This window comes from Chionomys nivalis, chromosome 17, assembly GCF_950005125.1.
Source record: "Chionomys nivalis chromosome 17, mChiNiv1.1, whole genome shotgun sequence".
Taxonomy (NCBI): Eukaryota; Metazoa; Chordata; class Mammalia; order Rodentia; family Cricetidae; genus Chionomys; species Chionomys nivalis.
The window spans coordinates 55,747,181-55,871,650 of NC_080102.1; the positions used below are offsets into that span (position 1 = coordinate 55,747,181).

General features: G+C 50.0%; 6 protein-coding genes and 1 non-coding gene across 20 annotated transcripts; 2 read left to right on the plus strand and 5 right to left on the minus strand.

The window, feature by feature from the left end:
• Window positions 1–5,086: 5,086 nt before the first annotated feature.
• Window positions 5,087–13,276, minus strand: Wnt10b (Wnt family member 10B). 2 transcript variants are annotated; one of them, XM_057792067.1, is made up of 6 exons: window positions 12,304–13,276; window positions 11,777–11,925; window positions 10,841–10,954; window positions 10,469–10,731; window positions 8,047–8,420; window positions 5,087–7,083 (listed from the first exon to the last, which is right to left on the minus strand). In XM_057792067.1, exons 3-6 carry the CDS (start codon window positions 10,912–10,914, stop codon window positions 6,625–6,627), a joined length of 1,170 nt encoding a protein of 389 aa, XP_057648050.1. In that variant the 5' UTR covers window positions 10,915–10,954; window positions 11,777–11,925; window positions 12,304–13,276; the 3' UTR covers window positions 5,087–6,624. The 2 variants fall into 2 exon arrangements, with proteins under 2 accessions (XP_057648050.1, XP_057648051.1); XM_057792068.1 differs by having other exon boundaries at window positions 11,777–11,928.
• A 5,365-nt stretch (window positions 13,277–18,641) lies between these two features.
• LOC130889246 (U6 spliceosomal RNA) lies at window positions 18,642–18,749 on the plus strand. Its single transcript, XR_009058518.1, has one exon. It is a non-coding gene; the product is annotated as a U6 spliceosomal RNA (small nuclear RNA).
• Window positions 18,750–23,706: 4,957 nt separating this feature from the next.
• Window positions 23,707–26,544, plus strand: Wnt1 (Wnt family member 1). The gene is made up of 4 exons (XM_057792666.1): window positions 23,707–23,810; window positions 24,440–24,693; window positions 25,326–25,591; window positions 26,056–26,544. The coding sequence occupies exons 1-4, from the start codon at window positions 23,707–23,709 to the stop codon at window positions 26,542–26,544; spliced, it is 1,113 nt and encodes a 370-aa protein (XP_057648649.1).
• Window positions 26,545–36,498: 9,954 nt separating this feature from the next.
• Ddn (dendrin) lies at window positions 36,499–40,486 on the minus strand. Its single transcript, XM_057792011.1, has 2 exons — window positions 40,273–40,486; window positions 36,499–39,861 (listed from the first exon to the last, which is right to left on the minus strand). The coding sequence occupies exons 1-2, from the start codon at window positions 40,479–40,481 to the stop codon at window positions 37,941–37,943; spliced, it is 2,130 nt and encodes a 709-aa protein (XP_057647994.1). The 5' UTR covers window positions 40,482–40,486; the 3' UTR covers window positions 36,499–37,940.
• A 3,634-nt stretch (window positions 40,487–44,120) lies between these two features.
• On the minus strand, window positions 44,121–64,349 carry Prkag1 (protein kinase AMP-activated non-catalytic subunit gamma 1). Of its 2 annotated transcripts, none has more exons than XM_057791389.1 (12): window positions 64,268–64,349; window positions 55,131–55,176; window positions 47,286–47,395; window positions 47,073–47,154; window positions 46,911–46,969; window positions 46,731–46,776; window positions 46,576–46,630; window positions 46,089–46,215; window positions 45,741–45,906; window positions 45,551–45,588; window positions 45,162–45,308; window positions 44,121–45,075 (listed from the first exon to the last, which is right to left on the minus strand). In XM_057791389.1, the coding sequence occupies exons 3-12, from the start codon at window positions 47,355–47,357 to the stop codon at window positions 44,968–44,970; spliced, it is 900 nt and encodes a 299-aa protein (XP_057647372.1). In that variant the 5' UTR covers window positions 47,358–47,395; window positions 55,131–55,176; window positions 64,268–64,349; the 3' UTR covers window positions 44,121–44,967. The 2 variants fall into 2 exon arrangements, with proteins under 2 accessions (XP_057647372.1, XP_057647371.1); XM_057791388.1 differs by lacking the exon at window positions 64,268–64,349 and adding an exon at window positions 61,219–61,310.
• Window positions 64,242–100,710, minus strand: Kmt2d (lysine methyltransferase 2D). 12 transcript variants are annotated; one of them, XM_057791382.1, is made up of 55 exons: window positions 100,578–100,710; window positions 96,151–96,236; window positions 95,780–95,906; window positions 95,210–95,433; window positions 94,994–95,103; window positions 94,726–94,888; window positions 94,376–94,541; window positions 94,168–94,282; window positions 93,883–94,040; window positions 93,560–93,705; window positions 91,964–93,424; window positions 90,780–91,873; window positions 90,243–90,353; window positions 89,835–89,945; window positions 88,946–89,050; window positions 87,582–87,763; window positions 87,228–87,392; window positions 87,030–87,139; window positions 86,888–86,935; window positions 86,213–86,434; window positions 85,872–85,991; window positions 85,679–85,783; window positions 85,328–85,458; window positions 85,100–85,244; window positions 84,867–84,932; window positions 84,586–84,696; window positions 84,306–84,443; window positions 84,122–84,206; window positions 83,639–83,880; window positions 83,476–83,549; window positions 83,207–83,257; window positions 81,309–83,123; window positions 80,832–81,014; window positions 80,620–80,756; window positions 78,384–80,218; window positions 76,402–76,525; window positions 76,183–76,267; window positions 76,021–76,087; window positions 75,692–75,924; window positions 72,847–75,594; window positions 72,591–72,731; window positions 72,297–72,464; window positions 71,981–72,140; window positions 71,238–71,313; window positions 70,921–71,096; window positions 70,689–70,819; window positions 70,061–70,193; window positions 69,863–69,990; window positions 68,575–69,715; window positions 67,103–67,239; window positions 66,882–67,012; window positions 64,962–65,247; window positions 64,741–64,814; window positions 64,533–64,641; window positions 64,242–64,379 (listed from the first exon to the last, which is right to left on the minus strand). In XM_057791382.1, the coding sequence occupies exons 2-55, from the start codon at window positions 96,197–96,199 to the stop codon at window positions 64,287–64,289; spliced, it is 16,446 nt and encodes a 5,481-aa protein (XP_057647365.1). In that variant the 5' UTR covers window positions 96,200–96,236; window positions 100,578–100,710; the 3' UTR covers window positions 64,242–64,286. The 12 variants fall into 12 exon arrangements, with proteins under 12 accessions (XP_057647365.1, XP_057647364.1, XP_057647362.1 ...); XM_057791381.1 differs by having other exon boundaries at window positions 90,240–90,353; XM_057791379.1 differs by having other exon boundaries at window positions 84,586–84,702; window positions 90,240–90,353.
• Window positions 100,711–106,863: 6,153 nt separating this feature from the next.
• Window positions 106,864–110,200, minus strand: Rhebl1 (RHEB like 1). Its single transcript, XM_057792137.1, has 8 exons — window positions 110,030–110,200; window positions 109,391–109,462; window positions 108,779–108,846; window positions 108,439–108,521; window positions 108,291–108,347; window positions 108,042–108,089; window positions 107,528–107,609; window positions 106,864–107,365 (listed from the first exon to the last, which is right to left on the minus strand). Exons 1-8 carry the CDS (start codon window positions 110,079–110,081, stop codon window positions 107,276–107,278), a joined length of 552 nt encoding a protein of 183 aa, XP_057648120.1. The 5' UTR covers window positions 110,082–110,200; the 3' UTR covers window positions 106,864–107,275.
• Between the last annotated feature and the right edge of the window lie 14,270 nt (window positions 110,201–124,470).

The following is a 124,470-nucleotide window of genomic DNA, read 5'->3' on the forward strand; positions in this document are numbered from 1 at the left end:
CATTGCCTGCTCTCCCAAAGGTCTTGAGTTCAATTCCCACCAACCACAACCATCTGTAATGAGGTCTGGTGCCCTCTTCTGGCCAGCAGACAAACACACAGACATAATATTGTATACATAATAAATAAATAAATATTTTAAAACAGACAAACAAACAAAAGTCTCCCAGCCATTACTGGTCTTGAAGGCATAAAGGAGCAACAATGGAGAGTAGCTAAGGCTTGGCATCCTGAGAGACCATTGGTGAAGGTGCAGCCTTCATTGCAGTAGAAGCCCCAGGATTGAAGGAGTCATTGATGTTGAGACTTAGCACCATGTGGCAGAGTTAGAATCCCTAAAAAGAGCCCAAGAAAAGCTGTGGGCGAAGAAGCAGCCCAGTAGCAGCAGAAACCTCAGTATTTTGGAGGTGCCAGTATCATGGGACAACTGCCAAGGACAGAGGAACTGTGGAGTGGAGTGGCCTGAGCCTAGGAGACAAGCTCACAGAGCTGGAGAAACGGAGCCCTTCGGGGCCCAGAGAATCATGAGTGGGTTCCAGCTGTCAAACACTGAACTTTTTACAGTGCTAGACTTGGCTTTGCATGAATCCGTTTGTAATTGGCCTGGGTTTTCCTTTTTGAAGTATGCAAAAGCATGTAGCTTATTTTTTAATTTTATAAGACTCCACACTTAAGAGACTTTGGAATTTTATAGAGATTTTGGATATTTTAGAGAAACTTTGAACTTTAAAAGAGACTGAATGGCCGGGCGGTGGTGGCGCACGCCTTTAATCCCAGCACTCGGGAGGCAGAGGCAGGCGGATCTCTGTGAGTTCGAGACCAGCCTGGTCTACAAGAGCTAGTTCCAGGACAGGCTCCAAAACCACAGAGAAACCCTGTCTCGAAAAACCAAAAAAAAAAAAAAAAAAGAGACTGAATGTTTTTAAAGATAGTTATTTTTTAAATGTTTGAATTTTAACAACCGTGGAAAATTTAAACATTGGAATGTTTTATATTGTTATATTAATATTGACATGCCATACTGGGGGCAAATTGACAAGAGGCCAGTTGTACTGACTAGTTTAATGTCAACTTCATACAAGCTACAATCATTTGGGAAGAGGGAACACAACTGAGAAAATGCCCCGTCAGATTGGCCTGTGGGACACTTCTCTTGGTTGATGATTGATGTGAGAGGGTCCAGAGCACTGAGGCAGTGCCACCCCTGAATTGTATAAGAAAGCATATTAGGGCTAGAGAGATGACTTAGAAACACTGCTGCTCTTCCCAAGGACCTGTGTTAGATTCCCAGCACCCACATGGTGGCTAGCAACTGTCTGTAACTTCAGTCCCAGGGAATCCTACGCCCTCTTCTGGCCCCTGTGGTCACTTGTATGCATGTGGTAGCATGTTTGCCTAGCAAGCACAAGGCCCTGAGTTTGGTTCTCAGCTGTGTGTGAGGGGGGTGTAGAAAATGACATGTAGGCAAAACACTCAGTACTCATACACACAAAAATAGGTTAAAATTAAGAAAGCAGCTGACCACCCATGGTGGTGCATGCCTCTAATCCCAGCACTTGGGAGCAGAGGCAGGTGATTCTCTTTGACTCTGAGGCCAGCCTCAGAGCAAGTTCTAGGACAGGCAGGACTCCATAAAAGAGACCTGTTTCAAAAAAAAAAAAAAAGAAAAGAAAAGAAAAGAAAAGAAATCAGACTGAGGGGCTGGAAAAATAGCCCAGCAATTAAGAGCACTGGCTGTTCTTCCAAGGGCCTAGGTTCAATTTCCAGTCCCCACATGGCAGCTCACAACCGTCTGTAAATCGGTTACAGGGGATCTGACACCCTCACACCAATGCTCATTTAAAAAAAAAAAAAAAGTAAAATAAATAATTTAAGAAAAGTGTTTGGTTTGGTTTTAGTTTTTTAAAACAGGGTTTATCTGTGTAACTGTCCTGGCGGAGAAAAGTTGGGGTTGTTTTGTTTTTGTTTTTAATAAATAAATTTTAAAAAAGCAGGTTATGGAAGTCATGGGGAACAAGTCACTAAGTAGCACTCCTCCATGGACTCTGCTTCAGTTCCTGCCTCTAAGTTCCTGCCCTAAGCTCCTGCTCTGACTTCCCTTAGTGATGGACTGTATAGTCTACTTGCTTTTGCCCACGATGTTTATCGCAGTAATGGAACCCCCTAAGACAGATTCATGCGGTGTGTCCTGTGACATACCTTTTATGTGATTATTCCCCTTTCCATTTCTTTCCTAAAGCTTTCTAACCACTCTCCGCCAGACTGTACACCCCCACACTCACTACCAAAAATCTGGTGCCCCAACCCCAGCCACTTGCTGTGTGGAACCCCAACAAGGAATTGGAGTCTATTGATGAATGAAGACTTTAAAGTCTCTCATGGTTGTACGCCACTACCTTGCTGGCTAGCGCTGCTGCCGCTCTCTGCCGGGAGGACAGATTGCTCACCCAGGGTTAAAGGAGGCCCCACAGCCTGGCCTAGCGTTCATCAGTCTCTCCTCCCTCCGGCTGCCACAGGAGCCCAGTAAAAGCTGAAACTGTAGCCACCAGCGCTGTGGGTTGCATACTCCCACCCTGTCACTGACCCCAGGCCTGGGCATGAGCCCAGCGCCTGTGCCGGGAGGGGGTGTTGGCCTTGCTGACAGAATCCAATTGGAATTTGTCAAGGTTGTGGTCTGGGGCTGAAGTTTGCCACAGAGTGTGTGATGAAAGGAAAGGGAAAGCTGGCGGGGAAAGGGAGCCAAAGGGACTGCAGAAGACGGAAACAGGAAAGGTTGAAATACCCTGGCCACACTGGGGAGTGAGGGCTCCCTCCCGAGTGGAAGGCAACCCCATTCCAGATACTCCCTATTATTCTTGGTCTATCCAAGCCCTTCCTTACTTCGGTCCCTTCTCTTTCCTCTCCTCATTCACACATTAGGTGAGAAAGTGTCTGGCATCTGTGAAACTGTTGCCATGGAGCTAAGAGATGGCTCAGCAGAGGACCCATGTCAGGCAGCTCCTAACACCCTAATTCTTCAGTCCCAGCTAATTCAAGACTCTCTTTTGAATACTCATACATGCACATATACACATATTTAAAAAAAATTTTTAGACGTATTTATGTGTATGAGTGTTTTGCCTACATGTATGTCTGTGTACCATGTATATTCCTAGTGCCTGTGGAGGTCAGAATAGGGTGTTGGATCCCTTAGAACCGCAATTACAGGCAGTTGAGGCTGCCATGTGGCAGCTGGAAATCAAACTCTGCAAGAGCAGCAAGTACTCTTAATCATGGAACCATCTCTTCAATTCCCCCAAAATTTTGTTGTTGTTATTTTTTTGTTGTTGTTTTTGAGGCATCGTATCTCTACAGAGCCCTGGCTCTTCTGGTACTCACTGTAAAGACCAGGCAGAGATCTGTCTGCCTCTGCCTCATGAGTACTGGGACTAAAGGTGTGCATCATTACACCTGGCCTCCCAAAATAAAAAGTTTATTTTACTTTTTTATTTTTTTCAAGACAGGGTTTCTCTGTGTAATAGTCCTACCTGTCCTGGAACTAGCTCTTATAGACCAGGCTAGCCTCAAACAGAGATCCACCTGCCTCTGCCTCCCAAGTGCTGGGATTGAAGGCGTGCGCCACCACTGCCCGGTCAAAAATAAAAAGTTTAATGTCACCATGGAGCACTGCCCTGATCCAACACTTCTCAAATTCTTCCGGTTCCCCTGGCGCTTTTTCACCTGACTTAAGAGAAACATGGGCTGCGGATATATCTATTGCCTGGAGAAGTATTGAGAATTATTTCTGCATGTCCTGGAATCATCTTTTAGGTAATTCTTAATATTTATTTTTATTTTCTGTATAAGTGTTTTGCCTGCATGTATGCCTGCCATGCGTATGCAGGAGCCTAAAGAGGCCAGACAAGGGCACCAAATTCCCTGAAGTTACAGATGGTGGTGAGCCACCACGTGGGTGTTGGGAACTGAATGCATGTCCTCTGCAAGGGCAGCAGGTGCTGTCTCCAACCCTCCTGTGAGCATATTATGGTCCCTAAATAGGCAGGTGTTCCAAAAGTGTGCTACAGGTCCTTTGTCCACACTGCGCTTTAAAAAAAAATGATTTATTTATTTATTTATTGTTTTTTGTTACTTGTTTTGGTTTGGGTTTTTTGAGATATGGTTTCTCTGTGTAGCCTTGACTGTCCTGGAACTCATTCTGTAGACCAGGCTGGCCTCAAACTCACAGAGATCTGCCTGCTTCTCCCTTCTGTGTGCTCACACTAAAAGCATGCACTACCACCACCTGCCTGAGATTTATTTATTCTTATTTTATGTGCATTGGTGCTTTGCCTGCATGTATGTCTGATTGAGAATGTCAGAAGCCCTGGAACTGGAGTTGCAGACAGTTGTGAGCTGCCTTGTGGGTGCTGGGAACTGAACCTGTGTCCTCTGGAAGAGCAGACAATGCTCTCAAGAGATGGAGACCCATCTCTCCAGCCACCCCTACCCCCACCACATTTCATCCTAAAGATGTTTCTTTTCAGGTGGTGGCACACGCCTCTAATCCCAGCACTTGGGAGCCAGAGGCAGGTGATTCTCAGTGAGTTCGAGGCCAGCCTGGTTTACAGCGTGAGTTCTAGGACAGCCAGGGCTACACAGAGAAACTCTGTATAAAACAAAACAAAACAAAAAATGTTTCTTTTCAAAGATATTGGGCTAGGAATTGGAGCTGTTGGAGAAGAAATTCTATTCTCTCTAGTTATATCTGAAAAAATAAGGGAGAGGCCATCAAGATGGCCCAGCAGGTAAGAGTACTTGCCACCAAGCCTGAAGACCTAAATTCAGTCCCTGGAACCCGTGTGGTAAAAGGAGAGAGCTGGCTTCTGCAAGTTATCCTGTGACTTCTACATGAGTGCCATGGTATGCCTGCATGCACTCACATGTGCACTCACACGCATGCGTGTGCACACACCCAACAAATAAATGTAGAAAAAATAAAGATAAAGGAATTATTTTACTCAGATTAAATACAAAAGAACAATGAATAAAGAACAATATATATGCAAATAATTCAATGACAGAAAATACTAGTTTTGCTAGAAAAAAAAATCTCATTTTAGTTAGGCCTGGTAGGACCCACCTATAATCCCAGTATTCAGGAGAATGAGGGCAACCTATATATATGACTTGCATTTTGAGATAGAATACCCTTTAGTATTTTCCCATCAGCCTTGCATGTACCCCCAAATTCTCTGGCTCAGACTTAGAGACAATAGTACCTGCTCTTCTAAGTTCATGTTCATTGTTAAGTGGTACTTAAGACTTGAAAGCCCCAGAGCAAATGCGACCTTATATAGGAGAGGGGTCAACAAATGACAGCCAGAGGAGCAGTCTGGCCCTGCACACCAGTTTGTGACTGTAGTGAACACAGCTATACCCATCGATTTACATGTAGCCTGTGTCTGCTTTTGTCCATTCCCCTGACCATAACTATTTTGGATCTATAACAGCAGAACTGAGCAATTATGGTCGAGGTGAGTAGATGGCCTAAAGACCACAATATAAATAACCTAGCATATTTACCCTCTAGCCCTCTTGCAGGGGAAAAAAAGTTGCCAAATTTTGTTCTAAGTAATGATGAAGGAGATACCAAATACCAGGAGTTGAGGGCTCAGGCTGAGCAGGGGCTGTGTACATTTGGATCTATAAATCTTGCCACCCCAAAGTCCACCTTGGTTTACAGACTAAAAATCTGAATCGGTCACTGAGCATCATTTCAAATCCTTTTTGGAAGTCAGCAGGATATATACATAAAAAGTCACTGAGTACAGGAGTGTAGGCTTCACATAAGAAAAAAATAAAAATCACAACAAAACCATAGACTGCTGCCCCAAGTGTGGCTAGACATCACCATCTGCACCCACCAGCAACCAGTCCAGTAACTTCATTTATTTTAGTTTCAAACAGGAACCAAGAATATGTCTCAGTACAACAAATTATCCATTCCCATCCTTCCTGCTGAAGAAGGAAAAAGAGCTTCCATGGGTCATAGCTAAACCGTCCCTTTGGAGGGACCCTCTCAACAACTGAATGGAAGGAGAACAATTCCCTATGAGCCTGACCAGACAGCCCTCTGAGGACAGTTGTCTGTCCTTTTTCAACCGAAAGCCTCTTATTATTGTCACCCAAGGCCCCACAAGAGGAGGTTCTTCTGGGTTGTAGTGGAGGAGTTTGAGGAGCACAAATAGGAAGAGGTGGCCTCTTTCTATATACAGATCTAAGGACTCCACACGACGGCCAGTGTTATCCTTCAAGGAAGGCGAGTGGCTAAATGATAGCCCCTCTATCTAAAGGAGTATAAATCTGGGCCCAAGAGACAGACCCCAGAGGTTGAGAAGAGGGGAACAATACAGTACATTTCATCTTAGTCCATTCGGGTGTTTAAGAACAGAATATGATGACCACTTTCCACACGAAAGGCGCTCATCGCAGATTTCACCTGACCCTACTCCCCACAAAGCTGTTTCCAGGTAGATACTTTTAGCTTCCGGAGACCATGATTATCCCTGGACAGAAATCAGAGCAAAGGGCTGAAAAGGAGCACCCATCACAGTGTTCTTCCTTAGTCCCGAGGCGAGGCTCACCTTCACTTACACACATTGACCCATTCTGTGACCTTGCATTCATCACACAGCACGTAGCAGCACCAGTGGAAACGGCAATGGCAGCGCTCCACCCGTGTCTGCCGGAGCACATTGTGCCCACGCCCACAGCACAGGCTGCCACAGCCATCCAACAGGCGGCTCGTCTTGTTGCAAGCCCGGCCTCTAGTGCCTGGGGAGCCCACCGCAGGATCTCGCTCACAGAAGTCGGGAGACTTCTCGAAGTAGACTAGCTCTCCTGAGAGGCGACGGGGACGTAGGCGGGGCTGGAAGGCTCCAGAATTGCGATTGTGGGTATCGATGAAGATGGCTCTGCCCAACCGCTCCCTCAATGCTGCCCCGATGGCCCGAAACTCTGGAGCTGCCCTCCAACAAGTCTTGAATTGACAGCTGCCTGAAGTGCCATGGCACTTGCACTTCCGCTTCAGATTTTCGGTTACCACCTAGAATACCAGAACAGCAAGAAGAGAAGAGATGGAGGGCAGGGCAAATGAATACTGTAGGGAACCTAACTGAAGAGGGGACAAACAGGAAAGTTAGCCACCAGCCCAAGGACCTCACTTTGTAAAGGTAGAGCCACAGGGGTTTGCTCATCTTTCATCACTAGCTGGTGACAGAGCAAGGAGATGACTCCCAGTTGTGTTAAATCCCAGGCCAGCACTCTTTCCAGAGTAAACACAGGTAAGAGCGGAGTGTGGGGAAGGTAGCTGTTGGAGCAGTTTCTGTGCAATGAGCCAAGCACTAAGCCCATACACTATACACACGGGGCTGAAGATGAGCCTGCGTAGTTAAGAACACTGGCTGCTGCTCTTTCAGAGAATCTGGGTTCAACTCCCACCACCCACATGGTGATATACAACTGTCTATAACTCCAGTTCCAGGGATTCCAATACCCTCTCTAGGCACACAGTGGTGCACAGACCTATACACACAGGCAAAGCAACCATACACATTAAATTTGTTTTGTTTTGTTGGTTTTTCAAGACAGAGTTCCTCAGAAGCTATGAAGTCAGTCCTGGAACTTGCTCTGTAGACCAGGCTGCCATACATAATAAATTAAAAAAAAAAAAACAATAAAATCAGATACTATGTGCTACCTTAGCCTTAATATATGATAAGTACCATCAGGCAGCTTCCTATAGAATCTAAACATGTTTTGGGTGACTTACTAGTGACAAGCTTGCTAGTAACAAGTGGTGATCATCCCTCATACCTTATCCTATTACTCTGTGGGGCCTCTCAGGAGAGAGGGAGGGAGAAAGAGACTGAGAGGTTTGGTGGCCACACCCACGATCACAGCACTCAGACTAAGGGTTCTAAATTTGAGGCTAGCCTGTACCAAATAGCAAGACCCCCATCTCAAAACAAAACAAGACATGTATGGGAGCCACAGAACACACACACACCTGGCGCCCCACCCTGTTGTTGTGGATTCTCATTCTTGCTTGGATGTCCCGTGGAGCTTCTCTAGAATCCAGGAAATCCCGAGAGAACTTCTCTCCAAAGTCCATGTCATGGTTACAGCCGCCCCATTCCCACGTGTCCTGGGGGCCAGGGCTGAGCCCTGAGCCAGAGATAGGGCTGGACTGTGAGTGTGGAAAACTCTTGCCCCGAGACAGTGCCTGAAGCTGCAGCAGCTTGGCCCTGAGCCGGTCCTGCTCACCACTGCCCTTCCAGCCGCAGCCACAGCTCACCAGCTTGCCCAAGCTGCAGGCTGTAGCGACAGCATGCATGACCCCGGCAGCCAGCATGGAGAAGGAGAAAGCACTTTCACGAAAACCTGGGGAGGAAATGGGTTTAAGGGTCAAGAGAAGGCTTGCAGGCAGCTGAGGAGAGAAGGCAGGTGGGGAAAAACAAGCAGCCACCCTCATCATCCTCATACACTGAGATAGGGTCTTGTCACATAGTCCAAGCTGGCCTTGAACTCTTGACAACCTCCTACCTCAGCCTCCCAAGTGCTAGGATTACAGTATAGATGTGACTCACGACCTTGCCCAGCCAGCCAATGTCAGAAATTTCTAACTGAATCCCAACTCCATCATTTCCCCTCTGAGTGATCTGGGACAATGTCCTGAGACAAGAAATAGCACTAGGTCTCGGTTCCCTCAGCTCTAATAAGAGACCCATGGGGTCAAGCTATCGCTAAAGCCAAACCTCTGTAAATCTGTCATTTTGGGGTGTGAATGTAAGAGAATGTAAGAGAGAGCCTAGGAGCCTAGGTTCTCAACCTTCCTAATTCTGGGACCCTTCAATACAGCTCTGGACTATAAAATTATTTCATTGCTACTTCATATCCACAATTTTGCTACTGTTACGAATCATAATGTAAATAGCGGACCTGCAGGATAGCTGCTATGTGATCCCTGTGAAGGAGTCCAGCATCCCCCTGTAGGGGTCAACCCACAGGTTGAGAACCACTGGCCTAGAGCCCTCTGGGCTTCCAATGGGTCGGAGGGAGTCCTGAGGACTTTTGAAGGTATGCTCCAGGAGTTCTACACCTACAAGCCTTAGTAATTCCCCAACCCTGCAGGGAGGTGAGCAAGAGGTGAGGGGTGGAGGGGGGACCTTTAGTTTTGGGGTTCTCCGCCCACTTTATTAAATGAGTCTTAAGCAAGCTACCTTGTACTACCGCAGTAACAATCCTAACACAGGGACTGCCCACCCCCTTCCCAGGTTCCAGTTTTATATTTGCCCTTTATGTTTATTCTAACCTGCCATTACCTTATAAAACACTGGGAGGAGGTTTTCCCCAAGGCCCTTTTAAAAGGTTGGCCTCTTTGTTATGTTTTGGGGGTCACCAAGGAGGAGGCTCTGGGTGACCAATCTTTACCAGGCTTAGAGAGACATGCTCACCATTTTGCATCAAACCCTCCCACTACACCAGGCCCTGCAGAGAAGGTAGGGTCCCTCACTCGCTTTTAAGCAAGGGCTCTTTGGAGTATTGAGAAGATGAAAGACAGTCAGTCACAGTCAGTCAGAGGCCAGGCGCCTCTTACCAGGGAATCTAGGACTCCAGGGCCAGCCTCAAGATCCCCCAACCATCCAAGGGTGAAGCTGTTTGCACACGTCTTGGGAATTCCCCTGCAGATGGCAGCTGCCTATTAACCCCGTAGTCCCCAAAGCACTACCCTACCCTGGACTGAGCCCCTTGGATCCTTTACTCCTCAGGGAGGAAACTCCAGTTGAGCACAGGAAAAGACAGTGGAGCCTCCCAGACCTTTCCTTCTAAACCAGGCCAGCAGTGACCTGCTCTAGGCCCCTCCAGCCATTCCTCACCTGTTCAGGTGAGGGACACCTGGGGCCCCCACAGCACAGAGGAGGGGGCTGCTCCCCAGCTTCAAAGCCATCAGGGTCTTTGTTCCCAGCTTTGGCTCCTGGGAACCCCAGCAATTAGGGGAGCAGGTTTAACCCTTAAACGGTTGGGGGCGTCACCCCACCCCCGCTGAGACTCTGGGGACACCCGCCTGGGCTTGTCTGGGTGGAGAGGGAGGGGAGAGAAAATAGGGGGTAGAGGGGGTGTTTGAAGCTTCTTGGGTTGGGGGGCATCTCTTGTTCACAGGTGGATCCCAGATCGAGCTGGGTGGAGGCAGAAAAGGAAGGCCCTAGGGTAGGGGGAGCAGGGACCCAGATGCCTCGCCAGCAACGCAGGTGGAAGGCAGGCAGGCAGAGGCCCAGACGGGTGACCAGACCCAGCTGAGCGCCGCTCCTGGGGAAATTCCCGGAGAGGCCCCTCCCGCAGCCGCGAACCGGTCCCTTCCCGCCTCCGCGCGCCTCGGCCTGCCCCCAATCCCTGGGCGGCAGCACAGACAGCCACCCCGACAGGCTCACCGCGCTTGAGGATGGCGCTGTGGTGCGGCAGCCGGCCGCCGCCCTCCAGTGCTGAGCAGTTCCAGCGCTGGTCGCGCAGCTGGTGCTGACACTCGTGAACAGCGATGTGCAGCCCTTGCAGCGCGGACGCCGTCACGTCGGGGCTGCGTAGGCACAGGCCCAGCTGCCGCTTACTCAGGCCGGACAGGGTCAAGCACACGGTGTTGGCCGTCAGCGGCGGCTCACCGGGAAGTTTTAGGCCCAGAATCTCATTGCTTAGAGCCCTGAGAACAAGGGACAAGCCGTCTCGGGGGTCTGTGGTCTAGTCACACGCCCCCCAGCTACCCTCTAGCCCAGGTCGGTGCTTTTCCCCAAAACTGGAAAAATGCTCACCGACTGAACAAAGCCAAGAATAGGAGACCCGCGAAGCCCAAGGGCGGAGGCCGAGACCGGGGCTCCTCCAGCATGTCGAAGCCCGGAGGCTCCGGTGGGAGAATCTGTCAGTGCCTGCGGGAAGAATAGAATGGCTCCCTGGAACCGAAGGATGTTCTATTTCGGTTCCCTAAGCCACCAATGTGGCCCCACTGGCTTTTCTCACCCTTTCCCAAACTAAACAATAATAGTCACCCCTTGACTTCCAGTGTCTGGGTTCTGGAACCATTCAAAGAGGAAGAATCCAAGCAGCTCAGGACCCTCGGAATGCCCCTGGAGTCCGACCCAGCCAGACACGTCGCAGGGTCCTGAGACACTCACATGCGGACTTGAGACAGTTCCTCTCAGACCCTCGATCCCTCCTCACCAACTGTTCCCTCTCTGAGGGCCCCACGACTGATTTACCCGCCCTCACAGGGTTAGAGGGAGGGATCAGAAGGGGGTTCCCCACCACCTGGAGGGGCGTCGCCTCCTAGTGCTGGCACTACCAGACAAGCTATATTAGAAGGGTCCGAGACCAGGCGCTCTAATCCACACTCTGATCTCTACGCCCAACAGGGGAAAAGGTCAGGTGAAGCAAAGGAGACAGGGAACCCAGGTACCCTCCGCAAACCCTCTAGTTGAGTTCACTTCCCCATCCACCCCCATTTCCCAACTACACATTTCCACTGGAGAGCGCCACCCGTGTTGTCCCCATGGGTCCCACCCCAATCCCCACCCCTTTGCTGGCGTCCATTGCCCTCTAAGTCCGAAGGCACTCCTTTATTCTGTAGGTATCTCTAGCGATATATCTGGCTTTCTCGGGGAGTCTGTACTTTTGAGGGTGAACGCTTGCCTGTCTGTCTGTCCGCATGCCTGTCTAGTCTCTTCCCACCCTGTTCTCTCCCTCCCCATTACCTCCAGCGGTTCAGGTGCAAGATCCACAACACTCGCAGTTGGATCACTTGGGCTCCGCTTGTGCCACTTAAACCGTGGGGAGACTGGGTCGCGTTCGGCCCCCTCGGCAGAGCAGCATTCTTCCAGCGCTGGGCCACTCCTCTTTGCCGCTTCTCAAGCGTTGCCGCGGCCGCCCGGAGGAAGGGAGGGTAGAAGGGAGGGAGTGATCGAGACAGCTAGCGAGCGAACCCGCGACAAAGCACCGGGGGCTTTAGCTGGGCTCGACCTAACTCACGGGTGGTTCTGCTGGAGCTGACGGAGCTGCGGCCCCTCCCAGAGCCCGAGGCATCCCCACCCCACCCGCACCCCACCCCCTGCCTTGACCAGGGGAACGCAGCTGTTTTCCCCCCAAAAGCGCGCGCAAGCGCGCGCGCACACATACACACACACACACACACGCACACGCACACACACACGCACCCTCTGCCCCGACGCCCGGGATCACGATCAGCTCCACCTCAGGGGAAAGTGGCCGGAGCTCCTCTCACCTGCTCTGGGGTCGCCGAGGCTGTCTGGAGAGTGCAGTGACCCTGACTAAGGCGCCAGGATCTGGTCCCAATGGCAGTATCTTCCATCGTTTTTTCTTTGCCTCCGTTTGTCCACTAAGAGTGGGTGACTGGAGAGCCCCTTTAACAGGCTGAGGACCTGAGGACGGAGCTGGGCGACCTTCGGGGTTTTGACAGTCTCTTGAAGAGCCCACGAGGCTGTGCGCTCCAGGGCTCTGGTGAGCTTGCAAGTGAGGAGCCACAGTGCGGCTTGGCTCCCGCCCACCTCGAAGCCACGCGCCTGCCCCTTGGGAGGGGTCAACTTTGGCCTCAGAATTTGGCCTCGGTCAAAGGCAGGCCCAAAGATCTCCAGTCAGCCCCTTCGCTTTCCTTCTGTTGTAGGCATTCTCTCCAGGGGTCGCCTAACCAGAATTCCTGATTGAACGGTTGAGATGACCCAGATTCATGCTCCTGCTCCCTGCTCGCACATTTGCTTCATAAGGGTTGAGGGAGGCCTTGGGATACCAAACGAAGTCCAACTCCAGGGCAGCCAGAAAAGAACCTGGCCTGCCTGGGTGCGCGCAGGCAGAGGCATAAATGCCTTACCTCTGGCGGCAGCGAAGGGGTTAGGCGCCACCGCACTCCCGCCTGACTCACCCTCCTAGCTCTAACCACTGCGGACTATTTTTGCCAGAGAGGGGCCTCAGGCTTCCCAACCACCCCCAGCCCCTGCCAGACCGCAGCCCCAAGCACAGCATGGCTGGCCCTGCGCACCCAAGGCACATTGACTCAGGGACGACTCCCCAGGAAACAGAAGCACAGGGCTGCTACCCACAGCCACAACCACCTCTCCATTGGTGGTGGCAAGCAGCAATGCTGGGCAGCCAGCCCCGGTCTGCATTCTTGCAAGTCTTGTCTTGTGCTGAAGGGACACCACTGGCTAGGTGTCTAAACAGTACAGAGGAGGTTAGGTCTGCCGGGCTTCTCAATGAGTAGTGGGGAGGAGAGGGTGCTTGAGCCATTATGCTAGACAGCCTGGGCCACAGTAGGGTACTCTTTCTGATTCCACCACCTCTGGAGTAGGGAAAGGCAGTCTAAGACCTCCTAAACCTCCTGATTTAGGGGAAGAGGGCCAAATCACGTATGACTTCCAAGATGGAAAAATACTATCTTGGTATCTTCCCTTCTTATTCCAGAACCCAGGATCCTTCTTCCTGCCTGTCAGCCTGGGACTCACCCAGGCCCCTGGAAGGACATTTCACACACCCTTTTCTCCATCAGTATCTCTTGGACATTTGTGTTTCTCCACATGGCCCATGGTCCCATTCATGCTTTGAATTTTATTTTGTCTTGTTTCTATTTGTCCCCTCTTTGATGCTGTCATTGTGTGGCTCCAGCATTTAGTCAGATGTAACTAAGGGGCTAAGGCAAGCTGGGGAATGGTGGCCCACATAATTAATCCCAGCACTTGGAAGGCAGAGGCAGGTAGATCTCTGTGAGTTCAAGGTCAGCCTGGTCTGCATATTGAGTTCCATGACAACCAGGTCTCTATAGAGAGACCCTGTCTCTAAAAACCAATAATAAGAATATTGACAGGAGGGAGGAAGATCAGTAGCCAGAGGCCCAACTTCTCAGTGACCTGGGGGCTCCCCAGGTTGGACTGTCCCAAGTCTAAGAGCTCACCCTTGCAGTTCTCTATCCTTGCTGAAGTCTAGCTCTTGGATAGCGGCTATAGCAGGCAGTGGGTGGCCTGAACTGGCCTACGGTGCCCTCCTGCCGACCGTCTGGCCTGAGCACTGACCCACAGGCAGCTAGAGGGCGGTGGGACAGGCGGGGCCTGGAGAGGGCTGTGGGTGCACACCCATTGCCTAATACCCCAAGCACGCAGCCAGCTCCAAGAAAGGGGAGGGGCAGGAACCAGAGAGACCTTGACAAGGGTTGGGACCACGACAAGAGGGGGAAGAAAAGGGGGCTGCCATCACGGCAGGGAGGAAACAAGCAACCTGGTCCACCTTCTGTTTGATGAAAACAGTTGAAGGCTCCTCTTCCTCTCATGAAGATGAAGAGTGTAGCGAGACCCTGTGGGAAGATCATCGAAGCCCTGAAGGGTGGAGGAGCGTCAAATAAAAGAGTGGGGGCCTCTGGAGATGGGGGAATCAAGCAACTGAGGCGGTGACTAAAGCCAGGCTACACTCGGGAATCTCCTCCTCCTCCCCTTCCCTGATGTTTGCCTTGGCTGGGGTCTTGGGTGACTCATCTGTTGCTAAGCCGCTGATAGGGGCGGCCAGCCCAGGGAACCCAAATTATAGGCCCTGGAGGGATGGATGCGCCTGTGGCGGTGAGCTCAACTGTGCTGCCTCCCTCCACCTCACTGGTCTTCCATTGCAGTGCCGAAGGCTACCACCCAGAGGCGCCAGAGATGTTGTAGACAAACCTGCTGGACTCCAAAGAAACCCCTACATTCAGCAGTTCGCCCCAACAAATCTTGTGAATCGCCCTGGGAATTTTACCCCCTTGTCCATTAGAGGCCCATGGATGGGTTGCCCATTCCCGGCTGGAAGGGTGGTGCTTGCTGCCTGCCTGTGCTTCAAATGCAAGAACTCGGAGCCCTGGTTACAAGCCCTTTCTAGATCCCAAGGTCTAAGCGAAGCTCCCCCGCCCCCCACTCCATCACTGGTCCCCTATACCTATTCCAATGAGCCTGTTTTGCTGCTGCTGCGTTTCTATTTCAATCCTCGGACGTTAACTGTAGCCACAAGTGACAGAGAGCTCTAGCTAACCTGCACCTAATAAGGAATCTGAGGCCAGGGGCCTGGGGAGATTAGTCCTTGTTGCCCTTGCAGAAGCCCCAGGTTCAATCCTTAGCACCCATGGGGGCTCACAACCATTCAGAATCCTACTTTCATGGGATCCAACAGGCATGAGTTTGCTGCACATACCTGCATGTAGGCAAAACATTCATACTATAAAGAAAAATAAGTAAATTCAACAAATAAATTTTGAAAAGAGAGAATTCAAGACCAGCTCTAGGCCATGCCTTTAGTCTGAACATAGGAGAGGCAGAGGCAAATGGACCTCAGGGAGTTCGAGGCTATGAGGCTAGCCTGGTATACTTGGTGAATTCCAGGCTAGCCTGAGATACATAGTGAGACTCCGCCTCACACCAACAATAACAAAATTCCAAGACAGACCCTGAAAAGGGAGCATGCCTGGTATTTCCAAAGGATAGAAAGGCCAGTGAGGGGAGTAATTCTTCAGGGGAAAATTGGTTGACTTTGAGATTGAAGAACTGGGAAGAAACGGGTGATCTAAAGGAACTCAGATCCAAGGAGGCCTCCTAAGCCACTGTAAAGATTTTTAGTTTTGCCAGGCAGTGGTGGTGGTGCATGCCTTTATATCCCAGCACTCGGAAGGCAGAGGCACACAGATTTCTCTGGATTCGAGGCCAGCCTGGTCTACAGAGCAAGTTCTTCCAGGACAGCCAGGACTATACAGAGAAACCCTAGAAAGATTTGATCGTAGAAATACTTATTCGTTTACTTTCTAAATTGTGTGTGTTTGTAGGTGTGTCCTTGGAGGCCAGAGGTGCTGGAGTTACAATGCAATTGTGAATTACCTGAAGTAGGTGCAGGGAATTGAACTCAGGTCTTCTGCAAGAATGGGAGATGCTCTTAACCACTGAGGCATCTCTCCAGACCCAACCTCGTCTTTAGAAGGATGGTCTTGACTGCTGTAGGCAAGCAGACTGTGGGGTGAAAGGGACAAACATGGAGATACTATAGGAAGAGGTGACAGTGGTTCCTGTCACCATGCAGCAGCAGAGGCATGAAAAGGGATCAGTTTAACATGAAGTGTAAAACCCATAAGCCAAAAGTTGATTCCAAAATTTAAAATTAAAAGATATATATATATATATATATATATATACAGCCAGATGGTGGTGATACACACCTTTAATCCCATCACTCAGTAGGCAGCAGCGGGCAGATCTCTGAGTTCAAGGCCAGCCAGATCTACAAAGTGAGTTTCCAGAACAGCCAGGGCTACACAGAAAAACCCTGTCTTGGAGAAAAAAAGATATACTATATTATTTTACGTGTGTGGGTCCTTTACCCGTATGTCTGTACACTACAAGTATCCCTGGTGCCTGCAGAGGCTAGCCCTGGTTCCAAGATTTTTGTCCTGAAGATGAAGGCCAGAGCTGTCACTTACTGAGATATAAATGATCAAAGAAAGAGCAACTTTAACAATGGCAAGATTAAGCCGGGCGGTGGTGGCGCACGCCTTTAATCCCAGCACTCGGGAGGCAGAGGCAGGCGGATCTCTGTGAGTTCGAGACCAGCCTGGTCTACAAGAGCTAGTTCCAGGACAGGCTCCAAAACCACAGAGAAACCCTGTCTCGAAAAACCAAAAAAAAAAAAAAAAAAAAACAATGGCAAGATTAAGAATTTAGTGTTGGATGTGTGAATTTCAAGGTGTTTACTTAAGTGTTAGGTATACATCTAGAATTCATAGCCAAAGTTATAAATTGGGAAATATGGGGGCTGGAGAGATGGCCCAGCAGTTAAGAGCACTGGCTGCTCTTCCAGAGGACCCGGGTTCAATTCCCAGCAACCACATGGTGCTCACAACCAGCTGAAACTGTCTAATGACCCCTTCGGACTCCATGGTCCAGTCATTCCCAGTCATGGTGCAGGACACGCCTCCCCGGGACAGTTATGAAATCCAGCGTCTCTTGTAAGGACGATAGAACAACTGTAGAGGATGTTGAGTTGCATGTTGCCCAGGCTAGCTTCAAACTCTACATGTAGTTAAATATGACTTTGAATTCCTACCTCTGCTTCTCAAGTGGTAGGATTACAGATGTGTGGCAGCGTACCTGGCTTTATGTTTTCTTTGTTTTTGCCATATCCACGGTCCAGCTCAGGATGTCATATGCTAGGCGAGTCATCTATGTATGTGTGTATATGTACGGTGTACACATGCATATATGTGCCCATGCAAAGACCAGAGGTCAAAGTGAGATTGCTTTCTCTATTGCTTTCTGCCTTGTTTTTTATTTTTACTTTTCAACCTATTTTTAATTTTTATTTTACTTATTAGTGTGAGGAGTGCCGAGTGGGCATCATGGCGAACACCTGGAGGTCAAGAACAGTTTTGTGAAGTCATTTCTCTCTTCTTCCCACTTTGGCAACAGTGATCATAAAGGTCTGTGGAGTTTTCCCGTCCCAGCAGTCACTTCCAAATTACCACACTGACATTTCTATTACTTATAAATGCTCGACTGATAGCTCGGGCTTATTATTAACTAACTCTTACATTCAAAACAACCCATTCCAGCCGCGCGGTAGTGGCGCATGCCTTTAATCCCAGCACTCGGGAGGCAGGGCAGGTGGATCTCTATAAATTTGAGGCCAGCCTGGTCTACTAATCTATGTATTGGCATGTGGCTCATGGCTTTACCTGTCTTCTAGCATGTCCTGTTCCTGGGCAGATGGCTGGTGTCTCTCCAACTCCACCCTTCTGTCCCCCAGCATCCTCAGTCTAATCGCCCCCACCTATACTTTTTGCCTATCAGTCAATCAGTGTTTTATTAACAAGGAACATAATCCATAGCACATGGATGATAGGATTTCCCTGTTTTCAGTCTTCTTCCTATCCCCATAGAATTTCACCAATATACCAGATTGGAAAAGGTCTATGACACTAGGCCCTGGTAGTGCACACCTTTAATCCCAAACTCAGGAGACAGAGGCAAGCAGATTGTTCAAGGCCAACCTGGTCTACAGAGTGAGTTCCAGGACAGCCAAGGCCTCACAGTGAAACCCTGTCCTGGGCGGGGGTGGGGGGTGGAGGTATGTGTGACCCAAGACTAGTGGTGAGAAATTTCTTAGGTACAAAGTCAGGTTACCCATGTATATTGTTCATTCCTTTGACCTATTTATGTGGGGCACTATTACAGGAACTCCTGGCTTTTAGACCTGTGTAGGATGCTTGACCCCTCCACATTAACCCTCAGGAAGGAGTCTTTGGAGGAAGCAAGCACACTAGGCTAAGATGGGGTCCGGGAAGGACACTTCCTTTAAACACAAACAAACAAAGGCTCCACCCAGCTTCCCTTGGGTTAATGTAGATCTCATTTTAAAACATTTGCACCTAGTGAGATGATTCAGTGAGCAAAGGAAACTGACACCAAGTTTAATGACCCTGGGACGCGTATAATCGAAGGAGAGAGCCAACTCTTACAAGCTGTTCTCTGATTATGCATGCGGTGGTGTTTCCCTCCCTCTCTCTCTCTCACAGACCTACACACCAAGTTGATTTTAAGAATTCAATGAAACATGCTCGCTTCGGCAGCACATATACTAAGATTGGAACGATACAGAGAAGATCAGCATGGCCCCCTGCGCAAGGATGACACGCAAATTCGTGAAGCGTTCCATAAAAACAAACAAAAAAAAAATCAATAAAAGGCAAGTGCCCCAGGAACAGTAACTAAATGTATCGGTCATTTCTTTCTTAGGGTGACTTGCACTTCAGTGGGAAAGCCCAATCAATTCTGGGAGCCAAGCTCTTTGGGATCAGACCTAGATGATCTAGTCAGACATCATACCAAAAGCCAGAAGAGATGGAAACAAGAGGTCCCCAAAGGGTGGCAGGCAAGGCCTAAAATTCAGTTTCTTTCTGCATCAATTCTGAAAAGGGACCCCAGCCTGCTCTGCTGCACACTGGCAACCCACTGAGCCGCTGATAGAAAGAACCTACATAGGGTTTGAGTTCAAATACTCTGGGCTGTCAGGCCTAGGGGAGCATGCCTCTAACCTCTGCTCCAGAGGTGGAGATAGGGAGATTTTCAGGCCAGCTGGGTTGTCAGGCCTGGTAGAGCATGCCTCTAATCTCTTCTTCAGAGGCAGAGACAGGGAGATCAGAAGTTCAGGCCAGCTTAGACTGTGTCTGAATTTGAGGCTATCATAGGCTACTTGAAGACCTTATCTCAACAAATAAATAGTAAAAGAGGCTCAGCATTGGGTTGGTGAGATGGCTCAGAGGTTAAGAGCATTGCCCGCTCTTCCAAAGGTCCTGAGTTCAATTCCCAGCAACCACATGGTGGCTCACAACCATCTGTAATGAGGTCTGGTGCCCTCTTCTGGCCTGCAGGCATACAGACAGAACATTGTATACATAATGAATAAATAAATATTTTTTTTTTTTTAAAAAAGAGGCTCAGCATTTAAGAGCACTTGCAGAGAACTGGAGTTTAGTTCCCAGCACCCACATAAGGGCTCACAACCATCTGTACCTCCAGCTCCAGGGAGTCTGAAAGCCCCTTCTGGCCATTGAGGACACTGCACACTGCACACACATAAGCAATATGCAGGCAAAATACTCACATACATAAAAAAAATTTAAACAAAAAGACCCTCTCCTTTCCCCACAAAACAAAAAGAGCAAAAAATAACCACTGGGTTTGCTTTTGAATTTGAGATAGGATTTTACTATGTACCCCAGATGGTTGTGCTGGTACCCAACTCACTGTGTAGACCAGGCTGGCCTCGAACTCACAGAGATCTGCTACCTTTGCTTCCTGAGTTCTGGAATTAAAGGCATATGCCTCCACTGCCTGGTGGTTTTTTGGGTTTTTGTTTTGTTTTGTTTTCTCCAAGACTTTTTTATTTTTTATTTATTATTATTATTATTATTTTGGTTTTTCGAGACAGGGTTTCTCTGTGGCTTTGGAGCCTGTCCTGGAACTAGCTCTGTAGACCAGGCTGGTCTCGAGCTCACAGAGATCAGCCTGCCTCTGTCTCCCGAGTGCTGGGATTAAAGGCGTGCGCCACCATCGCCCGGCTCCAAGACTTTTTTAATCCTCCTGCCTCAGCCTTCCAAATTCTGGATCTGGCAGGCATGGACCACCATACGGAGTTGGTCTGAGATTTACTTACTACTTTTTCATTAATTATTAATTTGTTGTTGTTTGAGGTGGGATCTTGCTACCTCTCTCAGGGTTGTCTCAAATTTGGGGCTATCAAGCTGGGTAGTAGTGGCACATGCCCTTAATCCCAGTGCTCAGGAGGCAGAGGCAGGCAGATCTCTGTGAGTTCGAGGCCAGCCTGGTCTACAGAGCTAGTTCCAGGACAGTTAAAGCTGCTACGCAGATAAACCCTAGAGCCATCTTATTATATCAGAGTTCCAAGTGCTGGAATCATAGGCATGTTCCACCGCGCCTGGCTAGTCTGATTACATGTATGTATTTAGAGTGTGTGTATGTACACAGGCAGAGAGTAAACGATTTTAAAATCAGCTCTCCTTTCATCAACCCCAGGGATTGAACTTGGGTCATCTGGTTTGCCAGCAAGCACTTTCACCTGCTTTTTACTTATGTATATAATGTATATGTGCTTGTACATGTGTGCACATTCACATGTGGATGCCCTTGGAGTAGAGAAGAGGAAGCTGGAACTTGAGTTATAGGCAGTTATAAAACTGCCTGACTTGGGTGCTGGGAAACAAACTCAGGTTCTCTCTCTCTCTCTCTCTCTCTCTCTCTCTTTCTCTCTCTCTCTCTCTCTCTGTTTTTTGAGGTAGGGTTTCTTTGTGAAGCCCTGACTATCCTGGAACCTGCTATGTAGACCATGCTGGTCTTGAACTCACAGAACTCAGCCTGCCTCTACCTCTCAGCTGCTGGGATTAAAAGCGTGCACCTCCATGCCTGGTACTGCTTTTGTGTTTTGAGAGTGTCTTCTGTAAGCAAGGAGGTGGAGGATAACCTTGAACTTCTGGTCTTCCTGCCTCCTGAGTGCTGGGGTTATTCCTGGTTTCCTTTGTTTGTTCTTTGGTTTTTCTTTTTTCTTTTCTTTCTTTCTTTCTTTTTTTTTTTTTTTTTGTGTGTGTGTTTTCGAGACAGGGTTTCTCTGTGGTTTTGGAGCCTGTCCTGAAACTAGCTCTTGTAGACCAGGCTGGTCTCGAACTCACAGAAATCCACCTGCCTCTGCCTCCCGAGTGCTGGGATTAAAGGCGTGCGCCACCACCGCCCGGCTGTTCTTTGGTTTTTCAAGACAGGGTTTCTCTGTAGCTTTGGGGCCTGTGCTGGAACTCATTCTGTAGATCAGGCTGGCCTCGAACTCACAGAGATCCGCCTGCCTCTGCCTCCTGAGTGCCGGGATTAAAGGCGTGTCGTGTGCCACCACTGCCTGGCCCATTCCTGGTTTTGGTAGTACTCATTATCTTAACCAGGGCTTTATACATGCTAGGCAAGCACTCGGTTACCGAGTGCCTGGGAACACAGCTTTAACATTGCTTCTTTTATTAGCTGGGACCTGGAACCTGGAAACACTGCCTCGACAATTGTTTCCTCTGTAAAGTGGAAGAGAGAAAAAGATTAGGTCCTCCAGGGGTGGGGCTTCTCTGGGTGGTAGTGGGACATGATATTCAGGTGGGCAGTGCCCTCTTGTATCCCACATAGGGAACAGCAGCCTGGAAATCCCAGGCTACCACAACTCTGAAGGTAATTAGAGTCTTGGGAAAGAAGAGTTACAGGCACTGGGGTGAGAGTAAAGAAACAACAGGGTTTTGGGGTAGTGCAGAAATTTGGGAGGAAAATGCAGTGAAAAGCAGAAAACACATGCATGGGAGGCACACACTTACTAATCTTTAATTTAAAAAAATATTTATTTTATGTATGTGTGAGTGCTTTGCCTGTGTGTATGTACATGCACCTGTGTGTGCTTGGTGCCAGTGGGGTTCAGACAGCGCCAGACTCGGGAACTGGAGTTACAGATGGCTGTGAGCCACCACATGGGTGCCTAGAGCGGAGGCTGGAGCCTCCGGAAGAGCAGCTGGTGCTCTAAACCACTGAGCTCTCCAGGCCCCCATATTCCTTGATCTTGAGCTAGGCAGGTAGGGTGGCACAGGTCCCAGCAGCCAGGCGACTACATTAAAATTCCATGTTAGGGAGAGTGACAGGGCAAGATCCTGTCACAGAACCAGCAGCAACAGCAAAAACAAAACAAACCTGCTGCTGCAGGTTCCTTTCGGGAGCATTCTTTCTTCCCAGTCCTCACCATTACCTGACAATTGTTCCTCTGCTCCATCCTTTCTGAGTCTAGTTGCCAGAGAAACGAGCCTGGCTCATCTTCATGACTCCCTCTGTAATGGCATGACACATGCCATAGAGTGACACACCATAGCATGACACAGGGACCCAGAGTGACAGAATGACACATACATGCACATAGTTAATCCCCCCCCCCACACACACACACACACTCATCCACCCACCTGCAAACACAATCCAGACACTCTTGAGTCAGGCTTCTGGACCTCTCCTTTCACGGCTCCCACCTCCTTTCTGATACACTGCTTTAAATGGAGACTGTAGCAAAAATGACTTCACGATCTCCCTCTCCTGAGCCAGCTAACACAATTATTTGGAAAGGGCTCAAACGTCCTTCTTTAGAAGCTAGAGCACAGGAGCGCACACCTTGGAACAGATGTTTATTTCCACTCCACCTCACACTGTGACACACAGACACTTGCGCTCTCCTAGCCCACGTAATGCAAACTGATGCACGGTTATGAGTTTCTCTTCACCACTAGCTCAGTTTGATCAGCCTACCCCTACACCCCACGCCCGGGAATCCCTGACCACAGCTCCACCCATGCGCCGTCTCCCTCTTTTCCTTCTCTGTCCCGCCGTCGGGGTTCCTGGACAAGGAAGCATCTCTAGGGACGTCACTGGCCAGACCACACAGCTTTCATCCTGCCATTCAGAAGAAGGAAGCGAAAGGACCATAGTGTGTATTGGGGGGGGGAGCAGGGTGACATCGTTGGGACAGCCCCACCACGCGCGCGTGGGGAGGCAATCCAGACTACAGACAGGTTGTCACTAAGCACTTTGTCTCCGCGCCCCCTGGCGGATACTGGTCCCCGACGTGCCCCGGACGCGAAGAGTGAGGCGGGCGCGCGTGGGAGGCCATCCCCAAGGGGAGGGGTCGGCGGCCAGCGCAGACCTGGAGGCGGGGGCCACCAGGCAGGGGGCGGGGGTGAGCCCCAATGGCTAGTCCTTCAGCTCTTTGCTCAGACTGGCTAGAGCCACAACTTTGCTCGCTACTCATTGTCTGTGGCCCTGACCGGTGCGCCCTGGTGCCATAGTGCGGCCCAGAGGGGCAGCCTCTTCTCGTCATTGCAGTCAGAGCCGCAACTATAAGAGGCGGTGCCTCCCGCAGTGGCTGCTTCAGCCCAACAGCCAGGGCAGCAAACCATGCTGCCTGCGGCCCGCCTCCAGAGTTACTAGACCCAGCCTGCGAACTCTCACCGCTGCCTCACCACCGCGTCCAGTCCCACCGTCGCGGGCAGCAACCAAAGTCGCCAGAACTGCAGCACAGAACCGGCAAGGCCAGGCAGGCCATGGGGCTCTGGGTGCTGCTGCCCAGCTGGGTTTCTGCTACGTTTCTACTGGCACTGACCGCCCTGCCCGCAGCCCTGGCCGCCAACAGCAGTGGCCGATGGTGGTAAGTGAGCCAGTATGGGGTCGCCACTTGTTCTGGGGCACAGAGCCAGGAACCGGCCCTACCCAGCTCCCACGCTGTGAGGATCACCAACCCACAGACTCCCTCCTGCACCATGACTTCACCACATCCAGGGTGCTCTCACCTAAAACTAACCCAAAGACCAGTTCTGCTGAAGAGGGGCAAGTCATTTGCAAGTAGAAGTCCAGATACACCAGAGCCCACCCCCATCTAATAGAATCCTTTCCCACTGAGCACCAGGTCCAGGCTCACTGTGATGGGTATTTGGGTGTCCCTCGGGTCCTGAATCAAAGAACCAGTTACTAGCCTGGAAAAGAGGGGACAAAAAGATGGGATTCCTAAACATTTCAAGGTGGGCAAGGCTGCAGGCTCGATTCCTCCCAGGGGCTGCCTTGAAGGAAGACGGAAGAGCTAAGGAAGCCATGCATGGACTTATATTGCCTTCCCTGTCCACTCACTAAACCTAGGGCTCCTGGAACTCAGTTCTACCAAACTCAAGAGCCAGTGCTTTCTTTAGGCACATAGGCCCAAGCAAGGACAGGGTTGGTACAGTCCGCATGGTTAATGTTCAGGCCCCCTTCCCCAGACTGAGCCCTTATGCATCCCTCCAGGGGCATCGTGAACATAGCCTCCTCGACAAACCTGCTAACGGATTCCAAGAGTCTGCAGCTGGTCCTAGAGCCCAGTCTGCAACTACTGAGCCGCAAGCAGCGGCGACTGATCCGCCAGAATCCGGGGATCCTGCACAGCGTGAGTGGAGGACTGCAGAGCGCAGTGCGAGAGTGCAAGTGGCAATTCCGGAACCGCCGCTGGAACTGCCCTACCGCTCCGGGGCCCCACCTCTTCGGCAAGATCGTCAACCGAGGTGGGTGCCCAGGAAAGCTACGCTTCCGGGATTAGGGGAAAAACAGGGTCAGCTCCAGGGCATGGGCGGGCGAATGCAGGGAAGATGTCTCGGGCGTCGCAGGACTCAGCGATCAACCTGAGGATGGCCTGATGCCCTGTGCTACGCATTTGGGGCATGATCTTTAACTTTCTGAGCCATTGACCCACAGAAAGGGAATTTCGGATCGTGGGCACTGGGCGACAGTTGCCCTTTTCCAGCCTCCCTCAAAGGTGCCTTGGGAAACTGCTCGCTGAGGGCCAGGGTTTTGCTTCGCACTCAGCAAAGTTTGCATCTCCAATACTGCCCGAGAGTTTGTCTGATATGCGGAGTTGATCTACTTGGGATATCTTCTTTGGAGCTGTCCCATTTACGCTCCAGATCCGAGTCTCAATAAAGCACGGTGAGGAGTGTGTTCATGGATTCACTCACGCGCACCTGCTTTCTCTATGAGACCTGGAGACCAGCTTTTCAGCACTTCGGCCTATCGGGTTTTCAGGACTCCAAGAGCCGAGTGTCCAGGTGTTGGACTGTAGGGTACCAAACCTTCCAAAGAGGGTGCTGACTCTGTCTCATGCGTTCTCTCAACTGGTGCGGGGTCGCTTTACCCACAGGCTGCCGGGAAACAGCATTTATCTTCGCAATTACCTCCGCCGGGGTCACACATTCGGTGGCGCGCTCCTGCTCCGAAGGCTCCATTGAGTCTTGCACCTGTGATTACCGGCGGCGCGGCCCTGGGGGCCCCGACTGGCACTGGGGGGGCTGCAGCGACAATATCGACTTCGGCCGCCTCTTTGGCCGAGAATTCGTGGACTCTGGGGAGAAGGGGCGGGATCTGCGCTTCCTCATGAACCTTCACAACAACGAGGCAGGGCGCACGGTACGTCCGGTTGTGCGCTGGAACCAGCGGCAGGGGCGGGGGTGGAGTGCCGTAAAGGTCCAGGATGAGGCCAGAGGCACACGGAGAGGGCTTCCTGAGGGAGTGGGAGTCTCACAGGGAAGACGGAGAAGAGGTGGTGGCTGAGGGCAAAGGGATCCCTGATCTGATGACAGACTAGATTAGGTTAACAGCCTAAACAATACATAGGATGTATTGCTATGGCTCCATTGCACACTTGTTTAAAGTAAAACTGACTCACTGATGTGGATGGAGCAGAGTTTGGCCAAGTATCCACATCTCAGCAAGCTATTTCTCACTTTCCTCTCCCCTGGGCTTTGTTACACCTGGACCTTGGCTAAAGTTTCCACAGCATCCACTGACGAGGGCGGGGGAAGTGGAGTGGGTGAGGGTGTATGAGATGTTGACTTTGACCCTGCGATACTTTTCCTTCCCTCCTCCCCCAGACCGTGTTCTCTGAGATGCGACAGGAGTGCAAATGCCACGGGATGTCCGGTTCATGCACGGTGCGCACGTGTTGGATGCGGCTGCCCACACTGCGCGCTGTGGGCGACGTGCTGCGCGACCGCTTCGACGGCGCCTCCCGCGTCCTTTACGGCAACCGGGGTAACAACCGCGCTTCGCGGGCTGAGCTGCTGCGCCTGGAGCCAGAAGACCCCGCGCACAAGCCGCCCTCTCCTCACGACCTTGTCTACTTCGAGAAATCGCCCAACTTCTGCACATACAGCGGGCGCCTGGGCACAGTCGGCACAGCCGGGCGTGCTTGCAATAGCTCGTCTCCGGCGCTGGACGGCTGCGAGCTGCTGTGCTGTGGCCGGGGCCACCGCACGCGCACGCAGCGCGTCACCGAGCGTTGCAACTGCACCTTTCATTGGTGCTGCCACGTCAGCTGCCGCAACTGTACGCACACGCGCGTACTGCACGAGTGTCTATGAGGCGCTGCGCCTCCGGGAACTCTCTTCAGTTCTCTCCCCCCTGACAAACTCGCTGGTACTCAAGACCCACCTTATTCGGCCACCCCAGCACCTCCAGCACATTCCCGAGGTTCGCAGTGACCCATCTCTCCCACCTCCTATCTGGGGGCTTCTTAAACCACTTGCCTGAGGCAGCACTAACCCTTTTGCCATCCTGAGGGCCCTGCCCCAACCTACCTACCTCCCTTTTCGTGGGAGACCCCTTGTTGCACTGCCCCCTGCTTGACCAGGGGGTGAGAGGAGGTTTCTCTTCTCCTGGGGGAATGGGAGTCAGCTATGAGGTGTTGCAGTCCCTGCTGTATTGTGCCCATGACCTTTCTATTCCCCTTTCTTCCAGTCTCTCAGCGTCCCTCAAGGCCCTTTCAGTCTCCAGCCAACACACCTGGACATCAGGGTCTTTCCCCTTCCACCTGTAGGTTCCAAGGTGAAAGGGAGGGCGGCTGTGGTGATGTGGGAAATGAGGTTAGGAAACCCAGCAGAAAAACCTCAGTTCTCCTAGTCTGTTATGGAGCCACTGAACAGCTGCAAACCATGCCTCCCTCAGCCACCTCCCACCCCTTCCTGTCCTGCCTCCTCATCAGTGTGTAAATAATTTGCACTGAAACGTGGATACAAAGCCACGAGTTTGGTTATGTAAATAAAACTATTTATTGTGCTGGGTCCCAGCCTGGCTTGCAGAGAACACCTTCACCCCCACTCCTCTGTTCTGCCCTCCACCTTGTTGCTATCCAACCTCTTGTCTTTCACCCGGTTTCTCAAAGATGCCCTTGCCCACCGGATCAGTATTTCCTTCCACTGTAGCTATTAGTGGCTCTTCGCCCCCACCAATGTATCTTTCTCTGAAGAATAAAATCACTATTTTTATCAATGACTCTGTTCCTTGAATCCAGAACACAGCATGCTTTACAGTGTCCGCTTGCCCTCCAGGATACTCACTTTTCTTAACCAGATAGAAGAGATATATTGTTGAAGAACTCCTTTCCTGGCCCTGAAAGAGGACCCAGAGGGTCTGACCCTTGGATGACCCTAACTGGGGCCACTAGGGATCCAGGTCTTCTGCCCAGGAGCCCTTGCAGGGCTCTCCCTACTATTCCGGCAGCAGCTGACACATGCCCCAACTTGACGGACACTCAGCAGACCAACAGTGTCATCTCCTACCAGAAAGAGCTGAGAGATAGCTGCAACGGGGTGATGGCTGTGACCAAGGCCTGAAGAACAGAAAGGAAAGCCCAAGCGGGAGGGTGCCATTGTCCCCGAGATAGATGTCTCTTTTGCTGTAGTAGTGGAAAGACAAATCTCCCACACATTTCCTATAAGACTTGGAGCCTCCTATGAGTATCCCAACTCTAGCCTTGAGGTAAGGAAGATCCGGGTAACAAGTCCCGGGTCCTAGACCTGGACCGGAAAGCTTAGGGACACTAGCAAAAAAGAAGAAAGGAGCAGAGGGCATTAGTATCCAAACTGGAGTGAGCCTTAAAGTAGCACCACCGAAAGGAAACCCAAGAGTGATTGGTCCACAGACAAATCATTAAGCTAACAACTCCCACAGAGAACCAGAATGAGGGTCCCCTTATTAACAGTACCTGCAGGCCACCGGACTCAATCCTGTCTTCCTGCCTTCCTTGGCAAACCATACCCTTACCCCTGACAAGGGAACACGAATCCTTCCTAAACTCTACTGCCTGTTCTTTGCCATAGCCTCTTCCCCACAAGAGGGGACCAGAAAGACAGCAATGGAAGCTACCAGAACACCTTTGCAAGAGCAAGAACTGGTCTTGGTCAACTTGAGAGTTTCTTCCTCTTCCCAGAGTCCTTTGCTGTCTTTGAAGGCTACCACTACTCCCTGGAGGGAGTGAAATATGACCCCTTTGGTTCTGAATCAAGGCCTTCTCAACCCTGCAGTGACATTCCTTTCCCTTTCTCTCCACTGGCAAAGCTGGAACCATCTCAGGTCTGATGAGTGGATCCAACTTTGGGGAGCAGGATCGAAAAGGCCCCGGGTTTCCAACGAAGGTCATCCAGCAGCAAAGAGTCAATCCTAACCCAAGAAGAACTAATAACTCCTCAATTATCCCTAAGTAAGAAGTTAGTGGGCTGTTCCAGGGTGTGTGCATATGCTGTGTTTAAGCTTGGGTCACTGCTAGACAATGTTCAGTGTTAGGGAGAAGCAACAGGGTGGGAAAACCCAGGCCAGTCTCCAATCCAATCACACTCACCTAGTTCTTAACTCCAGGAGTAGGAGCTTGTGGACTGGAAACTGGGGTCCTGAGTTCTCTCTCTCTCTCTCTCTCTCTCTCTCTCTCTCTCTCTCTCTCTCTTTTTCTGTGTGTGTGTGTGTGTGTATGTGTGTGTGTGTGCATGTGTTCCTAAGTAGGTATTCAACATATCTCTTGCTTTCTCAGTCTCTGTTGCCCTGACTGCTAATTGGGAATAGTCACCATTGTCCTTTAAGCAGGTGATAAGGTTTAAATGAGACAGTATTTGTTACGGCTTGGGGATAATTACTGATACCTTTTCTGTACCAGCCGTATGTCAAATGCTGGCAATGTGGTGATGTGCAAGTCAGAGATCCAGCCAGGGAAACAGCTTCACCAAGAAGGCCCTCTGTGTGCACAGGAAATTTGAAGACAGACCAGTACCCTAGCCTTCAGCATGGCAAACACCCTTCTTTTCCAGGGGCTGGAATTTGGAAGAAGGCTACTGTAGTAAAATACAGAATAAGGTTCGGTTCTAATAGAGAATGCACAGGGCTGGGAGTGTGCATTAAGGTGGAGCATTGTGAGGACCTGGGTCTGAGCCCCAGCACTTGGTGGAGGCAAGGTAAATGGGCTGTGGGTTCTACAAGTACAGCCCAGGAGCTGAGTGTCACCTGCCTTGTCTCTCCTGTACAGGCTCTGAGCTAGAATCGGTTTATTGGTAGATATGGGGTCGGGATCTGGCGAGGGCTGTACCTAGAGAGAGTCTCAGGGCCCAGAACACAAGGTGATGCCTGATGGCCTAAGATAAGACAGTCGTCATCCCTGTCATTGGGAATGTGCCCGAGGAAACTTCCTGCAGCTTCCACCCACCTCTGACCTTCAGGTGCCACACAAATACACAGCAGGGAGGTGAGGCTGCCAAGGACCCTGGACACAAAGCTGACTTCAGTCAATGTTGTAAGGACTAGTCCTGAAATATCCCAGGGTGGAGGAAAAGCTGAGAAGACCAAGACGACTGCGCTGCGCAGTCCCTGGGGGGTCAGCAAGCCAACTCCATGAACACCCTACCCTTGCACCTTGGAAAAACCCTGTCAGTGGGGCTGCAAATACCCTCGGGTCCTGCCCCCCTTCCCTATGGCCCCAGGCAGGCTCAGTCCTCTCCTCCAGGCCAGAGGGAGAAAAATAACAAAACGAGGAGAAAATAAGCTGTTAGACTGTGGTGTGAGCAGGAATATCCGTGCAGAGCTACCCACCACCCATCTTCACTCACTTTTTCCACACCCAGCCAGGGCCCAGCATGAGACAGACCACCTCCTTGCCCCCTCCCCCGTCTGGGCTAAAAGCAGACACACTGGGTTGGTGAGAGAGCAGCAGGTTATAAATATGCCCAGGGAACTGCCGCCAACTCGCTCTCCTGTCATCCCCTGGGAGGGGGCAGGGTGGGGTGGCACCTAGGGAGGAACCAGGGCTGCCCTCTTCCCTGAGGCCTGGGAGGAAGTGGGACTTCCAACCAGCTACTGCAACATTTGTTTGTTTGTTTGTTTGTTTAGACCTTTCCCAGATGAATGAACCACCACTGTTGCACATACATTTAGACGCTTGTTTACCCCATGCGTGGGGTTCCCCACCCTCCCTGGTATTGTGAGCCTAAGTCCAGCGTGAAAGGACTCTGCTGGGCACTCAGGGTCAAGGTGCAACCCTGGGTTGCTTCTTTTCCTTACACCCTTGATAAAACAGTTCAATCATTCATTCATTCATAGTTCATTCATTCACTCGCTCACTAGCAGGCCATATCCCAAGGTGTGCACACACAACTGCTGTCACAAATGCACGCACGCACGTTCTCTTCCTGTGTGTTCACATCGGTCCCAGTCTGGCCTGCATCCAGGCTGCTCTGCCTTTAGCTTGGCGGCATCCTCAGGAGAGGTGAGGTTGGCTATCTAGCATTAGCACTGTCTTGGAGTAGGTCATATGAGGCGCTGTATAAAAGGAGCTGAGAATAAGATCCCTCATTGCGTTGCCTGCCTAACTTTTCCTGGTAGACGAGGAGATCTCTTCCCATTTATCCTCTCCAAGACTGCAGTGTACCAGCAGGTAGGAAGGGAGAGCCATTCTGTGGGATGCTGAGGGTACCCACCTAGGCTCCTAGAGCCTCCCAGCCACTTTGCTAAGTAGGTGCCCATCTAGGCAAGAGGGGCAAGCCCTCCTCTTCCAGGGCTGAACCCCTCCCTACTCCTTCCTCCCTATTAATCCTCGGAAGTGAAGGGGCCGTCCCTGGCGGCCCTTCAGCCCTATTGTGGCCCCTCGCCCTCCTCGGCTGGCGTCTAATTAACTCCTCCTGCCCCTGGTTTTGTGTGCCCCCCTTACTCCACCTTGTCGGCCCCGCCCCTCCGCTCGGCCCGCTCCCCCCGACGGACATTCCTGTCAGGCCGGGCCAGTGTGCCAGGGCAACCAGGGCCAGACCGAGGCCTAATCCCCCCTTCGCCTGTCCGGGCTCAGGGAGCCCCACTCACCTCCCGGCTCTCTGGGGGCTGCTCGGCTCTGCTGTGGCGGAGACACACAATCAGGACAAAGGCCCAGCCCCCAGGGGGCTAACTCAGCCTTCACGCCCAGGTTGTGCGGCATTTGGGGAGTTTAATGAATTGTCCATCACGCCTTTCAGGGCCCGCCCGTCAGCCTGGATTAATCTTCGGAGCCCTGGTGGGGTAGGAGACACTAAGCCTGTATTTATTACTCTCCCATTGTCACTAATTGAGGTAATTATCTGTGACTCTGGCCTGGCCAACAATGCAGCATTCACTCCCGGGACCTCGATGGGCCTGGCTCCCACTCTCAGCACCAACCCTCCCTCCCTTCCTCTCCAAAACGCGCCAAGGGCTAAGATGGGCCCTGGAGCATGTTGGGAAAATGGACGACGTTCCATAATGTTCCACCTTAAGGTGTCTCCCAAAGCCACCACCACTGTGGAGTTGTGTTGCAGAGAAACCCCGATTCTCCTAAAGTAGGTGAGGAAAGAAAGCAGACAGGTTTGTCACACAGAGCTCTGGAGCCACAGTCAGGCTGGCACTCCTTCTCTCTGGGTAGGTGGCATCAAGGTGTCCCTGTAGTCAACAGGACTCTGGAGTATTGGGAGGCATGCTATTCCCTACTAGGTGTACTCTGAAGAGGTTTCGGAAGCTACCAGAGCTGACAGAGTGGCTAGGGTTTGTTGGAGAAGGTTCAAAAGAACAGAAAGGGTGGGTGTGATGGGGAGAGGGGCAGGTGAAGAGCCACCCTGGGAAGAAGCAGTCCAGAGTCAGACCATCCCCACGTCCACACCAATGTGACGGTTAAATAAAATCTAGCTTAGATGTGTGAGTGGTCCCAAAGAGTAGATGTCATATGAAGATGGTTTTCTGGGTCCTTGGGAGCAAGTGTGTGTGTTCATATGGTGTGTGCATGACATGTGGGTGCACATGTATGCTGTGTACACCCATGTGTGTGCTTGTGTGATGTGTGTGTGTTTAAGGAATAATAAAAAAGGGAAGACTTGAGTGAGATTAGGATGTGAGATTCTTGAGGGCAGAAATTTTGTTCTGGTCACTGTTATTTTTACAAGATTCTCATATTATACCTAGCTTAACAGGATAGATCAGGCCAGTAGTTGCGCAGACGTTGAGGTCTGTTGGATCTTCTCTTAAACAGCTATCCTCGTGCTCTTCATCCATCTAGCACTTGGTAGAAAGAGTTGTCCACATCATTCCTGGACAGTCCTGGCTGGGCAACTGACCCGCTGAAGCGCTAAGAATCCTGGCAGATCTCAGAGCTAAAGTTCGAGCAGCGCCACCTTGCGGTAGATATGGGAGAGCTTCCGGAGGCACTGGTTGAGAAGGTAAAGCTGCAGGCGGGGCCCGAACGGGCAACCATCCTCCTTTATGTTACGTTGTCATGGCAGGACTGCTTTGACAGTTTTTATTTTAAATCATCCCTTCATTTTTTTTGAAAGGAGTGTATCATGCGTCCCAGGCTGGCCTCAAGTTTCCCATGTGCTGAGGATAACGGTGAATACCTGATCCTTTTGCCTGTACCTCCTGAGTGCTAGGATTTGTGGAGTAGCCATGCCGTGTATAGAGTTCTGGGGACCAGATGAGAGGCTTTGTGCATGGTAGACAGGTACTCTTATCAACAGAGTTACATTCCCAGGCTTCATTACCCCCTTCTTATACCATCCTTTACTGAGGATGTGTTCCATGCCCGCCTTTAGGGGCTACAAAGTCAAACATTATTGGTTTTTTTTTTTCAAACATTATTGTTAAGCAACTCATATAGCAGCAAAAATTCAAATGATAATAAAATCAACAAAGGTGGAGCTGGAGAGATGGCTCAGCAGCTAAGAGCACTACTCTTCCGAGAACCCAGGTTCAATTCCCAGGACCCACACGGTGCTTCACAGCTGTCTGTAATTCCAGTTCCAGGAGATCTGACAACCTAACACATGTGCAAGCAAAACACCAATGCACATAAAATAAAAATAAATAATTTAAAAAAATCAACAAAGGTGCCAGGCACAGGCCTTTGCTCCCAGCATTTGGGAGGCAAAGGCAAGTGGATCTCTGGGAGTTCAGGTTCAGTTTGGTTAAAATAGAAAGTTCCAGGTAAGCCAGAGCTACATAGTGAGGCCCTGTCTCAAGTAGAGTACCACCACCACTGCCAACAACAAAACCAAAACAAGCCAAAAAGAGAAGACACAGCAGGGGTCGTGATCAAGAATCAGGAAAATGTTCAGCACTGAAATACAAGAAGATATTCCCAGTTTGAAACTATGTGTCATCTCCCTTTCAAAACCATTCACAAAAGTCCCTGCCTTTCTTTGGTCAGATTAGGGTCTCAATGCCTTTCCCATGTTGACCTCGAATTCCTGGGCTCAAGAGATCTCCACTCTCAACCCTCCCAAGTAACTGGGATAACTGGAACTAGAGGCATCTGTTACTGCCCCTTTGAAGGTCAGAAGCTTTGCTCTCACCTCTAAGTTCTCCGTGATCTGTTCCTCTTTCTTCTCTGGGACTTGGTTCCCTGTGGAAGTCATATGTCTTCCCATAGGGTGGACTCACCTCTTCCCTCATCTCGGTGAGAACTGCCTCAAACACCCCTACCCCTCAGGAGACTCATTTTCCCTTGGCAAATCGCCCTTGTCTGTCTGAGCTCTGAAATGCTTTGCTGTTGGGACTTTTCTTGATGACATCCACTGGCCATCCTTGTATGTGATGGACTAGGTTTCTACCTGGCTGAGGACACAAGCTCCGTGCCATCCTTTCCAGCACTAAGATGGGGGCATCATAGGGCCCTATTAAACCATGAATGGATGGGTTCATGGGTGAGGAAATAGACGCATGGGTAGCTGGAAATGAGAGGGGCTCAGATGGATGGCAGGTGAGTCAGTAGATAGATAAGTAAATGGGTAGGTGGGATGTATGGATGCATGCATGCGTGCATGCATGAATGCATGAATGCCTGGATGCATGGATGGGGCATCCATCCACAGAATGACTCCCCAATCCTATTTAATGTGTTGGGAGGGTTCCCCAATTTGAATGTCACCCTTGCACAGACACCATGCTGATCTCCTCCCTATGGCTCCAATTTTAGTATATGTGTGAGTTCCCTGAAGGTAGAAGCATGACTGGACTTCTGTGCTCCTGGCACACACGGTAAATGGACGAGTGAACACATGACTAATTACTGGAAGACAACTATCCTATCCTCCATGGACGCACTCTGCACACATCCCAAGTCCCTCCGTGTGGTAGCGGTTTCTCCTGCCCCCCTCTCCTCTCTCAAGAACACATCCACACCACTGATTTCTCTGGTGTCACAGTTACAACTTGTTTCTGTCTGGGTTTCCTTTTCCAGCTAGCCTCAGGACATCTCAGAGTTCTCCTAAATCTGAAAAGGACAGGGTTCCTGGCTTCCCTAACACCTTATCAAGTATGACAGAAGTGTGGGGTAGAAAATATTTCAAGGAAGAACTTGACTGCTGGGGAATCCGAGAGTCCCTGTTTGGGGTCCCCTGTTAACTTAAGAGCTGGTGCCCCTAATCAAGTAGTCTCCCTGCACCTGCTGTCTTTTCTACCAATCAGAGAGGCAGTTCCAAGGAGGGGGATGGTTGTGGCCTCCTTTGGGAGGCTGGGTGGCTAGCAGACACAGCTAGATTTAGAAGTCATTTTCACAGCAGGGAGTCTCTAACCTGCCACCCACAGGGCCCCGTGGGGACAGCCTAAGATACTACTTACCAGGGTCTGGCCCTGAACCCTGTAGCCATTCCTCTCTCTCTCCTTCTCTCCCAGAACTTTGGCGGTTGGTTCTGACTTCATCCTTGGCAAACTCTGGATGAAGGCATGTGTTTCCCCACACCCTAAAGACCCAAATGGTTCTTGCACGAAGGGGGTGGCTGTTATCTAACCTAGGATTTGTATTTTTTCAGTGCTGAAAAATCAAATTCAGGACTTTGTACTGTCTAGGCCACCATACTACCGCTGAGCCCTTCAACCTTCTTCTCCCGGGGATGGGTTGTGCTCCCTGACCCCTTCATTTTTAGAGAGAGAATCTTGGTGGGCTGGACTGGGCTGGAATTCACTATGCAAACCAGGCTAGGCTCAAACTTACAACCGTTCTCCTATCTCTGCCTCCAGTTTACAGGAAACTGCCACCATGCCTGGCGTCTTTCTCTTTTTAAAATATACGTTTATTTTTGCCTGGATGCCCTGGAACTCACTCTGAAGACCAGGCTGACCTTAGAACACCCAGAGATCCGCCTGCCTCTACCTCCTGAGTGCTGGGATTAAAGGCGTGCGCCACCAACCAAGTTCCTTTCTAATTTGTATCTAAATGTCTTCTCCTCCATGGACTATCTTATAAAACTAGGATCTCCCTTGATAGGATCCTTCCAGAATTTGATGCAAGAGCCCAGTTCTCGTCTTTATCACATTGCCAGGCAGGCCTTGCCATTTCTACTCTTTCTAGCCCAGGGGGTGCTCAGAAATAGCAGTGAAAAGGTAAGACCTTTGATACCTTTGATCTTTGCCCAAGGTGAGCTGGCCCCTTCTTGCCCTCCTCCACCAAGAGCAACAGGAAATGTGTAGGTGACAAACAGGATGGCAGGTGAATATTCCTGGGAAGCTCCTACTGGTGAAGGTCGCCCCTAAACTTGGGAAACCCGAACGGGAGACCTTCATTCGCTGAACCAAGGCCCGCGGCTGGCTGTGGACCGGGAGCCCTGCCCCCTCCGCGTCCCGCCTTTGGGTCTCTCCGGGTGTGTTGTCAAGCTAATTGGAGAATGAAAGTCTAAGAGGTTTGAAAGCGGTCTAAAGAGTTGCGGGAGTCGGGGTTGGCGGGATTCGATGGGAATAGGGACAGAGGCGGGGCGGGGGACGGGTTCGACCTGGCGACCGAGTCTGGGCGAAGCCCCCGCTCCTGCCCAGTGGCTAAATTTACCTAGACTGACTCAGCCCTTGCCCGGAATGGGGGGCGGGGTGGTGCACGAGGGCAGAGGGAAGAGCGGGCAGGGGTGGGGCGGGGGGGAACAAGAAAAGGAGAGTCCCAGCCAGGGGAGACAGGATGGACCCGAAGTTTCCACCAGAGAGGAGTGCCCCCCCCCACCACTTACAGTGAACGGGAAGAAGCCAAGAAGACTCAAGGGAGGGACAGGTGGGGCTAGATCAGCAAAGAAAGACTCCAGAGCTGCATAAAGGGAAGAGTAGATTTATTGGGTGCCTACTATGTGCCAGGCACTGTGCAAGGCGCCTTATATACATTACCGCATTAAATCCTCACAACAACCCTGCGAGGTAGGTGTTTATAAACCCCCATTTGACAGATGAGGAAACTGAGGCTCAGGGAGGTGAAGTGATTTGACCAAGGTCACATGGCTAGTAAATGGCAGACACAGAGGAAGTGCCCAAGGTTGGAAAGAAGAAAGAAAAAAAAAAGACTTAAACGTCAGACTTAATAAGCCTGTTGGCATGGATCAATACAAGGAAAGGCTCGGCGCGCCCCAGAGGTCTGGGAGACCGGAGGCCTGCTCCCGGCCCCGCGCGCGGCTTGGAGGTGTCAAGGCGGGAAACCGGCGCTGGGTTACCAGGGATCCAGATAACTAGATAACAGTGCTGGTGTGGGGGCACTCGAGCACCAGCAACCGGGGGAATTCGCGACCTGCGCGCGCCCCGTAGTGGCTCCAGCGAGTATCACACCCCACACCGACCGCTGAAGATCAGCCTTCCCCCCTCGCCTGGCTGTTTTCTAGGGTCCTGTCAGGAGGGCGATACCATCTGCGTGAGAAATCCTGGTAACACTCGAGAGCATCACTAAGGACACGGAGATGGAGGAAAGGGGGAAGGCCTAAAAACGTCCCAAGCTGATTCATTGGCTACCTTCCCTCTCCGCTTTGGTCCACCATAGGCCAGAGGCAGAAATCGGGCTTGCGAAACACTCACCTAAACTTGGGAAGTTGGGATAGAAGCCCTTTGTCCATTTAGATCTGAAAACCTTGACAGTCTTCCGAACTGAGGAAGAGTGAAACGGGTAAGAGCCCTCAGATTCTACTCACTTATTCCCCAAGTTCCAGGCAGAGATCGCTCATTTGACATTTACAGGAATCCGGGATGGTTAGGTGCAAATGTAGTTAGTCTAAGGTCTACCAGCAGCTAAGTGGCAGAGCTGGAACTGAAACTTGAGTTGTAACATCAAAGGCAGCCCTCTTCCCAGTTTGCTGGTTGTGTATGCATCCATTCCTTCTCTGCCACAAGCCCCTCTGCCACCTGATCACGTAGTCATTAGGTTCAAGGCCTCTCCATCACTTTTTTCTCCTGCCAGGGATCCTGACCTGACCATTGCTTTCTATAACTACCACCGTTCCCGGCCCTTCGGCTTGTCTCTCTGCTCAGTCCTGCGCAGCGCCGCCGAATCGAATCGTAGCACGGTTGAATCCTAGCCCCATCTCCCCTGAAGCTAGTGCTTGGATTGGCGATTGCTGTCTTGCCTCTCTTTCCTCTATTTCAAGTGTGGGAACAGGTATAGGTGGGGAAAGAAGAAAAGGGAAGCAAACGAAGCCTGTAGAGAGTAAAGGAGGCCAGTGAGCCCAAGGATGGATGGGCTGAGCCACACTAGAACAAAATGGGGCATCGCTCACTCTCTCTCTCTTTTCCCCTGTGGCGTTTTCCTGGTGTCCTCCCCGAAGGGGCCTTCCTCAGTTTGACTGATGACATCTAGAATCTCCCGGATGCTGTCGCTCACTTCGGCTCTCTTCCCGCCTTCCCTGGGATGGGTGTTTCCAACCGCAGGCGGGGTCTTCTCATTCCGCCAGGAGGCGCCTGGGGCGTCTGTGTCGCTTCCATCAGAGGAGCCACTATGGACGCTGAGCTCCTCAGCTTCATCTGAGTCCGAATCTGGGGCGGTGTGGCGGCGGATGCGGGACACGGCTTCCCGCAACGCCCCGGCGTAGGGTCCTGGAGTCCGCGCCCAGCCCCCACCCGTGCGCCGCAGGACCCCAACCGCTTCTGAGCCTTTCACGCTGCCCGCGCATCCCGGAGCCGCTGGGCCTAAGGTCGGGTGCTCAGGGCTACCTGGCTGCGTGGGGGCGTCTCGTAGGTTCACTTCGCCAACAGGGAGCCCTAAACTGCAGGAGGCGCGGTCCTCCAGTGAAGAATCCCCCTGCTCTCCTCCCTCGGCTTCGCACTCCCGACCCCCGCCCGGCTGGTTTGAGATGCCACTGCTCAACAGTAGCTTTTGGCAAACTGAGGGATTGACAGCGACCCCCTCACCCTCCTCGTGGCAGGGCTTGGGTTGCCTGGGACTGTCGTTCCCAATGCATGGCTCCCCAGAGGGCAAGAGCTGCACCTGCTGGGTCCGAAGGGTCGGAACATACTGGGACTTTATCACCACGCATGTGGCATCAATGACAAAGATGCCTTCTCTACGAGAGGGGCCTCGGGAACTGCGGGGCAAGGTGTGGGCACGGCGGGTCGCCTTCCAAATTTCCAGGGTTTCATGTTCTGTCCCCTCTCTTTGACCCAGGGACTCTCTCCACCCGGTGCCTCCAGGAGCCCAGGGTCTGGGGAGAGTCTGGCTGTGCCTAACCGGAGGCTTTGTAGGGGAGGAAAGCCAACACCTGGGAAGCCAAATATGTTCACTTCCTTCTTTCCTTTCCCTTGAGCCCTTGAAGTGCTGCCTGGACCTGGGAGCAGGACATGGGGGGCTGCGGGTCGTAGACCCAGCGGGAGCTGCCTCCGTGGTGCCTGGACTGCCAGTAGCTTTGGCCTGGGGACGGCCCTCGCCACCACTGTTCAGGCCAGCAACAGCTAGGCCCGAGCTTTTCTCTATCGCCCCTTTGCAGGACTCTGGCCTGGCTCTGGCCGCTGCACAGCCTGGAGCTCCTCCTAAGAGTCCCCGTCCCTGTCTGAGACCCCAAGCCCCTAGAACATCCCGGTAGATTCGAGGATCCAGCCTCTTCGCGCGCCCTGCCTCTGTCCTGGTGGCGACTGGAACTGGGGCTGATGAGGTGGGCGCCCGGGAGAGCTCCGGGCCTCGCTTAGTCCCCAGGGTCCTGTGGGGGCCTTCATAAGAAGGTGGAGCCACATAGGGTGGCGGCCGGTCCCAGCGGCGTCTTGGGGCTGTACCTGCAGCGCCTCTCAGCAGCAGGTGGGCCTCGTAGCTAGGGGGCCCTGGTCTCCTACCTCCCCATGGCCCCGCCCATGCCACCCCTGGGTCACTCTGTTGGAGCGCGGATGGACGGGGCGCTCGCCCCACCTGCCCGAAGCGCTCTGGTCTGGAGAAAACTGGGAACCCTGTTGGTTGGGCCGCCCGAAGGGCGTTCCGGGTCTCTGGGCGGGGCTGACCTAGGGGACTCCGTCGGGCCCCGCCAGCCTTGCGCCTTTTTCTCTCGGTCTCCTTGGCCTCCCGCTCCTGCGACGCCGCTTTCCTTTTCTCTTGTTCCCGGGCTCGGACCTCGGCGAGGGTCCCGGCCCGCCAGTTGGTCGCCTCCTGCAGCACCCTGGTGGCCCAGGGTCGGCGGGGTGGCGGCTCAGGGGATCCTGGGCGTAGCCTACACCTGGGACAATGAGCAGGAACCCAGGTGAGCAGTTTGTGGGGAAAGGGAGCCGAGGTCCGGGGAGCTGGGAGTACTGGAGACCACTTGGGGCAGCCATGTGGGAGGGTACGCGTGAGTGTGTGTGCGAGTGCACGTGCGTATATGTTAGGGCTGAAGTCGAAACGAGATTCCTCGCCATCTCTCCATGCACACTTTAACAGCGACTGCCCCATCTCACCTGCTGCCCTTTCTCACTACCTCTTCTGTCCCCCTAAACAGCGCTGAATAAGTTAGGCCCCAGTCCTCGACGAGTAGGGGGAGGGAGGCGCGGGAAAAAGAAGGGGCCAGCAGTAATTGCTGGTGCCAGCGGGGAGGTCTGGACCCCACTTCCCACCCCACCACTTGCTGCCCCTCACCCCCTCCTTCACTCACGTGCGGCTCTGGGGCCCACGAGCCCAGTAGCTGGCCTGGATGTCCATGGACTGTCGAGAAGGGGCGCGACGACTATAATGACAGGAAATAGTCTTCACTTCAATCACCAACAGCTTGGACTTCTGCACCCAAAGGCAGCTGCCCAACTCCTCATCCTGTAGCTCCCGGGGGCTGTTGGGCCCCTCGGAGAATAACGGGCCATCCAGCATCCTGCCCCACCCCACCCCGGCCCCCCACCCTCCCACCCGCCCCGTGAGCCCCCTCCCAACCCAGGGAGCCGGCGCCCACTGCAGAGCGGCAGGCCCAGGGACTGGCAACTATATATACCCGGGCACACGTGTGTGCCTGCCTGTGTGTGTGTGTGTGTGTGCTCGCGCGCGGGCGCGCGCGCATGTGACACGCCGCCGTGGACGGCTCCGCGTTGCTACCTCCCCCATGTACACGGCCGCCCCCTGGGGCCTGGGATTGGACGCCCCTTCCCACTGCTCGGGTCCCCCAAGTCTAATGGGACCCACAAATGGGCGGAGGAGAGACTTCTGATTCTTACCAAGCTTACAGTGCCCCCTCCTCCAGCCCCCATTTCTGCACTTCCCGAAGTTTTAACCCTTCACTTTCCTGCTTGTCAGGTTGCCTGACCACCAGTGATCTATCCCTGTCTGCCTGGACTCCTTTTCTCCGACAGGGAGTGGAGAGAATAGAACTAAGGTCTCTGCCTGCCACTCTCTGCTGGCTTCCATGGGGTTGGGGTGCAGGAGAGGCTGGCCCACAGCTGGGGGGGGGAGGCTATTTTTAGCGTCGGTGGCATTCGGGTGCGGATGAGTAACCAGTTCAAGCAGTGGAGAGAAGCTTTCAAGAAGCTTTTGTGCGACTCTGGGGGACAGCTGCTCCCCCAGGCCCTCCCCCCAACGGTGGCTCCAGCAACCTTCACTCCTCACCTTTTTCTCTGCAGGTGTGTAAGGCAGAACTCAGTCTGTCCTGGCCACCTAACAGGACAACTCTCACTCTAGATATGGGTGCCCTTGGGCATGCTGGCTCCCCTAACCCAGAAGCCAGGATTCTGGGATTACACAGTTCTGTGCCCACACAGCTCTACCAAGCCTTATGTGGGGTGCAGACAGAGCGCTTATATACACTTGTACCCTAACAGAGGGGGATGGAGGAAGAATGGTGTGCCAAATCCCCTAGCAACAGAAAGGATAAAAGTAGCCTGCCTTTCCTAGGATGTCCAGCTCACAATTGTCTAGCTCACTTGGCCACCCTCAAGTGCAGCTCACCTTTTGGACTTACTCTGTTCTGGAGGGGGGGTTGTTGCTTGCATCCTCAGGCTTCCTCCCCCTAAGCCTGTACCAGGTGTCCCCTGATTCACCATGGTAATGTTAGTGGCAGCACAGCCCACGCCAACCCTTCCATGCAGAGACTTAGCAACCATGCCTGGCAACCATGGCAGCAGCTCAGTGGAGTGGAGGGGTGCAGGGAGGGGGGGGGGAGAGAATGGCAGCGGCTCCTGAGGAAGAAAGGACCATTTGCTTCTCCTGACTTTTGAGAGCAGAAGCTTGTGAGCTTCCAAATTGTAGCAACCCTTGTGTCTTCAGCACCATCCTCAGATGGAGACTTGGTGGGGATTTAGAGGGTAAATGAGAGATCCCAGTTTGTAGTTCAAAAAAAGTACATGGAACATTTGGGTACAGAAACTTCTTTTTAAGGGGAAAGGGACCAGAAGGGTTATTAAAAGGGCAGAGACAGGACTCACTGAAGAATAGGCAGGTAGAACCCGCCTCTCTGCTGTCCCATCCACTCCCCCCTCCTCATGATACCTTGCACCTACCAGCTGCACTGAAGAGGGCTTCCAGGTGCTGCTTTCCACGAGGTCCCACCAGAGTCCCACAGCTTTTAAAGCCTTGTCTCCTCCCTAGACAAATCCTCCTTGATGAAGGAATGTGACACAAGGAGACATTTGTCCTTCCCACCACGCATCCCCCTACACACACATGCACATAGACACGCTCTAATATTTGGAAGCCTTCCTCCCCCAAGCTTGGGAATGTGCTGAGAGCTCAACGGCCAGCACTGCAAGCTGGCCTCTTCCAGGAGATGATGTTTCCCTGGGTCCCCTTAGGAAGCCCATTTTGGAAGAACAAGAGTAATATGGCAGAGGTTCCTCTGAAGGCATAGGCAAAGGAACGAGAGCCAAGGAATTATTCAGAACCTACTCCTGGCTTGGATGCAAACTGTCCTATCAGCAAAGCACTGGTAGAAAGGAACCCAGTCTGGCGGTACTCGTGGTGTTGGGTGCCACGTTCAGTCTATGTAAGGTTTCAGCACAGACGGTGGGTCTGGTGGGCTGATTCTTTATGATTTACTCTCCAAGAAAGGGAAGGGATCTGTGGGTTCACAATACCAGTCAAAATCCAAACAATTCAACCTTTCCCTAGAAACCCTGATAATGTTGGCAGATATCTCTGAATTTACCCTGGACCCTAACTATGGTCCAAGATTAGAGAACTACAGGAAATAAGATAGGAACAGTCTTGAGAGAATAAGAAAGGAAAATTAGTGTAAAGACAGAGAAGCATAAAACCTTGAACCAGACAGTTTAAATTTAAACATTAGCCTTTTTTTTTTTTTTTTTTTTTTTGAGACACAGTCTTACTATGTAGCACCTGGAACTTGCTATGTAGATCAGGCTAGCCTTAAACTCAAGAGATCTGTCTGCCTCTGCCAGAACTAAAGACACATGTCTCCATACCTACCGGCTCTGCTTTAAAAACACTGATTCATGAATATGCAGCATGGTGTGTGTCGGTGCATGCCATGACTACACGTGGACGTGAGGACTGTTTTTCCTCTACCTCTAAATGGGTTCAGGTAGCTGGGCTTGCGTGGCAAGGGCCTTTGCTGTTAGCTCTGCTTTTTATCAGGTTTGTGGCTCTGGGCCAACTTGTAAGTATGTGCTTCTGTCTCAAATTCTCTTAAAACCACTAAAGGTTGCTGGGCAGCAGCGGTGGTGGTAGCTGTGGCCTAGGACTTTAATCACAGTACTTGGGAAGCAGAGGCAGGTGGATCTACACAAGTTCTAGGACAGCCAGGGCTACATAAAGAAACCCTGTCCTGTCTTGAAAAACCAAACCAACAAAAATAAACACAACTAGAAAAGGTGCCGGGGAGATGGCTCTGTTGGTAAAAAATACTTGCCTCGAAAGCTTGAGGAACTAAGTTCAGATCCCTAGAACCAACATAAAAAGCCTTATTTGGTAGTGTGTGCTTTTAATTCCATGGGTCCTTGGAGCAGCAGCTCCAAGCTGCCCATCTGACCCTGCCTATGTGGTGAAATCCCAAGCCAGTGAGACACTGTCTCAAGAAAAAAGTGCGAGACCAAACCAAACCCTGTGTCAAATAAAGTGCAAGGTGAGGACTGTCACCCAGGTTGTCCTCAGCCACCATTACTACACACAGGCATATACAAAAGGTTGTTTTGTTGTGTTCCCCTACCCCCTGGACAGGGTTTCACTGTGTAGCCCTGCTGTCCTGGAACTCACTCTGTAGACCAGGCTGCCTTCAAACTCAAGACTGACCCTGGTGCGGCAGCAGCATGTGCCTCCTCTAATCCCGGAGACTGACCCTGGTGCGGCAGCAGCATGTGCCTCTAATCCCAGTACTTAGGGGTCAGAGGCATGAAGATTGCTGCAAATCTGAGGCCAGCCTGAGTTACATATGGTACAAAATCCTGTCTCGAAAAAAATTATAAATTCTCCCCCAAACCAAAACACTTACGGTCCCACACAACCAGTGTAGCTAAAGCACTGAGAACATGTGCTTTTATATGTACTGTTATTACTGCTGTTAATAACGAGTTGAAGCAGCTTCATGGATAAGGTTGTCGAACGTGTCTATCAAATGCAGAAATCAAACACTGCAATACCACGATGAAAATCTCATCATTTAATTAGATTTGCCACAAAAAGCTTTAATCTTGGCTACCTACCCATTGCCCTCCTCCACAGAGCCATCTGCCTTCACATGCATACACAACAGGAACCCAGACATGCACCTCCCCACAAGATTCATGGGAAGGAATGACATTAAATGGACTCAACCTCCTCCACAGAAATGAAACAGGATGAATAGATATATTTTTAAGAAGACCATTGCAAGCCGGGCAGTGGTGGCGCACGCCTTTAATCCCAGCACTCGGGAGGCAGAGGCAGGCGGATCTCTGTGAGTTCGAGACCAGCCTGGTCTACAAGAGTTAGTTCCAGGACAGGCTCCAAAGCCACAGAGAAACCCTGTCTCAAAAAACAAAAACAAAAACAAAAAAACAAACAAACAAAAAAAAAAAGAAGACCATTGCAGAGAGTGAGCGCAGAGACAGGTGGAGCACGGGGAGGTGGAGGGATCTCTTAGAGATCAGAATCTGCCTGAGGAGCACAAAGCCCGTGGTTCACCCATAAGCAGGCCAAGTCTAAGGACACGGGTTCTAGGATTGGCTAGGCTGAACGTTTTCTCAAATGTACACATGATGGCAAGGGAAGCTAAAGTTCTTTCTCTTCATTGCCCTGTCTCCTCTAGTTCCATACAGTGGCTATGGAGTTCCTGAGGGAACAGACTCAGTTCCTCCAGGATTTCATGATTCCCAGAGCTTCCGGGAGGCAATGAGGGGCCAAGGAAGGGACTGGAGCTGCCTGTCCCTCCCCATGCTCAGGGCTTCTTCTCTCCACCTGTGAGCACCAGAGCCTGCAGGATGTCGGACAGCGACACAATGCCCTTGACCACATCATTCTCATCCACCACCACCAGACGGTGAACCTGGAACAGAGCACCAAGAAGTAACGTCAGTGCCAACCTCAGTTAGGGCGAGGGCCTAGTGGCTTGAGGGGGTGCTGGCTTCCTACCTCCGCTTCCACCAGTCTATTGATGATGGTCTCCAGCGTCTCGTGGAGATAGCACTTGAGTACACCCTCAAAGTAGTGGGACCGGTGCTGCAGAGCTTTCGTCACAGACACATCTAGGTTGTTGTAGGTCTTTTCTGCTGCCAAATTCTGGAGGTGGGGGGGTGTGCTTGAAAGGGGCCAGGTCCCAAACCCTGGACCAACCCAACCTCTTGAGAGCACCTGAGGGCACTCCTTAGCTCTGCCCACAAGCCATGACCAGTCCATTCAGCTACTGTCCAGACAGGATTCAAAGCACAGAAACGTCTGACACCGAAGAGCCCCCTTCTGTCCCCTCTCCATATTCGACAAACCTCCCTCCTCTCCCTCCCAGCTCCTCCACTGTCACTTACAATCACATCAAACTTGGAGTAGATGTCCACAACACGCCCTAGAGAGACAGAGGCAGCTCAGAAAAGAAAATCTGGTAGCCAAAGTTCTTACTACCCACAGGATCACCTTCCAGGCCGATCTGAGGGGAAAGCAGGTTTTCCCAGAGTTACCTGACCCCCGGATCCTCCCTCTTCTTTTCCAGTCTCTCACCTTTCTCATCCACCACAGGCAAGGCGGAAACTCGGTGCTGTACAAAGATGCCTAGAGCCACGTAGACAGGCGTGGTAGTGCGGACCATAGCAATGTTGGCATAGGTGCCAATCTGCAGCTCTTCCAGAGACTTAGACATGAATTCTGGCTTGGGGAACTCAGTGATCTGAGGGGAGAATCATCGGCTTTAAGGTGTTCTATGGTATCTATGGTAGAGCATGAAATGCTGGGTTTAGTCCTTAGTACCCAAAACACTGAGTCGGCTTGACTTTTAAGGCCCCCAAACTGCCGAGTCTATACCTCCAATCCAGCACATAAGACATAAGATCTAGGTTAAAGTACACTTACAAACAACTTGAGGAATTTGAGGATGCGCTTGTGAGTTAGGATGTACAGGGTGTTGCCTGACTCTGGGTCAATCACTGGAAGCCTGTGGATCTTATTTCGAATTAGTGAAGAGACAGCATCAAACAAACTGTGAAGAGGTGGAAGGTCAGGGTTAGGTTCCTTAGATCGTGTTTACAGACAGCGACAGCTCAGCATCAGGGGAAGGGGGCAGTGGGCAAACAGACTGAGAGTGGTGTGGTGTGGCTGGGTGTGGAAATGCACCTGTACTGTCAGCCTGAGGACAAGCAGAAGAATCACAAGTTCAGGCCAGCCTGAGCTCTGGAGTAAGATCAAGGCCAGTCTTGGCTTTGTGTGAGATATTTTTCTCAAAAAAGAAACAAACAAAGAAAAAAATCATGGCTGTGTGCATTGGAAGAAGTTTCCCTCTGTCATGTCCTTGCTCCTGGGCATTTAGGTATTTAGGGATAAACACACAACCAGAGCTTACCTGGCATTTGGAGAAATGCAGACCAATGGCTTGAAGGAGTCTTGCAGGTAAACCTCTGAAGGGAAAGGGGGTAGTTCACAAAACACTGCCATGTCAGTGTTTCCCAGGAAACCCTCCATCCCTTCATTTTTCACAACCTCCAATTCCTTATGTACCTCTCCAAGTCTCTATCTTGTGTTCTTCCAGTTCATAGATCTGTACCTAGAAGCAGAAGCAGCAGACCTGAGACTTTAACCCATATGGCTTTGCTTGGAGGGAAAAACCAGGCCTGAGGGGCCCACAGGTGAGGACCAAAGCTAGGGGTGTGGTTTGCTTTGGTGGCTCAGGCTCCTTACCAAGGCTGACTTATAGTATCGGTGCAGGATGTTGATGAAGTCAGTGATGGTCAGCATGCCTAGAGGTCAAGACAAGAGCCCTCTCAGCACAGTTCAAGGCTTCTTCCACCCAACCGGCAAAAGATGCCAACAGCTCTATTACAGAAAAAAACTTCTGCTTACCCACAAAACTCTGCTTCTTACTATCCCACAGAGGGGCAGCTCGAACACCATTAGTCACCAGGGCAAAGAAAGCTTTCTTTACCTATAGCCAAAAGAGTGAGATCCTAAGGCGGCAAGGAAGAAGGGGGTTGGTGTGTGGAAGTATGATGTGTGAAGAGGGGCACTGAGCCGGCAGGTCTGAGGAATGCAGAGGAGGGAAAGAGCTCCACTCACCTGCAGGGAAGTATCAAACACAACCAACTTGGAGCTCGTGGGGATCAGGTCATAGCAGCGATGAGACTTCATAAAGGATGTATACACACCATTGTTTGATTCTGGGTTCTCTGCACATGGAGAAAGTTGATGTCTTTCTTTTATGCAAGAACTCATAGCCAGAAGAGACAGAAAACCAAAGAGTTCTAGCTTCTCCAGTCTGAAGATACTTCTGCTTTGTTTTTATTGTTTCTCATCTTTTCATTAAGAGTTTTTCTTCCTATTTAACATATTTTCAATTGTCTTTTCTTTATGTCTGTTGAAGACCTGCAGGTGGGAAACTCATGGTTCTAACAACATGAAGTACTCAATCAACTTGGCCAGAACACTCAGAATAACAGTTGTGAGTCAGAGATCCCAAAGGGAGAGCCTGGCTACATTTACCTCCATTCTTCTGATTTATGTATTTCTTTTTTTTTTTTAAGATTTGTTTGTTTGTTTATGTATGTATGTATTCAGTCAGTCAGTCAGTCAGTCAGTCAGTCAGTCAGTCAGTCAGTCAAGTATCCTGCCTGTAGGCCAGAAGAGGGCACCAGATCTCATTATAGGTGGTTGTGAGCCACCATGTGGTTGCTGGGAATTGAACTCAGGACCTCTGGAAGAGCAGTCAGTGCTCTTAACCACTGAGCCATCTCTCCAGCCCTATGTATTTCTTTTTAAATAACTAAGTTTTTTAAATAAATAATTTCTCTCTGTGTGTATGGATGTTTTACTTGTATATCTGTGTACCATATGTGTGCCTGGTGCCTGCTGAGGCCAAGAGGGTGTTGGAGTCCCTAGGAGTTACTGACAGTTGTAAAATGCCATGTGGGTGCGGGAATTGAACTTGAGTTTTCTGAAGAAAAGCCAGGGTTCTTCCACTGAACTAAGTCTCCAACCCCTTCATTTTCTCGAGATAGAGTCTTGCTATGTAGCCTAGCCTCACCTCAAGATTGCAGTAATCTTTTCGCCTTAGCTCTTCAAGTGCTGGGATTTCAGGCATGCAACACCATGTCAGGCAGTCTGTGTTTTTAACTGCTTGCTCGAAACTGGAAATGCAACCCTCCAAAATAACACCCTGTTTGTTTTATGTACTAGAACAGATATTACAAATAAGACCCTGGATTTCTATGTACTATAACAGATACTTAGAAATAAGAACCTGGATGTTCTATGCACCATAACATATACCTAAAAATAACACCCTGGATGTTCTATGTACTATAACAGATACTTAAACATATCATAGCATTTAATCTTCTTCCCACTTTGCCCTGTGTTTCAAGCTAGGACCTCACAGACTTCACGGAGATCTACCTGTCTCTGCCTCCTGACTGCTGGGATTGAAGTCGTGCACCACTACTTGCCACCCTACATCTCTGACTTCTCACTGGTCTGTTAAGTAAGCATTATCCTTGTGTTTTAGGTGAGAAAACAGATGTAGACCAGTTAAATGAACTGTTCAAGTCGTACCGTTGAGTGAGTTAAAGAGCTATCTTAAGCTCTGACTGACTCTGTACTGTACTCCCGACACCCAGATGGGTTTTTAAAAAATGGTTTCTAAGCCGGGCGGTGGTGGCGCACGCCTTTAATCCCAGCACTCGGGAGGCAGAGGCAGGCGGATCTCTGTGAGTTCGAGACCAGCCTGGTCTACAAGAGCTAGTTCCAGGACAGGCTCCAAAGCCACAGAGAAACCCTGTCTCGAAAAACCAAAAAAAAAAAAAAAAAAAAAAAAAAAAAAGGTTTCTAGCCAGGTGGTGGTGGCACACACCTTTAATCCCAGCACTTGGGAGGCACAGCTGGGGCTACACAGAGAAATGTCAAAAAAAAAAAAATTATAATAATTTTTTTCTCTCAGTGCTTGGGAGCAAACCTAAACAATTAGACAAGCGCTGCACCACTAAACTATATTCCTAGTCCTCAATATTTTGGGAGAGGCTTTTGATCGGGCTAGTTCTGAGCTCAATATGAAGCCCAGATCTCCCCATTTCAGTCTCTCCAGTGATGGGATTATAGGCAAACACTATCACTGTGGCTCCTATCAGTTTCTTTTCTTTTTTCTTTTTTTTTTTTGAGGTAGGATCTCAAGTAACCCAGCAAGACTCAAACTCCACGTGTAGCCAAGAATGACCTTGAGCTGGTCTTCCTCTCTAGGTTCCACAGGTATGTAATAATACACCCCCAACAGAGAGAATATTTCTTTTTTTTTTTTTGTTTTTCGAGACAGGGTTTCTCTGTGGCTTTGGAGCCTGTCCTAGAACTAGCTCTGTAGACCAGGCTGGTCTCGAACTCACAGAGATCCGCCTGCCTCTGCCTCCCGAGTGCTGGGATTAAAGGCGTGCGCCACCACCGCCCGGCTGAGAGAATATTTCTTGAGGGACCTTGACAGTGCCTTTTTACATTTTTATTTATGTGTATGGGTGTTTTGCCTACATGTATATCTCAATACCACAAGCATGCCTGACGCCCTTGGAGGTCAGAAGAGGGCATCAGATCCTCAAGACTGGAGTTACAGACAGTTGTGAACTACCACATGGGTGCTGGGAAATGAACCCAGGTCCTCTGAAGAGCAGCCAGTGCTCTTAACCACTGAACAATCTCTCCAACCAGTGATTTTTTTTAAGCAAGGGTCTCACTATATAGAGCAAGCCAGCCTCACACTCTCACCACCACACCCAGAAAAACACAAGCCTCCACATGCTCTATAGCACACATGTCCCCTCCCGTCCCTGCACACGCAAACACAGCCTCCACATGCTCTATAGCACACGCGTCCCCTCCCGCCCCTGCACACGCAAACACAGCCTCCACATGCTCTATAGCACACACGTCCCCTCCCGCCCCTGCACACGCAAACACAAGCCTCCACATGCTCTATAGCACACGCAAACACAAGCCTCCACATGCTCTATAGCACACGCGTCCCCTCCTGCCCCTGCACACACACAGAGAAACAGGATTCAAATTCTATTTTTGCACATTTTATCTAAATCATATCTTAAGTGGGAACACTTGAATGTTAACTGGACGCTCTAACTGTATAAACGAGTCTTGTTGACTGTGAGACATTTGGAGGTTTTCCTGTCAAGGAGAGTGTCTATAGCTGATTCTTTAACTCTGAGCCTGGAAGACTGAAGTCTTTTCTGTAGTATTCTGGAAGCTGAATGTGGGAGGCTCAGCATCCAGCAGAGTTTACTTGAGGTTCTGGTTTTCAGTACAGTCTGTAAGCCCCTCTCCACACCCCCAGTCTTGGCCTGGGAGGGGGGAGTCTCAGCAGTATGCAGTGAGACAGTTTGTTTCTTAGACTTTCAAACCTTTGTTACTGTTAACTACAATGCACCATACTCAGACCAGCTAAGTCATTTAGATATCTCCCACACCCATTCCTACAATCCCCTCTCCTGTTCTTATTTTTGTGGGTTTGTACAAAAAAAAAAAAGAAAGAAAGAAAGAAAGAAAGAAAGAAAGAAAGAAAGAAAGAAAGAAAGAAAGAAAGAAAGAAAGAAAGAAAGAAAAAGTTCTCTAGGGTGGTTGTGTTTGCATGCATATGCATACAGGCCACAGCATGTGAGTTGCTTCTCTCCTCCCATCTTTTTGTGAATTTTAGGCATCAAACTCAGGTTGCTAGGCTCACATGGCGAGCATCTTTATCTGCTAAACCATCTCACTAGCCCAAGATTTTTATTTTATGTTTATGGGTGTTTTGCCCGGATCTGTGTCTGCCTAGTATTATGTTTATGCAGTTCCTGTGGCGGCCAGAAGAGGGCATCAGATCCCCTGGAACTGGAATTACAGACAAGACAGTGTGAAGTGCCATAAGGGTAGTAGGAATTAAACCAGGTCCTCTAGAAGAGAAACCAGCGCTCTTAATAGCTGAGTTATCTCTGAGCCCCTTATTTTGTTTTTCAAAGGGCTGAAGGTGGATGTAGGCACTCCATCTACCATGTTAACTGAAGACTTTCACTGTTTTTCAGACATGGAAACCCAACTCACAGATACCAAGACATAGCTTTAGATACCAGATGAAGATATACTACACCGAGTTAGACGCTATCATTTTAAGACAAAAGCCCACACACATATTGAACTTGGATTTTCCAGTTTTAAAAATAATTTAAATCACTTTCCAAATTTAAAAACTCTACAAATTTATATAAAAATCCGAAATTCTCAGTTTCTTTACAAAAATAGGTCTTCATTGAGCAGCTATAGACAGCTGCTGTCTCCTTTTAAGCAGGACACGAGATTTATAAGTTGTTACTTGTCATATTTAGTCCTCCGCATCCGCCTAGTCCACAGGAACCACTGAACTTCTGCTGCCTGTTCTGGAGCTACCATAGACGTACTCAGAAACACACAATAGGTACTAATATCATGTGTGGTATTCAGCTATGAAAAGTCATCCAGATAATGAAACATGCAATAACACCGATTTGTTTTTTGTTTTTAAAGACAGGGTGTGGCGGTTTGACTAAGAAAATCACATTTGGCCGGGCGGTGGTGGCGCACGCCTTTAATCCCAGGAGGCAGAGGCAGGCGGATCTCTGGTAGTTCGAGACCAGCCTGGTCTATAAGAGCTAGTTCTGGAACAGGCACCAAAGCTACAGAGAAACCCTGTCTCGAAAAACCGAAAAAAATAAAAAATCACATTTGAATGCTTAGGAAGTGGCGCTAGGAGATGTGGTCGTGTTGGAGGAAGTGTGTGGTGGGCTTTGGGGTTTTAAAACGCTAAGCCAGGTCCAGAGATTCTCTCTCTCTGCTGTCTTTGGATTAGGATGTAGAATGCTTAGCCCCTTCTCCTGCACCATGTCTGCCTTCATGCCACCATGTTTCCCATCATGATGACGATGAACTAAACCTCTGAACTGTAAGCCTGCCCCAATTAAATGTTTTCTTTTACATGTTTTCTTTGCAGCAATAGAAACTATAATTAAGACATAGGGTTTCTCTGTGTAGTCCTTGCTTGTCTTAGAACTTGCTCTCACAGAGCCTGCCTCTGCCTTCCCAGTGCTGGGATTAAAGGCGTGCACCACCACTGCCCAGTTCAGCTGATTTTTTTTTTACTAGATAATGCCTATAATCAGCTGATTTTTTTTTTAATTTTTTTTATTTTTTTTTGGTTTTTCGAGACAGGGTTTCTCTGTGGTTTTGGAGCCTGTCCTGGAACTAGCTCTTGTAGACCAGGCTGGTCTCGAACTCACAGAGATCCGCCTGTCTCTGCCTCCCGAGTGCTGGGATTAAAGGCGTGCGCCACCATCGCCCGGCAATCAGCTGATTTTTTAAGCCAATAAAACAGAACAATTTAAATTTCTTGTTAAGAACTCAGAGAAGTCTTAATAATATGTCTTTGGATTTTGTTGGATACTAGGTTTTTTGTTTTGTTTTGTTTTGTTTTTGAGACAGGGTTTCTCTGTGAAGCCTTGGCTGTCCTGGAACTCACTTTGTAGACCAGGCTGTCCTTGAGCTCACAGAGATCCGCCTACCTCTGCCTCCTGAGTGCTGGGCTTCAGGGCGTGCACCACCACTGCCTGGTTGACCACCTTTTTAAAATTTTGTGTTTCTGTGCATCTGAGTCTATTATTTGAATCCTGTTTTTCTCATGTATATATGTGAGTGTACATGTATGTGCAGAGATTCAAGCTTGATGCTGAGTGTGTTCCTTGATCAATCACTCTCCTTCCACTTCATTTATTGAGCAGAATCTCACTAGTTTGGTCTGGGAAATCCATCTTTGACTCCTGAGTGCTGGGACTACAGGCCATGCCTGCTCAACATTTACCCAAGTTCTGGAAACTCAAACTCCACTTTCAAGGCAAAAGCTTTCCCAGTAAATTTTGTTTTAAACCAAGGACTCACAAACATCTAAAGAAAGTGCAGGGCCCGGGGCGATGTCTCAGTGGCGTTCAGCTCTGAGCAGTCACATGGTGACTCACAACCATCTGTAATCCCAGTTCTAGAGGATCCAACACCCTCTTCTGACCTCCACAGGCACCAGCACATACACGATGCACAAATATACACGGAGGCAAAACATTCACACATGCAAAAAAGTTTTTTAGTATAAATAAGTGATCCAAGTTCCCCCATGCCAAATACAGCAGTACAAGGAAACAAACAGAACTGGGTAACCGGAGGGAAAGCACAGGGAGCCTGTACACAGAACAGGAACCTTGATAGCAATGCAATATACACGAGTAAAAACATTTCATCGGGAAACCAGTAAAAGATATTTTTTTTAGAACGGGAATTTAGGCGCTGGAGAGATGGCTCAGATGACACTGGCTGTTCTTCCAGAGGATCCAGGGTCAATTCCCAGCACCCACATGGTGGCTCACAACTGCCTGTAACTCTAGTCTCAGAAGACCCAACACCCTCTTTTGGCCTCTACTGGGACTAGGCACACATGTGGTACACAGACATAAAACTCACACACATAAATAAACAAATTATTATTAAATTTATAAAGGGGATTTTTCAGGTTGGGGTGTGGCTCACTTGTTAGAGGACTTGCCTAGTATGCACAAAGCCCTGGGTTCAATTCCAGGCCCTGTGAATAATGGGCACCGTTGTGCTTAGGGGCTGGAAGACAAGACAATGTCTTAGGGCTACTGTCACTGTGATGACCAAAAGCAACTTGGGCAAGAATGGGTTTATTTGGCTTGCATACCTTGAATCACAGTCCACTGAGGGAAACTGGTTTGGGAGCCTGGAGCCAAGAGCTGAAGCAGAGGCCATGGAGGAGTACTGCTTACTGGCCTGCTAAACTAGCTTCCTAACACCGCTCAGGATGCAGGGATGCACCACCCGTAATGAGTGGGCCCTCCCCACAGGCCTGCCTACAGCCAGATCTTATGGATCCATTTCCTCTGTTGAGGTTTCTTCTCAGATGACTCTCGCTTGTGTCAAGTTGACATAAAACTAGACAGCACTGCTACAAATCCAATTTAAGCTCAGCCTGGGCCACATGAGACTCTGTTATGTAAATAAATCCTAAGAAACCTGAAGGCTTGGTGTGGGAGGGCCGAGGTCTAAGAAGTAAGACAGGAACTGAAGACTGTCCACATAGGGGACATGGCCAAGTACTGTTTGTGGGTGGAGTCTAGAGAAGAGTATCATTCCCTATTGCCCTCCACCTACTCCTTGGAGGCAAGGTCCCTCCTGAAGCTAGAGCTCATGTTTTCTCAGAAAGAGATCCAGGAAGCCCCAGGGATCCTTCTGTCTCAGATCCCTTGGAGTCTGGGCTAGAGGATGTATGGAACACCTGGATGTTATAAAGCTGTGTTCTTTTTTTAAGATTTATTTATTTGTATACAGTGTTCTGCCTGCAGGCCAGGAGAGGGCACTAGATCTCATTATAGGTGGTTGTGAGCCACCATGTGGTTGCTGGGAATTGAACTCAGGACCCCTGGAAGAGCAGCCAATGATCTTACCGTCTGAGCCATCTCTCCAGCCCCAGGAAGTGCTCTTAAAACACCAAACCATCATCTCTCCAGCTCCATTATATAATCTCTTGAAATTAATACCCAGTCTCTATTTTAATCTTTTTGGGAAATGTGTCTAACACAATAAAGGTGAAATTCTTAGGAAAAATAAGAGTGCCCCCAGGCAAAATCCTTTCCCAGAAAGGTGGCAAATTGATTCCTTCATTCATTTGTGGTACTGGGGGCTTGAACCTAAGGCTTCACACATGCTAGGCAAGTGCTCTACCACTGAACAACACCCCTAGAAATCCTGCCCCTGTCCCTAGGAGAAACCCAGCTGAAGTCAAGCTCAGGCCACAGCTTTCACATCTGGGTTTTTCCTTAGCTGACTTTGTGGTAAACATACCTTGGAAGTGCTCATTCTCTGAAGCTGGAGAAATCTCCGAAGCGACCTGGAAGACAAGAAAAGCACAATCACCTTAACTGAGACTCTATCCTCTCTTAGCCTCCCATTAGAACAAGGCTAAAGTGGGAACAGCATCATGGATTTGAAGCCAGGTCAACCTGGCTTATATAAGCAAAACCCCATCTCAAAAAGACAAAAACAAAAAACCTGCTGGTATGGCTAGGGATATAGATCAGTGGTAGAACATGTGTGAGGCCCTAGGCTCAATTCCCAGTATATTTTTACGTACTTAGAAGAGGGTTGGTGAACTAATGATTCCCTTTAAAAAGGATTGCAAGGCTCTTCAAGACATACTATTTCAGTTGAGTATGGTGGCACCCACCACTTAGGAGGGCGAGGGAAGGAGAATCAGGAGCTTGAGACAAACCTTGGGTTTATAATAGAGTTGAGGTCAGCCTGGGCTACATAAGACTCTGTCTCAACATTCCCCCAAAGAAGAAAGAAAGAAATGCTATCGTGTCTAGTTCAGTTTTTCTAATAACCCTGAGGTAAACACTGTTATTAACAGTAGAAAAATGAAAGTCAAGTGTCCAAAAGGAACCTCCTGCCCAAGTTCACACGGCTGTTAAAAGGTGAGGTAGGAACTCCAAAGCTTATGGTTTTTGTTTGTTTGGTTTTGAGAAGGGTTTCTCTGTACATCCCTGGCTGTCCTGGAACTCACTTTGTAGACCAGGCTGGCCCTGAACTTACAGAGATCTCCCAAGTGCTGGAATTAAAGGAGTGGGCCACCCCTGCCTGGGAAAGCTCATATTCTTTTTTTAAGATTGATTTATTTATTATGTATACAGTGTTCTGCCTGCATGTTTCCCTGCATGCCAGAAGAGGGCGCCAGATCTCAATACAGATGGCTGTGAGCCACCACGTGGTTGCTGGGAATTGCACTCAGGATCTCTGGAAAAGCAGTCAGGGCTCTTAACCTCTGAGTCATCTCTCCAGCCCTCACATTCTTATAGACCACATTTTCTAATGAAATAATAAGTCTTTTTTTTTTTTGTTGGTTGGTTGGTTATTTAAGGTAATGTTTCAATGTGTAGACTAACTAGGTGAGGTTAAACCTAATCCTTCTGCCTTAGCCTTCCTAGTGCCAGGATTACAGGTGTATATTACAATGCAAAACAAAACATTAAGTCTGAAAACAGCTGTGGTAGAGCATGGTTGTAATATCAGCACTCAGGAGGCAGAGACAGGGGGATCATAGCAAGCGTGAGACCAGCCCGATCTACGCAGTGAATCCCAGGTTAGCGAGGGCTACATCGTAAGAATCTGTCCCAAAAATCTCAAAACAAAACAAGAGTTAAGTCTAAAAATCCTGGGCTTGGCGTAGCAGTCCCAGCACTCAGGAAGTAGGCAGGTGGATCTCTGAGTTCAAGGTCAGCCTGGTCTATAGAGCGAGTTTCAGGACTATCAGAGCTACACAGAGAAACCCGGTCTCAAAATATAAAAATAAAAAATGAAGAAGAAGAAGAAGAAGAAGAAGAAGAAGAAGAAGAAGAAGAAGAAGAAGAAGAAGAAGAAGAAGAAGAAGAAACAAGAGAGAGAGATCTTACACAGAAGAGCATTCATAGAGCTCTTCTGAGTGGAACATTTAAAAATTGTATTGCTATATTGCTATCTAGGAACCCAAGAGGGATCATGAAAATGTTTATCTGCTGTCATCTATACTTTGGCTCCATCTGCTCTGGGTGATGTCCCCTACACAAAAAATTATTTCACTTTCACTGCTTATGAAGTGATATGAAGAGAAAAGCCCCAGGTGGAACAAACAGGATGAAGTGAGTAAGACAACCCTAAATCTTCCTCCAGTACACTGAAGTGAGCAACTAATTCTCTCTTCTCTCTGGGCTTGATAAAGCCAGCAGCCTGGTCTGGCTTTTTTTGGCAAGGCTCATTGCCAAACAACAGCCTTACTGCTTAAAACTGGAGAGGGCAGCCTTTAATCCCAGCATGCGGGAGGCAGAGACAGGCGAATCACTGTGAGTTCAAGGCCAGCCTGGTTTACATAGGGAGTTCCAGGATAGGCTCCAAAGCTACAGAGAAACCCTGTCTTGAAAAACCAAAAACAACACAAAGAACAAAAACAACATAAAAACAGAACAAAACCCGGAGAGGGCTCTTCCACAGAAAAGACGCACATGCCAGTCTGTGATCGACACAAAGGCACCCACACCTCACAACACATCCCACCGTGCTACAGCTACTTAGTGCACTATCTACGGAAACAGATTATAAATTCCCAGAAGCCTTCAGCTACCTGGTACCTTGTATTTGACTCCCCTTTCATGAGGCACTGAGAATAATTTACAGTTCACAGAAATTCTATGATTATGTGAACAGGTGAACACCTGGAGATACAGATACGGAAGAATCAGAGATGTTCTTACTTCTTTTCTGTTGCTGTGGTAAATGCCCTGGTAAAAAGCAATTTGCAGTTTAGGGGAGGAGGGGCTTATTTTAGCTGACAGTTCCAGGCTACACCCCATCACTGTGGGGAGACCACTGTAGCAGGAACTTCAGGGAGCAGACTGCATCATGCCACAGCTAAGAGCAGAGAAAAATGAATGTATATTGCTGGGGAATATTATTTTAAGGTGAGTTGCTTCTGTGTATGCTGCATTTGTTTAACTCTGTGAAGCTGTGATTCTTTGCCTGTCTAAAACATCTGAGGGTCTAATAAAGAGCTGATGGCCAATAGCGAGGCAGGAGCAAGGATAAGCGGGGCTGGCAGGCAGAGAGTATAAACAGAAGGAGAAATGAGGAAGAGGAGGAGCAAGAGAACAAGAAGAAGAGGACATCAAAAGCCAGTCGCCCAGTTACACAGCAAGCCACGGAGAAAGAAGAAAGCTATACAGAAACAGAGAAAGGTAAAAGCCCAGACGCAAAAGGTAGTCAGGATAATTTAAGAAAAGCTGGCTAGAAACAACACAAGCTAAGGCTGGGCATTTATAACTAAGAATAAACCTCTGTGATTTATTTGGGAGCTGGGTGATGGGCTCCTCAAAAAGTCAAAAGAGCAAAACATCACACAACAACATACACTCTCCTTTGCTGCTTGCTGTGTTGTTTCTGTTCTCCACTCTTACACAGTCTAAGACCTTCTACCTAGAAACTGATGTACTCACACTGGCCTAGGTCTTCCCACATTAACTGAGACAATACTACACAGACATGCCCACACGCCAACCCAATGAGACAGACTGACCCCTCATTGAGACTCTCTTCCCAGGTAATTCTAGCTTCTATCAAGTTGACAGAGCTGGCCATCACAGACACAATTAAACAAGATTTTATCCTGCCTGTTTCTCCACGAGTGAGCAAATTATGTCTACTCCCCTCTTCTTTTAATAAGACGGGACATAACTGTATTCCCAGGGCTCAGCAGGTAGAGTTAGAAAAATTAGGAGTTCAAGGCCAGCCTCAGCTACAGAGCGAATTCAAGGTTAGCCTATGCTACATTAGACTCCTACTCAAAACAATAACAACAAAACACCCAAAACAAAATGTCTTAGGGAGTCAAGAATATATCACTTATGTAAGTATAAGGTATTACGACTAAGACAGAACCTGTGCTTCAGGGGTGCGCCACCCACGTGGGGCAGAGTGTCTGTCCTTCACTCCTGTTCTTAGCCTGTGGCACTTCCCCCCTTCTCTTTTCAGGGCAGTTCTGCTACCTTCCTGGTGTCTGGGACTGTAGTTCTTCTGAGATGCTAAGAGACTGTTAAGCAGCCTCAGCCTCTCTCCGTTCATTTTCACCACCCTCTCCTGGGCGTCCACTTCTCACTTGTGCACTGCCTTCACTGGACGGTGCTGGAGTACGGAACCCACAGTCACTCGTGGGCAGGCACTAGCCTCCAGAAGCACAGCACCCTCCATACTAATCTCCGCGCCCCACATCCATTGCCTCCTCAATTATCTTTGGGCTGTGACCAACTTCTCTAACCAAATCAGCTCATTTGGAGAGATTTTCATTGTTAGCCATGTAAAAATACTTTCCAAGGCTTGCAAGATGGTCCAGGGAGTAATGGAGCTTACTCAATAAGCCGGATGACCTGAATGTGACCCCCAAGCCGCCACCGTGGTAGGAGAAACCCAACTCCACAAAGTTGCTTTCTGCCTCCACATTCATCCCATGCCACCCGTGCACCCCAATCTTTCTTTCCTCGCTTACACACAATAAATACAATTCAAAACTTAAAACCTTACTTTCTAAGTGGCTCAGTCTACTCACAGAAGGCTGCTAAGGATACTCTCAAAAGCGCATTCTCTGCCCTGCTCATGAAGCTTCCACATATTACAAAGTCAGACCTGGGAGTGAGGCCCATGCTGAGGCAGAAGATTGGAGCTACCTACTGAGATCCTGTCTCAATAAACAAGTGTGTGTGAGTGTGTGTCTCCCTTAGCACAGCATACTCTATTTCCAACTTGTTCTTGACTGACTTTTCTTAAACCAAGACCAAAATCCAAAGTCTCAACAACATCGAGCATGGGCCCACACTCTTCCACAATCTGTAATGTGCTCCTGGGCTCAATGTAATTTTTCCTTCCTTTTATGCTCTCAGCTTCTTATATTTTGTTTCGTTTTTTTGAGACAGGGTTTCTCTATGTTTAGCCCTGGCTGCCCTGGAACTTACTCTGTAGACCAGGCTGGCCCTGAACCCACAAGCGATCCAACTGCCTCTGCCTCCCAAGTGCTAGGATTAAAGGCGTGCGCCACCAAGCCTGGCACTACAGTCTACCTTCACTAACATCTCTCCTTATGCCTCTCTTTTCTTGATCTTTCTGAAATGCAGTATGTATATATAGCATATATATATATATACTATATATGCTGAAATGCAGTATATATATAGCATAAGGGTTAAATTTGGAAATATACATAAAAATGGTTTTTAGAGGCTGGAGAGATGGTTCAGTGGTTAAGAGCACTAACTGCTTTTTCAGAGGATCTGGGTTCAATTCTTAGCGCCCACAGGGCAGCTCACAACTGTCTCTAACTCCAGTTCCAGGGGACCTGACACCCATGACAAACACCAATGCACAGAAAACAGAAATAAATTTTTAAAATTTAAAAGCTATAGTTATTAAGTTTTAAAACATTATAGTATATTTTATAACAAGTAAAAAATAACAGCATTGTTTTAAATTTAATGTAATTAGACTACTTTTGCTTAAAATGGCCTCTCTGTAGAAAACGAAATCCTAGCATGGATGACCAATTGCATACTACTTTTCCCATTGTATCTGTTTTCTTTGTTAAGTTAAAGTACACAGACAAAGGTGTGGCGCAAAAACTACTCTGACCAAGTATCTGACTCAAAGAAGAGGAGAAAAAGAAGCCGAGTGAACTTGTAGGTGTGACCTGTCTACACAGCGGGGATGACAAAACCCAAGATGCCCACAGGGGATACACAGTTAAAAACTATGGCTTTCGGAGTACCAGAGAAAGGCTCCAAAGAATGAGGGAGGTCAAACAAGTAGCAGGTAACTTGCAGCATCTGTAAAAGATGACAGGGACCTGCCTCCATTGGTCAACGCTGCTTATCAAAAACAAGCTATGTCAACACGCACGCATAGCGTCACTGATCAGGACACGACCTAAACTTGTCCAAGGGACACAGTGGCCTCTTGGATTCCTTCCTTCACGGAAACTTCAATTCTTGAACTTATTAAAGGAATGTAGCCTTGCTGGATACAGTACAGTCTTTTAGATGTCCGTGCCAAAAATTGCAGTAAACAGTTGCACAAAACGGAGTCCCGGAGCTCCCTGCAATCGGGGCTCACAACCCCGCTCTCATGCAAACTTCTAAAAAAGCTTGAGGCGCTCACAAGCAGGAGGCCAAGACTACCGCGGCGCTCGTGGCTCCAAGCTCACAGCCCGCTCTCCCAGGGAACTGCGGACCCCAGGACGGCACGGGCGTGGCCGAGTCGAGGTGCCCACCGAGGCAGAGGAGAGTCGGGGTCTCCGGCACTAAGCCCTGCTCGGCCTCCCCGGCTCCACAGCGCCCCCCCGCCGTCCTCCCGCGCCACTCACCGACTCCATCGCAATCGCCCGCCAGTTCCTCAGCTTAGAAAACTCCCTTGCAGCAGACCCCGCCCCATATCCGGTGCCTCACGCCACTTCCGCCTACGTCACGACACCTCAGCCCCGGGGCGGAAGGCGAGGAACCCACCCTTCCGGCAGTGGCTGAGCCTGGCTTGGGTAACCTCCCTTCCCCAGGTCCTCTAGGACCTTTAGAGCTGGCTGACGGCGAGGCTCATGGGACGGAGGCGCTTGTATTTAAAATGTTCTTTTTTTATTTGTCGTTTAAAAACAAACTTTGAAGAAGCAAAATCCAAAACTTGCCCTTTGCCTCTCGCAACATAAATTATGTACAGTTCAGAATGATCGCTGATACAAAACATGCCAAGGACAGGGGCGCTGGGGGTGGAGGAAGAGAGAGCGCTTTAAAAAAGGGAGCCATTTCATTCGTTGTTACGAAGGACCAACCTTGCTGTACAGGATACACACAACACAAAATAAAGTTCTTCACGGGTTTCACACTTGTCAGCGATTTATTTTTTAAAAAGGGGGAGGGTCCTGGAGGTGAGGGTAGAAGGTAAAGGGGGAAACTGAAAATTGAGTATGTGCAAGTGTAAACCAACCCAAAATACAAACACGGGGGTGGGATTCTGATGCGATTATACAGGCGGGGTACTTTAAAAAAAAAAAAAAAAAAAAAAACACAAAACAAAACAAAACAAAAAAAAAACACCAAAATTCCAACCTTGTAGCGTGGGTCTGAGTTATAGTTTATATAAAAATTAAAAACTGTATAAGGTTTCTTCACTAAATTCTACAGGACTATCGGATACCTAGCATATGCTTACAAAAGTCTGCCCCTTCTCCTTCCGCAGTTCTAGGGCCCAAGCCCCAACCAGAGCCTGACTCACAGGAGACAGTCTTCCCCACCTAGTGCTTACACCTTTCAGAGCTGTGGCTTTGGGGACAGCAGCCCAGACTTCCCACTGTCTGATGTAATTACAATGGTTTCTGTGGGAGTGTGTGGGGGGGAGCTGTTATTCTCTTAAACACTGCAGCTTGAAACAGTTGAGGAAGCAGCTTAAAAAAAAAAAAAAAAAAAAAAAAAAGCCAGAAAAAAAAAATCTCCCTACCCCCATCGATCCACAATCCCCCAAATTTAAAACAAAACAAAACCCTAAAAATCACAACAGCAACCGTGCTACCCACTCCAGCAGGCCTGCCCATTTGCCACCATCAAGCCCGTCTCTACAATCCAGGTTATCTGATTCTTGAAAATATTAATTACAAAATGCCCTTTGCCCACAGCCCCCAGGAGAGAACTGCACATAAGCTTCGATTTCATCCCCATGGTTCCTACCAGAGAGGGGTCTGAGGCCTCACACACCCTCTACCCTACCACCACCCCCAGGAAGAGGTTCAACTGCAGCACAAGCTTGGGCAGAAAGAGGAAGGAAAAAGGAAGATAAGGGAACCCAGCACCCTCTGGCTCCCCCTGGGGCCAGCTTACTTTTGTGCGTTATAACATAGTCCAACTATACAACTGGGGTGAGGATCACCCAGCTTCTCTCTATACCCCCACCTTACAGCAGTCACAGCCAGGGGGTGAGGAAAGGGCGGTAGGTTGGGTAGTGGAGGGGGCCCCCCCACAAGGGGAGCTCCATGTGTCCGCCCCACACCCCCCTACCATTTATAAACTGGTTTTGTAAAAAGAAAATAGATATATTTATATAGAATATATAAAGCACAAAAATTAGTAGTTTTACATTTGCTCTCCCCGGGGGTTGGGGGAGAGGGGAGGGTTCTCACCTCCAGCCGGCTCCCCCATGCCCCACAAGACTATGTACAACCCCATGTATAAATAGATAAATACCCCCCACCCTCCCCGCGCTGACACTAAGCTCCCCACCCCCACATCACCACCCATTCCCACCAGACCAGCAGCAGTTTGGTGACTGAGGGAAAGTGAGAGCTCTGGGCCACACCCTGCCTCACTGGGTATAGGCATGCCACACGGGATAGCCCTCACCCTACCCCCACACCCCATCCAGGGGCTGGAGGGCAAATGGGCTCAGGATGAGGCTGGGAAAACAGGAGAGAGAGAGTTCCTGGTCCTAGGTTTAGCACACCCTTCCTGCCTCCATGTCCAGATGGAGAAGGAAGTTCTAGAGCAACTAGGGACCAGTCATCCCCAATCTTCATCACCATTTGCCTCAACCACCATCCCATGCCCATAATTAAAAACAAAGATGGATTTTTGTTGTTGTTATTGTTGTTGTTTTCCTCCTCCTACCCCCCTTCCACCCACTAGAAGAGGGCAGTGAGGTGGGGGAGAGAGTTGGGGCAGTAGGGGGCTTGGAGAGGGTCTCACATTTCAAAACAGCAAAAAATCCAACACTTAAATGAGGTAGGTGTGGGTGCGGGGTCTCCTTGCCCGGCTTGCCCAGCTTGCCCTCCTGGGCACCTGGATGCCTCTTTCCCATCATGTTGCATTTGTCAGAGTGGAAAACAAGGAAACACAACCCATAGAGAGACAGAAACACAGAGGAAAAGAGGGAGACAGAGACAGATAGAGAGGAAGGGGATGGGGGTGAGGGTAGGGGCAGGACCCGGCAGGCAGGGCCAGGTGTGGGACCCGGCCTTTGGGATTGTCAAGCTTTAGTCAAGTCTCTTTGCAGCCTTGAGTTGGGCCAGAGAGGTCGGCAGAGGCAGCAGGGCTGTGAGACCCGGCCACACATCCTCCTCCCTCTCTGCTGCCTCCCAGACACTTCTGGGTAGTTCCCGGCCCATATCCCCCTCAAACCTGAGATGCCCAGTGGCTGCTTCTGTCTGTCCCCTCCTGGAGCTGGGGGCAGAGATGCCAGCCTAAGGGCTGGTGGCAGGGAAGAAGGTTGTCCCTGGTACCCAGGGTAGGCTTGGCCTAGGGCCCTCTGCCCCAGCCTCCTGCTCCAGGGGCTCCAGTCGGCCGGTAGCCCCAGCCCTGGGTCCTAGCTCTGGCTGCTACCGCTCTGACCCCTCATTCCTTTCAGGGAAGAGGCGGGTGGTGGGGGGGTTCCCCTGCCTGGTAGCCTCAAAGCTTCTTAGTTCATCCATTTCCGACAGTTCCAGGCTCCACAGTGACAGGGGATCTTGTGCTGATCGTCCTCAAAATCAAACTGATAGTCATAGGTCAGCTGGGAAGAGAAGACACAGAATCAAGGTGAGGAAGGGGGTAAAGGACCAAGATGCTATCTGAGGGCAGTAGCCTTGAACTCCAACTCTTAGGCAGTGAGTGGCAGAGGAGAAGAGGGACTGCTTTGTCACCTACTCAGGAAGCTTCCTCTCACCTCCTCTCCTTTGGGGATTCGCCGGCTGGAGATGATGATGATTTTGTCCTCCTTGTCAAATGTCACAACTTCTGCTACACAGTTAGGGGCACAGGAGTGGTTAATGTACCTAGACGGCAAGAGGGAGTGAGTCAGCGTCAGCGAGGCCGGGCAACCAGAAACACCCAGAAAGTGGCCACTAGAAGACACATGAGCCGGAAGCGCTCACCTGGCAGGGCCTCCAGTCAATGTAGCATCAATCACGTGTTCATTGTTTATCCGGAACATGTAGATGCCTCGATTCTAGACAGGCAGAAGTTGTGGAAGGAATAAGAACTTTAGGAAATTCCTCCTACCTTCTCCCTCCCTGCAGGTTTCCAACTACGTCCTGGATCCCAACCTGCCCCGTGCTCCTTGGCAGAGGGTGGACTCTACCATTCCCTGCAGTACCTGCTCCTCATAGATTTTCTCCCGCCGATTGGCCACCTCGTTGCGAATGATGGTACCAATGTACTCGATGACCATCGTGTGCTTTTCTAGGTCCTTGGCTGCATAGAGCCCTAGGCCCTGGATACGGGAGCGAGCCAGATAAACATTGTTCTTCCACTCAGTGCGCAGGCGCCGGTATTGAGATGACTTGGAGTGCACAAACTGCTTGCTGTATGGGGTGTTGGTCTCGCCTGTGAAGGTGCTCTGATATGCCTTAGACATGCTGGTGCTGTTCAAGGTATGGGGCCTGGGAGGTGATACAGTCCATGACAAGACAGACCAAGCATACACTGCCCGCCACCTCCCTGGGATATGTGCTATCAGCAAGTACTATGAGTGCTTGCTGCCTTGGGAATGGAGTGGAAGGACCCGGGTGTCAGCTTGAAAGAGGCAGTAAGTAGCCACCGGGATCCTTCCGGACACCCTGGGTAGCAGACTGCCCACGGTAGGGAGTAGGATAGAGAGGGAAGAGGCACAATTCCCCTACACTGAGCCTGCTCTCCCACTTCACACTTCCTACCACCCCCTGGCCAAACCATACTCAAGGCCATACTCTTGGAGGTCATCCCCAAGTAGCCCAGGCCCAGAATTTAAGCTGATGGTTTGTTCAGTCATCTGAGTCCTATTTCCTGCATATGCTGTACACCCTGAAAACGGGGGCCACCTGTACTACAGTGGCTGTGTCTGGTCTTCAAATGGCTATGAAGTCACAGCCTGATGGTATCCTTGCCTTTCTTCAGACCGTCCTGCTCGGCAGCACAGCTCTGGCTGGGCTCTGTGCAGATGGCTCAGTGCAGGGGAAGGACTGCTGCCTGGTGGTAGCTTCCACCCTCCGGCACCAGCCAAAGTCTTGCCCGGAGCAGTGGTTTTCAAACATCTGTGGTGCTTTTCTGTTTTATTTAGCAGAATTTCTTTTCTTCAGCAAAATGTTGATTGCAACACCAATCCATAAGTGGAATTGAAATTCCTCTGGCTAATGCAATCCGAGGAAGGTGAAGTTACACACAGAAAGGCAAGCCTGCCCCTGGCTTCTGTGTTCTGGGGATTTGGATCTGGACACATGGACTTAAAGAGTTTGAAAACCACTGCGGGAGAGCATCAAGGACTAGGGCTAACTAGGGTACAATGTTCAACGTTCTATGACAGCCTTCGAGCCACCAACGGCCTTCATGGAAAGACCTGATACCAGCCATGGTTTCTGCCTCCCTCTACCCAAGGACCATGGTTGGGCTCCTGTGGTACACAGAAAAGACCAGAAACCCACAAGTTAAAAGAGGAGGGTCTAGTCCCAGTTGTGTGACCTTTATCTAGTCACGCAGTCTTTCTGGGCCTCAGTTTTCTCAGCTATAAAATGGGGATCATACCACCTGCCCTACCTACCTCATAAGGTTGTTGTGAGGATCAAATGAGATAATGGATGTGAAAACGCTTTGAAAAAAAAAGTATAAAGTGCTATACAAATGTAAGGTTGTATTATTTTTCTATAATACTTCTAATTATTTCTAAACCAACTCAGCTTTGGAGAGGGATGGTGACCCTAGCACTCATGGGGTATCTGAGGTTTGGGAGTATCACCGGCCCCTCTGGAAACAAGACCAAAGAAGGAAGAAGTGACCAGCTCCCATGCATATCTCACCACTGTCTAACAAGAACCTCCCCAGCAGCCATTCCCAGGGTACCCGGAGCACTCTGTCCTGCATCCCTGGCCAACCCAGGACACCTGAGCTGGCGAGGAAGAGGAAAGGGACACCCCAGTGCCATTTGTGTACCTCTACCCAGGTCTATGGGTGACTGATCTGCACCTCAAACCCCCACAATGTGGCCAGACAGTCCTGCCCACACCCACAGCTACAGCCCACGGCCCCGGTTGCACAAGCTCACCGTTTGTAGTGTGTGAGGATTTTAGGTTCTGATCTGGCACAGCCGGTGGGGTTGATCATAAGTGGCAGTTCCATCAGGGGGTGGCGCCCATAGCGGAATAAATAGTTCTGACAGTTCTCCACCCCAGGTAACTGTGGGCACAGAAAGCTGTCTTAGCCCCTCTGAGGCAGAACCAGGATTCCCAGTGCCCACCTCGCTGCTGCTCCTCACCGCTTGCTTACCGATTCAGCTATGCGGAGCACAGCATGCACGGTCAGCCCAAAGAGCTCTTCGCCTTTCAGGTACTCAGGGAAGAGCCTCAGCATGTCGGCTTCTTTTCTCATGGCGGCCACAGGTTCAATGATGCGATTCCATACAGCTAGGAGTGAGACAGACAGCACTCTAGAATAACATTTACTTACTAATCTCCAACTCCTACCCCATTCCTGAGCACTACTTTCCACCATGTGACTGTCACCTCCCTGTGCCTCTTCAGGACCCACTCCTGGTCTCCTAGTCCCAGAAGCTTCAATTTTGGAGAGGAATGACAAGCATAGATCCCAGAGACCCAGCAGAAGTCACAGCTCCTACTGAATGAACATACACGCTTTGGAGTTGGGAAAATTATGTTTAAGTTTGAGTAATGGCTATGGGACTTAAGCTAAATACCCAGGTCTCCTCACTGTATGTTTACATTACATAATAATGACAATGCTCACCTTCTAGGGTTACACGAACAACACAACCTATATGATTACCCTACTCGTACATAGTACATGCTCAATAAAACATACTTCCTGCTGCTTTATCATCAACACAGAAACAAAGATAAAACAGAATAGCCTCAGCAGTTCAGATCAATGGCTGCTCTTCCAGAGGAGCCAGGTTTGGCTCCCAGTACCCATAAGCCTCCTCACAACCGTTTTTAACTCTAGTCTCGGAGAATCCCACACACGCTCTTCTGGCCTCCATGGGCCCTAAATGCACAAGACACACAGACATACATGCAAGCAAATCAACCATACACACAAAAAATTAAAATAGAAAAAAGTTTTTTATGTGTGGTAGGGTGGGGTTATACCACAGAAACAAAACTCTAAAAAAAGATTTTACATACGGACAAAAAGAAGGAATTTAGAACTGTGTGTAACAGATTAACAGGATCTCAAAACATCACCATTCAACTGGGTGGTGGCAGTACAGGCCTCTAATCTCAGCATTTAGGAGACACAGACAGTTGGGCCTTTGAGTTCAAGGACAGCCTGGTCTGCAAGCAGAGTTTCAGGATAGTCAGGGCTACAGAGAGAAACCCTGTCTCAAAAAAAAAAAAAAAAACCCACATAAAAACTTCATCATTTAATCTACCAAGGTTAGGGAAAAAAGCTAAACATGAAATTTGTTTTTTGAGAAAAGGTCTCCTGTAGCCCAGGCTAGCTTCCAGTTCACTACATAGCAAAGGATGTGCCCTTGAACTCACGATCTTCCTGCCTTAATCTTCCAAGTATTGTTATTATAGGGGTGAGGCACCACGGAAGTATTTTCATTTGCAAAGGTATTTAAAGTGTTTGAGTACAGTTGAACCCCATTATTTTCAGGTTTTCAAGACATCATGCCATGTGAGGTAGGTGCAGGGCACCACGTAAAAGCCGTGCAGCTTCTTGACTCTGCAAACTGACTTCTGAGAAAAACCTGCCCAATCCCATTTCGCGCTCACCTTGGGGAGAGGCATCAGTGAAGACCAGGTCCTCTAAACCCTGCTCAATGACTTTGATCACAAACTCAGGCCGTCCATTATTCTCATTGATGGAGCAGCGGTAGCAGCAGCGGCGATTGTTGGTACGAAGACTCCAGTAGATGCGAGTGGCCTCATAGCCCACAGGATAGAGGGCAGTGGCACTGTGGAAGTCAGCCATCTGGTGTGGGAGCAGCTGTCCAATGGCATGGAACACAAGACCTCCTACACGGAACATATGTAGTCGTTCTCCCCGCTGGATGATGCTGGCGATCTGCTTCACCTCATCTCGTTCAATGTAGACCCTCCGGAAGACAGCAAAGGAGCTCAATTCCTGCTCACAAGGCCCCTTGATCTTGTGCATCGGACACAGCATGGTCTTGTCCTTGAAGAACATGCACTTAGCACGGATGGCACAGGCAAAATGGTAGACACTGGGGCAACGCATGCGGTTGCAGCTGCTAGTGGCACCAGTTCGCTGGCACAAGGAGCACTTGGTTAGCAATCCTCGGTGCAGGGCAACCTCCACATTCATCAGTGCCCCACCCTGGGTTTCATACACCTCCGTGGACCACAAGGCACAGTTGAGGTGTACCCAGAGGTCCAGGTCAAGGTTGAGCAGGCGGGCAGGCCCATCGGTGGCACCATCTCCCTCTTCATGACAGAAGCAGCAACGCCGCATGTCTCGAGGCACCTTGTTTGGTCTCAAGGCTGTACCAAGGTGTTCCATAAACTCTGCCACCTCCCGTTCGTCCTCTTGTTGCCCACTGCCCTTCTGGATGGTCAGCAGTAGTCGCAGCCGCTTCCAGCGTACCCCCTTCCACTTTTTGAGGCGAGGGGGACGGGAATCTTCGCTCTCTTCAGGGGGCCGGGCTCGAGGTTTGGGCCGGGCAGATTCAGGGGATGAAGCCAGTGGTAGAGGTGAAGGGATTGGGGGCTCAACAGAGGGTTCAGCCTGAAGTTCAACCAGGGGCTCAGTAGGGGGGCTGGCAGGAGAGGGTGCCAAAGGGGACGGAGGTGGGGAAGGTTCCTCGGGAGGAGGGGCGGAGAGCTGCCTCACGTCCAGGTTGGAGACATTGTAGGTGTAGCTGTGCTGGGTGGACGGCTCTGGGGCAGGATTCTCCTACGGGAGGGCACCCTGGGTGATTAGTGCCAGTTCTTCAGCTAACTAACCACTCCCTCCTCTCAACCAGACTCCAATCCCTCAAAAGCAATTGTTTTCTTTGCCCTGGGAGAACCTTCTTAAAACTGACCCTTCTCCCAGACCTACCTGTTTCAGGAGGCTCAAGATATCTAACTGGCTCTTGAGGGTATAGCCAGGCAACACTGCATCAAACTGCCTTAGCCAATCAGGTCCAGTGTCTGGGCCCTTGCCACTCAAAACTTTTTCTTTCCCACCTATGGAAAGAAAAGGGTCAGTCTTTCACCAGAACTCTCTTCTGATCCGAAAGTGGTCTGCTCTACTCACCAGGACCCTCGGCTTCCACCTTCTTAGGCTCAAGGCCTGCCCGAGCAGGGCTGTCTGGGAACAGCACCTCGTAGGAGTTGGGTATCTTCATGCTTAGTAACTCTGCCACTGCTACCATCACACCATTCAGATTCTGTTGGGCAGAAGAAAGGATGGGAGAAAGCAGCAGCATCTCCAGTGAGCCCTGCTAGGGAAAGGCAAGGACACAAGCCTGTGCCCCTGGTCCACGCGAGCTTCCCTCACACACCTTCTCTTCAACCATGCCAGCTACACACACGAGTCCCACAGAGGGCATGGACGACACTGCAGATTGTTTGCAAAGAAACCTGTACTGCTGTTTTGACTGTTTCCCAACTTTGACCATAGAAGCCTGTAGCAGGGGACTACCAGATGTGACTGGAGGAGAGCGGTCACCCGACGCTCTGTTGGTCGGTTATCTCTACCCTATGAGACCCTACTGCCCCTGCTCCTCCAAAGTCCCTAGGTCAGTCTTTCAAACAAAGCAGGTACTTAGGACAAATATTTGGACAGTTGAAAAAAAATTTTTTCCAGTCCAGACAAGTTCCAAAGACTGCCTTCTGACCCAAGTTCTCCTTGGCCTCAGGGTCCCCCCACCCCTAGGACACACCTTGGCAGCAGCAGCAGAGACTGTCAGCATGACGGACACCTCACTTCCTTTGCCTTTTTCCCAAGCTGTAGCAGGCAGCTTTCCAGGGACCTCCAGGTCAAGGGTCCCGTAAGATTTTGTATCTGGGAAGACTGGAGAAAAAAAAAGAGAGAGAGAACCCTATGCAGATTCAGTCCCTGACTTCTGACAACCCAGCCACCCTGGGCCTGCCCATGCCAGGAGCCGCACATACCAGGGATGCTGGCACGGGGAATGATGGGGATGACAGGGGAGAGAGCCCGAGTGTCCTGCTCCCACCGGCCAGAGCCCAGCTGTGGAAAACGTGGAGCTTCCTCCCCAAGAATGCTCTCAGGGGATGAAGCCGGCACGATGCTATCAGGAGAATCACTGTCCTCATCACTCTCCATCCTGAAGGCCAAATGCAAACAGGTGTTGGTTCAGGCCCATGGATTCTCCCTCTTAAAGGCAGAGATCAGGCGTAGCCATAACTGAATCCTTAGACCCCAGCTAAGAAGATACAAGACTACCTGTCCTCTACCCCATTCCCACCTGACATCCTCAGTCTGATTGTGAGGGGGTGTAGGCAGAGCAGCCAGCAGGTCTAAACTCTTCACCTCTGCAGCATCTGAGGGGTGCGGAGGGAAGAAAAGTCAAGGTGAGTGGAGAGCCGGTGATGCTGTCCCAGCATTCCAAGTCCACTAGTTATAGTCACCAACTTTCTACTCAACTAACAGCATGTGGCCAGCAGGAGAACGATGCAGACGTTGAAACTTTCTTGTGTACCATACTGATTTAAAGACAGGCTCTCATTTACGTAGTAGCACAGGCTAGCTGACTTCAAACTCTTAAGCCCTGTTGTCTCTCTTCTCAGTGTTGGCTGGGATTATATGTTACCATTATTTAACAACCGTTCGGAGAAATTTACAGTATCCAAGTTATAGGGAGGAAATCAAGGTTCACAAAAGTCAGGTTACTTATCTAAGTAACACAGCTAAATACACTCGTGTGCTGGAGTTCAAATGTAGGTCAGAGTGTGGCTCCATATCCATGAATGCTGGACTGCTTCTTCTCAGAAAACTTCAGATTCACTGTTACCTACTGTTGCCTTTGCAACAGGCTCTAGAAGCCCATATTGTCCTGTACCAAACAACCATGAAGGGGCCCTTCCCACCAAATGTCTGTTGCCTAAGTGCACAAGGCAGTATGCAACATACTCATTTCTGATACTGAGCGGCAGGATAACACTCATCCACCGAATCCCACTGGCAAAAGGAGGCCAACTTCTCACTTACCCCTCAATGTTCCTTCAGTATCCTGGGCAGAGGCTGCATCCTTGGGGTGCTCCCCCAGCTCGTCAGAGGGAGTAACACCATTCACCATCTTCTGCTGCACCGATGGGGGTGGGGTGGGGGGCAGCGACGAGGGTGGTGTCGGCGGGTTACTCAGGTTATTCTGGGGGGTGGGGTGGGTGTTGTGTGCAAGATGGCATAGGGAGACTGGTATAATCTCCTGGCCCCTCATTACATCAGTATTTTCCTCCAGTCTTCCATCCCTACCTCCAACCCCAGGAATTTTATTATTCCCAAAAAGTATTGCGATGTTTCTGACCTTGGTGAGCAGCTGAGAATAGTAGTCAGGGCCGGTATGTAGAGCCCCACTTCCAAAGGCCCCCCTAAGTTGACTCTGCCCACTGATTAGGCAGCCACTGCCAAAGGGAGCAAAGAGGCTAAAATTGGCGGTGATGGTAGGCTCCGTCAGGGGCAGCTGGGACAGTTCCTAGGAGGGGCAAGATGACAAAGTTGGAAAACTGCAGCACTCATAGCTAGACCTTCAGATATCAGGAGACAGGCATCCACCCCGCATCCCGAGATGGAAAAACCGGACAGGCTCCTCGGGGATCACCTGTTTTAGCTGTTTCAGTAAGGCCTCATTGGCCCTGACCCCATCTTCTTTCCGCAGCTTCTTTCGGGAGCTCACCAACCTGTCGCTTGTCTTCTGTACTCGCTTAGGCTTCGCTGTCAAAGGCTTTCTTGTGGCTGCATCCTAAACCAGAGAAGTCTGTGAAGGGCGCTGCCCTACCTTGTCTGACCTAGCCCCGCTCATCTGAACTCTGTAATTACAGGTTTCAATGTCACACCCCACTAGTCAAAGTACTCACCTCTTTGTTGCTGGCAGTACCCTGTAGCTTCTGCTCCAGCCCTGACAGTTTGCTGTCAATGTGTCCATTGATCTCAGCTCGAGGCCCCTCAGGCCCCCGCCCAGCACCAAGTTGTACATTCTTTGCCCGTAGAAGCTTCTGCAAGAGCAGATGGCCAGCCTCTGAGCGGGAGCCTGCTAGCAGAAGGTGGTTGCTGGTGCCTGGTGTCCCTACTGGCTCCCCACTGGCCTCCCTTTTCACTGCCTGTGTACCCAGGGCACACGGCTCTTCCCGAGGCTCCTGCTTGATACTGAGTTGGGGTGGCTCGTGTACCACCTGTCCATTCACCTGCTCCAGATGCCCGGATACCAGGCTGCTCTGCTCTGGCTTCTGGGCTTCAGTTAGGTTGTCTGAGGGGTCCCAAGGTCCCAGCCCCTTGCCAAAGAAAGTATCTGCAAGCTGGGCAGCAGCAGGTGAGACCCTCCCAGGAGGCAGCTCCAAGGTTGGCCCTTGGGGCTTTGGAGTCCCTGGATAGGTGGGGGTTAGCTGGGCACTGGGGGAAGGTAACTGTGAAGGTCTCTTTGGCTCTTGGGGACTGGATGGTGGAGGTGGGGGATGTACAGGGCCAAGCACAGGTCCTGTAGATAAGGCTCCTTGTGGGACAGGGAGCCGGGGTGGGCCTTGAGGTCGAGGCCCTGCCCCTAGCTCCTGTAAAGGTCCAGTCTGAGATCCAGAAAAGCCCCCAGATTGAGGTTGGCAGCCCAGGAGGCCCTGGAGGGGAGAGGGCTGGGTCCCAGGCTCCTGGATCGGTGGAGTCTGGCGTACTGCCTGACTCTGCTGCAGCTGCCGCTGCATGAGGAGTGCCTGCAGCTGCTGCTGCTGCTGAGGACTCAAGTGCCGCAGCTGTGGGTTTTTGGCCAGGACTCCTTGGAGCTGTGCTCGAAGCTGACCCACTGTCGGCATGACTCCAACCCCAGGAAGACCCTGCCCAGACTGAGGGGCAGGTCCTGGCTTGGGATGCTGTGGTCCTGTGTTATTTTGAATGGGCCCAAGGGGCTGTTGGGAGCCCAGAAGGTTCTGGGCCATAGGCCCAGACTGCTCCCCTAAAGAAATAGAGGGTTGGGCCAGCAGGTGGGGTATAGAGGAGGCCTCAGAAGAGGACCCACTCCCTAGCTGCTGCCCGTGGTTTCCTCCACCTGCTGGATGGAGCAAGTTAACTTGCTGCTGGGGTTGTCCTGGGAGCCTTAGCGGTGGCTGCAGCTGCATTGAGGTGGGCTGAGACTGGCTCTGGGATTGGCCAAGTAGGAGTTGTGAGTCTCCGGAAATAGATGGCTTTACCTCCCCTGGTTCAACAGACATTGACTCAGGTGTGGTCCCCACTGCTAGTGGCCCTCCTTGATGTGCTGTGGGCCCCTCAGTGACCTCTGAAGGAAGTGATGTCTCTGCAATGTTTTGTTCCTTGCCTGTCAGGAGGAGGGTTGGGCCTAGGGTTCCAGGGCTAGAAAAGTGTTGAAAAGGCTTGGCTGGCATGCCAGGGCCAAGTGTCACCTGCTGCTGCTGCTGCTGCTGCTGCTGCTGCTGCTGCTGCTGCTGCTGTTGCTGCTGCTGTTGCTGCTGCTGTTGAGGAGATAGTAAAGTTCGATTCTGATTCAAAAGGCCCATCTGCTGCTGCTGTTGCTGAAGCTGCTGCTGTTGCTGTAGATGTTGTTGTTGTTGCTGAAGCTGTTGTTGCTGGTGCAGCTGCTGCTGAAGATGCAGCTGTTGCTGCTGCAGCTGTTGCTGTTGTTGCTGCTGCTGCTGTAAGGAGCCCAACGCCTGAGTAGTCATTTTGGACTGTCCACCATGTGACATCATTCCTTGCTGAAGATGAGAGAGCCCTGTCATAGATCCCTGTTGTTGGTGCTGCTGCTGTTGCTGCTGGGCTGTGAGCAGTCGGTGTCCTATAAGACTGTGACCCTGCTGTGCCAGCTGAGGGGAACTCAGCACCCTGGACGGAGTCATAAGCACCTGTCTGTGAGGGCCCTGAGGACCCAAAGCTCCAGAGTGCTGCTGCTGCTGCTGCTGCTGCAGCACTGCAACCTGGGCAGGACCCAGCATGCCCTGGGGCCCCTGTGATTGCTGGGGAGACAGCTGCTGGACCAGGAGGCCCTGGTGGTTGCTGGGAGGCAGAAGGCCCTGAGGCTTGGGACCCAGAGCCTGGTTCTGTACTCCGGGACCCTGCTGTTGTTGGACTGCCACCTGCCCTAAGAGGTGTTGCTGTTGCTGCTGCTGCTGCTGCTGTTGTTGTTGCTGCTGCTGCTGTAATTTCTGGGCCAGCTGCATTCGTTGCTGCTGTAGCTGTAGTTGCCTTTCCTGTAAAAGTCTTGAGTCAGGTCCAAGGCTTCGGAGAGCAAGATTGCCAGGGAAGAAGCTCCCTGAGGGGCCAGTCAAGGATCCAGCCACACCAGGATGCTGCTGTTGCTGCTGCTGGGCCACGGCAGTATTGAGGAATGGACCACCAGGCTGTCCAGGTAGTACCATACCTCCTGGAGGCAGGCGAAGACCTCCAGCTTGCCCACCTGGAGGTGCCTGTGGTGGCTGTAATCCATGGCCAGGGAGCAGCTGGCCAGGGAGCTTGGTGAGTACCCGAGAACTCTGAGAAGGGCTGAGAGCCAGTACAGCTGAGTGCTGCTGTTGCTGCTGCTGCTGCTGCTGCTGCTGCTGTTGCTGCTGCTGCTTGTTGCGATATTCTGCCATGAGATTTGTATGCTCCTTCTGCTGTTTCCGGACCTAACATTGGAGGTTTAGAGAGGTCAGTCGGGGGCTGCCCATTCGTCACCCCTTATCCCTGGTTTCTGGGTACTTGGCTAAACTTTGTTTTTCCCACCTGATCCAGCTGTTTCTGGATCTTGCTTTGCTGCTCTGTAACCAGCTTGAGCTTCTCAGCATCAGCTTCTGGAAACTCACGGCCAGCCTTTTTGGCAGTGCGCTGCTTAGCACACAGAGCCTTCCGAGACTTGCGGTGCACACCAATCTGCTCTTCTAGCACCTTCAGCTGCATCTGCAGGAGCTGCTGGGTATGGAACAGCCACTCTTCATACTGTCGCTGGTCAGCCTCATCTGGGAATAGAACTTGTATGTTAGGATCTGCAAAACCGTGACCCCTTACAGATTCCTAACCACTTCTTTGCAGCCTCCTTCTCTGCCCATACTCACTGATCACTCCTTGGGCAAAAGTGGGTGGGTTGGGCCGTGGCTGGGAAGGGTCACTAGCACTCCGCTCCTGTGGAAAGAGAGATTTCTAGATCATTGTTCCGTGCCAGACCCTAAGGAAAGTAGCCCAGTGAAATAGTACACAAGTTCCTATTTTTCCCTTACCTGGCCACTCCCAGGTGCCACATGGTTCTGCAGATCATTGCCAGGGCCCCCAGAGAGCCTCTGCGCCAGCAGTGAGACTTGCTGCCTATAGTCCATAAAGCATAGGGGTTTTGGTGTCAGTGAGGGCACAGTTCAAACACGGAGCAATGGAAAAAGTTGGAACGGAACCCAAGAGAACAGTGTGACAAGAAGTCTGCGCACACCAGCCTGGAGTCTCACCTGTTCATACCAGGTGCCACCCCAATGCTGCCCTGAGCCATCACTTTCTTGATGCCTTTCAAAGCCACCATCTTGGCCTTTGCGATAGGATCAATGATATCTTCTGCAGCAAATTTGTCCAGGTCTGAAGAGGAAGAGATAAATAAGCTGGGTTGGGGGTCAAGGCTCCAGGGCACGATGGCTGTTTTTTCCCAACACTCTGACCTCCACATGTAGAACAATGTGGCAGGTCCACTCAGCTGTGCAGGAGCCACACAACCTGGTGCTGCAGCACTAACATTCACTGAACACAGTCCTTTATTTGCACATTGCTTAAGGGAGTCAGTCAACATTTACCGAGTCACTACACCTTTTTAAGCCTGAGTTTCCCTCATTTGAAGAGAGACCATGATTGCTACTCCGCCTACTTCACTGTGTTACAGAAGATCATGTGAGCCAGACAGTCCTCTTCAAAGTAGTCTATAGCCAACACAGCTCAAGAACCCAAGGTATAGGCACTGTGGCAAAACCCTAGACAACAGAGCTGTTTGTGACATAAAAACATCCCCCAAGGGGCTGGAGAGATGGCTCAGTGATTAAGAGCATTGCCCGCTCTTCCAAAGGTCCTGAGTTCAATTCCCAGCAACCACATGGTGGCTCACAATCATCTGTAATGAGATCTGGTGCCCTCCTCTGGCATGCGGGCATACATGGAGGCAGAATGTTGTATACATAATAAATAAACATTTTTTAAAAAAACAAAAAACATCACCCAATAACCCACTGTCCCGCCAGTCTAGGACAGTTTAAAAAAAAATTAACTAGGCACAGTGGTGTACAACTGTAATCTCAGAAGCTATGACACAAAGATTTTGAATTTAAGGCCAGTCTGTGCTATGTAGTGAGATCCTGCCTCAAAAAACAAACAAAACAAATCAGAATAAACCAGGTGTGATGGAGTATGCTTGTAATTCCAGCACTTGATAGATGAAAACAGGACAATCCTAAATTTAAAGTCATCTTCACCCTCAGTCACATAGCGAGGTTAGCCTGGGACACAGGAGACTATAGCTCACTTCCCACCCTACTCTCAGCCTCCCACTCAAAAATAAATACATAAACCATAAAGAAATAATCACAAAAAAATCCCAAAAGCTCAAACTTTCCTAAAATCCTATATTTTGTTTTGGGGTTCTTTTATTCATTTGTTTCTTTCTTTCCATCTATCCATCTAGCTATCTATCCATTCATTTGTTTGTTTAAGGGAGGCTCTAAGTAATCCTGGTCATCTGGAACTCAGTTATGCGGAGCAGATGGGCCTTGAATTCTCAGAGATCCTCCTGCCTCTGCCTCGCGAGTTCTGCAGAGTGCACCATCTGCTCGGAAAACGCACCTTTGTGAGGACTGATTCTAAGGCTGTAAGTTCAGACCTAGCTCTGCTAGTTGTATAATCTTAGATACATTATTTTTGCCTGTTTCCTCTTTTGTAATCAAAGCCAACTACAGTACCCATTTGATGAATCTGCTATGGTGAAATCAAACAACCAACGGCAAATAGTACAGTTCAATACAGTAACTATTCAATAAATAAAATCAGTGTGGGGTGTTCCTCAATATGGACTCACTTCGTCCCTCTCCAAAATAATAACGGTGCCCACTCCCCTCTGCCATCATTCATTGCTCTCCATAGGTTTTCCTGCTCTATAGCTTCATTTAATCTTCCATTTATCTGGTTTGTTTATCCTTATAGTCTTTTCTCTGAGGACAAACTTAGCCTTTATCACAGACATGGAGCCTTTACTCATCAGGCTTCATTCAGTCATTCATTCATCTCTCTTCTCCAAAGGCCGACTGCGTCTGCCTACAGAAGGTCTCAGTTTAGCTGAAGACCTGGTGGTATTCTACCTCCCTTAACTAAGATGTATCTCAGGGTACTAGACTTAGTACCCACTCAGTGATAACCATGACCACACTTAACGACATCAGCATACATTACAGATTACCTGTATCTGGGAAAAAGCTGTTAGCCAGCTGCTGTTGCTGCAATGCCAGCTGCTGGGGCTTCATGCACATGGAAGCTGGCATGGCATTCATGGTTTTCTGTGCTAACACTGGCTGTGAGCTCTGTTGGGACACCAAGCCTGTCTGCCCTGCTTGTTGCCCACTTAGCATATGCCCTTGGTTAGACACCATAGCCACAGATGGGGCCAGGCGCTGCTGAAGGGCATGAGCTGGTGACTGGGTGGGCATCAGTGACTGGCCCAAACCTGGCTGTCGAGTACTTCCAAGACCCAGCGCAAGCTGCTGTGGGGGCCCAGCCTCATGTGGCAAAGGCAGAGTCTGTGCAGGGCCTGGCGTGGGATGGAGGGAATGTGGCGGCGGCTGTTGCTGCTGTTGCTGCTGCTTCTTCTGCAGTTCCTTCTTTTCATGCTCTAATAGGTCCTCGATGAGCAGAGGCAACTCGCTGGCAACCAGTGAACTATCCATTTTGTCCAGCTCATCCCCAGATGCTGCATGTCCACTGGGCAAGGTTAGAGCCCCACTCTCTAGCTCAAATTTTTCCAGAAGGGAGGATCCACCTGGGCCACTCAGAGAGTTAGGGTTCAGCAAGTGAGCTGGAGTTCCTCCTGTGGTCCCAAATGGGCCCTTCTCAGCTGTGTGCCCACTGCTGGGGAATGGTACTGTACCTACTTGAGCGTCCCGGCTGCCCATCACAGTCTGACCTGGCTTCAGTCCCAGGCTGAGGGGAGTGACAGGAGCTGCTGGCTCCACCTTGGGGGTGTTAATGTTGAACTGGCAAGGAGAAGGATGGCGCCCTCCCTCCTCTACTTTGGGCTTCACCTCAGGAAGCACAGACGTTAGGCGAGGCTCAGAATTATCTGTGGCAGGCTGAGGCCGTTCCTCAGGGCCCAAGGATACTGGCTCCACCCCCCGCAGCAGGGCTTCTCGCTCAGCCTTCTCATTTGCTGACTCCACCAGCCTTAGGTGCTCATTGAAGATGTCCTTCTTGTCCCCAGTATCTAGCTCAGGGTCAGTATATGCTAGCAGGTCAAATTCATCTCCATTGAGGAGGTCATCTAGGTGGGGATCATTAGTCTCCAGGTTTTCCAGGGTACCCAGTTCATCATCACCCTTGGCCACATCTACACCCAGACCCAAGTGAGCAAGCTCCTCATCATCCTCTAGGGCCTTGTGAGCATCAAAGTCATCGTCTAGCTCAGGATCCTCACAAGGCAACTTCCCAGCTTCCAAGGCTAGAGGAGGGCGAACAAGTTCAGTGCTTGATGGTGGGCGGCTAACCAGCTCCAAGCCAGTTGGTAGGGCAGGACCCTTGGCATGGGGTGTCTGATGGAGGCTGTTGTTCAGATCAGGGGCTGGTGGAGCTGAGGGTTTTTGTGGGGGAAGGCCTGAAACAGCCATGCCCCGAAGACCTTCAGGAGCCAGTCGATGGGGTTCCTCATTTACCGGGTAAAAACGGGGCCTTTGAGGGGGACCCTGACCAGGAAATGGAGATCCTCCAGGTCCAAGTCCTTTCTGTACATTGTGTCGCAACTCAATGAACTGAGCAGGACCAGCTGGACCAGGCACTGGCTCAGCTGGGCCTGGAAGGCGGGTGGGGATTCCTGTCAAGGGAGAACCTAGTGCTTGGCGGCCAAGTTCAGGTCCAGGAGTGGATGGAAATCGGGCAGACATAGCAAGTCGCATGGAGGTCGCTGCTGTTGCCTGCTGCTGCTGCTGTTGCTGCCACAACTGCTGCTGCTGTTGCTGCTGCTGCAAGGGCAGGGACCCAGGATAGGGCGTACGCTGATAGAAGGCCTGGGAGCCTCCTACAAGTTGCCTAGAAAAATATTCAGTAGTCAGTGAGAAGCAATCAGCATGGAGTGCCAGAATAGAGGCTTAAGATAGTGACAGAAGCCGGGTGGTAGTGGCGCACGCCTTTAATCCCAGCACTTGGGAGGCAGAGGCAGGCGGATCTCTGTGAGTTCGAGGCCAGCCTGGTCTACAAAGGGAGTTCCAGGACAGGCTCCAAAACCACAGAGAAACCCTGTCTCGAAAAACCAAAAAAAAAAAAAAAAAAAAAAAAAAGATAGTGACGGAAGACAAAAGAAGAGACAGTGAGGGAAAGAGTGAGAAAAAGGAACAGAGGAGGATTAATGACAAGGGAAGATCAGAGGGAGAACACAGAGATGGTAAAAATCTGTCAAATCTGTCTCATTCTTTCTCTCTCCTGAATTTCACCTGCTGTTCATATCCATAGAGGAAGGTGTGGCTGGTGGAAGTGGCCGGGAGAGTCGGTCATCACTGGAGAAGGCTCCTGGTCCCAGGATGGGACCACCTAGCTTGCTTGAAGGTAACCCCACAATACTGTTCTTATCCTAGATGACAAAAGCAGATAAGGGTATAGCCACCTTCGGTATGCTAGACCCACCACCCACTGTCAATCTACCTACCTGGGACCCAGTGAAAGGGGTCTGGCCTCGACTCAGCTGTTCAAAGGCAGGGCTGCTGGGTTCAGTGCCCCAATTGCCTGGAGGCCCCACTGCACCTGCAGCTGCTGCAGCTGTTTCCTTCTCCTGCCGCAGGGTGTTACGCTGGATCTGCTGCCGAATCAGCAGTTCCCGTAGTCTCTGGCGCTGTCCAGAAAACAGAAAAATAAGCCTCTTTCATTTTCATCATAGGGCTGGTGGAAAGAATAGAAATATAGTGGGACAGCTGGGCGGTGGTGGCGCACGCCTTTAATCCCAGCACTAGGGAGGCAGAGGCAGGCGGATCTCTGTGTGTTCGAGGCCAGCCTGGTCTACAAAGGGAGTTCCAGGACAGGCTCCAAAGCTACAGAGAAACCCTGTCTCGAAAAACCAAAAAAAAAAAAAAAAAGGAAGAAAGAAATATAGTGGGACCAATTATATATAGCACATCCACTCACTCACCTGCCGCTGCTTCTCCAGTTCTGTCTGGCTGAGGCTAGACATGCCTGCATCCTGGGCACTTGAGAGTTCAGGTGTTACCAAAGAGCTACTACTCATCGTAGCTCCTGTATCTTCTCGTTTTTCCACTGGAGAAGTGATGCCTGCCCTTTGTGAGGCTCCATGGGACAAGTAGGGGAGGGATCCATCGGGTGTGGGAGGTGGCAGAACTGATGCGGGGCGTAGTGGGGACAGTCCATAGCCCTCCCCTGTGGACCCACTGTTGGGCCCCAGGGGGCTGCCTGATGGGTGAAAGCTCCCCGTGGCTACTGGGTAGTTTGTGCTTTGAGGCTTGCCCAAGGTGGGGCCAGGCCCAAAATGGCTGTTGATCCCATGGGGTGGAGGGAGACCAGGCTGAGGGACAGGGGGCTTTAGGGAAGGCTCACCTACCCCCTGCGGGAAAGTGAACCGCATGGGAGATGGGGTGCCCACAAACGCGCCTGTCCCAGGAGAACGGGCAAAATTGGGGGGTTGCCCACTTGGGACCTTGGCATGGAGCTCACCTGCTGGACCAGACGGCAGGGCTGCTGGGAAACCCCCAGCTCCCAGCGGAGTGTGGGCTAGGGGCCCAGCCTTAAAGGCAACTTCAGGGGGCTGGGGTCGGGGTGGCTTATGCAATGGGGCAAAAGGGTCACGGGACTGAGGGCGTGAGGGTGGACGAGAATAAGGGTCAGGGGACTGGAAGCGAGGGGTAACAGGGGATGGGCAGAAAGCCTCAGCAGACAGAGGACGTGGAGTCAATGGGGACTGGGAACTGGACTGAGATTGAGGACTAGCGGGCACTCTGGAGAAAGGGTCAGAGGGCAGTGATCGAGGAGGCAGGGCACAGCAGCTCTCAGGAGGTGGGGGTTGGGGCCGAGGAGTCAATGGGGGCTGGGCATATGGGTCAGGGTAGGAGGCAGAACGAAAGACTTCTGGGTGGCTGGGAGAAGAAGGGGCCAAAGCCTGGGCAGGGGGTGGCTCTTGGGCCCTTAAGCCCAGGCCTGGGCTCTGGGGCTCTACCTGAGATGCCCGAGGGGTTAGGGGGGCTTTGAAGACATCAGGTGCCTTTAACTCCAGGCCACCCAGGTGGGTGCCTGAGGAGGGTGAGTCAACACAGCCCAGGTTTGGGGGTCCATAGCCAGGAGAGGATGCCCCAAGCTCTTCCTTCTTCACCTCTAGGGTTTTCCGGGACTCCCCAAAAGGTGGGGGTGAAAGTAGAGGCTCGGAAGCCTTGCCTCCTGCTACCCCTGGGCTCTCAGGCACAGCCAGGTTGTCCAATGACGGGCAGCGGGGTTTGAGAAAGGGGTCAGGCGTGGAAGGCTGGTGTCTGGGGGTACCCGGTGGGGTAGTGTGGAACTCCCCTGGCTGGCCAGTCCCAGGTCGAGTTGTGGTGCCCAGTATTGGAGGCTGGGTAGGGGCTCCAGACGGGCTTGGGTAAGGAGGATAGGTGGGTGGTGCCGCAGAGAAGCGGGGCTCTGAGGGGTAGGCAGGGGCCAGTCCAAAGGGGTCCTGCGAAGGCACTTGGGCGGGCACCTGGGGCGGGAGCTTGAGGAAGAGCTCACCAGGTGAGTCAGGGCCGGGCACTGTGCCCGCTGGTGGCTTCAGGAACCCGTCCGCAGAGGTAGACAAGCCAGCAGGGGTGGTGGGACTGCCAATGAAAATGGTGGGGGCCGCAGCAGGGGGCGGACTGCCCAGTGCCCCTGGCTGGGAGGGAATGCGGAGATGGAGGGCCGGTCGATCAGTCTTACGGGCTATGTCGCCCACCTTGGCCTGCTTGTTGATCTGGCTCTCAGCCTGCTACAGAGATGGACCAAGTCGAACAGTCAGACTGCTGTAGAAATGAACCATGGCCCCAAGTTCTAGAAAAGCCACCCACTTACCTTTTGCACCTTGTTGATGCGGTGAGCAGCCCGGTTATCTTTGGCCTTTTGCTAAGGGACAAGGATACAACACAGGGCTTCACACTTAGCCTCAAGGCCAACCCCAACCTTGCCGCATCGCCTCCCCCAGAAATCAGTCCTTCCTATCCCAGCTACTTTAGGGGTGGCAGGAGACAGGGTAAGAGGGACAGAAGGAGAGGAAGGAACTGAGATGAACCCCTAAAGATGCTTCTGCTTCAGGTCTCACGCTGGCCCATGCTCTGCCTTACCAGGTAGGGGGCTTTGTCAGCGGCCGGAACCTTCCTCCAGAGTTTCATGATTTGTTTACATCGGCTGGACCAGTCTGGAGAGCAGAAAGATTAAGTCAAAGAGGCTTGGGAGGTGACCCCCTCCACCTGACAGGTTGTTTCCCTTGCCCTCGTCCAGGGGTACCTGGGTAATCTTGCTTGAGATTAGGAAAGTTAATGTTGGCATAGAGTACAGGTGAAATAGTGGAGAGCTGGCCCAGTTCCTCATCTTTTTCCCAACGCTGTAGACTCCGCTGGTTATAGGACAGCCCGTCGCCTTCACCCTCTGTGGTAGGGGTAGTAGGAGTGGAGGGCGTGGTGCCCCCTGAGCCTGTCCAAGGGCTGTCTGGCTCACCGGGTTCTGGGCTAAAGAAGCCCCCGCGCTCCCTGGGGCGCAGGGGCAGAGAGTCACAGAGGGTAAGGATTTCAAGACCCACCCCAGACAAACTGCCCAGAGCCCGAAGCCACTGCTCTGACCCACTTGAGGAAGAACACTAATAAGGGTGTAGTGTACAAAGAGCAAGAGAGTAATCTCTTAGTGGCTCAAAGTCAAAAGGAGGCACAGCAGGGACTACACAGAAGGAAAGGACAATAGGGACCACCATGACAATTAAGAATAGATACCAACCTAGAATCCAAGAAGGGAGACTGGCAGAGGCCTGGGTAGGAATCCATTGGGCTACTGGAAGAGAGGCTGCCCAAAGGGAGTCCACCTACAAGAGCAATGGGATCAGAGAAAAAGGAGCAGTGAATCTACTCCGAGAATAAGGTTAGCTTCGGCAGACTTGGAATCAGCCCCCTGTCATAAGCACCTTGGAGAAAGGGCCTCTGCAGTGGTGTACGGCTGCCTTCTAGGCCAGGAGTTCCACAACCCAAAGGCTGTTCTCTTTCTGAACCCAGGACATCCTTAAAGAGTTGCTGCAGGTCCTTGGACTCCATCTTGGGCAGTTCTGTGGAGAATGACAAAGTACACTGCTGAGTATGAGGTCTATACATGGTCATGGCCAACGAGGATCCCCAGATCAGGCTCACAGAAAAGACCTTCTTTTCCCATGGAGGACCCTTCTACAGAAGACCTCATACAAGCCTCACCTTCTGTGGGAATCCTGTCTAAGTCGGAGCTAAGCATTCCTTCAGCTGGGGTCCCTGGCTTCTCAGGGTCACTGGGCACTGGCGATGCCTTGACACCCCCATCCTCAAGCCCTGTAACTTCAGAAGAAAACCACCAGTTACAGAGGTATAGAGGTACTACACAGGCCAGTATGAACCCCAGGACACATGGAACAGCGCCCAGGCACCAGCTCTGGCAGTGTTCCGGGCAGAGCCAACCAAGCAAAAACAAGACAGCACCCAACTCCCCCAGCAGCCCTCACCTGGTATATCAGCCACGCCCTCAGGCCCATGGGACTCTTCATCTGCCACATCTGGACCATCATCTCCTAGGAACAACAATGCCACTCCCATCAGAGGGGAGGAACACGTGACACCCAGAATGGGACCCTTGGCCCACCCTTAGTTGACCAGCCCTCCCCCTAGACACCTTTGCCAACTACAAAGCAGAAAGGTAGGGTGGACACACCAGAACACGTCATTTCCATCAACTGACCTTTGTGCAAGGCAGAAAGCTCCTTCTTCTCTGAACCTCCATCCCCCCGGGGTTTTTGAGTTCCCGGTCCACTTGGCCGGCCCACTCCAACTGCAAAAAGCGCCTTCCGACTCAGGTCCAGAAGTTCCTTCCCAAAGAAGGCTTCCTGCAGGAGGAGTCAAGAGAAATGATTTCTTGATGCCCTGTAGGTGCAGAGCCTCTCTTCACCCTAGGGAGTCTGAAACCTACCTGCAAATAAGCAGGGAACATGTCTTCCAGCTTGCTCTTTTTGCGACCCCTTCGCTGCTGCTTCTTCTTCTCATCCCCCTCAGCAAGGCTTGGTTCCACAGAGCCCTCTGCAGGCAGATCAGCAGGCATCACTATGGACAAAGGAGAAGGGCTCAGGCTTTCTGGAGACACCAAGCATGGCAGGGTCAACTCTGTGGGGAGACTCTCCCTAACTACTCCTTCCTCACCCAATTAAACCCTCCACCCACCTTGCCCTTGAAGTGAATTCACACCCTGGTCTCACTGGCACTGCCCATGTGCCGTGATCCCCACCTTCTTCCCAGGCCCCACTGGTGCCCTCACCCGTCTCACCCTCGTCGGGCTGCCCATCCCCACTCAACACCTCCGCCTGTGCAGCAGGCCCCCTTTTCACACGTGGATGAGACTTTCGCTGTCGTACCATGAAACCACCAATGCCTGCAAGAAAGCAGAATTAGGAACGAGAAGCCACTAGAGACCTGGAGAGTGGTTTTTACTGCCCCACAACCTCACTCCAGGGCCATACCCGGACGATAGGGTTTGCGCTTGCGTTTTTTGCTTTCCTCTGTCTCTTCTTTGCCAGGCTCTGCATCAGGGCTGGCAGGGCCTTCTAGTTTAATTTCACACTCCATGTGCTCCACACCACCTGCATATAACATAAGACACAGAGCAGGTCAGAGGGATGGGCCCTTTTATCCTTAGCATCCTGCAAGAGGGAACCCAGGAACCTGCCACAGTGCCACCTGAGCAAGACCAACAGTGCTGGAGGATGACCAGTAGTGGCTATGTAGCCCTACCCAACATCCCAACTCCAGCAGGCTGCGCTTCTCCCACTATCTGCCTTTCTCTGAGATTCCCCAGCACAACCTTCACCCTTGAGCAGCTCGTCAGTGTCCAGGTCCCCATCCTTCTTGTCATCAGGGCCAAGGGCATCTGAGGGCTCAGAACCCTCCAGCCCTGCCTCGCCTGGGAGGCCTAGCCGTCCTCGCCGCTGGCGCCGCTTGTGCAGTGGTGACATGGTCAGGTTACGCAGCACCGCCATGCCAGTTTCTGTCAGCCACACACCCTCGAAGCGAAAGAACTGGGGTTCTGGACAACAGGGAAGAACATATGACCCCTGGACGGAAGCCCAGGGAAACCAAACTCCAAATTTCAACCCCTGTTCCCAGCTGAAACATAAGCAGTGACAGTCAAGTCCTGTCACACTCCCAGGGCTAGAGATAATAGCCACCAGAGGCTCTACCAGTGACGGAGGGGGTCCTGAGATGAGTCTGCTACTGCAGAAACCTAGCTATGTCCAGAACCTATTAACCCCTTCTGTAAGAAGAAAGGTGTGCTCTCTTGAATGAAATTCTCATAGCAGAGAAGCTGTCTTGCCTGGTAAAAGGAACACATCTGGAGATATGAAAGCTTTAGTTCTAACCATAACTTTGCCACTAACTTGGTAAGTAACCTTAGGTAGGCCATTTACCCTGAGGATGGAGCAGAGGAGATGGTCTATGGTTTTAGCTGGTTTGGGTATTCAGAATCTCTGTGACTTACCTGGCTCTTTTACCTTCACAGGAACCAATTCTGGGGGGGCAACAGGTGCTAAGGGAAGAAGGACAAACCATAGGCAGCTTAGGACACTGTCCCAAATTAAGACACACCTGTGTCTTCTTTGTTCTTTCAAGGCGACACTCACCCACAGGCTTCACCACATAGGGCTGACAGGAAACACAGTCAAAGCCTTCATCGGCAGCCTGCTCCACTTCATCCTCCGTGAAGAGGCTCTCACAGCCAGCATGCATCCACCTAGGCACAGGGAGATGGGGATGAGCACAGGCAAAGCCAGCTGAGAGCAGCACATGGAACAGACATGAGGAGAAAGAAATGCTCTCACCGTTCACAGTGACGACACTGGATTAGCAGGTCTTCCTCCACATAGGGGGCATGACAGACAGGACAGGTCACCAGGCTGGCACAGGGCCCGCAATGTGTGTAACTATTCTGCCATTCACAGTGGAAGCCAGGGGAGGCAGCCCCACACTCCATACAAGACACACACCTAGGAGACGCAGAAAGACCTTCAGCACCTAACCTTGGTTCCCGGAGGTACCTCAACTGAGAACCGAATCAGCAGGCTGGTCTCCTAAACACAGGTCATCATGCATTCAACACTGGATTTATTCTAACTGTATCTCAGGCCCATTCACCATCTCCTGTCAGACCCTTGAAAGACTCCCAGGCTCCTTACCATTTGCACTTCCAGCCACCCTTGGGCACAGTGAGCAGTGGAGGGTCCAGGCAGTACGTATGGTAGCTAATGTCACAATCATCGCAGAGCAACAGGCGTGAAGGGTCGGAGGCCTGGCCGCATACCTCACACACGATACACTCTACACAACGCCAACCCTTTAGCAGCATCACCTTGGTGATCTGGTACAGAGAAAGAGATGCCTCAGGTGCGGGGAGGGGAGATTCACAGGGCTTATATGGCTGAAGGCCAGACCTCTGAGCAGAGAGAGATTTGTACAGATCACTCTTTGCTCCCCTGCAAAGTACATCTCCAGAGGCTCCTGGAGTCTCTGCTGAACATAGAACACTCTCACTAGCCACAGTTCTACTCTGAGAATAAATGACACACCCTTCACTAAGCAGCCCCAACTTTTATTCACCTTTTAGAACCTGTTACTAATATAAGTTAATATATGTATCAGTGGATTAATTAATAAATAGTTTTGGGAAAATCCAAAAGGACTGATTATGTCTTTAACCTAAGACAATGCTATCTATTTGTGGATGTACAGTTATAGTTTTGAGTCCATGATCTAATTCCAGACTATACCCTGGTTTTGTTTCGCTGAAACAGGGTCTCAACTATGTAGCTCTGGCTATCCTGGAGCTCACTATATAGACCAGGCTGACCTCAAACTCACAAAAGACCTGCTTGCCTGTGGCTGGGATTAAAGGTATACACGCCACCACTCCTGGCCATACACCATGTTTTCTACTGGGAAAATTGTCAGCACTTATACAGTGGACTGAATCACACCAGCAAGTTTTGTCTATGCAAAGAAACTACAAAGTCATCGGGCAGTGGTGGCGCAGCCTTTAATCCCAGCACTCGGGAGGCAGAGGCAGGCAGATCTCTGTGAGTTCAAGGCCAGACCGCTTTACAGAGCAAGTTCCAGGACAGACTCCAAAGATCCAGGAAAAAGACAAAAAAATAAATAAAAAGAAACTACAAAGTCTGCCATGAATTCCCGAGCACTTCTCTCTGAGTTTGACAGCACTCAATGACTTCCAACAGCCACAGACACTTTAAGATTTCGTGTGTCAGGCTGATGAGAAGGTTCAGCAGATAAAGGCCCTTGTCACCAAGTCTGGTGACCTGAGTTTGATCCCTGAGATCCACATGGTGGAAGGAAAGAAATGATCCCACAAGTAGTCCTCTGACCTCAACAATTACACTCTGACACATGCATGGTCCCCTTTCCCCCACCATTCACACCAGATAAACGTAATAAACTAATAAGCACAGTGTGGCAAGAATTGGGGACTAGGGTGATAACAGACTGACTCTGTCTGCAGCCCACACATCTTGAGCCCTGGACTCACCTTGCTGTTGACACAGTAAGGATGATAGCACTGGGAACACTGGGAACAGGCCAAGAGGTGGCCTTCAGCCCCTCGGCCAAAGCTGCCACACACCACACACATGTCCTGTGGAAACAGAAAACCGAACATCTGAGCATGCCTCTGCCTCTGAATGTGTGTCTGGGGGTGGGAGGGTGGGAGAGCAATGTGGAAGAAATCAAAGATTTCTTCTACTACTTTCCAGCCTATTTTTTGAAATAAGGTCTCTCAGCGAACCTGAAGCTCCCAGTTTCACCTAAGGTGGTTGGCCAACAAATTCCTGGGATCTGAAGTGCAGGCATGTATGGCCGTATCCAGCTTTTAAATAGGTATTGGGTATTTGAACTCAGGTCCTCTTGCTTACAGAGCAAACATTGCTCCTAAGCCATCTACCTAGCCCTGCAAGTGAGTCCCAGACAAAGACTAGGAGGCAATCAGAAGCCCATGTCATAGTATTAAGACACTTACTAGGTCACCAAAAGTCCCTTGTATCTCCCACCCATCTCACAAAAGCTGCACCTCCTTAGAATGCCCTCTTGGTCTGGTCAAGTACCCAGAAATCGGCAAATATAAGAAGCCACAGGAAGACAAGCCAGGGTGAAGACTTGTCTGGGCAGAGTCGTAAGTGACAAAGAACACAGCGGCTTTAAGGTTATGTAGATGGCAACACATACAGGTTTCCACAATTCACACTCCCAGCCACTTCCTCTTAGCTCAGTATCCCAAGAAACAAAGTAGGTCCCTGCTTTTCCCATCTACCCTCTCAGCAAAGTAGGTTCGCACACATGTACACACACGCATACACACACATAGACCTCTGCATGCCTACTCTGACCACTAAAGCTGGGGCCATCCCAGTTCAGTACGGTACCTGCATTAGAACAAATTTGTCTGTGTTAGAGAAGAGAACCACGGTGTTTTGCATGGTATCATCGTCTTCCTCCTCTTCCTCCTTGCTCGGAGAACTGTCAATATCAGCCACCTTAACAAGGAAAAAGTTGCAGAAAGTGAAGAAGAGAAGCCTGCCCCAGTTAAGCTGTCCTCTCTCCAACATTCAGGAGAGAGCTGTGAATTCCTGGCTAAAATGAAGGCCTAAGAGGCAGAAAACTCCCAATTCCCCAGCTAGGGGACCCAAGGGCAGAGGTTTTAAAAACCCTAATCAAGCCCTAGGCTAGCAGGCAAAGCACTGACAGGATTTTAACTGTGCTTATCTCTCCAGGAGCAGGGGAAGCATGCTTTGCAGGGTGTGGGGCAGGGTGGTAAAGCCCGTCCTTACTACCAGGGTCTCAACAGAAGATGTGGTGGACTTCAGTCGGGCCCGCCCTCTCCCTCGTCCTCCGTGTGCTCCTCCACGAGGCCGCCGTCTTCCTGGGAAACTACTGCTCCGACCCTGCGACAGAGAAGAGGACCATTACAAGGCTCCATTGCAGCCTTGGAGGGAAGAAAGATGACCAACAGTCTAACAGGCTTAAGGGGGGGAAAAGACCTAGGTGTCCCACTCAGAGGACAGGAAAAAGCCAGTTTCCAAACAGCAACAAGTAGTGACTGGGCCAATCTCTCCTTCCAAGAATGGTGAATGGGAGAGGACAGAAAGAACAACAACAAAAACGACTTGAGAGGACTAAGGCTTTGTTCCCAGTTGTCCTTCTGAGTGACCATGAACCCGAGTAAACCATTTATTCCTCTACGCACAGCAGTAGGCTAGGCAAAGCTGGACCAAAGGATCTCTTTATGAGTCTAGACTGTGCAGCCAGGTGCAAAGGCAGCTCGGAGCTCAGGGCTGGAACTGACATCCGGTGGCTGAGAAGCTTCTTACCTGTTTGATTCGGGAACGGGCTGGGGAGCTGCGCCGCCGTCCTTTGTCCCCCTCTGCTTTGCCTCCACTGATAGTTGTCCCAGTGTCACACAACAGTGAGTCATCCGTCTCTGGCAGTGAGTCGGTACAGAGGCGCAAGGAGCCCTCATCCCGGGCTGGGCTGACATCTGTAGACACTCCCAGCTCCATGGACAAGGAGCCGCCCCCCTCAGGATCTGGAGAGCCCAGGAGGGGCTCTGAACCAGGAAAACTGGCACTAGCATCGCCCTGGCTCAGATTAGAGATCTCATTAACAATGTCTGATTTGATGAGAGTGGGTGGCATGGGGGCCACTGGTGCACCAGGCTCCTCCTGCTCTTCACAGGGTGAGCCCTGCCCTGCCTGTTTGCAATCTGGGCCATAGACCTCCATAGGGGTCACAGGGGTCAGCTCCTCAGGATCCAGTAGCACAGGAGAACCTTTAAGTTCACTAGGCAGACTGCCAGGGGTCTGTCCAGCCTGTGACTCTGAAGTCCCATCTAGAGGGGCTGTGTCTTCTCCCAAGCCAGAGAAGTCATCCAGGGCGGGGGCAGGGCTGGGGGCAGGGCAAGAAAGGTCCTCCATAGGGGATGGCAGAGGACTGGTGGCACTGGGTTCCAAGGCTGGGCACTCAGGTTCTGGACCTTTCTCAGTCTCCATTTCATGCAGCTCAGCTTCATCTGAGACATCCACTGCCTTCTGCACAGGACTCAATGGGGAGGGAATAGACAGCGGCAGAGCGGGAGGTAAACACTGGGAAGGAGAGCTTGGAGGAGGCAAGGAATGCTGAAGGAGAGGAGAGCAAGGTGGAGGAAGGGGCTCCATGAGGAGAGGAGAAGCAGGTCCCATGGGGGAGCCAGGAGATGGAGGAAGGATCATTGGGGGTACGGGCTCAGGGTCAGTGCAGTTAGCTTCTGGTGGAGGGCTGATAGGTGTCTCTAGGATCGGGGCAGCCAACGGTGACTCAGGGTCACTGTCCCCTTTGGCACCAAAGGGGTACTCTAACTCCCCCAAAGGAGACAAGGCGGGAGGCGCTGCAGCTGGGATAATGGGTGAGAGTGGAGGAGGAAGAGGATCTGAGGGAGAAGAAAAAAAGAGACTTAGATTAGATGTGCTGTAAAGTGTTAAGATTGCCCCAGAGTAGGGGAACATTAGCATATCCTTACCTGGTGGCATCAGCTGAGGTGACAAGGCTGGCTCCCCAGAAAGGGACAAGGGCAGCTCCTCAGGAAGTGGGGATAGAAGTGGTTCCCCAGGCTCAGACACGGCTTGCTCTCCAAGCATGGGGGATAAAGGTGGCTCCCCAGTTGGGGAAAACAAGGACAACTCCTTAGGTGCAGGGCACTGGCTTGATTCCTCAGGAGGTTCTTCAGGCCGAGGAGATCGGTACAGTTCCTCAGGCTTGGGGGACAGGCATGGCTCCTCAGGCATAGGGGACAAGCAAGGCTCCTCAGATTGGGGAGACAGATGTGGTTCCTTAGGCTGAGGGGACAGGTGCGGTTCCTTAGGTTGAGGGGACAGGTGTGGTTCCTCAGGCTGAGGGGACAGATGCTGTTCCTGAGGCACAGGGGACAAGCGTAGTTCCTCAGGCTGAGAAGACAGACACGGCTCTGCAAGCACAGGGGACAGGCATGGCTCCTCAGACCGTGGAGACAGAGGCAGTTCCTCAGGCTGGGGACAGAGTCGGGGCTCCTCAGGCTGAGGAGACAGGTATGCTTCCTCAGGCTGACGGCAGAGTCTCGGTTCCTCAGGCAGTGGTGACAAGGGTGACTCTTCCAGCGGCAGGGACATAAGAGAGTCCTCTGGTGGCGGTGAAGCTGGAGAGTCTTCAGGGGGAGGGGAGAGTCGTGAAGCCTCAGGTGGAGGTGATGTGGGAGAGTCCTCAGGTGGTGGGGAGAGGGGAGATTCCTCAGGTGGTGGGGACAGTCGTGAGACCTCAGGCAGGGGAGATAAGTGTGACAGGACAGGCAGAAGGGAGAAGCGTGACACTTCAGGTGGGGGGGACATAGGTGAGTCTTCAGGTGGGGGGGACATGGGTGAGTCCTCAGAGGGTGGGGACAGGCGTGATGCCTCCGGAGGTGGGGACAGAGGAGACTCTTCAGGTGGAGGAGACAGAGGAGATTCTTCAAATGGTGGGAACAAACGAGATGCCTCGGGTGGAGGGGACATGGGTGACTCTTCAGGTGGAGGGGACATGGGTGACTCTTCAGGCGGTGGAGATAGGCGAGATGCTTCAGGTGGTGGGGAAGTGGGCAATTCCTCAGGTGGAGGGGACAGAGGAGATTCCTCAAATGGTGGAGACAGGAGTGAGGCTTCAGGAGGTGGGGACAGGGGCGTCTCTAATGCAGGAGAGCAGGCTGACTCCTCCAGTGGAGAAAAAGGTGATGATTCAGGTGGGGGAGACAAAGGAGACTCCTCAGTCGGTGGGGACAGGTGTGATGTCTCAGGTAGCATGGATTCAGGTGAGTCCTCAGGTGGTGGGGACAGGCGTGAGGCCTCAGGTGGTGGAGATGTAGGGGATTCCTCAGGTGGTGGGGACAGGGGTGACTCCTCTGGCGGAGGCAGCAGTGGCATCTCCTCATTTAGGGGAGCCTCCAACTGGGCTTCAAGCTGGGTCCCTGCTCTCCCTGTAGACATAACACAGTCTATTCCCACCTAGCTCAGATCCTAACTCCACAAAGAGTGCAGGGTCTGGAGGAAACAAACTCTGCCTCTGCCACACAACAAAAGAGTAATTTCAGGGACCTTTAAACCCTACTCACCTAGTGGTTTGGCTTCACATTGCAGGGGCCCCGGTTCCTTGGGTTGCATAGAGGTCACGTGCCCACCCTTTGGCTGCCCTTGGCATGCAACGTACAGAGCATCGGGCTCATCAGTGGGGGTATCACCAGGCTCTGGGGGTGAAAATCTGCAGAGGGTACAGGGGAGCAGGCACTGTGGCTCTCACCAGCTAACAACTCCTAGAGAGCATACTGGGGCAAGGCATAAATACTATGGATTGCACTACTGACTGCCCACTTTTAACATGGCCCCTGCCAGTCTCACCCCTTCTGATACCCCATCCCAATCTGTCTATACCACTTACCTGCTACAGACAGGTGGGCGCTGCTCAGCAACAGAAATGACAGGCTGACTTCCCTGGGTTTTATGACAACGGTGACAGAGTGAATAGTTCTCAAACCACTCAGAGTTCGGATGCAATTCTGCTGAGCCTGTCCCACAGGCCCGACATACCCGGCATGTCTAGGGGAAGCAAGCAGGCAAGACAGGCACTAGTCAAACCACAGTGGAAAACAAAGGAGTGCACACAACTGGTAAATGCAAGGCAACTCTGGAGATGCTGAAGGAGTTGGCATCAGAAGACACTCACCGTACATTTCCACGAGTGAGCAGGCAGCTCCTCGATGGGTGGTTGTAAGCAGAAAGTATGATATCCTTTGTCACACGTCTCACAGACCAACATCTTAGAATCATTGCCAGGTTTCCTGAGGGGCACAGGACACATTATGGGATCCTTCCTAGTACCATTTTCTGCTCATACTTTGCATATGGCTACACTTCAGCCCTCACACTCTTACCTGCAGGCTTGGCACTCTTTGCATTCAGGGCACTGCCAGCCAGCACGCTTGCGGGCAGTCAGAGCAGTGTCCAGACAGGCTCCATGATAGTGATGCCCACAGCTAGTGCAGAAAAAGAGGTCAGAGAGCTCCCCCGGCCCCTCACACACTGCACAGCGAGCCTCCTCTGCAGTAGGAAGAAAAAGACAGTGCAGGTCAGCTTTGGGGTGCCCATACCACTGAACACTGTGAAATATAACTACCATGCATTTGGTACAGAATGACTCTATGTAATTTTATATTTCAAGAATGCTTTATGGAGGACACTTGGCCCTTCATTTTCTCTGTATCCACAGAACAGGACTTCTCACCCAAATGTGCAGCCCCCTCTCTGTGGTCTGGGCAGAGCAGCCGCAGGGTTTTCATGGATAAGAAGGAACCACTGGCAGCCGCACAGGGAAAGTGGTAAAGCCGTGGACATCCAGGTGAGTGGCAGGGAATGGAGGCACCAAACCTGGTGCAGTGGGAGCAGCGCTGCGAGGGTGAGAAGAACGCCACAGAGCCAGTCAGCTCTCTCTAGGCCTCAGTGTGGCCCACTCTACCCTGCTTTCACCTATGCAAGCGTCAGCTCAGTCCTACCTGGGAGATCCCTGAGAAGATGGCCTTGTCCACACCACATAGTTCTGTGCCCTCCTGCCCCCACACACCTGCTGACCACACGGCACACCAGTGATGTGCCCAGCAGTGCCCTTTATAGGTGGGAAGGGGTAAAGAGAGGAACAAATTAACACAGTGACCAGGAGTTCAAGACTGCCCAGCCTCTACTTTGCTTCCAAGCCCACCTCTCTCACTTACCTCCAGGTTCTCCTAGGTGGGCAGGAGTAAGGCCCTCAGGGAAACCAATTTGTGACAGGTCCTCACTGAGCAGCACTGCTTCACAGGGCCCCAGGTTTCCCCCAGAGGACACCGCTGGAGACCGGGGCCAGTCAAATGGCAATTCAAAGCGCTGTAGCTCCCTCTGCCCATGCAGGCTGGGCTCCCCGCAGTTACAGAGAGCACAACGCCGTGCTGGACCCCCACTGTGGACACACAAACATCAGCACTATGCCAGCCTGATGACCACATGAGGGGCATATGCATGCATCCTCCTCACTTCACTCCCCACAGCCTCTTCTGTAGAGCCCTAGACACACTAATCAAATCTTTTTTTTTTTTTTTTGGATTTTTTCGAGACAGGGTTTCTCCGTAGCTTTTTGATTCCTGTCCTGGAACTAGCTCTTGTAGACCAGGCTGGCCTCGAACTCACAGAGCTCCGCCTGCCTCTGCCTCCCGAGTGCTGGGATTAAAGGCGTGCGCCACCACCGCCCGGCTTCACTAATCAAATCTTTATGTGCCCAGAAAGTCCCGTTTCCACAGACAAGTTACCTGCAGTCATGAGGAGGCTTTTGAAGCCTGGGACTCCCAGAGCTGGGGACAGAGACCTCCCCAACACACAGGTTAGGAAGGTCTGGCTCAGTGGCACCCGGCTCCTCAGAGGCTGCAGGTCCATCAGCTGAATAAACAGAACAGTACACATCAGCCTGACTTAGACTCCCAAGTTCACTCATCGAATGCATGAAAATTATCTAAACCCTCAATAGCTCACAGTGGCATTGAAACTTTTGTCTCAAAGAACAAAGTTCTCCAATTTCCTGTCTATTACAGACTTAGCCAGGACTTGTGCCAGAACTAGACATAAAGGGTTACCCATGAGGAGCCAAAAGCTGTCGGCAAACTCAGAAATTGTCCTTACTCACCTGCCGGTTCTGAATCTTTATCTTCACCAGGCGGCTTCTGGCTGTCCATCCCTCTCTCCGACTGGGCAGGGCCCTCTCGGGGAGACCTGTTGGTGCCAAAAGATACTTGTATGTGCAGTAAACTTCTCCAGTGAGCCTTTTCCCCATTGTAAGAAATCAACTAATGGTAATCAGACCCTTTAGACATCAGAGACGAACCTCCTTGTCTTGCAAACTTCTATAGTAATGACAAGTAAAAGTATTCGAAATCGTATTCCGCTACCAACCTCTTCCCCAAACACATACCTCCTCTCATCCTGATTCCTACTTTCCCACTTCCACCCTACTCTGTACCAGTTCCTAGGGCAATCACATATAACTAAAAATACATCCAGTTACATTTAGTAGAATCCATTGTCTCATCTTAACTCCTGGGCCCTATTCCCTGGCCTTTATTCTCAGGTTAGCTACTATCCTACAGTCCTGGAAGTAATCACTGGGTAATCAGGACCCAGAAGTCTCAGTCATGCCAAAATCCCTCTCTCAAAAGGAAGAGTCTTAGGGTCTTGCAAGAGATTCAACACAGCACTAAACTAAAGGCTAGCTGTGAATGGATCTCCACTGCTTTCAACAAGGACATCCCAAACACAACAAACAGAACCCTCAGTTGCCAGTCATGAGACTCAGGACCACCACTGGTCCCAGCCCTAAAGGAGCGCTGGGTCTCACTTAGCATGAAGGCCTCAGGTTGTTGCCCTTGGCAACGCCAACTGCCCTTCTTCCTTAGATGCTCTTAGTAGTTAACAGAAGTGGGCCTTAAGAGTTACTGAGCATGTGTAAGCAGGCCTGGGGCTAAGCATGCTGGGAGTTGTAGTCTCAGGAAGCACATTGCTACTTGGAGGAGGGCTAAATGGGGCAGGACATAACAGAGCAGAATAGTTTCCTTCCTCCTAAGTCAAGCAGGGTTTCCAAATACTCGCAGTTAACGGTCCCTCTCTCCCTTCTCATGGAGTCCAGCATATATCAAAACCCAATGAAATACACAAATCTACACCTGAAAAGCTTAAGACCCACAGGACATTTGGTGAATTTTCCTTGACCTCTAAGGCAGCACAGTAAGTATTGTACAAACGCCGAGATGAGTCAAGAGTAAGAATTACAGAGATACCAGGCCTGGTGGCACATTCAATAATGCCATTTCTTGGGAGACAAAAACAGAGGGATCAATCCAAGTTGGAGGCCAGCCTGGTCTACACAGAGAGCTCCAGGCCAGTCAGAGCTACATAGTTAAACTGTTTAAACAGACAAGAATTACCAGATTATAACTAGGAAAGAAACCCTACATAAGGGTGCAGTTGTTGGTGAGAAGGGTGGGCCCTTTTCTTGATCAGATGGTGATGGTGAGGTGCAGAGAACCCAGAAAAAGAACTGTAAATACTAAAGGTCTAGGAAATTCATGTCCCATCATTCCCTCTCCTCTTGTTTAGCCAGTGATCACACCAACCTGGGTACAGATAATCCTGTCCTCTAACACCGGACAGCAAATATCCCGGTCAATCACTCGGGGGGCTAAACAATAAGGGAAACACTAAGAGTGCTCATGATCAGAAATCAATTCCCCAGCTAGCAGCATGGCATCAGATTTCCTTCCCTACATTCACAATCTCTTTTTTTTTTTTTTTTGTTTTGTTTTTCGAGACAGGGTTTCTCTGTGGTTTTGGAGCCTGTCCTGGAACTAGCTCTTGTAGACCAGGCTGGTCTCGAACCCACAGAGATCCGCCTGCCTCTGCCTCCCGAGTGCTGGGATTAAAGGCGTGTGCCACCACCGCCCGGCCTACATTCACAATTTCATTTTCAACGCTGGCAACACCCCGAGCCATGTCGAAGTAAAGGATGTTACCTTACTCTCCTCCTGCCACTAGGCCCCGCCAGGTCAGGGACTCAAGGCTTCACCTGTCACCTATTATCTCCATTCCCAAACCACCTTTTCCCAAACCTCACACACAGCAGTCCATTTAAAAGAAAGCAGGATGCTTATCTGGCCAGCTTACAGAAGAGTGTTCTGAACTTCAAGAGGCCCTTACAAGTCACCTGTGGTAAGGAGGGAACTGGAGGTCAAGACTCAAGTCAGGCCCCTCTTCCTACTCAGTGGTCACACCAAAGGTCCAAGAGGACTTCAAAATTTTCTAAATGTTTGCATCTTGCCATATTTTCCTTACAGATCCTCCACCAACTCTGTTCTCAGAGTTGAGGCCAAAGGCGCCACAAACAGCAACAAATAGAAAGCAACAGTGATAAAACAGTGGGTAGGAGGACCGCCTCACACAAGGCCAGAGGGACAAATTCCTCCGCCCTCCCCCAAGCACAGCTTTCTCAGGCTGGTAAAGCTAGAGCTGCCCAAGAAGGTACAGAAACTACCTTCTTCATCTAGCCTTGAGGAACAGAGCAGCAATGTCCTCCAAAGAGTCCCACTCATAGAGCTAGGGAGGGTGAAAGACTCAACAGCAAAGAGCAAACTGTCCTTTTTCTGTACCATAAAGAATCCAGGAGCATCTCCAAGAAGCTGAAACCTTAGACCCTGACTGCTCGAGCCTGAAGTCCAACCAACATCTATACTGAAATACCAAGCACACAGCAATCAAGTCCCTGGAGGCATTTAAACAAATAAAGGCAAAGGTCCCCCACCCCGCGTCCCATCATTCAGTCAGTAAACACATAGACATATATCCCAAGGGGGTTTTCTCTGGATCAAAACTAGGCTAGTACCTGGGCCAGGCTTCCTCTGTTCTAGGAGCTGACACCTCTTAGTCTTACATCTAAAAGGCCCAAACAACAAGAAAGAAGGCAGAGATTTACTCAGCTACTCTCCTTCCTGTGTTCACCCTAGACCAATAGATTTCACTCCATTTTCTCTGCAAGGGAGGAAATGGAGGCTTGGAGGGGTGAAAGGCTGGAGCAGGCTCTTGAGTGAACAGCTCTTCAGTGGGGCTCAGGACTTCCTGGTTCCCAGCTAGAGAATCAAACCACACCTCTCTCCACCCCCATTTTCGGGCAGTCCTCTAGGAAGGAGCCAAATGGTAACACATTGTCCCTGGGTCAGGTCAGCCTAGGGGGTAGTGAGAGCTAACAAGGTACAGTGCCACCTAAGAAAGTCATTGGCGAGCAGACAACAGGCACAGAGACCACAGGTGACAGCTCACCTCACTCCACCACCCCTGTGCCACCTCTCCGAAACCTTTCAAGGAGAGAGCCCTTACTTTCCCCTTTCTGAGACAAGACTCAAGGAGATCTAGCAAATGTATTTTGGAGGGGGTGAAATGAGGGAGCACAATGCACTAGCCAAATCCCTGCTGGGCGACATGACAGGTGTGAGAGGCTGTCCCAGCCCAGGGCCAGAGGCTGAGGCGGGAGGTTCATGCTGCACCTTCCAGCTGCACATACACACCCCTTCTCCCCAGCACCTCCTACCAGGGGTGGAAACACTGGCTCCCAGCAGAAAAGAGCACAAATAAAGTCATTTCTCCACCAAAGAGGTAAAGCCACCTTATTCTGCGGGGCTGGGAGAGCATCAGAGAACTATTTACCACTCAGCAGCCAGAAAAGCATTTTAGAGGTCTGGCAGGGGCCTTCGGGATCGGTCAGGGACTCATGGACAGCTAACTCTCTACACTAGGCCCAGAGAAAGCAGGAGACAAAAGCCATTTTTTTGCAGCCCACATTCGTAGAGAACAAATCTCAACGGCCTCCTCTATAATCCCCTGGAGATTATGTCCATCCCGAGAGGAGGGGAGGCAAAGCAGGTTAACACACCACTAGGCCTTTCTGGGGTCACTTTGCCAGGCAGGGGTAGTTTAAAGTTGAACCAGCAAGGCCAGAGCTGCCCCAGCCCCACCTTCTTGCCCCAGCCACCCCTCTTCATCACACCAGTTTCCACCCACCGTCCCCCTGGTGAAGGACCCAAGGCTCCTTGAGTTTCCCAGACTGTTGCGGGTGCCCGGCTAGGTAGGAACAATATTAAAGTCCAATCTGGCAGTAAGTCCGACCCGGCAGTGGCACCCCCACCCAAGGTTGATCTGTCCCAAGGAACCCTGGGGGTTGGGGGTGGGGGACAGCAGCCTGGGATTGGTTTTGGCATCAGGGCCTGGGTCCTAGTTTGGTCGAACTCCCTCAACACAAAAATAAACAGGCAGAGAGGCTATCTGGACATGTTCCCAAACTCCTGTAGTTCCCTGAACCCCAAATTTTTAAAGAGGCACACCCCAAGAAACCAGGCCTCAGCTCCGCCTTGGTGGCTGGCTCAGGTTGCTTGACAGACCCTGCCAAAGGAACCCTTCCCAACTCTGGCACCCCCTTCTCCAACCTAAAGGCCAGCACCGGCCAAGATAGTCCATCTGGCTGTGCCCCCAGTCCAACCCTTTCTGGGCCCAGGCCGGGCGGACTTCACTCACCTCTTCACAGGGCGATCCAGAAATCCTCATCCGAGAACATGGCCAGAGCCCGGGCCGCTCCCCGACCTCCAACCGCCAGATCGATCACAGCCGCCCCCCACTCGGGGGGGCTTAAGGGGGCCAAGAACGGTAAATCCAGGTCGGAGTGGCCACCCTTTCCCCGGGAAGAAAAAAAAAAAAAAAAAAGCAAGAAGCCAAGAGGGGTTCTCTGCCTCGGGTTCCAGCAGTTTAGGTTTCCATGGACAGCCCCAGGGCGGCGAATCCCGAACGGACACAAAGAGAGCACCGGTGGCTTTGATCTTGGGCGAGCAGGCTCCGCATCAGCGTCGCCGGGCGGCCTCCCAGTCCTAGGGCCCGGCCAGCGCCCCGGCCGCCCGCGCCGGGCTCGGGCGGAACGTCGAGGCTCTCCAGATGGAACGTCGAGGCGCCTCCCCAGCAGCCCGGAAGGAATGCCGCGCCGCGCCGCGCGCCGGGCCCGGATGGAACGTGAGCCCCTCGCAGCCTCGCCGAGCCCCTCTCCCCGCCCGGCCGGCGCCCCGGGGCCGCGCGAGCTACGGCGACGCGGAGCCGGCGGGGCCGAACCTGACACACACCCAGCGCCGGGCTCCTCGACCCCGAGCGTCCCCCCTCGGCGGCTTCGAGCCCCCCACCTTCTGCTCCCCCCCGGGGAAGGGAGGAGGGTTGGTGGGCGAGGAAGAGGAAGGGGCGGGCGGTGCGAGCCCTCTGCCCGCTCCCCTCCGGCCGCTCCAGGCCCAGCGCTCGCCTCCCTTCCCCTCTGGCCTCGGGAGCTGCCCCGCCCCCGGCCTGGCCGGCTGTAGTCCGCAGCACCCCCTAGACCCCCGGCAGGCTATGATCGCGGGGGGTCTAGAGGTGCATGGTCCAGCCCCGGCTCCCGGCGCCGGGGGGTCAGGAAACTGAGCGGAAAGTGGGGAACGAGGCAGCCATTTGCAACCGGAGAGGAAAGTAGTGCAGCGCGGCGCCGCTCCGCCTCCCCCCCCTCCGCCTCCTGCTCGGCCGGTAGGGTGGTTCCTGCGAAGAGCCTGTTTCCTCGCCAGAGATCTGGGCAGCGGTCGTAGAGACTCGAGGAGCGTCCGGAGCGAGGTCCAGGGGGTGCCTTTTGCCTGGGGAACCCCACTCAAGAAGGGGAGAAAGGAGAAGAGGAGGCCCTATTTTGTGTTGGAGCGGGGCGGCGGAGGGGTACAACCCTCTCGGAGGAAAGGCTGTGACTCTGCAGTTCTACGCACACGCTCCGGGATCCTTCCGCCGCAGGTTAACCCCTACTGAGCCAGGCTGGCCGCCGGGCAGACACGTGGGAATTAAGCCCCCCACTTCTTCCCCGCGGCTCAGGAACTGCCTCCTTTACCTCCTGGGTGGTGAAATTAGGAGTTTAGCCACTTCTTAATTCTGTTTCCTAAAGTCATTGGCCCTTGAAACTCCTTGTTTTGGCTGGGGACAATCTTTGCCATGGGGTGGGGGGGGGAATGGAAAAAGAGCCTCGAGATTGGCCGCTGCTCTGCATCCTGGGAACTGGAGTCCGCAAATGGAGAAAGTGAGGCACGGCGCCTGGCGCTGCAAAGGGTGGGTTCTTGCCACGTTCGGGGGCCGGAAGAGAGCTGGACGAGTCTCAGGTCTTCTAACTCCAAGACCCTTTCGTGCCGAAGGACTGTCGGTGTTCTCACGATCCCAAAAACATCTATCTAGAGTATCCCATCCCGTATTTAATTTTTCTCGAAAATCTTCTGAACCTGCCCCTCTCTCTCTTTTCTTAAAAAAAAAAAAAAAAAAAAAAGCTAAATACCCTGCTAGTTGGCTGGAATTTTGTTAATCTGGATAAGACCTTGGCAAGCGCTCGCACCCCAAGTCTGAATGATAGGGAAAATAGAATTACTTTTTCTGCATAGACTATACATGGAGTAAGCAGGTTGAGACAAATTAACTGTTCACTTGATACTTTATATATCGTCTTAGCTTTTCTCACCAGCATTGGGGAATTTTCTCCATATTACAGATGAAAAGACTGAGGCTAAACTAAAGGAAATCAAGGACCCTAAGAAATTAACCCATAATTCAAACCAAAGGCAACGTTTTCCCTGTAGATTAAAAAAAAAAATTTAAGGGCCTGAAGATGCGATGGCCTGAAGGGTAAACGGAAGACCTGGTTCAACCCCTGAGGCCCACCTAGTGAAGGAGAGAACTGAGAACAAGTTGTCCTCTGACCTTCACACACCAATTGTGCCCACACACACAAACAATAATAAATCAGTGTAATTTTTGAAAAAAAAATTTTTTAAAGAGGAAAAAGTAGAAAGAAGCTGGCAAATTAGGTCTGAGGCAATGTTTGTGGGAAAAGCAGAGAATGATTCATTCTGATGGAAATGTGCTGTATCCACAGGAATATAGCCATTAGATACATGTAGCTATTGAGTACTTTGAAATGTTGGTAGGTGGTGCAACTCAGTAACTTAATTATAACTATGTTAAACTTAGTCATGTGTGACCTTCCATATTGGATAGTGCCGATCCGGCCATGGCCGTAGGAGGGATCAGTAGCAGACACATCCTGCTATCCATACATTGGCATCATGATTTGTAGTCTCAACACTGAACCACTAATTTTTTTTGGATTATTTTCGAGACAGAGTTTCTCCGTAGCTTTTGGTTCCTGTCCTGGAACTAGCTCTTGTAGACCAGGCTGGCCTCAAACTCACAGAGATCTGCCTGCCTCTGCCTCCCAAGTGCTGGGATTAAAGGCGTGCGCCACCACCGCCTGGCTTTCAGCAATTTTTTTTTAAGAAACTTCTAAATGATCCCAAACTGTAGAAGAACAAGTTTAACTAGGAATTGAAAACTAGAAGGCACCTCTCTGCTGCCTGTACCCAAAAAGGAAAAGCAGACCCTCACTAGAAGATACTAGTACTAACTGGTTAATCTATGGTGCACTATCCTGAACATTTTTTTTTTCTTTTTGGTTTTTCGAGACAGGGTTTCTCTGTGGTTTTGGAGCCTGTCCTGGAACTAGCTCTTGTAGACCAGGCTGGTCTCGAACTCACAGAGATCCGCCTGCCTCTGCCTCCCAAGTGCTGCTGAACATTGTGTATATTACCTCAATTCTCACATTTTTGTTTTAAGACAAGGTCGTATTATGTAACCCTGACCCACCTGGAATCTGCCATCTAGACAAGGCTACCCTCTAACTCAAATCCTGACCCGCCTGGAATGTGCCATTTAGACAAGGCTACCCTCTAACTCAAATCCTGACCCGCCTAGAATGTGCCATCTAGACAAGGCTACCCTCTAACTCAAATCCTGACCCGCCTGGAATGTGCCATCTAGACAAGGCTACCCTCTAACTCAAATCCTGACCCGCCTGGAATGTGCCATCTAGACAAGGCTACCCTCTAACTCAAATCCTGACCCGCCTGGAATGTGCCATCTAGACAAGGCTACCCTCTAACTCAATCCATGTTGTTTCTGCCTCCTGAGCGCTGGAATTAAAGACATGTGCTACACCTGGCCCCTTTCTCACTTTAATCCTCTGAAACAGACTCAAAACTTTTAGTTATATGTGTGTTTGTATGTATCCTTGTGAGTTTCTGTACTAAATAAATGCATGAGCCTCCAGAGGCCAGAAGAGGGCATTGGAGCCTCTAGAACTGTAGTTACAAGAGCTTGGGAGCCACTGTGTGGGGCTAGGAACCAAACCTCGGTCCTCTGCAAAAGCATTAAGCACCATTAACCACTGAGCTCCAAGCTTTTTTTTTCCTTTTTTTTTTTTTTTTTATTTACACATACATGTACCTGAGGTTAGGGCCACCCCTTGAAGCTGGAATTACAAGCAGTTGTAAGCTGCCTAGTGTGGGTGCTGGGAATTGAACTTGGGTCCATTTGTAAGACAAATACTTCTTAACCATTGAGGCATCTCTCCAGCCCCAAGGCTTCTTTTTAATATAAAGTCTTAACCCGAGTTTGGCACTGCAGTCCTATAATCCAGTAATGTGAAGGCCGGAGTTAAAGTAGTTTGCTACCAAGCCTGTTTGATTTCCAGGACAGTGGATGGAGAGAATTAATTCCTGAAAGTTGCTCTCTGATCTCCACAATGCGCCACAGCATGTTTTACACACAGACACACACAATCCTATCAAAAGGACAACAAAAACAATTTAAAAAAAAAATAGCAGGCTTGGTGGCACCGATCTGTAATTCCAGCTACTGGGAGGGTTAGCAGCACTGACAGGGTCCACGCCTGCCTAGGCGATTTAGGGAGACCCTATTTCAGTATATTCAGAGGCTGAATGATTGTTCAGCGGTTAAAAACACACATTGCTTGATCTTCCAGCTGACCTAGATTTGGTTCCCAGAACCTTCTTGGAGGTTCACAACCATCCATAACTCCATTTCCAAGAGATCTGATGCCCTCTTCTGGCCTCAGAAGGCACAATACATGAGTGGTGCACAGGTGTGCATGTAGACAAAACACCCATACGGTAAAAATGAATCTTTTTTGTTATTTGTTTGGTTGTTTTTGTTTGTTTTTTCAAAACATGGTTTCTCTGTGTAGCCCTGGCTGTCCTAGAACTCACTCTGTAGACCAGACTGGCCTCAGAGATCTACCTGCTGCTACCTCCCAAATGCTGGAATTAAAGGCATGCACCTCCACCACCCAGCAAAAAATAAATATTAAAAAAAAAACAAAAAAAAAAACTTGCCGGGCGGTGGTGGCGCACGCCTTTAATCCCAGCACTTGGGAGGCAGAGGCAGGCGGATCTCTGTGAGTTCGAGACCAGCCTGAGCTAGTTCCAGGACAGGCTCCAAAACCACAGAGAAACCCTGTCTCGAAACCCCCCCCCAAAAAAAAAAAACTTAAAAAGAACTCGCTAGAGGGCTAACTGGCCCAATGAATAAAAGACACTTTTTGCCAGATCTGAGTTCGATCCCTAGGACACATTGTAGAAGAGAATCAACTCCCGCAAGTTGCCTTCTAACCGCCACTTAAATGCTATCGTATGCCCACACACATAATATTTTTAAAATACTAATTTGTTTAAAAAAGGAGTATCTGGATGGTGCCAGTGCACACCTTTAATCCCAGCACTCCGGAGGCAAAGGCAGGCAGATATCTGAGTTCGAGATCTGGTATACAGAATGAATGAGTTCCAGATGAGTCAGGGCTACACAGAGAAACCCTGTCTCAACAACAAAATGGACTGGAGCTATAGCTCGGTGGCAGAGTATTTGGCTGATGTGTGAAATCTTGATATACAGCCCAGGATGTCCCCCTCCTCCTTCCTCAGTCTTCAAAATGATTGGAGGCATACCACCACACCTGAAGCCAACTTAACCCTACTTCACAAATGGGAAACTCAGGCTGACTAGGTACTTCAGCTTTCCCCACTTAGCAGAGGTCATTGTCTTCTGTTACACTATGGTGCCTCTTAGGTAACCCTTACGACTCCCCTTGAGATGAATTTGTGGGGGTGGGTGAGGAGTCAAGGAAGACAGAGGCAGGGGCTGGAGAGACAGCTCAGCTTATGCAGGACCATGTCCAGTTTCCGGTATCCATGTTCAGAGACTCACCACTGCTGGGAACTACAGTTCCAAGGAATCGGATGCTGCTACCTCCTCAGGTACCTGCACTGACATGTACCCCCCCACACACAATTTTAACAGAGTAAAAAAGGTCCGCCCTTACTAGCTGAAATATCCATCCTACTGCAACAGTTAATCAGACTGGACAGAAACAAATCCTTAACACCTAAAATATAGCACAATTCCAAAGGTGTGCAAGGCATAAAAAGATAACCAAATGGATAAAAGAAAAAGACAAAAAAAAAAAAGCACTATATTGAAAGAGACAAGGGACATGGGGATGGCAGAACTAACGTTCACCAAAAACATTATTTCTTGCTTTTCTCAATTTTCTTAGGTTTCACATACTTCTAGCCTCTGCCTCTACTCTCCTTGACATCATTAGAAATGAGGGGCTTCCTTCCTCCATGCTGAGATGTAGCAATTCTCAAGGTCCCAGGACAACAGCTTGTCAGCATAGGGCAGCTGGTCACTAGGGGGCAGTAGATCTGCAGTTAGGGGGATCTTCAGCACCCACAAACTTTGGGAGATGGGTGGGGCAGTCCGATAGAACTTGTTGAAGTAGAGAAAAGAAACAAACAGCAAAATAAGTGAAAAGGGCAAGTAGTTAAAGCTGAGGGTAGTGGTCCTTAGTGAGGAGTAAGGCAAGATTTCATACTGTCCACTCCTCAGCGCTCCCCAGACACAGAAGTCGACAACGAAAGATTTCTCAGTTTATTTGCAAATACACATTGTCAGCCCAGGAACCAGCTCTACTTCAGAACTGTCAAGCAACAAATGCCCTTACCCAACCAACACCCAAAACCTACCCAGGAGGGTGGGGCCTGGATAACCAGTGCCCAAGACTCAACTGTGCAGATTGTAAAAGTTCATTTAGAAAAACAAGGAGTTAGAAGCCAGTGTCCATGAGACATCTTGCCCCTTTGTAAACATTAACATCCAGGCTACCAGAACCTGGGATGAGTGTGCAAAGATGAGGGTACCATACTGTGTGCCCAGAGGGCCAAGGACATAGTTGGCAACCATACCAGTTAAGTCCTGAGGGTCTGCCCCCCACTGCAGGCTGGAAAATGCCCGCAGCAGAAACAAGACAGTTATTCCGTACCAAGGGCTCACATAAGATAGCATCGGCGGTCTGGCCCATAAGAATTCTCCACACGGGCAATTTCCTGGATGACTTTGATGAAGATGTCTTGAGTTAGCTACAAGGAATAAGCAGATTCAGAAGTCAGTCAGTTGGTTGGGTGCCAATACTACCCAGCCCTGAGGCAAACATACCACTCCCTCACCATCCCCACCACCAAGCAGTGTGTAAGGAAAGACACTGTCAACTGTGTCACCAAGTTAGTCTTTAGGTTAGGCACCTGATTCTCTCGAGCAGACGACTCCACAAATGTCGCACCCCAGGACTCTGCTAGCTTCTTCCCTTCAATTGCCTGCACCTCTCTGGAAGCAATTGTGGAACATAAAGATGGAAGGCAGATAACAATGTCCGCAAGCTCTCTGAGAATTCTTTAAGACTTAGATTTCCTCTGATGTTTCACACCCCTCCCCCAAGGTTTGATGAGGGCAAGGTGAGAGAAAATACACGTAAACAAAAGCAGGATGGGTAAAAGTAAGACTGAAGCTAGAAATATGAATTATTGCTGTATGATAAATAACCATGAAGGTAATGGTGAAAAGGGGGAAATGGCTAGGCATGGGGAGCCACCCTATAACTTCAGCAGGCACTATCAGAAAGGCAAGAGGGCAGGGAGCTCAAGGACAGCCTGGGCTACACGGTGAGAATCCTGTCTCAGAGTCAAGGAAGGACTACAGCTTGACTGATCTCTAGTACAACTCTCTTTCCTGTGCCGTGAGCGTCAGAGACTTACTCACCTGTCTGGAGAGAGGTCTGCCTTGTTCCCCACAAGCACCACCGGCAGCCTGTGATGAAGCAGCAGCTACTACTGGATCACAATCAGAGCCCCTTCCCATTCTCTACAGACCCCAACTACTCCAACGACAGCAAAGCTGGATGACTCCCCAAATAAGTCAGGCATGACCCATGTCCAGTCTCTTCGGAATTCACACTTTTGCCTTCTTCCACACCCTCATGCCCACACTCTACTTCCTAGGGCCACTTACCGAGTTTTACCATGGCCTTCATGTAGCTTTTGGTACAGGCTCTTAATGATTTGGAAGCTTCAAACATAAGAAGAAATAGCGCAATAATCTTAGTTCCAGGATAACTGCTGAGCCCTGCCAAGCCCCACTCAGAATCTTAGTCACATACCTATGCAGAGAGGTGACAGAGTACACTAGCACGTAACCGTGAACCCCAATGATGAACGAGTAGGGCAGAATGCTGTACTCATCCTAACAAGAAACAGAAACGTGAGTATTTGGGGCCACACCATTCAAATAGCATGAACTAGTGAGATACCACACAAGTGAGCCTCCCTGGGATATTTCTTATTCCCATTAAACAAGTATGTAGTTGCTCCAATGAGCCTTGCACACTGTTAACAGCTAAAATGTTTTTCTTTCCATACTACATCACACACGAACCACACAGACCACAAGACTACATAGGGCTGAACTGCAATATTTGGGCACCCTACCCCAAATTGTACCTGCCCTGCTGTGTCCACTAGATGTAGGTGAAACTCATCTTTGCCAAGAGTCACTGTCTTGCTGTAAGCTGGAAAAACAAAGAGGAAAACATATTTACTGTGAGGTGCTTTATAGGGCTTGTGACGTATCTTCCTTCATATTCCTGACCCTGGCAGTGACACAGACTAGTTCCAGGGAACTCTCCAGAAAACTGGAGAGACACGCTAGGGGTCTTGCTGTCCTCATATCTAGTACACCATAGATTCTACACTATTCTGGGCTAGAACCTTGCAGAACTCTCTAGACCACAGGTTCTCAATCTGTGGGTCACAATCTTTTGGAGGATCAAGTATCACATATCCTGCATAGCAGATATTAACAATTCAGTTATGAAATAGCCGCGAGATAATTTTATGGTTGGGGGAATCATCCCAACATGAACTGTATTAAAGGTTCACAGCATTAGGAAGGCTGAAAGCATTGCTGTCTAGAACAGGGTACACGCACAGAACAGGGTTCCCAGAACTGATTAACACAGCCCCTTGGTAACAAAGAAATCTCAAATTATGGAGCTGGAAAGGGCACCCAATCTATCTAGGTTCATCCCCTTCACACTAAAGAACACTACTCACTATTCTCCACTGTAGGATCGTAGCCTTCCAGGAACTCGCCTTCCACAAATTGATGTGCCAAAGATGTCTTCCCTTTAAGGACCAGAGATTGTTGTAATACAATCATCCATCCATATTTACACTTTTGTCCTTTCGGACTGTGACCAGGACCAAAACGCACCCCAAATCAGCCTCCCAGTCAGTGAGAGACCCCAACCAATGCTTCCCCTTGGTCAATTATTACCAACATCCTAACGCGTTGATTCCGCAGCAGTTTGATTATTGGGATGCATTCAGCAGCGCCGCAGGAAGCCTTTCCGTGCCGCACCCCACCTCACCCTTTGGAAGATCCAAGACTCCCCAGGATCTAGTGCACCAGCCCAAGGACACTTGCAAGTGTAGATCTCCACCAAGCCTTCAAATGCTGATCCCACCCCTGCTCCCAGAGTAATGCGGGGACCACTGATGCAACCACAGCCCCGTCCACTTTAACCCTTGAGCGCTCCTCTTCCAGCATCCCTCCACCCTTCCATTGCCTAGCAGTAAAGCTGACTTCTTCCCAGGCCACTCTGGCTCCTCGTGTCACGTTCCCGCGACAGCGCGCCTCTTCTGGCCACAAAGCAACGGTGCGCTGGTGATCTCCGGAGGGCGGAGACTCACCTACGGAGCGGTACCCAAGGATGGCCACCTTCCTATAGCGCACCAGCGGCATGACAGGACGCCGCCCGGAGGGACTCCTAAGAGCGCGGGCCGAGAGAGCCCGAACACCGGCCGGGGTGCAGGCTGCGGTGGAGCCCGGGAAGGACAGCAGCTCACCGAAGCTACGCCCGGCAAGCGGAAGGAAAACCAAAACAAGCCGCGCGCCCCGGGCAGCCCACGTGATCACAACACAGCGGCTCTACGCAAGGGAGCCGGGCACCAAGGGCTGGGGAGGGGCGGGATACCCTGCCGGGCGGCTCCAGGCTCCGCCCCCTAGGTTGCTCCCCATTGGTCCATTAGAATGAAGGAGGGCGGAGTCGCCCACAAGGAGGGACCGGTGGGCCTCACGTGGAGCGGGAGCTTTGGGAGCTGCACATGCGTAGACCTGAGCCTGTTCATTCATAAAGAGAAAGAAACTCGGGGTCCTAGAGGTACTTGCCCATTTGCAGTCTAGCCAAAGAGGCTGTGAATGTAGATGGAAAAACACCTGTTGTGAAAACATAAAAGGAAAATGTTGGTCTCACCTGGTAACCCTGACTGGCCTGCAACTCTCTATACAGATCATGCTGACTTCACACTCACAAGAGATTCAATTGCCTGTATTTCCCCAGTACCGATTAAAGGATTGCACCGCTACAAGTAGCTTTGGACAGGAGGTTGTATTGAAAAGATTCTAGGCCTCTGAAACTGGCAATGGTGACACATGCCTATAATCCCAGTACTCAGGAGGCAGAGGCCTCCCGTCCTGCTCTACAGAGTGAGTTCCGGAACAGCCAAAGCTACACGAAGAAAGTTTCTTTGTGGGGAGGGGAAAAAAAGATTCTGGGCCTCCGTTTTCTAAGGTCTCTAGCAACCTTGGGTTAGGGGGAATAAACATAATAAACAGAATTCCAGTATATCCCTGCTTTCCCCAGCATTCAGACTAGACCTTTTGTTGGTAGTTTTTAGTCTTCTAGGATATAATCACAGGCCTGGAGTTCTTTTTTTTTATTATTTTTATTTTTTTTGGTTTTTCGAGACAGGGTTTCTCTGTGGTCTTGGAGCCTGTCCTGGAACTAGCTCTTGTAGACCAGGCTGGTCTCGAACTCACAGAGATCCTCCTGCCTCTGCCTCCCAAGTGCTGGGATTAAAGGCGTGCGCCACCACCGCCCGGCAGGCCTGGAGTTCTTATTCTTGGGGAAATTGCTTCAGCGTGTGATCGTGCTGTCTGAAGTTTCATTATTATATACAGGGCATTCATTTATTTAAAATTTTGAATTGTTTTTGTTTTTCAAGATAAGGTTTCACTGTGTAGCCTTGACTGTCCTTCTGTAGACTAAGCTGGCTTTGAACTCAAGAGATCCACCTGCCTCTGCCTCCTGAATGCTGGGATTAAAGGCCTGTGTCACCACCGCCGGGATCAACAAATATTTTTTGATTTTTGAACTTGAGAGTTGAGGCAGGAAGACACTATGACTTTAAGACCAGTCTGGGCTAAACAATTATCAAACCACCCAAGACTCATATGTAAGACCTTGTCAAAAAAAAAAAAAAAAAAAGTCAGGCTTGGTGGCCTAGACCTATAATCACAGGATTTATGAGGTGAAGGCAGGAAGGTCAGGAGTTCAAACTCATTATGGCCTTAGCTACATAGTGAGTCTGAGCCCAAGAGCCTTGTCATAAAAAACAAAAAAAAAAGTCTACTGAGCATATTTTACACATGCTGGACCAGACGCTGTCCCAGGTTTGCTGAAAGAGATAGGCATCTCTGTTTTCCTGGCATTTAAATTTATTCACAGAGGTTGGAGTTGTAATTCAATGGCATGCATGAGGCCTGCCTTGTGTTCAACCCCCAGAACATACATGTGCACATGAGTGAAAATGTGCACACACACACACACACACACACACACACACGCAAAGTAGGGTAGGGTGGGTACTGGAGAGATGGCTCGGCAGCTAAGAGCACTGGCTTCTCTTCCAGAGGACCCAGGTTCAATTCACAACACCCACATGGCAGCTCACAACTGGCCTCCTTTTGTTTCCTGACCGACTACTGTGAAGAAATTCCTTCATCACATGTTCCTACTGTCGATGAGACACTTCACAGCGTGCAAGTAACCAGAGACTAACCCTAAAGAATTTAGAGCCAAAAGAAATCTCTCTCTCCGTGAGGTAGTTTTTCTTGGGTATTTGGTCACAGTGATACAAAATTTTGACTAATGCAATGTGGTTTTTTGTTTTTTAAAAAATATTTATTTATTTATTTATTTATTTATTTATTTATTTATTAGGTATACAATATTCTGTCTGTGTGTATGCCTGCAGGCCAGAAGAGGGCACCAGACCCCATTACAGATGGTTGTGAGCCACCATGTGGTTGCTGGGAAATGAACTCAGGACCTTTGGAAGAGCAGGCAATGCTCTTAACCTCTGAGCCATCTCTCCATCCCCTAATGCAATGTTTTATAGGGCTTCTTTGTTTTCCACAGCTAAGAGTTCAACTGTCTTGAGGCTGGAGAGATGGCTTAGCGGTTAAGGGCACTGGCTGCTCTTCCAGAGGACCCAGGTTCAATTCCCAGCACTCACATGGCAGCTCACAACTGTCTGTAACTCCAGTTCTAGGGGACCCTACACCCTCACACAGGCATGCCCACAGGCAAAACACCAATGTACATAAAATAAAAATAAATTATTAAAAATAAAAAGAGTTCACTGTCTTGCTGGTGTTTGATAAGTGTCATTATCATCATGAACAACACTGGGCATGGTGGCGCATGCCTTTAATCCCAGCACTCAGGAGGCAGAGCAGGTGGATCTCTGTGAGTGCGAAGCCAGAGATCCCTACAGAGGGACAGCCAAGGCTATACAGAGAAACCCTGTCTCAAAAAGGCAATAATAAATAATAATAAACATCAATACTTAATAGCTATGGCTTAAAACAATTTGGGACTGGGGAATATTTTTATTTATTTATTTTTGTTGTTGTTGTTTTGTTTTGTTTTAAGACAAGGTCTCTCTACATAGCTCTGGCTGTCCTGGAATTCATTCTGTAGACCAGGCTGGCCTTGAACTCAGAGGTCCACTTGCCTCTGCCTCCTGAGTGCTGAGACAAAGGTGTGCCACCAAGCTGGGTTTGTTTTTTGTTGTTTTTTGTTTGAGGCAACATTTCACTATGTAGCACTGGCTGGCCTAGAGCACTCTTTGTCATAGATCCTAATCTTGAACTCCGAGGGATGCAGTTGCCTCTGCCTTCTAAGTACTGGCTCAGAAAAGCAGTGTATCTATCTTAGAGATCTATGGGTTGAATTAGCCATTCTCCTGTTTCCTGTCCTGTATTTGCTAATGGGGCTGAAGTCTCAATGGAAGTAGAAAGTCCAGAAGGATCTTTAGCCTTGGGCCTGGGTGCCGACTATTGCCTGAGTCAGACTCTCTGTCTCTACCCCCTCCCCCAACCCCACCATGTGTGTCTTTCATCAGTGAGTGATCCAGCCAGAACTGAACTTCAGGTTGAACTCTTGCCTTTTTCTGAAGTCTCTTGGGCTTTGCATCCCGGAGTCAGTTCATCCAATAACATTACTTCTTCCACAGGTTATTACTCCGAAAGGGGTACGGATCCCCCCAGATTCAAGTCGTGAGATAGACTAATTGTTGATAAGAGCGGAGGAGTATTGTGGCAATTCTTTCTATTTATTTTGTTTTATGTGTGTGTGTGTATTTTCCTGCATGTATGTATGTATGTGCATGTATGTATGTAAGTATGTATGTGCACCACATGCTCGTGTGATGCCTGTGGGCATCAGATGAAGGCATCGCCATCCCTGGAACTGGAGTTACAGACAGTTATGAACCTCTAGGTGGGTGCTGGGAAATGAACCCCGTTCCCAGCAAGTGCTCTTAATCACTGAGCCATCTCTCTTCTAGCTCTTAGGGCAATTTTCCCACTCACGATGGCTGGAGTTCTCCACTTAGCCAGGCAAACATCCTTCCACATCTGTAACTGAGCCCTGCAGCTCTACCGTCCCATCCACGCTCGTTTCGTAGCAGACAACGAGGTCATCTGTGTCAACTATGGAAATCTCCAAGCTGAGTAGCTAACCTACAGCCACTTGAACTTGCTGGAATCTAGTTTATTGTAGTTACTTGAGTGTTAAGAAACTACTAGAGATTGAGGACATAGCTCAATAGGAAAGTACCTGTGAGAAAACACAAGGCCTGGATACAATTTATTAATATTAATAATAATAATAATAATAATAATAAAACAACTTACATGGATACAATTCCAGAAAACACAGCTCTGACACTTTAGACAAACCTCACAACAAAGCTGAAGAAAGTGACATTTAGATGACCTGGAACCTCTATAGTTCTTGACTTTTTCTGATGTCACCTCATGGCCTCACAATCAGGTCACCTTCAGGCATCACATCTAAGTTCTAATATTTTGTATTGGTATTTAAAAGCAACATTTTCATGTTAAAAAGTTCAAATGAAATCGCTGGGCGATGGTGGCGCACGCCTTTAATCCCAGCACTTGGGAGGCAGAGGCAGGCGGATCTCTGTGAGTTCGAGACCAGCCTGGTCTACAGAGCTAGTTCCAGGACAGGCTCCAAAGCCACAGAGAAACCCTGTCTCGAAAAACCAAAAAAAAAAAAAAATGGAAACTGTAAATTTTTGTTTTGCTGTTTTCAAGACAATTTCTTTGGGTAGCGCTGGATGTCCTGGAACTTTCTGTTTTTATGGGTTTTGTTTTTTTTTGTTTGTTTGTTTGTTTTTGTGTGTGTGTGTGTATACAGTATTCTGCCTGCATGTAGACCTGCAGGCCAGAAGAGGGCATCAGATCTCATTACAGATAGTTGTGAGCCACCATGTGGTTGCTGGGAATTGAACTCAGGACCTTTGTCAGTGATCTTAACCTCTGAGCCATCTCTCCAGCCCCTGGAACTTTCTTTGTAGACCAGGCTAGCCTCGGACTCACAGAGATCCGCCTTCCTCTGCCTCCTGAGTGCTAGGATTAAAGATGTGTATCACCTTAATCCCAGCACTCGGGAGGCAGAGGCAGGCGGATCTCTGTGAGTTCGAGACCAGCCTGGTCTACAAGAGCTAGTTCCAGGACAGGCTCCAAAACCACAGAGAAACCCTGTCTCGAAAAACCAAAAAAAAAAAAGATGTGTACCACCACTGCCCGGCAGGTGATTCTTATCAATATACTCATTCATGGTTTTTTCTTTAATTTTTATTGGGGAGGGCAGTAAGAAGACCCAGCAGTTAAATCTGCATACTGCTCTTTCTGACTCATGTCAGGCTGCTTATGGAGTCAGTCCTGTGACTCCAGCTCCAGGGCATCAGATGCCGTCTCTGCCCTTCTTGGTACCCACTCATGGCATACACACACAGGGACACAAATATATACATGTAACTAAAGTGAAATTAAATATTCGCTGGACACGTGACACATGCCTTTAGCACCATCACTCAGGTGACAGGCAATGTGAGTTTGAAGCCAGCCTAGTGTACATATTGAGTTCCAGGATAGCCAGGGCTACATAGAGAGAGACCCTGTCTCAAACAAAACAAAACAAGACCCCCCAAAGATAGATAGACAAAAGTGTGTGTGTGTGCATGTGTGTTCACAGGAGTGAACATGTACATGTAGAGGTCAAATATCAGTCTTGGATGTCATTTCTCAGGACCTGTCCACCTTGGGTTTTGTTATTATTATTATTATTATTATTATTATTATTATTATTATTATTATTTTATGTGTACAGTGTTGGAGAATGGCACACATGTGAAGGTCAAAGAACAACTTTGTGGGGTCAGTTTTCTCCTAACACCTTTATGTGGCTTCCCAGCTCAAGCTGCCAGACTTTCAAGGCAAACCCTTTACCCAGTGAGCTATCTCACCAGCCCCACTGTGTTTTTCAGACGTGGTCCTCACCAGCCCCACCGTGTTTTTTTCAGACGCGGTCTCTCACTGGGACCATGGAATTACAAGGCTAGGCTGTCTGCCGGTAAACCCCGGGACTCTTCCTGCTTGTTCCATTGCTGGGACTACAAGAGCAGGACTCCACATACAGCTTTTGACCTGGCACTAGAGACCAAATTCAGGGGCTCATACTTGCGTCTCTAGCATGCTACTGAACCACCTTCCCAGCCCTGTCTATTTTATTTTGATTGTATTTTAGTTTGTTTGTGTGTTTGTTTTTGAGACAGGTCTCTTGTTACCTAAGATGGCCTAAAATTTGCTGCAAAATTGAGAAACTGGCTTTAAACTCTGGGTCCTATTGTCTCCGCCTACGAGTGCTAGTGTTACATGTGTGTACTTGGGTCTCATTTACTTACACGTAAACATGTATGTATATTTGTGTACATATTAACAGTGATGGTGGTCATCCTGGGAATTGTATGCAGGGCCCACATATTCTAGCCAAGCGCTATACTACTGAGTCTGAGCTATGTCCCTATCTAGTTTTTTTTTTTTTTTTTTTTTTTTGGTTTTTCGAGACAGGGTTTCTCTGTGGCTTTGGAGCCTGTCCTGGAACTAGCTCTGTAGACCAGGCTGGCCTCGAACTCACAGAGATCCGCCTGCCTCTGCCTCCCAAGTGCTGGGATTAAAGGCGTGCGCCACCACCGCCCGGCCCTATCTAGTTTTTAAATGTATGTTTTGTAGGGCTGACTGACATGGCTCCGCACTTAAATGTACTTCGTAGTCTTCCTGAGGACTCTGGTTCAGTTCCTAGCACCCACATGGCAGCTCACAACCATCTATAACTCCAGTTCCATGGAGTCTGATGCTCTTTTTGGGCCCCTGCTCACTCCAGGCACCCATATGGTGCACATACATGCATACAAGCAAAGCAGTCATACGCCTAAAATACAAATAATAAATCTTTAAATTTGTATTTTGAGTCAGAGTCTTCCTAAGTTACCCAGGCTAGTCTTAAATTAAAGGCCCAAGGTCTGATCTTATCACTCCCTGCAAGCTAAAACTTAATCGTATTCATTTACCTACTCAAATAACTCCATCTCCAAAGTCTCCGGAGTGTGGTGGTGGACGCCTATAATCTCAGCTATTGGGTTTGTTGGGGCAGGAATATCTCATTGGTACTCAAGTGGAGTCGGGTGCTCAGGGCTGGCTAGGCAAGGCAGCAAGACTTTCAACATAACCAGAAAGGGGGCATGGCATAAAATATCCTTTGTACAGTATAAAGCCTATCAATGTTGGTAGGGCCTGATCGTCATGACAGGGAGAGTCCCTGTATCAGACCTCTTCTTGTGTGTTAATTCTCCTTGTTTAATTTTCCAACATTGCCCAGCACTTCACGAGGGCCTCTGGCACCCCGGGCAAAGTGATTCCCTTAAGAACACATTTATTACTGACTAATAAGAAACTCCTAAGAGTACATATTGGTTTTCAGATGTAGAATCACCGTCACAGGCTGCTCTTCCAGAGGACCCAGGTTCAATTCCCAATAACCACATGGCAGCTCACAACTGTCTGTAACTCCAGGTCCAGGGGATCTGACACGCTCACACAGACAAATGTGCACTTCAAACAAAATAAAGTAAGAGTGACTACCTCGGGCATGGTATTCACGCTCTCCAAGACATGTCCAACAATTTCCCGGACTTAGCCCATGCTAATTTCTGTCTCCGAAAGAAACAGGAATCCACCGCCTCTCATTCTGCCAGACAAGGGCCTTCATACCTGCACAGCTTGGCTACAGAAAACCAAGCTCCATTCTTCCTCTACACACTCAAAAACTCCATCTCCACTGTTTTTTAAAAGGAGAGAGAACGGGAGGGTGTGTGTGAGCCTCAGACTCACCGAGTTTCCTAGAGCGGTGCAAGGGGCTTGACACCACCAGTGCCACAGAAAAGGACGTAGGAGGCTTGGCCTTTTAGTTTAAAAGAAAAAGAGATCCAGGGCTGGAGAGATGGCTCAGTGGTTAAGAGCATTGCCTGCTCTTCCAAAGGTCCTGAGTTCAATTCCTACCAACCACATGGTGGCTCACAACCATCTCTAATGAGGTTTGGTGCCCTCTTCTGGCCTGCAGGCATACACACAGACAGAATATTGTATCCATAATAATAATAATTTTTAAAAAAGTTTAAAAAAAAGAGAGATCCATAATACCCACTCTCAAAGATTTTAGGTAATCTTAAATTGGGCGTGGTGGAGCACACTTTTAATCCCAGCAGAGGCGGGAGGATGTATATGAGTTCAAGGCCAGGCTGGTCTACACAGCCAGTTCTAGGGCAGCCAAGACTGCTTAGTGAGAGCTTGTCTTTTAAAAAAAACAAATCTATGAGATCATGTAGTCCAGCCAAGGACCGCAACAACGGAGGGACGTGCATGGTGAAAATGAGATTACCGTCAGCTGCTGCAGCTGCTGGAGGCTTAGGCAGCTGTTCCCTGGGCAGCTGCAGCGTTCAGCCCAGGCTTGGCTGTGAGGTGGCAGCTCCGTCTTAGCCTGTGGACATCAGCTCCTAGTTAAGCCAAGGCTCTCCCCATAGGACCACTTGAAAGCAACAGAGAAAGAGTTCTAAAGAGTTTTATTTAGTCACCGTACTTGGGATATAGGACCCAAGGGAGATAGGTTTAGAGACAGTTTGGACTTGGGTCTCCAAAGAAGCAAAGCCAAGACTAGAGATATAACAGAAAGTTGTCCTGTCCCAGACCACTGCTATCCTGTCCCAGCCCACCCTGCTGTCCTGTCCCAGCCCACCCTGCTGTCCTGTCCCAGACCACTGCTATCCTGTCCCAGCCCACCCTGCTGTCCTGTCCCAGCCCACCCTGCTGTCCTGTCCCAGCCCACCCTGCTGTCCTGTCCCAGCCCACTGCTGTCCTGTCCCAGCCCACCCTGCTGTCCTGTCCCAGCCCACCCTGCTGTCACATCCCTGCACTGTCCCTGCCGTCTGTTTGTGGAGCGCGCTGCATGAGGACACTTCCTACTCGCAGCTGAAGCTGAAGCAAGGAAACTCAGCTGTTCAGACAAGAGACTCCATCTAGAGATAAAGACAACCCCGAAGCCCTGTCCACTGCTAGTCTCTATTTTATTTATTTGGTGTGTGGGTGTTTGCTTACACGCATGTCTGTGTGCCCTTTGTCTGGTGGAAGTAGGGGCCAGATGTCAGATCCCCTAGAACTAGACTAGCAGGTAATTTGAGGCACCCAGCTGGGTCCTTTACAAAAGCAACACATTCTGTTAGCCACTGAGCCGCCTCTTCTAGCCTCAGTTTCCCTTCTAAAACACAAATTCAGGCAGGTGTGGTGGCACCCATCTTTAATCCTAGCACTCAGGCGGCTGGAGGCAGGTGGATCTTGTGAGTTCCAGGACAGTCTGGACTACTTAGAGAGACTGTGTCTCAAAAAGCAAGTGAACAAACCAAACCAACTGGCATCAAAATAAAAGGAAAAAGAAAAAAAATACAAGTTTAATTACTTGCTTCTAATTTTTCAATTACTTTTCATCTTCAGCTCAAATTCCAAATATGTTTGTTTGCTTGTTTTTATTGTTGTTTTTGTTTTTTGAGACAGTGTTTCTCTGTGCAGCCCAGGCTGTCCTGGAACTCACTCTGTAGACCAGGCTGACCTTAAACTTAGAGATTAATCTGCTTCTGCCTTCCAAATGCTGGGATTAAGGACATGTGCCACCATAGCTAGTTTATGGTCTTTTTCTCAATAGACAGCTGCCTCAGTTTCTCCGCTTGAGAGGAAAGTTTTATTAGAAAAATAAAGTATAGAGCTAAAGAGATGGCTCAGAGGTTAAGATTACTGACTGCTCTTCAGAATGGTCCTAAATTCCATTCCCAGCAACCCCACATGGTGGTTCACAACCATCTGTGATGAGATCTAATGCCCTCTTCTGGCCTGCAGGTGTATATGCAGGCAGAATACTGTATACATAATAAATAATAAAGAAAACATTTTTTTTTTGTTGTTTTTTGTTTTTTGCTTTTCGAGACAGGGTTTCTCTGTGGCTTTGGAGCCTGTCCTGGAACTAGCTCTGTAGACCAGGCTGGTCTCGAACTCACAGAGATCCACCTGCCTCTGCCTCCCGAGTGCTAGGATTAAAGGCGTGCGCCACCATCGCCGGGCTAAAGAAAACATTTTTTAAAAAAAGTACAGTCCACAAAAGCATAGTTATGGATCCATACAAGTTTCTTAATCAGAAATTTTCTTTTTCTTTTTCCTTTTTTCATTCTTTTATCATTTTTGGGTTTTTGTTTTGTTCTGTTTTTTTAAGAGATGATAAGTTTCAGGGCTGGAGAGAAGGCCCAGTAGTTAAGAGCACTGGCTGATCTTTCAGAGGACCTATGTTCCCAGCACCGACGTGGCAGCTCACACCTGTCTGTAACTCCAGTTCTGGGGCTTCTGACACAGACATACATGCAGACAGACTACCAATGCACATAAAAGAAAAGTAAATTATGTATAAAAAAGATAGATAGGGCTGGCAAGATGGCTCAGCAGTTAAGAGCATTGCCTGCTCTTCCGAAGGTCCTAAGTTCAATTCCCAGCAACCACATGGTGGCTCACAACCATCTGTAATGAGATCTGGTGCCCTCTTCTGGCCTGCAGGCATATATGCAGACAGAATATTGTATACATAATAAGTTTTAAAAAAAGATAGATAATGATTTTTTAAAGGTTCTACTTTTAGCTTTTTAAAAATATTTATTTATTTATTATTTATACAGTTAGCCAGAAGAGGGTAAAACAGTGATTGCTCTTAATGAGCTGAGTCGTCTCTCCGGATCTTTTTTTTTTTAATAATTTATTTTTTATCTTATATGAATTGGTGTTTTGCCCGCATGTATATGTCTGTGTGAGGGTGTGAGATCTCCTGAAACTGGAACTACAGACAGTTGGGAGCTGCCATGTGGGTGCTGGGAATTGAACCTTGGTCCTTATGAAGAGCAGCCAGTGCTCTTAATCACTGAGCCATCTCTTCAGATCTTTTTTTTTTGTTGTTTTTGTTTTTGTTTTTTTAGATTTATTTATTATTTTATTATGTGTACAGTATTCTCAGTATTCTGTCTGCATGTATGCCTGCAGGCCAGAAGAGGGCACCAGACCTCATTACAGATGGTTGTGAGCTGCCATGTGGTTACTGGGAATTGAACTCAGGACCTTTGGAAGAGCAGGCAATGCTCTTAACCTCTGAGCCACCTCTCCAGCCCGATCTTTTTGTTTTTTGATATAGAATTTCAGGCTGCTCTGAAGCTCACCACATATCCAAAGTTGGTCCAGACCTCTGATCTCCCTGCTTCTGCTTCTGAGAACAGGGTTATATTGTGAGTTGCTAGACCCAGCAAAAGCAAAGACTTTTCATTAATTAAAGCTTTTGCTTAACACTGGTCTCTTCCTAAAGACTGGAAGCCCATATTTCTTCTTTAGTTATCGTGATAAAATATCCCAGATATTAGCTGGACATGCAGGCCCACATCTGTATTCCTAACATTAGGGAGACTGAGGTACAATTGCCATGAGATTGAGGCCAGCCTGGTTTACCAAGTGCACACCAGGTCAGCATGGGCTACAGAAAGAGACCCTCCCTTGTAATAATAAAAAATAAATCATTGATTTATTATAATAATGTCATAACACCCAAATCAATGTTCTTCCAAATTCAATTTCTAGTAAAAGTTAGAGACAAAGCCTTCACCTATGTTCTCACATGTGGTCCTTCCTCAAGAGGTGGGGAGAGCTGGAGATGGCTCAGTGGCTAACTGCTTTTACAGAGGACCTGGGTTTGGTTCCCAGCACCCGCATGGTAGCTCTTTAACTGCCTTAACTAACTTCAGTTTAAAGGGAATAATGCCCTCTTCTGGCCTATAGCAGAACTACACTCAAACGGTATACATAAAGGCTGTCAAAACACACAAAAAATAAAAATAAATAAAAATTTTAGAAAAGATGTATGGGATGTTTTGATATTTCTTCTTCTTTCTTCCTTTTTTAAAAAGATTTATTTATTATGTATACAACATTCCTTCCATGTATGTTTGCACGCCAGAAGCACTAGATCTCATTATAGATGGCTGTGAGCCCCCATGTGGTTGCTGGGAATTGAACTCAGGACCTCTGGAAGACCAGTCAGTGCTCTTAACCTCTGAGCCATCTCTCCAGCTTCCTCTTTTTTTTTTTTTTTTTTCAAGACAAGGTTTCTTTGTGTAGCCCTGGCTGTCCTGGAACTTGCTCTGTAGACCAGGCTGCCTCAAACTCAGATATCTACCTGCCTCTGCCTCCCGAGTGCTAGGATAAAAGACATGTGCTCGCCGGGCGGTGGTGGCGCACGCCTTTAATCCCAGCACTCGGGAGGCAGAGGCAGGCGGATCTCTGAGAGTTCGAGACCAGCCTGGTCTACAGAGCTAGTTCCAGGACAGGCTCCAAAACCACAGAGAAACCCTGTCTCGAAAAACATAAAAAAAAAAAAAAAAAAAAAAAAAAAGACATGTGCTACCACTACTCGGCTTGATATTTCTTTTTACCAGTACACTAGTCCCGTAGCACCAGGACACCGTCCACAGTTACAACTTCATTCTACCTTTTGGTTTAACGTTTGTTTTGTTTTTTAATAAATAAACATAATTTATTATTTTTTAAAGATTTATGTATTTCTTATGTATACATTGTTCTGTATGTCTGCAGGCCAGAAGAGAGTGCCAGATCTCATTACAGATGGCTGTGAGTCACCATGTGGTTGCTGGGAATTGGACTCAGGACCTCTGGAAGAGCAGCCATCTCTCTAGCCCCCTTGACGTTTTTACAGACAGGGAATCATGAAGGCCAGATGGCCTTCAAGGAGGACCTTGGATTCCTGCCTGTGCCTCCTAAGTGCTGGGATTACATGAATGACCCACTACACCTGAACTTTTTTTTTTTTTTTTTTTTTTTTTTTGGTTTTTCCAGACAGGGTTTCTCTGTGGCTTTGGAGCCTGTCCTGGAACTAGCTCTTGTAGACCAGGCTGGTCTCGAACTCACAGAGATCCACCTGCCTCTGCCTCCCGAGTGCTGGGATTAAAGGCGTGCGCCACCATCACCCGGCTTTTTTTTTTTTTTTTTGGTTTTTCGAGACAGGGTTTCTCTGTGGTTTTGGAGCCTGTCCTGGAACTAGCTCTTGTAAACCAGGCTGGTCTCGAACTCACAGAGATCCGCCTGCCTCTGCCTCCCAAGTGCTGGGATTAAAGGCGTGCGCCACCACCGCCCGGCTCTCGGCTATTTTTTTTTTTAAAGATAGTCTTACACTTTGCACTGGCCAACCTTGAACTCACAGAGTAGACCAGGCTGGCCTTGAACTCATAGTGATCTGTACGCCTCTGCTTCCAGGCCACCTTTATTTGTTTGAAACAAGCTGATCTGGAGCTCACTGTGTACTCGGACTGCTCCCTCTAACAGTGAGCAGCCTCCTCTCCTCAACTGTCTGAACGCTGATGGCAGACGTGAGCCACTGCATCCACCTCACTTAACCTTGCTTACTGCTCGAGAAGTTCCATCCATTCAGAACACCGCAGGACTAAACTCTTCCTCTAGTCCAGAAAGAACTGTATTGCTGGGAATCAACCCGGAGCTTTGCACATGCTAGGTAAGTGCTTTAGCATTGAAGTTCATCCTTAATCCCTCTCACCCTTTTCTTCACTGGTTTACTAACTTGCCAGAAGCCTGAACAACATATGTCTTCTTAACCAGATGGCTTGCTTATATAGTTTTTGTTTGTTTGTTTGTTTTTGTTTTTGTTTTTTCAAGACAGGGTTTCTCTGTGGCTTTGGAGCCTGTCCTGGAACTAGCTCTGTAGACCAGGCTGGTCTCGAACTCACAGAGATCTGCCTGCCTCTGCCTCCTGAGTGCTGGGATTAAGGCGTGTGCCACCACCACCCAGCTGGCTTATATAGTTTTAATTAAGGAGGATAGCCATTTAATGTAGAAGAAGAGCAAATGAACATAAGAAATAAGCATAAGTAAGATGGTTCGGTGGGTAAAGGTGCTTGCTGCCAAGTCTGACAACTCTAAAAGACTGTCCTCTGACCTCTACATGTTTGCCTTGGCACATGCACATCCACACACACACACACACACACACACACACACACACACATCCATACACACTAGCAAAATAAATTAATTAAACAGAATGATTTCAAAAAAGAGAATGATAAATAATTGTCAAATACATATCAGGGAGTGCTTAAGAGGGCTCAGTCATTACAAGTAATTACTGCTCTTGCAGAGAGCCCTCGTTTGGTTCCCAACACTTGTAACTCCAGTACCAGGGGATCTGGTGCCCTCTTCTGGCCTCCATTAGCACTAGGCATGCATGTGGTGCACAAGCACACAAATAGGCACACACTCATACACAGACAATAATAAATGGATCCATTGTTTTGGGGGGAGGTTGGTTTTGGTTTTTGAG

Coding starts and splice junctions, on each gene's coding strand:
- Kmt2d (XM_057791374.1), bottom strand. CDS start 96,199: ATGGACAGCCAGAAGCCGCCTGGTGAAGATAAAGATTCAGAACCGGCA. Junction 91,874..91,963: donor ACCTCAGCTGATGCCACCAG/GTAAGGATATGC, acceptor CTTCTCCCTCAG/ATCCTCTTCCTCCTCCACTC. Junction 89,051..89,834: donor ACAAATTTGTTCTAATGCAG/GTACCGTACTGA, acceptor CTGTTTCCACAG/GACATGTGTGTGGTGTGTGG.
- Wnt1 (XM_057792666.1), top strand. CDS start 23,707: ATGGGGCTCTGGGTGCTGCTGCCCAGCTGGGTTTCTGCTACGTTTCTA. Junction 24,694..25,325: donor CGGCAAGATCGTCAACCGAG/GTGGGTGCCCAG, acceptor CTTTACCCACAG/GCTGCCGGGAAACAGCATTT. Junction 25,592..26,055: donor ACAACGAGGCAGGGCGCACG/GTACGTCCGGTT, acceptor CTCCTCCCCCAG/ACCGTGTTCTCTGAGATGCG.
- Wnt10b (XM_057792067.1), bottom strand. CDS start 10,914: ATGCTGGAGGAGCCCCGGTCTCGGCCTCCGCCCTTGGGCTTCGCGGGT. Junction 8,421..10,468: donor CAGCGCCATCCTCAAGCGCG/GTGAGCCTGTCG, acceptor TTTCCTCCCCAG/GTTTTCGTGAAAGTGCTTTC. Junction 7,084..8,046: donor ACAACAGGGTGGGGCGCCAG/GTGTGTGTGTGT, acceptor CTGGTATTCTAG/GTGGTAACCGAAAATCTGAA.
- Prkag1 (XM_057791388.1), bottom strand. Junction 46,970..47,072: donor TAAGAAGCAGAGTTTTGTGG/GTAAGCAGAAGT, acceptor CTTGACCTCTAG/GCATGCTGACCATCACTGAC. Junction 45,907..46,088: donor TCAAATTCCTCAAGTTGTTT/GTAAGTGTACTT, acceptor TTCTCCCCTCAG/ATCACTGAGTTCCCCAAGCC.
- Ddn (XM_057792011.1), bottom strand. CDS start 40,481: ATGCTGGATGGCCCGTTATTCTCCGAGGGGCCCAACAGCCCCCGGGAG. Junction 39,862..40,272: donor CGTGGGCCCCAGAGCCGCAC/GTGAGTGAAGGA, acceptor TCATTGTCCCAG/GTGTAGGCTACGCCCAGGAT.
- Rhebl1 (XM_057792137.1), bottom strand. CDS start 110,081: ATGCCGCTGGTGCGCTATAGGAAGGTGGCCATCCTTGGGTACCGCTCC. Junction 109,463..110,029: donor CCTTGGGTACCGCTCCGTAG/GTGAGTCTCCGC, acceptor TGGTCCTTAAAG/GGAAGACATCTTTGGCACAT. Junction 108,847..109,390: donor CGATCCTACAGTGGAGAATA/GTGAGTAGTGTT, acceptor TTGTTTTTCCAG/CTTACAGCAAGACAGTGACT.